The 144,179-nt window shown below is 49.1% G+C and overlaps 1 protein-coding gene across 1 annotated transcript; it reads right to left on the bottom strand.

The window, feature by feature from the left end:
• Nucleotides 1–47,627: 47,627 nt before the first annotated feature.
• LOC147700359 (uncharacterized) lies at nt 47,628–97,866 on the bottom strand. Its single transcript, XM_086935729.1, has 5 exons — nt 97,808–97,866; nt 82,294–82,327; nt 81,091–81,311; nt 79,180–79,253; nt 47,628–52,533 (listed from the first exon to the last, which is right to left on the bottom strand). Exon 5 carries the CDS (start codon nt 51,415–51,417, stop codon nt 49,573–49,575), a length of 1,845 nt encoding a protein of 614 aa, XP_086791855.1. The 5' UTR covers nt 51,418–52,533; nt 79,180–79,253; nt 81,091–81,311; nt 82,294–82,327; nt 97,808–97,866; the 3' UTR covers nt 47,628–49,572.
• Nucleotides 97,867–144,179: the final 46,313 nt, after the last annotated feature.

The raw sequence follows: 144,179 nt of genomic DNA, 5'->3' as shown, positions 1-144,179 counted from the left end.
AAATTCTGCAACACGGTCACAGCCCTCCACCGTACAGAGTTTCGGGGGGCATGCCGCAGACTTGCCTATGGTGATGGACTTGTAGATTAAAAAGAGTTCTTTGGTGGACTGCTCAGCTCCTTCAATCCTAGTGCAGAAGTACGCCGATTTGCCCTTCCGTAGTAATTTATGGTAACTACGCCTACGGTTAGTATACTCTGCTTTAGTGGAGACGGAATATGCTACTCTCCATTGCCTTTCAGCCCTTTTACACGCTGCTTTTGCCACCCGCATATCAGCATTAAACCAGAGAGCAGATCTCTTTGCTCGGCCCCCCAATTTGGCCGCACCAAGTGGAGCAACCAGATCCAAGGCCTCTGTAATGCGTTGGTCTAGGTTGGAGTTGATGTCTGCCACACCTATTCCGCCAGGATGACCTTTGGCCGTTAGAGCCAAATTGAATGCGGGTTGGGAGAATGCTGCCCATCTCCGCCTAGGGTGTTTATCAGCTGGAGGGTCAATCGGAGCAGGTTCTTGATTCCCTATGGTAAAGGGGACAAGATGGTGGTCTGTCCATGGAATGGGGACCGGTGTGCATGCTTCCACTTGACTCCAATTAGCAAAGATTGGGTCAAGAAGATGACCCAAGTTATGGGTAGGATGCTGCACCTTCTGCTCAAATTGTAAATTAGCCATTGTGAGACAGAGATCGATAGCTGTCTTATCTGATAGAGTATCCAGATTTAGGTTCAAATCACCTAAGACTAGATACCTATCAGTGCTCAGGGCAGCTTCAGTAACAGCTTCCACTAGTTTCTCAATGAAAGCTGTGGGGGAGCCCGGTGGGCGGTAGATCAGGAAGCCTTTTAAGGTGGACTTGCCATTCAGTGAAATGGAAAAGGCACCCGCTTCACTACCTTCAATAGTGGTACGTTCAAGCTGGCATTGGTATTCCTGTTTCGCCACTATGGCGATACCCCCACCTCTCCCTCTAGGTCTGTCTAATCTTTGAAGGCAGTAACCCTCTGGAATGGCCTCGATAATTTCTGGCATGGAATCCGAGTCCAGCCAAGTCTCTGTGAGGAAAAGTAAGTCCCATCGCTTTTCAGCAAGGAGATCATGGATGTCAAGACAGTGCTTTCGCAGGGAGCGGACATTCAGCAAACCACACATCAAGGGATGGTGGGCACTGGTTTTGAATCGCCCTGCGCAAAAGGTGTAGCCGCAATAGTTGCAGTCCACGCTCTTGTCCGCCTCCATGCCATGTGAGCAAGGTGTCAGGTGGCCATGGCGGAGGAGAAGTAGTTCCTCTCGGCTCCAGCGAATATGTGCTGCAGGAGAACCAGGGGTTCTGGCCCTGGGCCGCAATCGGCCGCGGACGGGTGCAGACGGGCTTAACTCAGGCGCAACTCCGGCGCGCCTTCGTCGCGCCCGCTGCGCTCGTCCGCTGCGCTGCCTGCAACACATCCGCCTTATATCCCCCCCAGCGCCCAACAGCTAGAGCGCTGCAGGCAGCTTCCGGAAGTGCTGGCTCGGACCCTCCACGCCCTCTGCTCGAACGGTGCTAGTCACCGGCGTCAGACCGAGGCGGGAGGGAGGGGCGAGTCCAGCACCTCGTTGCTAGGTGATGGTAAAGAGTAAAGCGTTTCCGCTAGTGAAGCTCAGCCGAGCAGAATCCAGATGGCGGGATCAGCAAGAGCACATTGAGGCTTGTGCGAGCTGTCACGGCGCTATGCCAGGTCAGGACAGTACAATTTTACAAATAAAAGTTTAAAAGATCACACGCCAGGTTGAGCACGCAGCGCACAGGTAGCAATCACCCACACACTGACCACGCTGCAGTAAAGCGGTAGGAACACTGCCAGGTCTGGACAAATGTGGTTTTAAAAATACAGTTTAAAGTTCACACACCAAAATTAAGCGCACAGCGCACAGGTAGCATTCACCCACGCACCGGCGAGCGCTATAGCAAAAAAGCGGTAGGGACACTGCCACTGCCCACTTACCACCCAATTCTGTTTGATTTTATTGTCATGCCTTGTTTTCAATGAAAAGAGTTATAAAAATAAATTTGTGCGTTGACTTTACCGCATGGTGAGGGCAAAGTCGAGTTTGAGCATTTTGCACTGCTCCTGCAGTCTGCCGTGGCGGGCCTGCTGTTATCTGTTTACTTGAGTCACTCAGGGTGGCACAACCAGTGTTTCAAGCCCTGTGTACCCTTGCTATACTAGGGCTTATGGGGGATTTAAAGTGCATACAAGTTGGGAGTACCAGCTTGCTACATCATGTTTTAGGGAGAGAGCACTGGCAATGTGGCCTGGATAACAGGCTTCAGTGCACAGTCAGAGTCGAAAATCAGCATCTAGTAATCCAAGTGGGAGGCAAAAAGCAGGGAGACACCTACAAACAGTACAGTTTTCTCACAATATACTACCCCTCCCCCCACCCCGTCCCCCCGGAGTAGCCTCTGAATTGTCTGAACTGACGTGAAACCTGTTTAGCTGAGGCCAACAGCTCAAGGAAGTTTGCAGTGGTTTTAATGTCTTTAAAGCGTCCAGGGCAGAAGCAGCTTTTTCACCAATAGGGAATATCCATGAAAGAGACTTGTTTATCTTCGGAAAATCCTTTGCAATGCACCCACGGATGGCAGTGGGGCACAGCACTGGCGACAAACACCTTTCCAAGCCAGTCGGTCATATCTATGCCACCGTGAGTCACATACGTGGCTGCATCCTGTCCAGCATGAATTGTTTAAGCCTGGGAGCTGCAAAGGCCTTCAGAAACTGCCATAAAGATCTCCCTGCCATGTCCCAGAGGGCATGTATGTAGCGACCCACCAAACAGAACACATTGACTGATCTCAATTGCAAACTAGCCAAGGAGAACATTTATTTTTGCAAATGCCTCAACCCTGCTGCGCGCCCGATGCGGGGAATTGTAGTGCGTGAGTTGGGGCTCACCTTGCTGTTAGAAGCTTGTACCATCAGGCTCCTTTTTGATAAGGTGTTTAGTCAGGTATTCAGGGTCACTGCGACCTGCCTCTGACACCTGCCGGGTTACCGCTGGGATTGAATGATCGCCCATCAAGGTAATAGTGAGGGCTTCATTAAAGGGAAGCAAGGGCTCATAAGGGGGCAGGTCCAAGCTGCGAACCATCTGTGAGGACATTCGTCTTGGTTGCAACAGAAGGCAACTGCAAGTCTGTGACCTCAGCTACGCACTGTGCCACTAATGCAACTGGTGCACTCTCTTCCGTTAGTGACCCAACTGGTGAATCTGACCCTGTATCAGGAATCAAGCCCACTGGCCTCTTGTAAGTCCATGAAAAATGTTCCTTGTCCTAAGGAGGGGGAGATCGCTATCCCCTTCCCCTCAATCATCATGTTTATAGTTAGAGCTGATGAGACAATGAAGCCTCTTTTGGTGCGTCCGGCATGTGAGAGGCTTTGATACAGAGTCAGGCTGTATAAAGACATGTTACACTTTAATATTTTTGTAGTGTGAGGTCGGACCAAAGCCAGTTTGGTATCAGACCTCAGAATAAGCACCAGATAGATCCTCTATCGTTGCCAGTGGTGTCATTAAAACAGAGTTTTCGCCAGTCGCTCGACAGGATACTACAGATCTTCAGAATATAAAGGGGAATACTCAGGATACCAAATTAACTGGCATAAATCATTGCTCTTCCCCTGGGCAGGGGGTGCCCCAGAGTTAACATCCAGCTGTATGGTCCCGATACAGACGGAAGCGTTCAAGTATCTAGAAATATTTGTAATTTGCGTATTTTCGGTAAATTCGCAATCCGCGAACTCTCGCGAATTTGCCAAAAATCCGCAAATTCGCACGCGGCGTATTTTTTTGCTTGGTGATACAATATTGCGGCGCGCAGCGTTCACTTACCGTCATTCAGCGTTTGCCGAGTTGTTTTTCTCGATATTTTGCGAGTGCTGCGCCATTTTGGATCTTGCTGCGGGATCCCGCGGGAGTTTGGCGACCGCGATTACGTCATCGCGGCTTGCCACCTTGCACAGCGAGTACGCCGTGATCACGTATCGCGGGAGTTCGCAATTGCGAACACGTAGATGCGGCGGGCAGCAACAATCTCGCACTCGCGAAATTACAAAATTTGCAATTCTGCACAAGAAATCCACCAGCAAGCAGCATAAACCTTCTGAAAATGATGATTTTTATCAGAATAACTCCTCAGGTTGACATTTGCCTGCACTTTTTTTTGCAAGGAGTCCATTTTTGGGGGGGGGGGAGGAAGGAAGTGCCCCACAGTCTCCATCTTCCTGTTCCTGTCCAGCAGGCACCTCCCAGTGCTTTCTTCATGTGCTGGTCACTTTCATTTGGATTCTTGACCTGGAAGGATTACTTTTTGTGGATGCTGCTGGATATTTGGATTTGAGGCCTTTTTGACTTTCTTTGGATCACTTTTGGATTAGAAATCAACTTTCACAAGTAAGTTTGTTTGGGGCATTACAGTTGCTGTTCTGCAGAAAAACGAGTTTTGCAAAACTGAAAGCACTCAGCAGGTGCAGAAGTTCAAACTCATCATTAGTAACCATTCCCTGTAGTGCTTCCTGAGGGGCCCCTCCAGAGTTCAGTTGCCTACTTGCAACTATTCTATGACCCTCCTCTGACCCTCACAACAGGCTCATAGAATAGCTACAAGTAGGCCACAAAGGTCCTGGGGAAAAAAATTGCACTGCAACAGAAAGCAAATTACAGATAAGGAAGCAGGTGCCAGACTGGAAGTTTAAATTCAGTGACACATTAATAAATCAACCCCAAATTATTTCATGTCAGTTGAAGCAAGGCAGGTGTGCTTGCTTTCCCCCCCCATAATCTACAGTGATGAACCAGAGGGTGGCAGTGATGTACCAGAGGGTGGCATGGGTGAACCAGAGGGTGGCAGTGGTGAAACAGAGGGTGCTGTGAACCTGTGATGATGAACCAGACGTAGAAACAACATAGTCGCGACTGTTGCGAGCCGACAAGTAAGTTCGCAATTGCGAACTGGTACAAAACCCTCGCGAACTGGCAGAAACCCTTGCGAACACAAAAAAGACAAAAAATCCGCAAATTCGCGAGAGTTCGCGGATTTTGCGGATTGCGAATTCGCGAATACGCAAATTCGTGAATGCCAGATTCGCAAAATTCGCCCATGCTTATTGAAGACAAAGAGTGAACAGAAGCGTTACAAGGCCCCAGGGAGGTGGCGATTAGGGAGAGATTTAGGTTAATACAGTCCTGCACCAAGTGTACTACCCCAGAACAGCGCTATACCATATGAAGAGATGTGAAGATGCAAAATGTCAGAGGGGGTGTGGAGGGTACCTTCTACCACCTCATCTGGGACTGCCCAAAATTGTATGTATTCTAGAAGAAAGTAGGGGAGGTCCTAACAGCGGTTACAGGAATGGAGGTACACTTATCGCCGAAATGGGTGCTACTTATGGTAGCCGGAGAGGAAGACTGTCCTAGATACCCAATACAATGGGTGACACTAGCGTTAGGGGTAGCTAAGCGGAACGTATAGAGGAAATGGAGAGCAGTAGACCTGCCAACAATAAAATAATGGAAAACTGACCTAGACTTGTGTAGACAGGCAGAACGAACAGACAATATTTGAAAGCAGGGTGTGTCTGGAAAAGATATGGTGTGCCTGGCAGACTTACAGAGGCCTATACGCGGGTTGTGAGAGAGAAAGTGCAGGCAGAGACTATTGCAAAAATATCTGTGTCCATGTCATTGTAATGGGATATACTATGATGCAATGTAACTATCTCCTGATGATTATATTGATTGAGTTGTTATTAATAAAAAGGAACTAAAAAACAAACAGTTCCATCAGTCGCACTACTGCCTTACAGCTCCCAGTATAGACAGTCTGATTAAGGTAGTAGCTCCACAGTATCAGACAAATGCCCCCATGTCTCCTGTGAGTAGTTGAGAGCTTTTTGTTGTTTTTATTCAAGTGATTGATTTTTTGATTGGCTTTTTCTCCCCTTTATTGTCATGAAGAAGATATCATATGCTTTCCTGCTGAAACGTATTGATGGCACTTCACAAAATCAGCGTCACTTGTTCTCCCGCTCCTCCACTTCAAGACAAAAAGAAGCAACAAAAGAAGCATCTAAATTACTGTACCTCACAGTCAACTAAAATAAAACTGCTTAGAGACTTAGACAAACCTGAGAAACTGTGTGTTTAGTCTGTGTTCTTTGAAAATTAGAGAAATCTCTCTATGAAAAACTGAAGCGTATAAGCATCATGACCATTGTAAATTGAACCACTGCTCTCTGTCACACAAAAGTTCAAAGTTCAAAAGACCTTTATTCGAATTTCATAAAATTCATAAAAGTACCGCAGATAAAAACAACAATTCATTTAATTATGCATACAGACAAAAAGAAAAAATGTTATAATATAAAAATATTTCATAATATAGGGTTCCATACAGTAACAATACAGTGCATTACATTATAGCTCCAGTAAGACTAGTTTCTATTTTCAGGGATTTTCCATCGTTTTGCGCACTCATATAGCCAATCTTAGAAAAGTGCTGGTGCGAAAAATTAGTTCATCAGTATCCAGGGAAACCAACATGCTATACGATTCTTTAAGTGTGAGTGGTCTGTATTTTTTAAAATAAGGAGTTAAAAGCCATTTGATAAATCTGAGATAAAATTTACAGAAAAATAGGAAGTGCAAATCATCCTGTGGACTCACACCATCACAGGGACACGGATTAAAATCAGCACTATGACAATACCCCAAAGGAAAAGACAACAAAAATTTTACAGTACCCGCCCTTAGGCGAAACAATAGTAATCTCTCCCAACTAGTCATAGGCAGGGAGAGATAGGTCGGGAGAGTTTGTCTACACAATTCATTTCCTAGGTATTTCATAACACTTGATTTCTGTAATTCACTTCCTATCCGTTCATTATTGTAAAGTGCATACAGTGCGTTTTTAACCTCAACTTTATCCTTTGTTTCAATTGTCGCAGGATCGATGAACAGGGTGCCTCTATCAACTTCAATAAGTGATTTAGAAACTTCTGAGAGCCATGGAATCGCCATTCCATAATCACAGTTTAAACAGTCCTTTATAATATTTTGTGTGAGGACGGCAGCATCATTCCTCCAGACTCTAATCCAAAAAAGTGCTGGTCTGGCTCTAATAAAATCACTTATATAAGGAAGATTTAATTCGCTATGGCAGATAAAATCAGAGGAAGAGATCGGGGTGCCCAACACTTTCCTACAAAAGCGACTTTCCTCCCTTTGAATACAAAGGCTGCTTCCCGACCCCCATACCTCCGCTCCATACGAGGCAACAGGTGAGCACTGCAATTTAAAAATCTTTAAAATAGCCTTAGTGGCACCGGTTTTCTTTGGGCGAGGGAGGCTCAAAACAGAGTTGTTGGCTTTCGAGAACTTGCTCGTGGCGTGGGCTAAATGCCCACTCCACGAGCCGTTCACAGCGAAAACCAACCCTAGATAGGGAAATGTAGGAACAGATTCGAGTTTATCTGTACCTATCTTTATAGTATTGAGTTTTCTTTTGCCAGGGCCGCAGGACATAATAAAAGATTTTTTTAAATTGACCCTCAAATCCAGACCCTCCATAAAATTAACAAAACCATGTACAAGCAGACGAAGAGCATTAGGAGTGCGGGCCATAAGCACCGCATTGTCTGCGTATAAAAGCACTGGTAGGGGTTTCCCTAAAATTATTGGAACATCCGTGGTGATTTTTTTCAGACAGTTGGATAAACCATTAATATAAATGATGAACAACAGGGGTGCTAAAACGCACCCCTGTCTCACCCCCCTCCCTATGTCAATGGCTCCTGAGACCTCGCCACCCATCCCAATATGTACCCGTGCTTTCAGGTCGGTATGGAGATAGGCTAGAAATCTCACAAGAGTATCATCTAGGCCATTGAGTGAAAGGATTGACCAGAGTTTGGATCTATTCACAAGATCAAAAGCGGATGAAAGATCCATAAAGGCAAGGTAGGTAGGAGATGATCGGGCAACGCTATATTTATCAATTATTAATTTCAAATTTAAACATTGCTCCACTGTTCCTACCCCACTCCGGAACCCCATCTGGCAAGGGTCCAAGAAGTCTGTGTCAACCGCCCATTCTAATACTCTATTATAGATTATACATCCCAAAATCTTTAAGGTGTTATCCAAAAGGGAGATTGGGGACCTATCTCCCTTTTTATAGATTGGGACGATAATACTAGTTGCCCATGTGGCCGGCATAGCTGCTGTTGGAAGGCTATTAAAAACATTAAGAAGTATTGGTGTCCACAAATCAGCGTTGTGTTTAATAATATCTATGGGGAGACCATCCAGTCCGGGCACCTTATTTCCCAGACTCTCTTTTATGGCTATTTTAACTTCGTGGTCCATGATCTGTAGGCCACACGATTGTCCTTGATTTAAAATAGGAGCTCCTCTAAAGGGGCTGCATAAATTCTAGAGAAATGGGTCTCCCATACAGCACTTGTTATATTACAACTAATTTGGGTAAGCTTCTTTCCCATTTCCCTCGTTTTTCTGACGGCGGACCAAAATGGGCCACTACCACCCAAATTTGCGCTGATCACCAATGATTCCCACTGTTCAGAAAGCAAATTAGCCTTCCTTTCAGTTGTTTTGGCTTTATAATTTTTTCTGGCAGCTTGAACGGTCACTTTGCACCTAGGTTTGGCAGAAATTGCCTTTCTTAGCTCCCTATTCGCCAAGGAGCAAGATCAATCAAACCACCTTGGCTCTTTGCCTTCCTTGGGTAATGGGACTGAGAGAAGGGTTTTAATGGTTGAACACAGTACTTCAAAGTCAGCAATTAATTTATCGTGGTTACCACTTGAAGACAGGCAGGACTCAATTAAGTGTGGATGTGACATTTGTACACGGTCTAGAATGGCCCCACAGTCAACTCCCCTCCATTTTAATCGTAGGCCGTCAATTGACGGTGTAATGTCCCTTGCACCATTTAAATTCATAAAAATCGGGCTCGGTGCAAGATTCAAAATTACAATTAATGGATTATGATCACTGAAAGATGTCACTACCACAGAAGTTTTTACTATACAATCTGTTAGCAGTGGTGACATGAATACATAATCAATAGTGGAGCTACTATCCCTGCTTATGAACTTGGGGGCGTGAGGGGAGCTAGGACTATACCCTGCTCTCATAGCGTCAGCAAGGTCGAATTCAGTTAGTAGATTAAACAATTCAGTACCCCTGCGTTCTGCTAGATCTTGGTAAGTCTGATTCTCAAACCCGTGACTCTTTGTTAGTTTCGCATTGAAATCACCCCCTATTAGAATTCCTGACTCTGTGTCTAATGATAAGAAACATTCCAATTTACTTAAAACCTTTGATAATACCAGAAAATTCTTATTCGGTACATAATAAAAATCATTATTATAAAAATTGATTAAATAAATCGTGGTCTTTGACTTTAACTTGTATTCAAGAATTTGAATATTAAGGTTACCACTCGGCAGGTCTCTAATTGTACCACCTGCCAAGATCTTAATCCCGATGAATAGGCCACCCACTGCTCGGCCAAAACTGGGTTTAGGTGATGTTAAACTAAAACAGTGATAGCCCTCTATGTATAGATTCCCAACAGCCCATGTTTCTTGAAACATAAGAATATCATCGTCAATTATCTCAATCCATGCAGGGTCCAATAACTTAGATTCCAATCCTGCAACATTCCAACTTAGAATTGATAAACCATGGGTAGTACAACGTTTACTGGGCTTGCCCCCAGTGCTCCCTGTTTTATCATAGGTTATGTTGACAGCAACAGGCAAAATACTGTTAGCAAGCGTGATATTTGCAGGATTATTCAGATCCTGACATTCTACAACTGGTGCTGGGTGACCCTTTTGTCTAGTGGCTATAACTTGGCTATTAGTATTACTTTTAGCCGTTTTGTCCAGTCAGTCCTGCTCATCTAAGTTGAAAAAGTATTCAAACCGATTATGAGTAGGGATGTTAAATATTGGCCTAGCTTCAATTATCGGTGTGAACTGATTGGGAGCAGGAACTGGGTAAGACCTATCTCTATAGTTATACTGATGCATAGTTGAGAATTGCGGGTAGTGCAGGGGATGGGAGAAAGGTGCTGACATTGGGGCCTGATTCCGCCAATTGTGGCCATTCAGGTAATTAAAATCTTGGTTTTGGGAGAAGAGCGGTGATTTAATCCTTGCTCCAAAATTCAAATCTTGGTGTGGGATTGTGGGATGATTTACCATAGTTTGTTTGGGGGGTATCAAGTGTCTATAAAAATAGCCTAGTGGAAGGAGTGTAGTATTGAATTCCCATGGTGAGGGTAATGGGGCACTTGCCAATGTTTTCTCTGCCCATTGAGGGTTTTTAAAATTTATTGTTACACAGTCTCCCTCAAACTTTTTCCTCAGTGGGCCTATCTGGGTGTGGATGATCTCCCTTGCCCCTTCTATGGGAAAATTACAATTTGCAATTAACCAGTGTAAGATTTTATTTTTGAGGGATATAGGGGTTTCATCTTGGTCCTTCCTTAATTTAGCAACATTAACTAGGACCAGCACATATGCCCCACACTCAGGTGGAAGGTTGATACGCGAGGGAACTTGCCTTATAGTTTTTTGTGGCGGTTGGACCATGGGAGAACTATTTGAGGGATTATGAAGTTGACTCACAGTAGTCCCATTCGATTGTTTGGTATTTTGAGCCTTCCTTGAATCTAAGGCTACATTAGTAGTACTAGGGTTAACTGTTAGTTGGCTGGCAGTAGTCCCTTTAGGTGGAACCAGCGGGGGTTTAGGTACAGTATTTATAATTGATACTTGTGGATTGTTTGGTTTGGTGCCTACTATTTTAGTAGAACTAGGTTTGGTTACTGCACCATTTGCAGCGCCTTCTTTAGATAAATTCTTAATGGGGATGCTTAATTCAGCTATTTGCTTTTCTATGCGGGTGAGCCTACTTTCAATGGGGGGCAAATAAATACTGAGTAGCTCACCCAATCTTTCCAGCATGCGATCATTTGCAATTGCAATGTTGGCATCAATTTTGCCATCCTTATCTGGTGTCCCACCCTGCTGCTCCTCTCTATCATCCTCCTCGATAGTCTCCTTTGTCCTGCTTGTACTTAGGTGGGAGTTGGAATTTGCACCTTTCCTAGTTTTTCTTTTGGGCAGACCGTGTTTTCTGACCTTAGGAGTCCAGGGCTTCGATGCATGTTGTATTTGTTTTTGAATAACACCCTCCCGTCTACTTCTTAATTGCCTCGTGCTATCTACTGGATGGATGGATGGGTTTTTATATAGCGCAATATCACCGCCAGGTCTCAAAGCACTTTGCATTGGGAACCCGTCCTGGCTTTTCCCTGTGAGATAGCCCCTACTTGGTATCCCCAAGATGAAAGCCAGGCATCCCGCCGTGGGGGGCCGTTGTGGAGATTAAGCAAGCTATTACCCAGAGTTGCAGAGTGTGAACCTGTGATTTGAGTAGGCACCGAAGCGAGAATTACCGAGTCCGTGGACATTTTGGGCTCAAGACCCTGCCGCGTCGGGAATTGAACCCTGGTCCCGGGCCTGATCTCAGCGTCCGGGTCTGCCTCCTCTAACCAGTGAGCCACACTTCTCCACAATATCTACTGATATTACTTCTGGAGTAGGATTAATATGCAGGTCTGGGGTCTTCTCCAAATCCATGCTAATATCTGTCTCAGAATCTATCAATGGGATTGAGGCAGATAAATTTACCTCACTTGGGATAGTATGAATATCAGCGCACACATCAACTAAAGGTCTAATATTAGTGGGCATAGCCTGGATAGGTGTGGTGGCAGATGCAATAAGACCAAGGGATGAGCGTTTAGCATGGGCTAGATCTTGTGAAACCCTGCGTTCTAAAAGTGAAATACCCTGGTTTATAGCATCGTTGGCCTTAATTATGAAATTATCAATAGGGCCAGTTACTGAGCCTCCCCCGGCTGCTGTTCTGCTGCGTCTGCCCCTTGGAGACATATTGATGTTAACAAGTAATATACTAAACCAATCACAGAATGAGATCAAGTATCAGTTCTATTAAACAGTTCAATAAGCAAATGCTAGCAAAAGATGTAGTCGGCCACACAAGGTACAGAGCAAAGCAATTAGATAAATAGCAATGTGTTAGTGCTCCCAACGCACATATGGAGGAATAATGTCAGTAATCCACAGTGCGTCTGCACGAGCAAACAGACGAATAGCAGTCAGGTACCTTAGAATGGAAATGTTAGGGGGGTGCGCCCGTCCCGTCCTCCTCCGGCCTCTGAGGGCCACAGAGGGCCCGCCCTTTGCCCGGGCTTAGCCCGGCGTCCCACTCACGTCTTGCGAGGCGGGGTCTCTGGCGTCTTTATGCGCCTCCTGGCGCTCGAGTGGTGTCACTGGAAGCGCGCCGCCGCAGAGGCTGGCGGGATTAGCAGTCCCGGGGCGGCTGCGCTAGTGGCAATGGTGTTGTTTGTCCCGCTCAAAGTGACTCTTGGCGGTGGACTCGGCGTGCAAAGCCTCCCCTGGCAGCTGTACCGGCTGGTAAGTTCCCCTGTAACACAAATTCAGATCTACATTGTCACTGTGGATCAAGAATAGACTTTGATTGATTATTGTAAATATTTTGAACATCAAAAATGTTGTACCTACTTAAGTATGTGTGTAAATGTTGTCTTTAATTCCCCTGATATATTTGCCTCCTTTCGGGAAATGTATATTTGAGTTGAGTAAATAAAACAAATGAAGAAAAGTGAATACTGCTAGCTCACTGAGGCATAAACCTGGGTATTTGTTTTAGTTTTTGCTTAAAACACTTGAAAGTTTTTAGATTACAGTCTGTAGGAAACTGGCTCTATATATACTACACCAAAATGAGGTGTAGTGTGTATAGAGTCCAGGTGACCCCAGAGGTAGGCAGAGGTTAAAGTTAGATAAAAACCTTACTCTCTATTCGTGGTAGTGTGGGCGAGCAGTAAGGCAGTATAAGAGGTCAGTGTTAAGCATTTGATGTGCACACTCAGTCAGCAAACGAATCCACACACTCAAGAATTGACCTCTAGGCCAATTGTTTTTGAAGAAAAAATATACTGTTGTTTTATTTTTAGAACCACGCAAGCCTGGCCCAGGTAAGCATAAAATACTTTGTAATAATAAGTTGCTGACTGTAAACAGTTTGTAAATGCAGTAGAAATTGTACTTTGTTTGATTTACAGGGAATACAGTAGGTTGCAACACTTAGCAAATACAGTACATTGGAATAAATAGGCTTTTTCGCTCCTGGTCTTCTGCTGTTGTGGTCGTCGGCTGCCGTGCACCGTCAGTGGAGTGTCTACGTTGCGTCTTTGCGTCTTACGTATTCTGCCTCACGGATCTGGACGCGCAAATGCAAAGGAGAACAGCCGGGCGGCTGCAACTATCTGTGATTTAGTGGAATCCAAGGTCCCCAAAGTATCCTCACTGTAGCGCGAATTGTCCCACGGAGGAAACGTGAAGTGGGCGTTTAGAATTTGTGACCTGGCCTGACCCAGCAAACCTGCCAGCAGGAGTGAACGGAGTATTGCAACAACAACAAAAAACTCGGAGGGAGGAGGAGGAAACCTCACACAAGTTGAGAGAGGTCGGGAACTTCCAGCCTGCAAAAAGAGGTATAGCCTCAAATAACGAGGGGCAAAACAGCAAAGTAAAAACACGGCTAGCCAGACAACACACCACACAGCAGAGGTAAGTGGCGTTTTTTAAACTCTTGATTTCTTTTTTTGATCTAAATTCTTAAGCAAAACGCTAGAGGCTTGCTCTTGGAATAGGGAAAGATGAAAGGGGATTTCTGTGACAGAGAGTAGTGGAGAAACAAAGATCTGGAGTGTTAGCAAGGTGGAGGAGCATCAGGGGCTTGGTTTTAATTTGCCTTATACCTTTCCCTTCTTGCCCCCATTCTGGCCCCCAGCCAGTTACCCTTCAACGTTCATTGCAGTCTATAAGATATAATATATAATAAGTGACCTGCAAATGGCAGCAAAGAAGTTAAAAACCAGTAAAGCAAGAAAAGGACTCCAGACTTCGAATAACGAGCAAACGGAACTAAATAGATCTGTTCAAGTTGTAAGTTTGCATTTGGAGGAGACTGCCAAGTGCGTACAAAGAAAATTAATAAAGAAAAAAACAACACTTGACAATCAACAAGCCTGCGAGAAAGGGGGGGGATTTGTATTAAAATCAATAAAAGACTTTGTGGGTAAACATTTAAGAAGATGCCAACACCCCTCAAATCTCAGGCCAATGAGAAGGAATTGTCAATAGATCAAGAAGCAAATGCTGACTGTGCTGCAAGTATAGAAGAATTAATGATAGACCAAATTTTATTAATCAAAGTAATATTAACCTGGAACCGAGACTTTCTTCTTCGCCAAGGATATTTTCTATGAGCGCTTTGGCTGAAGTAGAATATGAGGAGAACAGCTCTAAGGATGAGGATGACCTGAAAGGAACTATGGACTCAGAGATAGGGTCCAAATTAGAGGAAAGAATGGGCCAATCACTGATGCAAGGTTCCAAGTCTTTAGAAGAATTGGTGCGCAATAATACTTTGGGTTTGGACATATCAGCAACATCTTCGGCCTCAATGCTGGACTTAATGCTAATGCTGCAAAAAACCTTGCAAGGCCTGCTAGAAGTTACATTATCTAACAATAGAATATTAAATTCCCATGAACTACACTTCAAACAAACTGTAAGTGAATTACAGGGCATCAGGGGGCTAATGCCAACTGTGGTTAGATCAGTGCCAGATATTGTTACTCAAGGAGGGGCAGGGGAAGTAGAACCTATGAATAATTGTCAGGATGTATATATATCTAAATGCCAAATGCTAATCAGAAGACGGGGAGAACACCCATGGTATAGGAGTCTAAACACAAGGTTAAACTTAAAAAGACAAACACTGCAAAAAGGGAAGGCTTAAAGAAAGGAGGGGATAAGGGAGCGGTGCCTCATGAAACTCCACAAGAAAAAGGAGCTCTCTTAAATAATAGGAGAAAAAGGAGGAATACAGGGGGACCACTAACCATGAGACAGGAGGAATTAAGGGGGGAAAGGGTTCAACAAAGATTCACTGGTAACGTAGAAAGACAGGAGAAAATGTTGGGTGAATGGGTAAATCTGGAGGAGGTGAAAGATTATTCAAAGGGTCCAGGGAAGGGTGGAAAAACTCCAAGGACAATAAAAACTCCATCCGTAAAGAAAGACAAGAGGGGTAAGAAAAATTTAGGCTTCAAAGAGTTAGCATCAAGTGTTAAAAAGTGGGTATACCTTGAACCCACAGAAGTGGAGAAGGGGAGGAAAAAGCTAAGGAAAATCGTACCCTTAAACCGTTCGCAACTCCTATTTTCCTTTTCAAAATGCCCAAGCCTTAAGAGTCAAAAGAACTGAGGCAGGTAGGTTTTAGTAATAACAATAGAGGCAAGAAATATACAAAAGTTGAAGTCTACTCGGGGCTGGTACAAACTGCAATCTTAAAAGCAGAAAAAGAATTATTAAAGGAAGGAATCAGGCTAATACTAGAAGCTGAATTGGAAAGGATAAATCGGTCTGATAGTGCCCTCTTGAACTGCCACGCCAGCCTTGGGAAAAGGCAAGTAAATTTGATAACAGGGTTATACGGAGAAAAAGCAAATATGAACATAGTCATAGATAACCCAGAGCCCAGAAATAGTTGGGGTAACTGGAGCTCAGGAGATAGCTTTACAAGCACTCCCGCTCGGCCCATTGAACGAGCCCAGCTGCCTTAGTGAGATTGATTAGATAAGTGGGTTGTCGCATAGCCTAAAAATAATCTCATGGAATATAAATGGGTTTATAGGGCAAACAAAGTCTGAAAGTATTAAACTTGTTTCACTGCAGGCAGACATTATCTGCCTGCAGGAAACTTGGCTATGCGACATCACCCCGGTAATTGAGGGCTTTGTACAACATCATAAACCGGCTAATAAAAAGAGGTGGGGGCAACAAGGCGGGGGGATAATGACTTTGGTCTCCACTAGGATTGCAAAAAGAGTGAGGTTAATAACAACAGCCTGTAAATGGGTGTTGGTTAGAGAATGAATCCTGTTGGTTACAGTTAGGTCAAATGAACGATTGATTTTAGTAAATATCTATATACAATGGGGCTCTCAAGAGGAGTATGAAAGGGAAATGGTGTTATTTAAGGATGTAATGAACTCGTTGAGCGATAAGTATGGAAACGAGGTGCTGCTCATTATGGGGGATTTTAACCATAAATTAAATCCTAAAAAAGTAGACCCCTGGCTCAGTGAGATCAAAAATTCATACAGCGTAAGGACAGCTTGGTTCCCTAATTGTAAAATGAATAAACAAGATGACGCTCTAGGACAATTCCTGGGATCAATGGGATTACTTAGTCTAAATGGTAGGATGGAATCTGACCGCCCAGCAAATCAGACATTTAGAAAAGGTAACCAACACTGCCCAATAGATTATGTATTTGTGCACGCCTGGAATTACACAAGGGTAAATATGTTTAAGGTAATACAGCGTAATGAAAGCGTAATACAGCGTAATGAAAGCGTAATAAAAGTGATCATAATCCCCTGTATTGTAAACTAACATGGGGGCCCATAAGATACTGTGAAAGAGTCCTCCTGCTGGATATGTCTTATCCAAAACGTTTGTCTACTAAACTAACAGATGAATATTTAGAGAAACTAGCTAGTTTCCAACAGAATGTAACCATGGAGGAAGCTAGGGATCATAAGGTTTCCTGGTTTGAGGTTAAAATTAATCAGGTTGTGCAATGCCTCAGAGCTGATTTAGGTAAAAAGGAAAAGAGCAATAAAAATAGTTAGTTCAGTCGAAGAAAGAAAGGAAGTTGGTTCGACTCCGTGTGTAGAGAAAAAAAAACGGATAATAAGGAGAGTTGAAAGATCCTTGCGTTTAAGGTACGAGCAGGAGGGCCTTAGTAAATTACTTAAACTAAGGAAAGAATTTAAAATATTAGTAACGTCTAAGAAGAGAATTTTTAAAGACAAATGCTGGAAGAATCTTCTGGAAACAATAGAAACAAAAAATGTTAAAGGTTTCTGGAAGTTGATTCAGGATGCCTCGGGGCGAACCCCAGGAACCATGAGCTGTGTAGTTTAAGAGGCTTCCTGGGAGGATTACTTAGGCCAACTGTATAAGGCAACCTATGTGCCTGTAATAAGTATGGAAAGAGCCTTCAGAGGAAGGGCAGCAAAATAATTAAAACCAGCTTTCTCCCCAGAAACAGTGAAGGAAACTATTAAGAAGCTAAATTTAACCCGAGCTGCAGGGCCTGATAACCTACCAGCTGTTATAATAAAAACACAGCTAGATTGGTGGGCACGATTTTTCTCCCGGATGTTCTTAGCGGTCCTGGACTCAGGAATTATCCCAAAATCCTGGAGAGGGGCTGTGATCAGGCCCGTCCATAAGAAAGGCGACAGGCGGGACCCTAAGAACTAAAGATCTATCAATCTGCTCGATATTGGAGTGAAAGTGTTTTCTAAAATAATTCTTGGCAGGTTTAAAGACTGGTGGAGCAACATTCAATAGTGCCAGCAGAACAAGGTGGTTTTAAGGGGGGGGGGGGTGGCATTCAACAATAGACCACTGCTTTGCGTTATGGGCGGTAGCACGGAAATCCAAGGAGAAGCAAGGAAGATTATTTCCCTGTTTTGTGGATTTTTGAGCAGCCTTTGATTTAGTCGACAGGGAGTGTCTCTGGGAGACGCTAAGAAGCTACAACATCCCGGAGGAACTCCTGGCGGTAATTCGGGAGTTGCATAGTCAGAACTGGGCTCAGGTTATTAAAGATACGAAGGGGGGTTTGACTCCGGAGATAGAGATCAATAATGGCCTGAGACAGGGTTGCGTATTAGCACCGTTGCTTTTTTCAATCTTTCTTGCAGACCTACCTTCTTTTCTGATGACTGACAGAAGTGCAAGCCCAAAAGTAAATGGAAAGCAGTTGTCCTGCCTTCTGTACGCAGACGATCTGGTGATTTTGGACCAGACAGAATTGGGTCTGCAAAGGAAGCTGAACGCGTTCAGTACTTACTGCGCAACCAAACGTCTCACAGTGAGTATGGACAAAACAAAAATTCTGTGTTTTGGGATTAGAAACCAAAAGTTGAATTGGATCCCGGGGCAAACGAAATTAGAGATAGTCATCGAGTATAAATATCTCGGAATATGGTTTGACAAATCTCTAAAATGGGGCACGCACCTGGAAGCCCAGAAAGTAAAAGCCTTAACTGCAATTTGCGGGTTGAAATTTTTTTATCGCAGTTATGGCTCCATGTCCCATAGACCATTGCTGAAGGCTTATAATGCAATGATACCCACAACTGCAATATGGTTCGGAGATCTTATGCCTAGGGGGGAAAGCTTCCTGGGACAGCGAGGAAGGGAAATGTCTAAAGGCATTGTTGTCATTGCCTAGCTCTTCAATGATACAGGTAATTAGACAAGAGCTAGACATGACCGCATGGAATGTCCAGGTGCAAGTGAGCCTAATTAGATTCTGGAAAAGGCTGGGAACGGGTGAAGAATCAAAAGTGGCACAATGGTGTATGAAGGAGATCCAGGTGAGTGAATTAAAGTGGGCGAAAGTAGCAAGAAAGTTACTATACACCATTTGTGATAAGTTAAAGACGACTATTGATCCACAGTCCCTGCAAATCGATGAATCGAAAAGTGAACTTAAAGCCTTAGGGAAGGAATTATCTAAACTGAAGGACATGGACTATTTGAAAAATAAAGAGTCTGTGCGATTTATGATAAATAGCTGGAGGAGAGAGAAGTGGTACCCTTATTTAGACTTTTTACCAAACCCATGGCTTAGAATGGAATTACTAAGGGTAAGAATCGGTATCAATCCTGTTTGGTCAAATGATAGATTGAAAAGAAAATTGATGTATCCAGATGGCAGAGGCACATGCAGTATTGGTATGAAATGTAATTGCTTACATATTTTAATGGACTGTCAAAAATTGCTGGATCAACGAAAAATGTTTTTACGACCGGTTTTCTTAAAATATGATACCAGGTCTCGTGAGCAAGCAATTGAGCTCCTTACGGACATGCATTACCTTGATATTACAATAGCGGTGGCAAAGTTTGTTCAGGCTATTAAAAGGTTGTTTGTGGAAGAGGGATCTGAAGGATAGACTGAGTAAGAAGAATTGAGATTTTAAACTTATTTATTACTGTTTTTAAAAATAAGATTTTAGTATATTGGATCAAATAGTCTATCCCGAGTGTATCAATTCTCCTGGTTGGACGTATTATTAACAAATTAGGAGGGCCTCTATAAATTTATGAGCTATAATGGAATAAGAAGCTGTTTCTTTTTTAAAGAATTTATGTCATTTTAAAATAATCACAGTGTATGTTTTATATGGTTTATAGATCTACGGTCTAAATAAACGTAACTTTTTGAATTGACTTGACTTTCAGTAAATTTCCGGTAAGTTACTTTTCTCGTTACTTTTCTAACTCAGTGCTGGATACCTAGATTCAGCACTGGGACATTTCCTGCAAACAGGCAAGTAAATGTTTTGGTTACTTGTGCGATTTTTAAACAATATTTTTAGGTGTCAAAACTCAACACTTTTTGAACAAAAATTGTCAATGTTATCCTTTGGAGGAAAAACAGGTTATCGGTTCACAGATAAGTAATCAACTGTGGGAGTTAAGGTTCTGGGGTTAGACTCAGGTGTCCCCCAGGGTCAGTGATGCACTGTTGTTTCACCCTCAGTGGCACTAGGTTGGCCGGGTGCAGAGTGTTGAGGCCCAATGTTATCCTATAGAGGATAGAGGGTCTCCGGTTGGTGGCTGCTGGCAAGCAGGCCACTGGGTTGTGGGAGCAAAGCTCCTAGGGTTTAGGTCTGGGCAAATAGGGAACCAATTTAGCACCAAAGGTGCACCCTGAGCGGCACTAGGCTGGCTGGGTGCAGGGATTCTGTTTTGAGGTCAGGTGCCCTGTTGTTTTCCATGGAGAACCTCCGGTGTGCCAAAGCACTGCAGGCTCGGGGGCGAGGGTATAATGGGTGTGACTACCACTTTGAGAGATAAGTTGGGATGTCTTGGGTTGGTTAGGCACCATTGGTTGGGGCGCACAAGGCCCTGGGGCGTCGGGTACAGGGGTGTCTTTTAGGGTCGGATTTTCTTACCCGCTCTTGGTTGCGGTCGGTGGGCCCTCTGGATTGAGGCGGCAGGCGTTGGCTGGAGGCTTGAGGCAGGTCAAGAGTTTCTGGATCTTGGGTCGGGATCCCCGGGGAGACCTCCTCATGGTCCTTTCCTATTCGAGCTCGATCCGGGTTCGGCGGGTGAAGAGTGGGCTGGATTTGCGGTATCCGGCCGGAGCCAGAAGCTACAGTTTGAACAAATCCGGTGTTCAGGGAAGAAACAGTCTTGGAAGTGAAGGCAGGCAGGTCCTTCGGAGTTTTCGAGGTTGCTGGCTGCAGGACACACCGGGTTTTTGCAGGAGAAAGTTTAAGGCGAGACAGGCCTGTACGGCTGGGGCCAAGTCAGTGGTCATTGTCCTCTTGTTAGCTGGCTGCACGGCTGTTCGGTCCTTCTTCTTTTCTTCTTGTTGTAAGGCTGGATCTGAGGAAGCAAGTTTCAGGGTGCCCCCTACATACTATGTTTTAGGGGCATTACAGGTAGGTAAAGGGCAGGGACCAATGGGTTCCTTCCCTGGGTTGGGTACACCCCCTATTCTGCCACTCTCCAGTGGGAGGAGGGCAGGAGCCTGTCCCTGGTTGGCTGGGTCCCTCCATCCTCAAAATGGTGGGGACTCGAGGTTGTGCTTCACCTCGCCTCCCCCACCTGAGGGGTGGAGTTGGCAGAGGTGGGCACACCTCTCTTCCTCACTTGTTTTTCCCGCTGGTTCTCCTGCTCAAAGTGGGGGGTAGAGCCAGTGGGGACCAGTTGCTGAAGGCAGCAAATGGTCTGGAGAGTCTCACAAACGCTGCGTGCCTTTGAAGCTTCCCCTTCGTGAACCCTGCCCATCCTGGGGGAGGAGACTTGGCACCTTGTCCCAGGATGTGCATTATTTCAGGCCCCAGAGAGCAGCAGGCTCTTGACCCAGGGGCCCAGAAACATGTCTGGTGGTGGCAGCCTAAGCAGCCACTCAGTCAGGTCACTAGAATTGGGTTGAGTTTCAGGGGCATCTCTAAGATGCCCTCTGTTGTGCATTTTACATTAAATCCCACACTGGCATCAGTGTGGGTTTAATGTGCTGAGGAGTTTGATACCAAACTTCCCAGTTTTTTGTGTAGCCATTATGGTGCTGTGGAATTCATAATGACAAACTCCCAGCATCATATACTCTTATTGGCAACACTGCACTTACAATGCCCAAGAATGGACTTGAGCACTGTATGGGCACAGAGCTCATGCCCTTGCGCCCTCACCACTGGCATAGTGCAACCCCAAAGCTCTCAATCATGTTCTGTTATAAACAATGTTTATAACCGGCCACGATTTATAGCTCTGGAGTTGAAGATGAAGGCAGTGTGAGTTTTTCACATTGCCGGGCGCTGTGTACAAATTAATAAAACAATATAAAAATTTTGAAAAACATACTTAGCTACTCCGGTCCCACAATCCCTGGCGAAAAGGCAGCAAGGAGTCTTGGAGGCAACTCCCCTCACCAATCCAGACACTGATCTCATGCTATTAACAAGCATGACAGAAGCACCAGGATTGGTTGGAGCAGGCTGGCTCAGCACTCCTACAAGCACTGGAGGCCTGTACCTGCTCTCTATTCAGCTGTCTAAGACAGCTTGGTTTTGAAAAGTTTAAAGTATGCATTTCAGGCTGGCCGTTGCAAGGTAGCCAAAGTGACATGCGCACTCTAAACTTTAAGTGTGCACCACTCCTCTTCCCCTCCTGTCCATTAGCAGTAACATTTGGCTCAAGCTGGCCAGCTGCACTGAAAAATCAAAGGGTAATAAAAGAATTGTATTACCATTTATTTGTTATGTCTGCTGCGCTGGCTGCAGAGTGGGCCACGCTACTCCACCCTAATTGAGGAACGGCAGCTGAGAATATGCCGTGCTATACAAATGTCTTAGCTAATTATCCCCTCGGGTTCTCACTGTGTCCTAATGTGGGCTGTCCAACTTCAGTCTAATGGATACTGCTAAAGTCCCACCCATATGTGGGGGCGGGGCGTGATGAAGTGACCGAAGAGGTGTCATTATTCCTTAGTTTGGATCACTGAGATCCATTCTATTTGGAACAATTCATCAGGATTGACTTTGGAGCGTATTCCACCTAATATGTGAAAAGCAGCTACTTCCAAACTTTACTTGATGCAAGACCTCTGCAACTCCCTCGCCGCTTTCTTCCACCGCAAGATCGCAGACATACACGACAGCTTTGGACCCCTGACGCCGCCCCCAGCCACCAAACCAACGTCCCCCACCACCAGTCTCAGCGCATGGACACCCATCAGCACTGAAGACACCACCCACGTCATGAACACCATCCACTCCGGATCTCCCGCCGACTCATGCCCTCATCATATCTTCAACAAAGCTGACACCATCATCGCACCCCACCTCCGGAAAATCATTAACAGCTCCTTCACATCAGGCACCTGCTCTGGAAACTGGAAACACGCTGAAATCAACGCCCTTCTGAAGAAACCAACAGCGGACCCCAAAGACCTCAAGAACTTCCGCCCCATCTCTCTTCTCCCCTTCCCAGTCAAAGTCATCGAGAAGACCGTCAATAAACAGCTGACTGCATTCCTCGAAGCAAACAACTCGCTCGACCCATCCCAGTCCAGATTCCGAGCCAACCACAGCACCGAGACCGCCCTCATCGCAGCCACCGACGACATCAGGACCCTGATAGACAACAGAGAAACAGCCGCTCTCATCCTCTCCCTCACCAAAGTCCCTCTCACCACCAAAGCCAACTTTCAGGACGGAATGAAAGAGGTCGCAAAATGGATAAAGCACAGCTGACTAAAACTCAACTCGGACAAGATGGAGGTCCTCATCCTCGGACAATCCCCATCCGCCTGGGAAGACTCCTGGTGGCCCACGTCGCTGGGCACCGCACCGACACCCACGGACCATGCTCACAACCTGGGATTCATCCTGGACTCCTCCCTCACGATGACCAAGCAGGTCAACGCAGTCTCGGCCTCATGCTTCAACACCCTGCGCATGCTCCAAAAGATCTTCAGATGGATCCCCACCGGAACCAGGAAGGCGGTCACCCAGGCGCTTGTCACCAGCCGACTGGACTACGAGAACGCCCTATACGTAGGAACGACAGCCAAACTTCAGAAACGGCTTCAGCGCATACAGGACGCCTCCGCACGACTCATCCTCGACATCCCCCGCCACAACCACATATCTGCCCACCTGAGAAACCTGCACTGGCTCCCCGTCAGCAAGAGGATCACGTTCAGGCAGCTCATCCACGCACACAAAGCACTCCACAACAAGGGCCCCGAATACCTCAACAACCGCCTCTCGTTCTACACTCCCACCCGCCAGCTTCGCTCCACCAGCCTCGCCCTCGCCGCCGTCCCATGGATTCGCAGAACCACCACCGGAGGAAGATCATTCTCTTACCTGGCTGCCAAGACGTGGAACTCCCTCCCCGCACAGTATTCTATGTTCACAACTTGCCCACTTCACGAGCTCCCTTTTCCAGTTGCCTATCCCCGGACCTGCGGGGCCTTCCACTTGCTAGTGAGTTCACGCTTTGCCAATATGTATGCCAGGTCTTGAAACCCTGCCGTGACCTTGGTTTTAGCGGAGTGAGGGAATAGGTTGAGCAGCACATGACGGGGGGTGCATGGGATCTCCTTCTCAGTGACACGCACTGTCTCCCAAACCACTTCTTGCCAAACTGATAGTTTCTTTATTAACTAAACTTTATGCAGATAAAACTTTCCTTTCCTATATTAGGCCAATATTTCTGCTGCGCTTTGTAGTTAAAATTCTGGAGAAGAATGTGAATAGGTCAAGCTCCATCTTCCTGGAATGAAATCCGACCCCTGACCCTGCACAATTTGGGTTCCGTTTAGGACACAGCACCTACAAACCTTTGCTGTCAGTTCTAGTAGATCTGTGTTCATCAGTGGATGAGGCTAGTACAGTGGTCTTTGTGCTACTGGATTTGTCGGCCGCTTTGACACAGTGCCACATCGCACACTTCTGTCCAGCCTGTCTAAGGCCGGTATCAGTTGGTCTTAGGCTGTGTACCTTCCACCTTTTAGGCCAGAATTTAAAACCCTGCACCAGGGAGTCCCACAAGGGTCTGCACCAATTCCCACTTTGTTCGAAATGCACATCTGTACTTTAGCAAAGTTACTTGGATCTCTTGCGCTTAGCTGAATGAATGACGGAAATGATACTCAATTAATCATTACTATGGACCAATCTGGGTCTTCAGCCATTGAGACCTTCCATCTATGTATTTCTGTAGTTTCCATCCTGTTTGTAATGCTTTAAAGTTAATATCTGACTAGCCCGAGCTGCTTTGCAATCACCACAATCAACCAATGGTGGTGGAGAAAATTGCTTTAGGATCCCTCCGCACGGGTCACAGGTAATGGAGTCGGGTCAGCCATATCCGACCCCAAACTGCACCTGTGCACAGGCATATTACCATATAGGGTTGGGAACCTCAAGTCCCCATCTTGGGATGTGAGGGTTAGCGTGTCTCATTTTATTCGGGCCGTTTGCCTGCCATGATTAGTTCAGTTGGTAGTGACAGGAATGTATATAAAAAGATCCTGGTTGGGCATACAGGCCCGTCCCATCGCCATGTTCCCAAGTATTGAGAGGAGACTCTCGCCTTACCCACTGTCTGCACTGCTCCTTCAAATACACCCCCTCTATCAATAACGTCCCCACCCAGACGACTATAAACATGGCAATGATCAATTGCAGATCACTGCCCAAACACGCCCTTGAAATAAATATGCTCATTGAAGACCTTAACCTAGAAATTCTGTTCCTTACAGAAACGTGGCTGACGCCTGACTCAGACGCCGACATAGTCCAAGCCCTTCCCCCAGGATTCGGTATCCAACATCTTAACCGTCCCAAGGGCAGATGCGGAGGCATCGCTGTCATCTCCAAGGATTCAATGCCATGCCGATTCCTTGATAGTCCTCTGCTAGACTGTGAAAACGTCCACTTTATCTTGCAAATCTCCCCTTGCTCCTCTCTATCCGGATTCCTTATTTACCATCCCCCTGGTACCTTGGGACAATTCCTTAACTTCCTCCTAGAATGCTCCTTGGCTAGATCTAGCGCTCAGACCAACTTCCTCATTTTAGGGGACTTTAATGTCCATTTAGAAGACAGCAATGATAACACGGCCACACAGCTGATCCAAGATTTGGCAGCCCACCAAATGCACCTACAGAACTCCCTCCCCACCCATAACCGGGGGCACTTGCTCGACCCCGTATTCTGTAACTTCCCGGACCTTGTGACCAGGCCCCCCCATCCCTGTGCCGTGGTCTGACCACCTACTTATTCCTTTCAGCTGGCGCACCTACCCCAAACCGCGGCAAACCCAAGCACCCGGTAGACCATCTTGACCCTGGGCGAAATTAGACTATGACAAATGGAAACAAGCCCTTGAGGAAACAGTCCCAACCCTTAGCTCATCCATTGACCTTGCTGATAGTGAATTTTCATCCTGGATCACCAATTTTCTAGACATAGCTCTCCCTAAAAAACCTCATCGTAAACCAAGGACAAAAGCAACCTCTCCATGGTTTACCTAGGAAATACGCCTATTAAAGAAAACCTGCAAGAGAGCAGAAAGAGTTTGGAGGAAAGACTTTAATCCCATCAGCAAAAACAACTACAGACTGATGATTCTTTATTATAAAAAAGCTCTTAAAAACGCACAAATCTCCTTTTATAGTGAAAAAATCAGTAAAGCAACAAATTCGTCGAGGGAGACGTTTCTCACCATGAAAAAACTTCTAAAACCCCCCAGCTGCGCGCGATCCATCAACCGAACACTGTAATGAGTTAGCCAACTTCTTCGACTTAAAAATACAAACAATACTTAAACAACTTCCGTCTCTCTCTCCTATAGATCCCTCCCTTCGTCCCTCCTCCCAACACCAGAACAGAGACACTGAACTAAGCAAGTTCCATCCCATCAACGCGGAAACCCTTGGCTCTCTACTAGAAGCCCTCAAAAGTGGATCGCCTCATGACCCAGCCCCGGTGAGACATCTGAAGCAGGCTGCCCCGAGCATCCTACCACTCATGACCAACCTACTTAACGCCTCCTTTGAATCCGGAACTGTGCCCATAAGTTGGAAAAAAGTGGTGGTGAAGGCACTTATAAAAAACCTAACCTAGACCCGGACAACCTGGCTAACTTCAGACCGATATCACTTCTCCCAGGCATTAGCAAACTGGCGGAAAAATACATCAACTCCCAGCTCTCACATTACTTGGAGTCTAACGAGCTGCTAAAAACCTCTCAAACCGGTTTCCGCCCGGGCCAAGGGACAGAAACGGCGATTGTAGCGGTTGTCGAAGAAACTAGGAAAATCATCGATGCAGGAGGATCAGTGGCAGTGATCCTCCTGGACCTCAGCGCAGCATTCGACACCGTTAACCATAGCATTCTGGCACAACGCCTGGAAAACCTCGCCATCACTGGGACGGCCCTCGAATGGCTAAAATCCTTCCTCCACAACCGCTCCTTTCAGGTGGCGGAGGGAGACTGCATCTCTAGGGAAACCCCGATTCGTTGCGGAGTGCCCCAGGGCTCTTCATTGAGCCCTACACTCTTCAACGTATACATGGCACCTCTTGAACAAATTGTCGTCCCCTATGGCATTAAACTCCTGACCTACGCGGACGACACACAACTGGTTGTTTTCCTCAGCCAGTCAGAATCCCCCACCATCGATCTGTACTCCTGCCTGGAGAATATAGTCAGCTGGATGAGCGACTCCCACTTAAAGCTCAACGGGGACAAAACCGAGCTAATGGTTCTGGGCAACCAGTCCCACTTCCGCCCGGAGTCTCTATGGCCTTCCAGCATGGGCCCACCACCAACCCCCAAAACCGATATCAAAAGCCTGGGGATTTGGCTGTAGGACAAACTTACCCTCAACACGCAGGCCAAGAAAACCGCAGGAACATGCTTTGGCCTGCTTCGCTCCATCCGTAAGATCCTCCCACTGCTCCCATTCCAGTCGAGGAAACTGCTCATTCAGGGTCTTATACAGTCTAGACTTGACTACGGCAACGCTTTATATCTTGGTTCCCCAAAAAAAGTCATCGCTAGGCTACAGGTGGTGCAAAATGCGGCCGCCCGAATTCTCACAGGCACTAAAAAATGGTGCTCGGCCAAACCTGCACTCAAAGAACTCCATTGGCTCCCGGTGGAGCAAAGGGTTCATTTCAAGGCCATGTGCCTAACCCACAAAATCTTGCATGGAAAAGCCCCGCCGGTCCTGAAAGATCTCGTGACTCCCTATACGACAAACAGAACTCTACGCTCAACCAACGCCCATCTGACCAAAATACCCAAGATCAAGAAAACACGCTTTGGAGGCCGGCAGTTCTCATTTCAGGCGTCCAGGATGTGGAATACTCTTCCACCGGACCTCCGGGCCCAACCTAATCTCCTGTCATTCCGCAAATCCTTGAAGACATGGCTGTTCCCCTGACCTCTTCTTCTCCCCTCCTGACCCCTCCTCTGGAGCTCATAGTGGATTTCAGATAGAGCTGGGACGCTTCCGGGCAGCCATGCGCTCTATAAATCTCCAAAATAAAAAAATAAAAATACAGGAATATTACTGAAAAGGTAGAGAAATGTAAGCATGGTGTTCTTCTTTAATAAGGCGATCTCCTAATCAGAGTGGAGATCTATTCCATTAATCTACTTGTTCAATTAGGTGAATAAGGTATTTACCATGGTTCCATTTCATTACCACTTCAATTGCTGAGTGGACATGAATGCCCAGTTATTTCAATGAATCCGTGGTCCAATTAAGCAGGTATTCTTGGTTGCCTGATTTCTGTTAAGGAAGCACAGTGGTTTGCTCCAGTTAATGTTCGTCCAAGATATAGTACCAAATTGTGTAATTGCTCTGATAATAGGTTCAATTCTAGGTCAAGGACGAAGAGGGCAATATCGTCTGCGTACAACGATATGACAATGCGACGCAGCCAGAAGCGGAGACCTCCTTGTGCACGGTGTCGACGGAGCATGCAGGCAACGGGTACCGTAGCAACTGCGAAAAGTGGCTAGGACAAATGGCACCCTTGACGTGTTCCCCGTTGAATGCTTTGCTGGGAATGGGATGTAATTAACAAGCAGTACTGCCCTGAAGTGGACTCATAGTACTCCAGCACTTCACAACCTGTCAACTCCTGAGGACCCTGATTGAGTCACAACTGGATGCGTGGACCCCCTAGCAATTTGTGTGATTTAAATTTAAAACATTTAAACAATAATTCACAAACAATACACAAACAAGTACACACCAAACAAATACTCTAATTACTAAAGATTTAATAATATTATATTGAAAAAATATGCAAAAATGTCAACATTTTAATGGGAAGGTTGGTGCTGCATGTCAGTGATTAACTTTTCAATGTTTAGTTTTATTTGACAGTGCGAAGCTCCTGCCAGAGCTGGACCCGGAACCCAAAGCAGCCCTGGTAAATGTTGTCAGACCAGCCCGGTACGGGGCATAGCGACTGCAGCGAGCAAACCGGACCACTACAAAGGGGGGCTTTGAGGCATTCACCCCCCAAGATAAATTGGGAAGAAATGGTGCATTCTACAACACATTTGTCATTATATACTCAATTGTATTAGCTGTTAAAGCATAGTAAATGATGACCTTACTGTGCACGAGGATACAACAATCTTTGTTGTGGCTCTTCAATGATTCCTTCACCATCACCCTCCAACAGTGCATCTCATCTCTCCGTAGCCCCTCTGTCACATGTATTTCATTTGTTTTATAGTGCCTCTCATACCAGAGTAGGGTGTCAGAGCACTTTACATCACACACATAAAGAGACAATAAATCATACGTGTGGAAATCAGTGTACAGAAAATGTCACATAAGGCAAAGGGGACTACAAGGTGTAGTATTCACATCATCATATTGGTAGGCATTTTTAATGAGTGCTTGGTCTGGAGAAGCACAAACACAGGATTCAGAACATAACACAGTGGTCAGTGTTGACCTTTATAATAAGAATTTATTTCTACCCAAATAAACCTTTTTTTAGCAGCATCAGGATAATAAAAGACTGTGAAAAAACATAATTTTCTAACTTGTACCATGCAAATGCATGCAACTCTCGGATGGCAGTTTGTGGCTTACTCTGATAGATTACAATTGTTACTTATGAAGGGCACAGTAACAAAAGAATCTGTGTGACAAAAGCAATAACCCACTGAGCTATGCACATAAAATACTGTTCTTTGATATGCATGGTACACATTCTTTGCAGCAGGCATATTAACCATTTGTGCTACCTTAGATGAGTCAAAACTCCCATCTCTCTCCAGCAGGAGCTTGATCAGAGTTATTGTGATACTTTTACACTTTTATTGTTGCCCGAAATCTGCTGGATACACAAGAAACTTTCCAGTGCTTTTAACACTGCTGCAGAAATGAAATAACAAATATGACAACACTCGTGTATTTTTCTTGAGAGGCTCCAGCTGGAGAAGTGCCTTCCTGCTGACCCAGGCCTTAAGATGCCCGAACACTGTTCAGTCTAAAACAACAGGAGTCACAGCGCTTCTGCTTGCTGGCGACGTATGGCCAGAAGTGCAGCGGGAACAGGAGCATCAAAATGCTCTGGACCGAAACACACACTCACTTACACACAAGGGGACACCAGCACTGCTGTGTGAGTTTAACCCAGAGCCATATAATAAAATATGGCTGCTTGGGGGGCATGGCCAAGCACCTAACATGGTGGTCGTGTTCTGAAAACACTCCATTCCTTATCCCCCGGTCATCCTGGCAATCCGAAGGCAGAGCAACTGGAAACTTACAATGTTGCCCAGGAGAGTGTGGGGGACCCCACGCTGATCTGAGTGAGGGGTCTCTTGCTGCTGGAGAAGCTGTGGTGACGGAGCCCTGAATGGCGGCCTGCGGCGTGTGAGGTGAGCATGAAGGGCTGAGCAGCGAGGCCCCCTGGGTGGAGGAAAGTCAGCGCAACACTGGCAGAGACGTGACAGCCCGGCTGCAGTGGTGCGCCTGTCTTGGTCTCCGTGCCCGCAGGAGAGACAGGTGCAGCAGTATAGACGGACCCGTCTGGACTGAAGAGAGGAACACCGCCTGCCTTAAAAGCTGTGGGGGGGGTGAGATCCCTCGAGGCTATTGGTGGGGTGTCCCTCAGTGGATCCGGTGAACCCTGAGGAGCTTGGTGAATCCTGCTCGGGGGCACCTGTCGGACAGTCTGTGTCACCCAGCTGAGGACCGCCAGAGCACCCGGTGGGATTTGTATCAGGTTCTGGGACTTCCCGCGCCTGCCAGAACTATAGTTCCCATGATTCTTAGGGCTTTAACTACAGTTCCCACAGTCCTCGGCGGCAGTACAGGATATCACAGGGCGGAGCCGGGTGATCGGGGCTCGTTATTCCAAGTTGCAGTGGGAAAGGCTGTTCCATAGAGCTCCGGTATTTCTTTCCGGCTTTCAGACGGATTCTGATCCTGTTTTCCGTCCTTCGGAGTGAAGGTATTGTTTGCCGGTTTCCGATATCGCACTGGCTAGCGCGTCTTGGCTATTTGCTCGTTTTCAGTTTCGGAACGTGTTACTGAACTCCTTGTTGAGCCTTGCGGCTGTGAGGTCTCTATTGACACAAACAATTCCGCCCATACTTACGCTCTGTGTTTTAAACCCGCAGAGGTTACTTTGTATTTTGATCCTTAGCACTTACTTCTAGTGGCGGAGTGCAGGGGGGAGAGGACCTCCGCATTGCCGTCATGAATACATGACGTGGAAAGTGCTTTTATCATTGTGGAATACAAATGCCAAAGCGGATGGCAGTGGTGAAGGAACCACGTGTCAGGCCCAGGGGCGCTTGCGGTCTAGGGCCCGCCCCATTTGGCCTTCGGCCATGTCCCAAACGTTTATGTGGAAAGACTCATGGGTCTTCCCCTGCTGGACATTGGTGGTTGCTTTGTTATAGGGCTAGGGCAGGCTAAACTTTGGAAATGCATTTTGCCCTAAAAATTCCATTGATTCCCTGTGGTCCGCGATATGAGTGAGGTTTGGCAGGGTACGCGAGATGCGTGCACTTTGGCAACCGCGTACCGCGAGATGCGTGCAATTTGGCATGCTGTCGCATTTCAACGCCGCAAGCAGGGGAAATTACGCGGGTGTGGTTACGTTGATGTACGTGACCACACCCAAGGCTCTGTGCTCACTATTCTGGAGATTTCTGAGAAGGAGGTTGATTCCAGGCAGGCTCTGTGTTTTGGTATGCTGTTTAACCCTTTGATGCAGATTTGTGTGTGCCGCGCTGGAGCAGACCTTTCCGGAGGAGCTTCTTGAGTTGGTAACTTCTCCGGCAGTTTTTGAGAAGGTGGTTTTGGACCGGATTTCTTCGAGGAATTTCTTCCTTTGGGGTCCAGAGTTTGCAGATGAACCTATAATTAAGAGTAGGTCGTACTCTTTAGGTATGAAGGCGATTTAATGCACAAAAAGGTTTTTATTTTTTGTATTTACAGAATCTAAAGAGCAAGAAAGATTTAAACGCTGTTTCAGTTTTTTATATCATGTTATTTAAGGAATTAGAAATCTTCAATGTTTTTGGTATGAAGTAAACCCAACATAATATTTTGAATAGAAAGTTATTGTTTTAGCACAGAAACAAGATAAATCTCTTGCTTATGTTTTCTACATGTAACTTGATTATGAAGCTATAACAAGACAAAATTAGAGTGTTTTGCAATACACAGTTTCGTGCTATGTGAACAAGTTTAAAGGTTTTGATACTATCTAACAGTGAACAATTTACAGAAGATAATGTAAATCATGCTATTTTTTCTGAGAGAGTTTTATCAGAAAAGTACAGATGTTTTATGTGCAAAGAAATATCAAGCATAATGACAATAACAAGAGAATAATTAGTATAAAAGGTCAAATTGCAAGAGGTTTAATTGCGATATTATTCCACAGAATTTTGTGAAGTGAATCTAGTTTTACATGAAAACTCCATGCTTAGATTGCTGCTTGCATTAAGGAAAATTTATTTACTTAAATATAAGTAAATAGGTATTAGTGTGTGTCTAACTTTTTCCTTTTCAGATCTCCCTCCCAGCTGTCCCCTTCCCAACTCCCCTTTTCCCCCCGCTTGATCACTTCAATATTCTGTGTAATAATTACAATCAGAATTGGAGGTATCGAGAGGTGGGCCCTTATATCATCGCATCAGATTCCGAGGAAGACTTCGTCTGACACCATGCCATGCCGTGTTTGGTTTGGTTTTGATCACATCTAGTACATTGGAGATAAACTTTGCGCTTCCATTGTATTGGAGGATTCAGTTGGCTTAAACTGGGACTTTATTTTCTTCCTTATGCACGAGGGTTTGTAGCACGTACATTGTGCTTTTCATTCCTTGGACTGCACTTTTGTTTTGTACATTTCATTGGAACCACTCTTCAGAGCTTCAGCTTACAAGCTATGGGGTATGTTTATAGTGAGAACTAGTGTTATAGGCAGAGGTAGTTCACCACATATATTCATAAGGTTTATATGTTTGTGCAGGATAGAAGGAGGTCAGAAGAGACAGCGGTATGAAGATGTATGCACAAGGTTTTCTACAGGTGAATCAAAGCATTGTCTGTTTAGGGAGATTGTAATGAGAGTAGGGTTAAGAATCGTATTAACCATTGTATGTTCTTTCTTGTAGCTTCTTATCCCCCGCTGTCCCTTCCTTCTTTTCTTTATTCTTTTGGGTTTTTCCCCTTTTGGGGTTTTTCCCTCACCGTATCGTCTGAACACCCTGTGATATATATATTCGGGGTGTTCGGAGGGTCCGGAGGTGGAGCATTGTTCGGCATACGGATCCTGTGGAGTGCAATCCTGACAATTTGAGGCAAGCTGGAGCTGACTGGGTGTGCCGCGGTGCCGGCGGAGGGGATCGGAGCTGCCCTGGTGCCACGCTCAGGACTGCGGCCAGCCTGGTGAGTGGAGTTGGAGCAGGGCCTCCCCCCTTCCCTCTCCTGCAATGAGACTTGGTGCAGCGGGGTGCAGCTGGGCCCAGTGACAAGGCCGCTGCACCCGCATCAGCCGAGAAGAGTCCCCGCGACTGGCTGCTTTCCATGAGTGGCCAGGCCAGGTCGCATTTAGCCCATTTCAGTCGGGGAGATCCCACGTTGGGCCAGAGGGGCGCTCCCCCTTCCTTTCCCGCTGCTGTGGAGTTTCGGGGGCAGTCACGCTGAAAAAACATGAGAGGCAACTGGGTCGGGTGCCAGGTGAAGCCCCCTAGGACTGCTGACTGCCATCTGAAGAGACCTTGACCTCGTCGGCGTCGACAGGAGACGGCCTCCTGAATCGGTGGCCGCCATCTTGTGAAGCTCCCACCCTTTGCGGCAGAGACAATACAGGGGAGATGGGGTTCCGGGGGTCGGCCTTTCCTAAGCCCCCCTTGCTGGTGTTAAAGAGGATGGAGACAAATCATGGGTTGACAGAGTACAACAGAACAAAGTTACTTAAATGACTCCAGTGAGTCTGCATTAAGTTAAACAACACTCATACAACTCCAATGATATAAGCAACAAAAGTTTTAATTTTCAGCTCTTCATCAATATTAACACGTGGAAATAGCACAAGATCAGCCGACACGTGTTTTGTCTTGAAACAACTTTTTCAAGGCTCATGAAGATAAGTTATGTCTCCAATGCGATATGATGAACTTTTTAACTTATCAGGATTGCGCTAATGCAACTACGTTCTATCACGAGTACAGTATGGTAAAGGTTTCTTGAGTTTCTCTGGAATGCGGTAGGAGCCTAGGTAAAGATAACCCAGCTCTTGAAATGTCAATGTATAGGCAGAACGGACATGTAATCCCAGTAGGTCGTCAACCCACAGTGTAGTCAGTTAAGGAAAAACAGGGTTAAACCCACTACAGTCAATAGGACCTGGGTACGTTAAGGTATGAAAGGAAGGGGTCCAAGACCAAGAAACAGATGAATCACATTGAATTGCAATTATTATACAAAAAACTCAGAAGAGCAAAGCTATTGGATGCAAATGAATTTAATTCAGATTTGCATACACATAATTTTCAATGATAGTAACTCAAATACATTTTGTAATAGACATCACAAGTATTAAATGTACGTGCCCACATGCACAACGGGAAGGGAAATGGTGAGGGAAGTGTCAAGGGAAGGGTAGGGGTAGTCTGTGTCATTCAGTGACAAGTCATCATTCATTAATTCACAAGACTGTATACAAATGGTCCTTTTTGTTAAAAGGCCACATACAAGGCTCCAATGAGTCCTAAAATATTCTTTATAGACAAAGGCCTGACTCCGTTAAGGCAGTTTAATGTCTGGTTAGGGATCGGAGTAGGTCAGGGGTAACGTGGTCAACGTTTCGACCCAAAATAACAGTAGGATAGTGTTCCTTACAAAGCGGGTCTTCGTCAGGACAGAACAGGTTGTGGGTGGGCGCCTCCTATCTCTAAGGGTGAGAGAGGCCAGGTCAACGAAGAGCTTCTCCAACAGTCCCGTAATTAAATCATAGGCATGGTGCAGAGATCACCAGTGGTCACCATTAGTGCTTGTATTAGAAAACAATGGAGAGTGGGTTGTTCTCATATAGGACACACATTGTACTTTGATTATTGTTACCATCAGGTTTTTGATACTAGCAAAAAGTTGCCAGTCAAACTTTTGTTACCTCACAGGCAAGTGAGAGTACGCTTGATCAGTATGGGTAGGTTTCAAGGTTCAACCAGCGAACAATTTTCTTAGCACTAAAAGAGTTTGAATTCTACCTCGGTAGGCGTTGTAGAGGATTTCTTTCGAACAATCAGCCTTAATGAAGAAAATGTTCTTGTTCTTGCTTGGTAAGTCCGGCTACCTCCTTAGGTGCAGACAAGCGTTACAGAATCAATCCACGGCGTTCATGATGTCGGGAGTGTAGCACAGAATGACACAGACTACCCCTACCCTTCCCTTGACACTTCCCTCACCATTTCCCTTCCCGTTGTGCATGTGGGCACGTACATTTAATACTTGTGATGTCTATTACAAAATGTATTTGAGTTACTATCATTGAAAATGATGTGTATGCAAATCTGAATTAAATTCATTTGCATCCAATAGCTTTGCTCTTCTGAGTTTTTTGTATAATAATTGCAATTCAATGTGATTCATCTGTTTCTTGGTCTTGGACCCCTTCCTTTCATACCACAGTGTAGTCAGAGCGTCCCAAATTCACTGCCACAAGTTGTCATGTGTGGGCATATAGAATGCGAAAAACAGCCATTCAGAAAAAAGAGTCAAGATGCTCGCAAAGTTGAAGAAAACCGTCAAGAACAACACCTCACATAATAATGGTGTGTTCAGGTCACTCCCAAACATGAGGAACCTGTCTGTAAAGTCACCGGTCCGAACTCTACAGCGGCAACAAAAGAGGACAGAGGTGGGCGAGCGCCGGGGAACAGTGCGGAGGCCAGTTTCGGCCTAAGCTGACCCTGGCCTTGTGTGACCATGTAGGGATCCTTGCTTGCGGCGGGGGCGGCAAGCTGAGGCAGGGTGGTCAGGGGGCTGGTCTGGCCTAGTCCCCCCCTGGTGTTAAAGGGCACGGCAGTAGGTGAAAGCCTGGGCAACGCAGTGAGGAGAACAGTGCAGAGGTCAGTGTGGGCCTATGCTGCCCCTGGCCTTGTGTGACCACACAGGGTTCCTTGCCTGCAGCCGGGGCCACTAGCTGAGATGAGGGAGTAAGGGGCCGATAATGGGCAAGTACCTCCTTGCTCGATCCTTCCTGTACTGGTCTAATGGGACCGCAGCAGTGTTCGAAATTGAAAGGCTCCAGTGTGCTTCCTGAACAGCGACGTCTCTTTCATGATCTGGCTAGCCTATGTGGTGGGGCACTACTCTGAAGAGTTGGGGGAGCAGTGGAGAAGCTTCGGAGTCCACGGATGGAAGTCACTCACATACCGCCCCATATGCCGAGCGCTTAGCAGATAGTCATGGGACGCCTTCTTTCCAACAGCGGCCATGATGCCCCGCCCCGGGGCCTGCTCAAAGGGGCTCCCAAAGCTTCTGGAGCATACATCGGGCCAAGCCAGTCGGACATCGCAGCCAAGTTGGACTCTATGCTGGTGGAATATTTGGGTTGGACGCACTCCGATCACAATCCACAAATAATGAACTTGGAGTGGGATGCCAAGGCACGCCTGGTTCCAGCTTGGCATCTACAGACGGCAGCACTGGAGGACCCGGAGTTCCGGAGCGCTCTGGAGTCTGCTTTGATTGGATACTTTGATCTTAAAGCAGACTCTGTGGACTCGGTATTGACGGAATGGGAGTTTTTTAAAGTGGTGACAAGGAGGCGGTTGGAAGCGCAAGCTATCGATCAGCCTGATAGGCAAAAGCAACTTGATGACGCCCATGCTGAGCGGGAAGCTCTATTAGAAAAACTACGATGTCATAATTTCATGGCGCATTCGGATCGGTCTCACACTACAGCGGATAGGGCGGGCAAGGTGCTGGCTTACCTAATCAGACAAGAACACCCCTAACACCCCATACAGCTCCTAGTGGACGCACTGGGCCTTAGGAGCTGTACACAGAGAGACATTCATGCAGCAATGACAGCGCACTACACCGGGTTATATTCGGCTCGGCTGACTGGGAATGGCCCTCACATTGAGTCATTCCTCTCCACTGTGGAACTGCCCACACCGACGCTTGACCACTTGCTCACTCTGGCCCCACCCCCTGACAGTAGACAAAATTTAGGAAGCAGTGCAGTCCCTGGCATCTGAAAAGACGCCGGGACCCGACGGGCTTCCCACTGAATTTTTTAAAACTACGCAGAGACTCTGGTGCCTCGTTTGCACTCCTTGTATGCCTCGGCAATTAATGACCAGGCTTTACAACCCGCGATGTGCGCAGCTAACGCGATTTCCCTTTTGAAGCCAGGAAAGATCCAACCTCCCCCAGATCACATAGACGGATAGCAATACTAAACGTCTACTATTAATGTTTGGCCAAAGTTTTAGCTAACCGCGTGGTGTGCCTTATTCCGCCTTGGTCCACCCTGATCAGAACGGGTTCATCCCTCAACGAAACACGGCTCTAAAAATTCGCTGGTACTTTCGGGTAGCCGAGTACGCCCCCTCAAATGGCCTCGATTGGGTTGCCTGGTGTTAGACCTTGAGAAGGCATTTGATTCGCTTGACTGGAATTTCCTTTTCGCCTCCCTAGCACGGTACGGTATAGGGTCTTATTGCCTCAGTATGGTTCACCTGCTGTATATGCATCCATCCGTCGAGGTGCAGACGGGCCACTACTTATCAGATCCCATCCAGGTAAGGTGCAGAACTAGACAGGGATCCTCGCTGCCCCCCCTTCTTTTCGCACTGGCGGTGCAACCACTGGTGGCGCACATCCGCACGCACGTGGACATGGGAGTTACACTGGGGGACGGGTCGCACGTTATTTCGGTAAATGAAGATGACTTATTGATGTACGTATGAGACCTCCATGACATCCCACCCTCTGTTGATCAGACTCTATCACTCTTTGCCAAGGCTTCGGGCCTGCGGGTTAATGCAGCACAATCTATTCTTTCTCTGTTTCTGCAGATGACTCCTGACCCAGGGTATTCCATGGGAGGCGTGCTTATGACGTGGTGCACTGACCCCTTAGATACCTAGGTGTGCGCATATACTGGTCTAGGAAGGATCTGTTTGAGGGGAACGTAGGCAGAGCTACTACAGCTATCCAATCACAAATGAACTTCCCACTGGCAATCTCGGGCAGGGGAGCCCTTCTAAAATTGTTAGCTCTCCCTCGTCTCCTCTACTATTTCACGATCCTACCTATTATCATTTGCCTGCTCTTTTAGCAAATGGGAAGAGATAATAAGGGACTTTATATGGGGAACGTCCAGGCGCAGAGTATCTATGAGGAAACTTTATTTATTCACAGACCAGGGAGGGGTAGCGGCTATCATCCCAGTATCTGGCAGACACAGCCTTACTGCAACCTCCAATCCTGTACCAAACATTATTACAAATCTTTCCCCCATGCACAAAGTCTAGGCCTTTAGATGCACTTCTACCCACTATAGCTTTCAAGTGTTTCCGTAGGAACCTCTTCCTCACCAGGGCTCTCATACCAGATGCCCCCGCCATCCCATTATTGGGTACAGCACAAGGTGACATAAACACTACAGCAACTGAATTGCGTCTCTGGGACACAGAAGGTATTCAGGAACTGGGAAACCTTTACCGGGATGGTTCCCTCATTCCTTACTAGGAACTCATGTTGGAGGAGAACATGTACCCGGGGCAGTTCTTCTTACATTGGGCGATTATAGCCTAGCTGGCTTCTAGGTGGTGTAGTGTCGCTCAGGAACTGCCCATGCGGCATGATACAGTACCTACATATGATGGGAAATGGGGGGCACTTGGCTTGTTGGTTTGCATCCTCACTCCTCCAGCACATAGAAATCAACTTCACCCCCCCCCCCCCCCCCCCGAAGTAACATTGGGAGGAGGCTCTGGGGAAAGTATTTTTAGACACGGAATGGTTTGTTGTTCGGTGTGGACCGACATCGATTCCATGCAATCAGCGCTTTAAACAAATCCAATTTTTTATATTGCACTGAGCATACCTTGTCCCAGCCCAAATCAATAAGTGTTTTGCCAGATCAGATGCAGATTGCCCTAGGTGCTGCTTAGTGAGGTTGCCCTGACTTGCATGAATACCGGGCCAATGTGACATGTACAATAGCTACCTGCACCTCCCGAGCCATCTCCCTTCTCTGGGAGGCACACATACTGCATTTGTTTAGTAGGAGTAAGAAGCACAGAGCAGGCACCCAGTTCCTTGATCTGGGGTTTATAGTGGCTAAACGCCTAATCACCAAAGGGTGGAAGTCCCCAACAGCTCCTCAAGCCATAGCCTGGCTACGCTCCTTACTTAATTGGACCAGGGCGGAGGGGGTTGCATTATGCCGGGATGACTTGCTTGGGATCCGTAAGGTCCCGTTGGCACACCACTGGGATGCTATGGTGTCAAGTTTGCAGGGAATGGATAAGGTCATGAAGGGGGGGGCCCAAGGCAGGGAGCAAGATGAGGAGCCCAGTGCTTAGCAATTGGTAGTACATGCACACAGAACTGGCCGCACATACTAACATGATTTCACTTCATGGAGTTTCTGTCGGTCGGCTCTAGCATGGCCGTTCCACCCCCCCTTTTTTTCATAGCACATATGGCAGGGGGTTTCTGGCAACTATCGCATCCCTCCTTTGGTTCCCTTGCCCTCATTTTGTTGTACCCTATCCCCACAGTTTGACTAAATGTTGCACCACAGCTAAGAGGGCTATGAGGTGGTCCATCGCAATGCCTGACACGATAATGCTGCAGTCATTGCAAGGACAATCCTCCATGAACTATTACCAATAACTCATCGGACAGCTTTTCTATTATAAACGGATTGTATGCTAAACTGTTTACCTTGTTGTTGCCCCACAGGGCGCCGACGCACTGAGTATGTTGTATGAAACTAAGAAAACAAAATTAATAAAAAGTTTTAAACAAAAAAAATAAAAAAATAAGGCTGCTCAACCTTCTGCTCGCATCTAAGCCTGAATGGTGATTGGCCTGATTTTATTTTAGTCCCGCCACCCTAGCGCTGTCATTCACAGCTCTTGTGTGCTGTGAGGGTGCATGGGCGTTTCTTTATCCAGCAGCCTATCCAAATGGCTTCAATTATGAGAGAAGGCTTGGGTAGGTGCTCGAGACCGGGGAAACCCCTGCGAACAGCTGAAGTAGTCTAATCCAGGTGATGGTCAACTCATGCCAGGTGGACTGGGTTTGAAATAAGTATGGCCATTCTAGAGAGTCAAATGCTTTGACACCATCTAACAGCACTGCAGCGGTGCATGTCTGTGCATTTAGTTGGTGTAGAAGATTTAAAACAGTACACATTTTAAAAGTGGCGGAAAACCCCAGTACGAACCCCAACTGTTTCAGAAGTACAATATTGGCCATGAGTGGGAGCAAGTGGCTGGAAATAATTTTGCCAGGATTTTATTGTTGGTGTTTATTAGGAAGATAACTTCTTTCGAATGCTTCTAGGTAAACATTAGTAAAATGATGGGATATAAGTGTTGCGAACTCTGTAAAAGCAGACCTGCAAACCATCGCTGCCAGATGCTTTACCGCTCGCCATGCTACAGACTGTGGTGATTATTTCTTCTTCTGATTTGGGACATACTAACTCTTCACTCTGGTCATTAGTGAGTGAAGCCAGCACTATCTCATTTGAATAGTTGTCTGAATTGGTTAGAGGAACTCAATTGCAGATTTAGAAGTGGAACACCGAGGAGGGTGTGCCTCCGTGGGCAAGTACGATTTATTTTATTATTGAAAATGTTATTCTAGTGTGGTTTATTGTAACTTTGGGGCAGGGGTTATTTGGGGGTTTTGGAGGCCATAGGTATTTGATTATGAGCTTTTGGAGGAAGGGGAGTTTATTTTGTTTTTTTGTGAAGTGGTGGGGCACTTCACTCGCCCCACCACTTTCAAAGGGTACAAGCTGCCCAGCTCTCGAAGGTTGCCAAGTATACTTAGGCCTAGAAGTAAGAGGCTGCAGCTGTGCATAGTCTTTACTAATTGTGCCACAGTGTGTCATGCTTTTGAGCCATGAAGAGTATGTGCTCCAATGTAAAGCAAGCTCCAGTTTAGCAAGTAGTAGTGACACAGTGGTTAATCTGCAAGTGGAAATGGGGGATGTCATGTGTGTGACCTAGCACTGCTATCAATGGGTCACGCGCGACTGTGGATTCTGGCATAGTAGAAATGAGGGCGACAATAGTGGCCCAGTATCAGCCTATGTGGGGGCACAACCAGATTAAATGTGCAAAGTTGGTGTCTGGGACGTGGCATTTGGGACAGTGGGTCGAGCATGTAGGAACAAACCATGCAATATCTGTGGGGGTGACGTATACACGATGTAGGAACTTAAAGTGTAGAAGCTTATGTTTATGGTTGACAAAGACGAGTTTTGTTTGGAAGCAACACTGAGACCAAATTTTGTCAGGAGGTAGATAGCCCAAGTCAGTACTCCAGGCCTCCCTAAGGTGCCTGGTGGAATTAGGTTTCAAGACCACGTAGGCGAGATACAGCCTAGAGAGGAGTCGATCTCCATTAGTGTCACATGTGATGAGTGTTAGTAGAGGAAAAGTGTATGTATGTATATATGTATGTATGTATGTATGTGTGTTCTTATATAGCGCTCGACTTACCCTAGGGCATCTCGGCGCTTCCATTGGGAACCCGTCCTGGCTTATCCCTGTGAGATAACCGGTACTGGGCATCCCCAAGGTGAAAGCCAGGCATCCCACCGCAGGGGGGCCGGTGTGGAGATTAAGCAAGCTTAATGCCCAGAGTTGCAGAGTGTGAACCCGTGATTAGAGTGGGCACAGAAGCGAGAATTATCGAGTCCGTGGACAATTGGGCTCAAGACCCTGCCGCGTCGGGAATTGAACCCTGGTCCCGGGTCTGACCTCTGCTTCAGGGTACGCCTCCTCTAACCAGTGAGCCACACTTCTCCACATGTGTTCTGGAGTGAGGGGATTAGGTGGGAATGTTTGAGCGCAGGGTGCTAAGGAGCTGTTGCAGTACAACACGGTTCATTTAGGAGGCACTCTCAGAGCGGGCGTTGTCAGCATGTCTCTATGTAGGCGTATGCCTAAATATTTGGTGGAGTCTGTGTTTCAAGTTAAAGGGAATTTAACAGCCATAAGGTGGGTGCTCTTGGTTAATGGGGAGAGCTCATATTTAGCCCAGTTAATGTGGAGGCCGAAAAGATCCCAAACATAGGATTTCACACCTTAGAGCAGAGGTCTTCAATCTTTTGGATGCCGAACCCCCCTGTCAAATTTTTCAGGCATGAGGACCCCCCTTCCAAAAATTTCTAGAACTTAGTACTCCTCATAATTAGGGCTCCCCGAAGAAGATGGCCAAACAATAAATATTGATAAATACAGACAGCAAGAGACTGGTTTGAGTAGAAAATGTTTCTCAGCAATTCTTTTTAAGCATGGCCCACTCTCCTACTACCTTCCTTTAGCCTCACTGCTGCAGGTGAAACCTACCTCCTAGTCCTTACTTTCTCTGTCTCAGGTTTGGTACCCTCAGAGATCAGGACCTGGGTCACAGCCCACAAGACAACCAAAGACAATGCAGTATCTATCTGTTTCTGAGGGTCCATGCCAACCACCACTACTTCTGGCTCTCCCCCAGGTTTCGTTCTGCCCCATCAATAAAAATTTGGACACAAAGCACCACCTGCTTAAGCCTCATGGACAACCCAGTTCCTGTCTCTTCAGGGTCACACCTTACCTTCTCCAGAGAACCACGTTGCATCCCTCTTTACTAAGAGGCCAGGCTCTGAAGCCAGCCTTAGAGTGCCGCAAGAACCCTAGTTTGCATAGGGATGCTAAATTACACTATGCTACCAGGTCACTATGGATCTAGATCTCAGAATGAAGGCCAAACACCATGGTATTTATTTACTAAAGTATGCATTGGCGGGTGCATAACACTACGCAATAAAGCATACAGGCCTCTAAAAAGTAAGTAGATTGACACTAACTTTTGTGTAGCCTTTCAGCGTGCAAGCGCCCTTACAAAATATTAGTAAAAGAGTGTCCATGCATCCACTTTCAGGCTTTCATTTTTACAAATTATCATCAGGTGCAGCAATCCAACTGATCTTAAACATTGGGGAACTACAATTCCCAGAAAGCAATACTTTGTTCAAATAAACAGGCAGTACAGGAAACAGTGTTCCTGTCTAGAGAGAGACCAGGTTTTACATGAAGTTTGAGGCAAATTTAAAAAAGTGTTTAATCCACTTGTTCTTGTTCAGAAAGCCATTAAAGTCAAAAACATAGTTTTCCTGGTTAACATGTTGGATAATAATAGAAGGGGAGACCTTGTGGAATGGCAGTCCCACTGGAGGGGTGAGCGGGCAAGACCCACCCAAGAGATCCCCAGTGTGGGAGAGACACTCCTTACACCAGAGGGAGAACTTATGGAACAGAGAGGGCAAGACCCACCCAAGAGATCCCCAGTGTGGGAGAGACACTCATTACACCAGAGGGAGACCTTATGGAACAGAAAGCCGGGCCCTGGCAGACCCACTGGAGGGGTGAGAGGGCAGCACCCACCCAAGAGAGCCCCAGTGTGGGAGAGACACTCCTTACTCACAACAGAGGGAGACCTTGTGGCACAGAGAACCGGGCCTTGCCATGCCAGATGGAGGGTGAGAGGGCAGGACCCACCGAGACATCCTCGGTGTGGAAGACACCAGCGGGAGACCTTGTGGAATGGCAGTCCCACTGGAGGGGTGAGCGGGCAAGACCCACCCAAGAGATCCCCAGTGTGGGAGAGACACTCCTTACACCAGAGGGAGAACTTATGGAACAGAGAGGGCAAGACCCACCCAAGAGATCCCCAGTGTGGGAGAGACACTCATTACACCAGAGGGAGACCTTATGGAACAGAAAGCCGGGCCCTGGCAGACCCACTGGAGGGGTGAGAGGGCAGCACCCACCCAAGAGAGCCCCAGTGTGGGAGAGACACTCCTTACTCACAACAGAGGGAGACCTTGTGGCACAGAGAACCGGGCCTTGCCATGCCAGATGGAGGGTGAGAGGGCAGGACCCACCGAGACATCCTCGGTGTGGAAGACACCAGCGGGAGACCTTGTGGAATAGAGAGCCAGGCCCTGGCAGACCCACTGGAGGGGTCAGAGGGCAGGACTCACCTAAGAGCCCCAGTGTGGGAGAGACACCCCTTACTCACAACAGGGGGAGACCTTGTCTAAAACAGAGCTAGGTCTGGACCACTGGAGGGGTGAGAAGGATCCACATGATCCTGATGGTGGGAAATGCACTAATATAACGAAACAGAGAGTCATGCCTGCCCTGGACAGGATGGCAGTGCGAGGACAGGTGTAGAGAAAACAAAACCGGAAGTGAAGCCACCTGAAGGAAATTAAGGTAGAGAATATAGGAAGAGATACAGGAAGTCCGGCAAGGAGGTAAGGGCAGAATACACCCCCCACCTCCCTGCCATGGATAATCTTCTAAACAAAAATACAGCGAAGGGACCACCAGGGCTTACTATGGTGGAAGCTGCACATTTTACAACATTATATGGGGGACGTCGGCAGCAGGACAAGAGTGAAAGAAAAGAAATGAGAATATAAGACAAAGACGTGTGGAAGGAGAGATGAGGTTTCGAGCAGAGAATGGAAGAGAATGGGAATGTGTGAAAATTGTACTTTAACACAGAAACACAGCATCGACCCATGTACTAATAACATATTTAGAGAATGTTTAAATAGTCATAAAACACAGTGTAGAGTTTTTGGTGATATCAAGCAAAGTGTAAAAAGTCTGAAAGCAGAGCCAAGGCAAGTCAGCAGGCACCTGGCTGAACCTATGAGAAATGCTCTTCAACCTGCATTCACTATTCCAACCTCTTGCTATTTGTTGTCTGACTTACTGTAGCAGAGGAATCCCAAAAGCAGCAGCGGGGAAAGGGTGGGCATGAATTTATGGAGTAAAGAATGTGTGTGCGCGCGTGCGTGCATGCTTGTGTGTGGGTCTGAGGGGTAAAAAGCCAGGGAATGGTGGAGGAGGTTGGGCAGAGGCAGCCTAGTGAGTTCCTGCAGATGGCCCACTTTTTTCTGGGACACACCATTGTCCCCTCCTTCTGGTTTGCAGGTGCAACTTTCCTTTCTGTAACGTCCTGGCATGAGACCGATTCTAGAAGGCTAGATCCATGATCCCAATGGATGCGGAGAAGTGTGCACCACTCCGAGTCCCAGAGACACACATGCATAATACCACACGCACACCATGTTCCTGTCACAATGGTAACTGTGTGCCAATGGTGGCTCTGTACAACGTGGTCAGCTGGAGACAACAGGGTTTTGGTTGGTGAGGGGGAATCTTAGTACAGCTCCTCACATGCTCTTCAATCCATGATGACAGGTTACTCGTTACTTTCTGTACTAGGAAAAGATGATTGTGAGTGAGACCCAGGTGAATGACATGAGTGAGTGTGAGGGGAGTGATAGGGATGAGATTAACTGTGTGAGAGAGGAGTGAGAGTGCAAGGGAACTATTTTCAGCTCTGAAAAGAACAATATCACTTATTTTTCCACTGGTTCTAGCAACATGCCCCCTTAACGATCTCTCAAGCAATCCAAGTGTGAGCTCATTCCCTGCGGTCACTTCGTGCCTCACATTTCTGCTTGGATTTACAGTAACATCTCCCTTAATCTACTACTTCTGACTACGTAAACCTAATTAGAAATGACTGACAGGCGCCCCCAGAGAACAAACACTTCATCTCTGCTCGGCTTCACTGACACCGAAGGGAGCAGGGGCGGGAGGCGGGAACTTAACGAAGGCGCTGATGTAAATACTGAATTCGCCCTGCATTTTTTAATGTCTATTTATATTTCTGTAGACTGATTGGGTTAGTTTACTGTCCTCACTGGTGTTGCGTGGTAGCAGTTTTCGTTGGTACAGAGTAGAGAAACCAGTCAAATTTCCGGTTGCCGTAGAAACCAGCAAACAGCCACAAGATCGTATTTCAACTGCAGCCACGAAGAAGAAGCTCGAAAAGGCATTTCCTGGAGTTTAATCTTCAATTTCTCTGATTGGAGGACAATCACCGATGACGCTGCATACTTTCACGATGTCCTCCAATCAGAGTGTGCCCGAAGATGCCACTATTCGGAATCCAAAACAAAGAGCAAACGCTTTGGATTCCAGATTCAGGCAGTTAAAGGTGGAAGTCCGACTGGAATGCGCGACCTCCTTTCTAGGACTCCACGCCCCTCCTGGGGGTCGTGCCCCACAGATTGAAGACCCTTGCCTTAGAGGGAGGAGGTTATCAGATGGACAACGGACAAACAGCAGTATGCCATCTGCATACAGTAGAAGTAAATGGGGGCCATGTGTGAGTTGATGGCCAAGGTGCATGTGCCGTTCCTAGAGGTGCAGAACTAATGGGTCCTGTGAAATGATAAATAGGAGAGGAGGCAATCTTGCATGGTCCATCTAGTGATAGGGAAGGTGTCAGTGAGGGAACCACTCACTAAGGCATGCCACTGGGTTGGAATAGAGGAGCATAACTAGGGAAGGGAAGTTGAAACTGCGGGGGAGACCTAGCTTTGTCAGCGTGGCTCTCAGTAAAGGCCCCTCAAATGAGGCATCTAACATGGCCACCGCCACAGAAACAGTTTGAGAGAGCCTGTTCAATACAGCGGATATAGTCCTCAAATTGAGGGAGTTGAGGCAACGGGGGACAATCTGCTCCATAAGGAATGACATTCTCATGGTGATGACTTTGGCTAACATTATATTGGCTAGGTTGAGGGGGGAAAGTGGGCAGTAGGTGGAGCATAATTGGGGATTCCTGCCAGGATTCAGGAGAAACGTGAGCACCGCCTCGGGCAGTGTGGGTGGTAGGGGGCCTGTGTCCAGGGACTCCATGTAGATAGCAAAGCAATGTGAGGCTATTTGATGTTTGCAAGCTTTCAAAAATGCTCCAGTAAGGCCATCAAGCCCCGGGGCTTTGGAACTGTCCAAGGCATCTATTGCCTGTATAATTTCCTCACACGTTATGGGTTCAGCTAGAAAGCAGTGCTGGTCATTAGTCACCCACACCATCCCAACCTCAGCAAGATAGGCTGTAACCAAACTCCATGTCCAAAGAGCGGGAGGTATACAAGGGCTCATAATAGTGCCTGAATCCAGTCAATATGCCCTCATTGTTAGGAACGCTAGACCCAGTGGTGGCATGGAGTTCTGGGACATACCCACTAAGATTATTAGGACATGGTATTCATGCTATCTCTCGGTCTGCCAGATCACAATATTTGGTCATTAGGACTGAGTGTCTATGTAACTGAGGGTGGCAGCCCAGTCGGGAGTCAGCTCGGTCGATGTCTCGAAGCTCAGATTAGATCCGGTTATATATCTTGGAGAATACCCGCATGTTTAGATATGCAGATACCATGGATGTTACCCTTAAAGGCCTCCCAGAGAGTCAACACCATGCCCATATGTAAAGCAAAGTATTCAACAATGACTTCATGTAGCTCAGTGCAATAAACCTGATCATGTAGGGCCTCGCCGGGGAATGAAACATGGATTTCATCAGCAAGTGAATAGCTTCAAACCAGAGTGCAGCGCTTTACTGTTGCGTTTTGTTGATTCAATATTCCAATGATAAAAATTCATGTTTATACAGACTTCACTTGCAGTTTTTAATAAACAATGGCATTTTAAAAACAATAAAACTATTCAACCCAACTGCCATAAAATAATCATGTTATGTAAATATAAAATATAGAATATAAAAAATACAAACTGAATAACATTTATGACATGACCCTACATTCCAATCTAAGGGATCTGCTCATATATACGAACCACATGGCCTTTGGCGTTGTTGTTTATAACATCATCACTACCCCATGATGAAAATGTACATTGAACTAATGTGCCCCATGGTCAACAAAATGTAAGGCTCCCAACATACAGAGTAATCAGATTAAAGAGTCATCTCTTCTTACAGCATGCACAAGGCAACTTTCACAGTGGGAGGGTAGTTTCAACATATTATTGTGTTTTTCCAAAGCTAGAAGCACAGTAATTGAATATTACCTGACATTCGCAATGTCTAGACATGGTTTCTTCATAAACCTTGTAACTCTGCATGCTGAAAGGTGAAAGAATCCCTCCCATGTTTACTGTAGCCAAAATTATTTTCTTGGATGTGTTGCTGAAACGACTTATAATTTCATAATAGCCTCCCTCTTTGGGGAGAGGATGTGGCCTAACGGCTAGGGCAGTCGACTCAAATCTGAGAAACCGGGTTTGAGGCTCGGCAACGACGCTCAACATCCTGTGATTCTGGGCAAATCACTTAACCTCTTGGGTGCCCATGACGAGCTCAGCTCGTCAGGCAGCACGTGGCGCTGTGCTGATGTTGAGCTGAGTTCATCATGACGGTTATGGAACGCCCACACGGGGCTGATTCCCCTGCATTTCTAGGCGTTCCATTGGAACAGGCGTGGTCATGACGAGCTCAGCTCGTCATCAGCACAGCGCCACCGTGCTGCATGACGAGCCGAGCTCGTCATCAGCAACGCAGCGATGAGCGCGGCCCCCCTCCCCCCAGCGCCACTGGGGAATTAGCCCCGTGGCAAAGGGGTTAATCCCCTCATGCCTAACAAAAATGAATGTGTCCTCATGTAACTCAACTGGTGCTCATGTAAAGCGCTGTGAAAAATTCAGGTCAAGTTCACTCTATATAAAACTCCGGGAAAAAACAAAACACATCGTATTTGATCCTTGTGAATGAGTTTTCCTGTGTGTATATTTACACAAGCACACATGCTGCAAAAAAGCATGGAAGCCCTTTTCACATACCTCCAGAAGCTACTTCCTCTTTTTTGTGTTCACTAATTAACCACTATGCATAATAAATCATAAAAGCCATTCCCTTATTTACATCTGCTGGAGATGTCTTACGGTTTATGAACAACTGAAACAGCCTAGATATTTTATGTTGTTTCTCCTATGTGTGATTGCAGGTACATTTTAGGTATGTTAGGTGCAAAGCCCATTCCACCTTCACTGCATTTGTATGATTTGTCTTCTGTATGCCTTCACAGCTGGATGGTTAGGACTGATGCTTGAGCAAATCTCTTTCCACATACACTGCATGTGTGTCTGTTTCTCAATTGTGTGTTAGCTGCTGACCCTTTAGTTGAACGGATTTTCCGAACGTCTTTCAACATTTATTGCATTTGCATGTTTTTTCTTCTGAATGCCATTGCAGAAGGATAGTTAGAACTGATGCTCTGATTAAAGTCCCCCCTGTGTGTTGGATGGTGGCGCTTTGGATGTGTGGATTTACTGAAGCTTTTTCCACATTCACTGCAATTGTATGGTTTTTCTGCTACATGCATTTGCAGATGGATGCTTAGGATTGATGCTTATGTGAAGGAATTTCCACATTCATTCATGTGTATGTTTTTTCCTGTATGCATGTGCTGGTGGATCTTTAAAGTTGATAAATGAGCAAAGCTCATTCCACATTCACTGCATGTGTATGGTTTTTCCCCTGTGTGTGTTCGCTGGTGGCTCTTTAGAAGTGTAGAGATACTAAAGCTCTTTCCACATTCACTCTACTCTACTATGGCTTTTCTCCTGTATGCTTCCGCACATGGGTCCTTAGGTGCCCAGCTTGAGTAAAGCTCTTTCCACATTTACTGCAAGTATATGGTTTTTCTCCTGTATGCCGTCGCAGATGGATGGTTAGGTCTCTTGCATCAGAAAAGCCCTTTCCACATTCACTACATGTGTATGGCTTTTCTCCTGTATGCCTGCGCAGATGGATGGTTAGTGCTGATGCGCAAACAAAGCCCTTTCCACATTCACTGCATGTGTATGCTTTTTCTCCTGTATGCCATTGCAGATGAATTGCTAGGTGTGATGCTTGAGTAAAGCTCTTTCCACATTCAACGCATGTGTGTGGTTTTTCCCCCGTGTGTGTCAGATGGTGGCTCTTTAGATACGTAGATGTACTAAAGCTCTTTCCACATTCACTGCATGTGTATGGTTTTTCTCCTGTATGCCCGCGCAGATGGATGGTTAGTGCTGATGCACGAATAAAGCTCTTTCCACACTCACTGCACGTGTATGGTTTTTCCCCCGTGTGTGTCAGCTGGTGTCTCTTTAGAGTCGCAGATATGCCAAAGCTCTTTCCACATTCACTGCATGTGTATGGTTTTTCTCCTGTATGCCTGCGCAGATGGATGGTTAAGTCTGATGCACAAATAAAGCTCTTTCCACATTCACTGCACCTGTATGGTTTTTCCCCCGTGTGTGTCAGATGGTGTCTCTTTAGTTTCGTAGATTCCCTAAAGCTTTTTCCACATTCACTACAAGTGTAAGGTGTTTCCCCTGTATGCATACGCTGGTGTTCCTTTAAAGTTGATAAACGAGTAAAGCTCTTTCCACATTCGCTGCAAGTGTAAGGTTTTTCCCCTGTGTGCATACACTGGTGTTTCTTTAAACTTGATAATAAAGCAAAGCTCTTTCCACATTCGCTGCAAGTGCATGACTTTTCTCCTGTATGTGTTAGGTGGTGGCTCTTTAGATTTGAGGATGTACTAAAGCTCTTTCCACATTCTTGGCATGTGTATAGCTTTTCCCCTGTGTGTGCCTTTTCCCCTGTGTGTGTTAGATGGTGTCTCTTTAGATATGTAGATCTACTAAAGCTCTTTCCACATTCCCCGCATGTGTATAGTTTTTCCCCCGTGTGTGTCAGATGGTGTCTCTTTAGAGTCGCAAATCTACTAAAGTTCTTTCCACATTCACAGCACGTGTATGTTTTTTTCCCTGTGTGTGTCAGATGGTGTCTCTTTAGTTGCTTAGCTTCCCTAAAGTTCTTTCCACATTCACTACAAGTGTAAGGTGTTTCCCCTGTATGCATACGCTGGTGACTCTTTACAGTTGATAAATGAGTAAAGCTCTTTCCACATTCGCTGCAAGTATAAGGTTTTTCTTCTGTATGTGTTAGGTGGTGGCTCTTTAAATTTGCAGATGTACTAAAACTCTTTCCACATTCTTGGCATGTGTAAGGTTTTTCTCCTGTATGCTGTCGCAGATGAATGGTTAGATCAAATGCTTTAGTAAAGCCTTTTTCACATTCACTGCATGTGTATGGTTTTACCCCTATTTGCTTTCCCTGATGGACATTTAGTTTTAATAAATCAGTAAAGTGTTTGCTACATTCCCTGCAAGGATATGCTTTTTCCCCAGTGTGTGATTGCTGATGGATCTTTAGTTTTCCTGAGAAAGTAAAGCTCTTTCCACATTCACCACAGGTGTAGAGTTTTTCTGTGTGCATTTGTTCATGGATCTTAAGGTTTGCTGAGAGAGTAAAGCTCTTTCCATTGTCACTGCCCGTGTCTGTGTGTTCTACTGTATGTGTTTGATATTTGCCCCACAGAGCCGATGACTCATTATAAGCCATTTCACATTCATTAAACCTAAATAAGCTTTCTGTTTGGCTGTTAGTGGTGGCAGTGTAGGGATTAGAAGTTATTAAAACTCTTCTCACACACACAGAACCTTTATGGTATTTCTTTTGTTTTTGTTTGTTAATGAACTCTTAGTTGAGATGGCCGAGGAACCCTATTGCCACATTCAATGTATCCTCATGCGTTCCTATGTGCATGGTTGGTGATGCTACTGCAGTAATGAGAAGCCCAAGCTTGTCTTACGTTGTGTGTATGGTGTTTTCTTTGGGGTTTAGAGTCTAAGCGTCGGTTATATTTTGGCATAAATCATGTTAATGTGTTTGCTGACTGATCATTGTGGTTCCTGAATCACTTACTATATTTTAATCTTCACTAGGTTTTTGCAGTAGATATGTTCTTGTAGGACTGGTAACATATGTATGATATTTCAATCAGGAGCTGTGTTTTCAACCTGCGTTACAAACTTTCTAGAAGGTGTGCAAAGAATAAACCTCACAGCATATCTAAATAGTCTGTTTCTTGGACAATATTTATGAAATACACACAAAGAACAAAACTCAATACCAAGTCGTTATGCTCTAGAATAATGTTCTGCATTGCAAGTAGCCAAACACTTCTTTCTTTTAACTTTCAGATGTCTGCTTCACGATTCAGGTTTTCTATACCAATGTTTTGTGTACCTCTTTCTAGGGATTGTAAGGTCCAGCCAAAAAAGCGATTATGATGGAATAACACCATAGTATAGATATTGTCATATTAGAGAGGCGAGCACTTTTTATAACTACCTGATCATTATCTAAGATAAAGGGAGGTATCTAGCATGTTTATATTTTGGATGTGTTCTGGCAGTGTAATTTTTGTGATTTTACTTTATTTGGATGTTTTGTGACCCGCAGCATAGATGCCCTCAGCCTCTTGATGCCGCCGGATTGCACTTGATGTCCCTGCAGGATACGTCTGTTCATGTACGAGATTCTCTGTCTCCTACTGAGTTGTTCTATTTTGAATTACTGTTTGGCATCATTTCTGGTTCTTCTCGAGTGTCAGATAGCTTTCCAGTATTGTCATGTTTTCTTCAATACTCTTCAGGAAGTTCAGGAATCTCCGCTCTGTGGATACAAAAATACCTGTAATGTCGTAAACTATAAGCAGCAAAGTGTCTGAAGAAATGTTAAAATTTGCTTTTTAAATCTAACACTTGAATATATTTTAGCCACCGGTAATTACTCTAGGCTGCTATGCAGTACATGTTTTTAGCTCACTGTGCCACTATCCACAATATTCATTCTTATGGAAATCGGCATTCATTGATCATGCGGCAAGAAAATAAGAACAGCCCAATTTGGGGAGAGGATGTAGCCTTACGGCTAGAGAGGTCAACCTCGAAGCTGGGGAACCATGTTCGAGTCTCAGCAACAACGCTCAACATCCTGCGATTCTGGGCAAATCACTTAATCTACCCATGCCTACCAAAAATGAATATGTCCATCTGTAACGAAACTGGTGCTCCTGTAAAGCGCTCGGATACCGGATATCTTCGGGTATAATTTGCGCTATATAACTCTAAAAAACATTAAAAAAAATATGTACCAGAGTCCACATTCATTTGAATAGTAACATATGCAACACCACATAATGGTGTTGACCTCACCCTTGGTCAGTGAGTTGTGGCTTAAGTCCTATGCCACAGCAAGACAATTAATTAATACATTTCACTTCATCATGTTCGTAGCTTAGGAAATAATAATGCTACAATGGAAATAAAAACACAACTGAATCATTTTCAGGACAAAAAACGAATCCTTGAGGGAAAATGAGAATAGGGTGGCATGTCAAAGTGTATGATGTCTGTAAATTCACTGACAAAAAGAGCGGCCAAGCAATGTCTATATGATCCCAAAGCGCGATTAGAGGGTCTGCCACATTTCAGTGTATTGCTGCTTCAGCTGCATGCATAGAGAATGGTCATGTGTTAAATAATGGCGGGTTTATTAGGTTCAACACAAACAGTTTAGAGGGAGGGCAGTTCTTAGTGTTTGCAACCTTACCGTAAGTAATTAAGTTCTTTTAACACTGTCCACAATCTCAAACAAACTGCTGTCAACCATATGAGGAGCCATTAGATTTCGATGCGATACATATGATGCACAGATCAATCAGGAAGCAACCAAATCTGCTTATCAGTTCCAAGTAAAATGTGCAAGACTAACTGAAGCTGACTTGAACAAGACTTATGCACAAGTTAAAACAAATTCTGGAAGTGCCAGATTTAAAATGACACAGAGTATACTCGGCTCCCAAGTAGCTACATGAGATAGGTTTGTACCAGGTATGGAAATCGCAGAGCAGATTTTTATCCACATATTGCAGTCCAGCTCAGTGCTAGCACTCTACTGTGAGATAACAGTAAACTAATTGAAAGGTGTTTGAAGAGACAACAATTTCTGTTTTTACCCTGCCATCAGGTAGGAGAAGAATAGCCATGCACTGGTTAGACTGATCAGGCTCAGCAAGTGGCTTAAAGCTGCTGGTCACTGGAATGTTGCTGAACACATTCACATGCAGCACACAGGAAATGACCGTAAACTTAATGAGCACCTGGGAAGATGATACAAAATACTGTCTTAGGTGATGTATGTCTAAGAAATGTTGCCTTCCTGAAACACAACATAGCCTAGTTTTATACCTGACAGTCTCTCTTTGGAGTACCCTTTTAAACAATTTGTGTAACTGATTTAGAACTATTACACTTTTTTTAGGCTGTAATTGATGACTTGTTGGTTTGGTAGATCACCCACTCAATACTATATTTGATGCTTGTATTCAATTCAATTCAATTTTATTTATTATGATTTTGGCTCTCAAAGAGGGCCACATAAAATATACAAGATATAACACACAACAGTTTCAGCGCGACCATTACATTGCTCAAAGAAGAGTACAAAAAAATATCCACAGATAAATACGGAACTGACATATGAATCAAAAAAACTACACAAATCGGACAGTCAAGGTACATCTCCATAGACATATTAATAAATAGCTAAAAACCCTTTAAAGAAGTTAAAAATATAAGAACAGAACATTTCATTCGGGGGGGAATAAAGTGCAAGCAGGAAATCGTTCAAAGTGACAATGCCAAGATTCAAACAGATTACTTTTATCCATCTACATCGTAATTTACGAAGCGCCGGGCAGACCAGCAACACATGCATACAGTCCTGGATATTTACTTTACAAAAATTACACAGAGGAGAGGAGCCATTCCATTTAGATAACAGTCGGTTTAACGGTAATAAATCATAGCGTAAAAGAAACCAAAATCTACGGATACCATGTGGTAGGTTCCATCTTACATAGGGCTGAGGGAGTTTCCACAGATAGGAATCAAGGAGATGTTCTACCTTTCTTTTTCCACAAATTACTTTTTTATCCGTCTGGAAACACAAGTCCCATGAAGCTGCTTTTAAGACTAATTTTAACTGTAAAGAAGAATACAAAAACAAAGCAGATTCATCTAATTTGAGGAGGATTACAGCTTTTCGAAAATTACGCACAAGTTGAGAAAACTCATTGAAATTACCCAGTAATTCACTTTTGAGGATAGCTCTCATTGTCCCTACCTTAGCTCTTGCAAGGCAGGCCACCCATCTAACAAGGGCAGATAGTCCCTGTACCCAGGTACTCCTGAGTCCAAAATCCAGCCTGCAGGCCGCTAAGGGACACGCGTTGTTTAGGGAGGAGAGAGATCTTAGAAGTTTACCCTCTATCTTATGGCAAAAGTCCCACTTTTTCATATCGATAAGTTCAATACCATACAGTATTGTAGCGGGGATTTTTGATCTGTACACTTCCAATAAAATCGGAAAGTGCCGTTTCCCCGTTGCATGGTAAAGAGAGCTTAGACCTTTGCCATGGGCAATAGCTTTGCGTGTGCAATGTTCTATGTGGAGTTTCTCACTCAAGTTAGCCATGATAATTTTCCCCAAAAAAGTATAGGACTTTACCACCTCAAGTTTTTGGCCTCCTAAAAACCAACCAAAATCAACGGAGCGGCACTTCTTCTTACCAGCTATACACATAACTTTACTTTTAGTGATGTTGATCTTCATCTGATGCGCCACCGCAAACATATGGAGCGCATTTAGCCGATCTGCCAGTCCTTTGGGGGATAAATCTAAAATGAGGACATCGTCGGCGTACATCAGGCAAAATATAGGGGACCCCCCGAGCACCGGGGCAATGCCTATACTAGAGGAAAGGGCTGCAGGTAGGTCTACCGTATACAGAGAAAACAAAAGGGGGGCCAACAAACAACCTTGCTTAAGGCCATTCAGTGATGGAATTATATCTGAAAGACCCCTTTCGCCTCCCATCAACACCCTGCACCAGGTCTCTGTATGTAGAGCCTGCACCAGCTCCAATAGGTGGGATGGCAGACCAAGCGCTGACAATTTTCTCCACAGCGTTCCACGATCCACTTTATCGAACGCTGTGGAGAAATCGATAAAGGCAGCATACACCACCCCACCTCTCACCTGAACATACTTATCCGTGACCACATGCAGGGCAGTAAGGTTGTCTAACGTACCGTGGTCCCTACGGAATCCAGTCTGTTCTAGCGGCAGAATATTATTCTCCTCGACCCAATCGGAGAGGGCTTTTAGTAAACATTTAGCGAACACTTTTCCGATGGAGTCGAGGAGAGCAATAAGCCGATAATTACTGGGGCTATCCCTAACTCCCTTCTTAAAAATAGGGACCAAGATACTACCCCTCCATGAATCAGGGACTGTTTTTGTCATAAAGCATGCTTTAAACAGGGGAAACAGGATTTTACTCCACCTTACAGGATCAGAATTCAGAACCGTCATGGGGAGTTCATCGGGCCCCATTGCCCCAGAGGCCCGCATGTTTCTTATCGCCATCTCGATTTCCTTCTCATCGGGGTAGTTAATGAGCCCCAAGGGAGTAGCACTATTGTCATTATCTTTGCCTAAACGACCACTGGTGTTAATATTATTACTTGAAAACCCATTCCCAGCATAGAGTTCCTGAATATAAGATATCCAGTCCTCTTCCGCTATAGGGATAGGCGAGGGTCCAAGTCTAGACCCACACCCTTTACCAATTATTGTCCAAAAATCTCTAATCCTGCCATGGACCACCGATTCCCTCAAATCAATCCATGCATTATCCTCCCTTTCTTTTTTTAATTTTAATTGGACTCTGCTTCTCTTTCTTTTTAACCTTGATATTTCTTTACCCCGATCGATAACCCTATCAAGATATTGTTTGCGAACCAGTTTGTTTATTTCCTTATTCAGGCAATGCAGTATACTCGGGACCGCTGCCCTATTTCTTGGTCGGAAATTTTTTTTGGCATAAGAAGTGATATTACCAACAAATTCTTCAAAGTATGCTATTTCATTCCCATGCCACGTATTTAAAACTAATAGGGTCTCGTCTAAAAAATCCTGTACCCCATTAATGGCCTTGGGATTCCAATAGCACCTCCCCGAGGTGGCATGAAAAGCGACGTCACTACCCTTAAAAGACCAAGGTGCCATTGTCAAAGGCTGTAAGGAGAGAGTAACAAGCAATATACTATGGTCGCTCAACGGAGTAGATATTATCTTAATATCCTGAACAAGGGGAAACAAACCGTAGTCTGAGATAACATAGTCCAATATAGAGGTCCCAAACGGAGACTTGTGAGTGAATTTTGCAGGCACATCAGATGGAAATCTCCCATTTAATATCAGTCCATCGACGGCCTCTAATTCATTTAGTAGGATCTTCCCTCTTTTATTTGTCACTAGTTTATCAGGGAAGAGTGCCTGTGGAACAAAATACGCCTCTTCTTTAGGTTTATTCCTAAATAAATTCAGGCTAAAATTAGATATTTTACAATTCAGGTCTCCTACCAACAGAATGAACGGGGGGGATGGGACATTTTTAATTAGGTCAATATAACGAAATACCTGCTTTAAAAGCGCATTAAAACACTCTTCCGGAGGAATATAGACATTCAAAATTACCACAGGGGATTTTATCCCATTATAAAACAAATTGTCAATGGTTATAGCATGGAACAATTTGCTAGGATCCATGTAATGACTAAATTTCCACTGTATTTTATTAGATAATAGGCAAGCAATCCCGCCCCTGGCATGGCCTTTCTTAGAGGGAACGGCGGGAACTTCCAGAACATAGTAATCCTTGGAAACCTTCAGCATATCAATACACCACGTCTCCTGCAGGCAAATCACATTTGCTCCTAGAGAGAAAAGCAACTCAAACTTCTCAGGGCTACTGTGAATCCCTGCGGTATTCCAGGAGATAATATTTAGTGGGGTGTTAAAGGTGCTGAAACAATCTTGGATCATCTTTAAATTTAGTAGATAAGGCACTTTGGAGCCAGTTCCACTGGTTATTATCATCTTCCAGTGAGGGGTTCAGAGTCAGCGGAAGAGGCTTCACTTGTGATACCAATCGTTTTCCCTTTGCTACCCAAATCTTTAGGTCCCTAAGAGGGGAGGCTACCACATTGTGTCCCTCCCTTCTGGGTACCTCCCCAAACTCCAAGATTTTATTTCCAGGGTTAAAGATCGGGAGGATATCAATGCCTATACGTTGGAAGTTTTCAGCTTGCTGAAGTATCAAATTTACAATAATAGGAGAATAAAATTTCACCCTTATACTTCTTACATTGGCTTCACCAAACAGGGAGACTAATTCAATATCCCTAGTTTGGATATGATGTAAACTATTAATTTCACTAAAGCGCTTAAGAAGCCAAGCTCTGTTTAAAGGCAGGTCAACGTCGAATAAGGGTAGAAAGTCTAACACAAGAGTTTCAAGTGGGATGTTTAGAGTTGTTAAAGAGCGATCCGGGAAATGGCAATCTCCATCCCCCGAAACTACACAGAACGGAGAGGCCAAAGGGTTAAGGGCCCCAGGTGGCTTTTGTATAGCTCCTTCAGTCATTGGTGGTTGAGACTGACTGGTAAGGAGGCCCCCCCTTTGAGAGGTAGTTTCCAGGGGCATTGGGGGACACACATCACTTTCTACCTTGAAAAAGGTACTAATGGGTATATTTTGTTCAGTATCAATCTCTGCCTTTCCAGAAGTAGAAGATAGCTCCAAATCAATCACTTCATTCTCCAGTGCAGAGACCGGGTTTTGAAAAATTATCCGGCGCTGCCTTTTCTTCCTATATTTACGAGTTGGTTTCCTTTTATTCCCCTTGTTGCTTCTGGATTTCACATTTTTTGCCTTAGCCTCGTTTTTAACCTCGGGAGAGTTTATTTTATTTTCCGACATGAAGATGGGAAAAAGGTCTTGAGCCACTTTAGGTTCAGAAATGGATTTGTTTTCCTCCGTTATTACTAAAATTGAGTCATTTATACAGTTAGGCACTGCCGTTAAGGATGAAGCCGCCGTATGTGGCATCAAAACCGATGTCCCAGCTTTCGTGTCAAGCTCTACTAAAGCCACGTTTCCTTCCCCCCCAGTCCGACCCTGTTCGGTCATGGGGGGCACATTCCCAGAAACCGATGACTTTTGTAGCAGAGTCTTCAATATTTGGGTAACGGATTCCAAAATACAATCCGAGTTGCCAACAAATTTCCCCAAAAGAGTTAGAATAGAGGCTAGTAATTGTTCCAACGCAACCATGGACTCAGAGATGGGTTTTTCACAAGCTTCCAATGGACGGCAGATGCCAGAAAGATTAAGGCCAGGGGTCCCGGAAGTGACTAACAGGTCAGACATATCCTGAGCATTCAGTGAGGGGGTACTACTATACAGCATTAGACCAGATGGGGTAGCCCCCCCAGAGGATTTATTAGGGACCAGGGACCCCCTATTCTCTATATCTACATACCGGCCACAAAGTTCATGATCAATAAGTAATACTGATAGCTCACCATCCAGCTTATCCTTCGACGTGGTTTGAGACATAGGAGGAAGATTCATAGATTCCCTCTCATGTACTGATAAATTGACTTTACTTTCCCCATTCCCTTCAAGGAGAACAGGGGAAGAAGGCACCACGGGCACAGGAATTTGTAGTGCAAGCTGCGACGAAGAGGTCTCCAGGCATGCACTAGGTTGCATCGGAACCTCCTGAGATGGGGTGCCGGAATCTTTTTTAGGAGGTAAATTAGCGTTCTTAGGGGAGGGCAGAGCCCAAAGTTCATACAGATGGCATTGACCCTTAAGGGGGGGATTATTTACTGATTTATTTCTTGTGCGACTAGTTTCCTTATTCGCACTAGGCATACCACCCACTGCCCTACCAGAACGAAGTATCTTAGACATATTAACAACAGTGTGGCCAGGAGATTTCAGTAGCAACAATAAATTACCTCCGGATGAATGAATAAAATGTAACAATGTACCACAATAATAATAAATGTCCTGGAGATGCAACAAAGGCCGCCCGAAGATAAAGTCAATGGAGGAAGACTTGCAATGACGTCTTCCGCATATGGTCCGGCGTATTTCTGGTGGAAAAAGTATCAATCACATTTAGGGCGTGAAGTAAACGGTGAAAATAACCGGGCCCAGCCCAGCCTACCTCGGCCACTGAGGGCCACAGAGGGCCCGCCCTTGTCCCGGGCTTCTCCCGGGCGCTACCCGCGCGCTCCCGCGCAGCGGGAATCAAAGATTCAATTTATAGACTGACCTTAGGGGGGGGCGTGGCCTTGAGGGAGAGCGTCACCAGGTGTGTTCGGTGAGGCAGCTGCTGGGACTCTTGGGAGTTGGAGTCCAGCAGTCTGCGCGCTCGCAGCCCTGAGTGCCTCAAGCCCTTACTTCAGATGGCGATTCCAGCAAAGAGCTGCTCCAGATGAAGCGGGACCCGCGGAGCGGGTCCGGCGAAAAGTAGCGCTTTCTGATGCGCTTTAGCAGGAACTCAGAGCGCTATCACAGTCCTCCAGCACTAAACACAGGAACAGCACGACAGGCAAAGGGTGCAGCAAGGTATCCACAGGTGTTTGAGGATCCGGCTCCTTTTGCAGGGAAGAAGGGGGCGTGGCCTTGAGGGAGAGCGTCACCAGGTGTGTTCGGTGAGGCAGCTGCTGGGACTCTTGGGAGTTGGAGTCCAGCAGTCTGCGCGCTCGCAGCCCTGAGTGCCTCAAGCCCTTACTTCAGATGGCGATTCCAGCAAAGAGCTGCTCCAGATGAAGCGAGACCCGCGGAGCGGGTCCGGCGAAAAGAAGCGCTTTCTGATGCGCTTTAGCAGGAACTCAGAGCGCTATCACAGTCCTCCAGCGCTAAACACAGGAACAGCACGACAGGCAAAGGGTGCAGCAAGGTATCCGCTGGTGTTTGAGGATGCTTGTAGTTCAAGATTATTAAAACACAATACAGAAAAATAAATCTGTCAATGCACCTGAAAACAGGAGCTCAGAAATCATCAAACAATACTCAAAATACTTATAGAAATGTCTAGTACTTTAAGAAAACTGAGCACCTTCTAACGTGCATTCAGTGCAACTAAAACTATCAACTAGAAAATGTATTGCTAACTACAGGCTTCTCTCAATCCAACCTACAACTACTCACAAAAACAGCAGCAGATAGTGACGGAAGGTATGAATCTATGAAACAACAATGACACCACAGACACTGAGCACTATACAAGACCAAAGGGAAGAATACTACAGTGGAAGGGCAACTTGAAGACCCAGCAGCACAGACACAACCATCTCCAAACACAAACAAAACATATCCTAAAATGTATGGCCTCATGTGAGGTTCAAGATGCAAGCCTCCAAGACGTGTGGAGAGGGTGTAGCCTTACAGCTAGAGCGGTGGACCTCGAAGCTGGGGAACCGGCTTAGTGTCTCGGCAATGACGCTCAACATCCTGCGATTCTCAGCAGATCACTTATTCTCCCCGTGCCTAACAAAGAAATGAGTGTTTCCATCTGTAACAAAACTGGTGCTCATGTAATGCGCTGTGATACCTGATGTGTCGGGTCTAGTTTGCGCTATATATAACTATTAAATAAAAAATAAAAAAAGTGTGTGATAAATTGCAACAGCTCAGATGGTGGGAAACAGTGCTTTAGGGTCACAATAACTTTGACCCAGAAACATAAAAAGGAAAAGCAAAAATAGCAGTATTGTAATGAGTATCGAGTGGCAGAAGCTGTTTTAAGGTTAGAATGCAAGATTGCTCAACTGGGAAACAATGCAACCACACATTCATTATACTCTGGATTAAAAGACATTTTAAGTGTTTTAGGTCACACGATACAAACACTTTAAAAACGTATTATACCCATCATGTGCTAGCCTTTGTTATGATATGCCCAGAATTCCCTGATCCTGGTCATACGGCAGTCATTATCAAGATGTGTCCAACCACTGCATCAAACTGCTGGAGTGTGGAGTTATTTTAACAAAAAACCCACCCAAAGGGCAAAATGCGAATTAAATCTACCTGGCCAATAAAGAATTTCACTTTTCAAATCTACTTCCTAAATTAATTTTATGTTTGAGCAAAAAAGGCATTAATAGATATCTATTTTGTTTTATCAGAACTAGCACAATTTAAATGCTTTGCAACAATGCTTAACTCATATATTTTGTAATAGAAAGTGGTATTATTCTTGTTTGCACAAAATATACTAACACATAATGTAAATGCTGTGTAATAGGTAATTTCAGGTAGCTTGGTAATCACTGTACACCAAGCAAGAAGATGCCCATTTAATCGGACAAGCTGCTCTGAAACTTATGTAATTTACAGCTCCTGTATCAACAGAGAGGGGCACTCCTTGACCGTATGTGCACAGCAACCATTGTCCTTATACCCAAGGTTGGGAAGCCTGCAGACAGGTGGGTCTCCTACAGGCTGATATCTCTGCTCAATTTGGACAACAAATTACTGGCAAACTGATTGAGAGGGGTAATCTTGGATTTGAAACACTCAGACTAGAATCAGTTTATGCCACATAGATCAATCACATTGAACATTGCCACAGCAGAAGGAATTAGGGCCCTGTTGGCAGTAGCCTCACTAAACACCAATAAGGGTTTGATTCAGTGAAATGGCCCTTCTTTGTTGGCATTATGAGCAAGATGGGCTTTGGTTCCAGCTTCTTGAAATGAGGGCGATTGCTCTATAGAACTGGTACCCAGTACAGACCACAATGCATTCACTGGCGGTCCGCGGACCTTGCCTTGCAGTTTCCACTGCCGCCAGTAAACACAGAAGAAGACTGCAGGAGCATAAGTAGTGAATATTTATCAATTAGGTATTCACTATGTATGCTCATGCGGCCATCTCCTGTGTTTACTGCTGGTCTCTGTGACGTCAGGGTACCTTCAGAAAGCTTCCCAAAAGGCCCTTTAAAAGTCATATGTAAGCGCTTTCCCAGCTCACTTTTAAGAGGGTATTTGGGAAGCTTCCAGTTTGGACAGAGACCGATAGAGACACAGAGACCGATAGAGACACGGAGACTGATAGAGGCGACAGATCGAGACACAGAGACCGATAGAGGCGACAGATCGAGACACAGAAACCGATAGAGGCGACAGATCGAGACACAGAAACCGATAGAGGCGACAGATCGAGACACAGAAACCGATAGAGGCAACAGTAGAGGCAGAGAGACAGACACAGACAGAGAGAGGGAGACAGAAAGAAACAGACAGGGACAGACACAGACAGAGAGAGGGAGACAGAAAGAAACAGACAGGGACATACACAGACAGAGAGAGGGAGACAGAAAGAAACAGACAGGGACATACACAGACAGAGAGAGGGAGACAGAAAGAAACAGACAGGGACAGACACAGACAGAGAGAGGGAGACAGAAAGAGACAGACACAGACAGAGAGAGGGAGACAGAAAGAGACAGACACAGACAGAGAGAGGGAGACACAGAAAGAGACAGAGAGGGAGACAGAAAGAGACAGACACAGACAGAGAGAGGGAGACAGAAAGAGACAGAGAGAGGGAGACAGACAGGGACAGACAGAGATAGAGACAGAGAGACAGAGAGACAGAGAGACAGGGAGACAGGGAGACAGGGAGACAGAGAGACAGGGAGACAGAGAGAGAGGGAGACAGAGAGAGGGAGACAGAGAGAGAGAGACAGAGAGAGGGAGACAGAGACAGAGAGAGGGAGAGGGAGACAGAGACAGAGAGAGGGAGACAGAGAGGGAGACAGAGAGGGAGACAGAGAGGGAGACAGAGAGGGAGACAGAGAGGGAGACAGAGAGGGAGACAGAGAGGGAGACAGAGAGGGAGACAGAGAGGGAGACAGAGAGGGAGACAGAGAGGGAGACAGTCAGTGTGACGCTGAGGAAGTCACAATAAAGTTTTTTGAATCCTCCATTTGTTTTAATACCTGTTTTGCTGCGATGGCATCTTGTGATGACGTCATACGCCGCACGCTGAGCCACAGAATTAAAGGATTACCTAGACGCAGTTGAGAGAACATCCCCTTGAAGAGGAGAGTGTCGAATGGCGGGATCTGCGATAAAACTAAGGTAATAAACTCTCCCTTTGTGTCGGGAGGTTTTATAAGGATTGCGGAGTAAACTATGGAGATATAAACTTTAAATGTCTTGTTCACCAATGTGTTTGCAGATATTGCGGTGATGGATGGTTGTCGGCAAAATGTCACCTTAGTCCATAAGCTTGCTTGAGAAGGTATGCACGCAAATACTTTTATAACTCTTTACCGGTCAACTTGCTTTAGACAAACTTTGTAAAAATGAATGTCTTTGATGTTTTAGTGCGAATTCAAAAGCAACTTCGGTTCGGACGTGTGGCGCAGAGGATTTGTATTCTTGCTGTAAGCTGCCTTTTTGAAATTACAAGTGAGTGCACGTGGCCTTCAATATTCTGTTGCGATTTTGTGTCTGACCCTTTTAAAGGTCATCATTAAGTATGGTGTATATTGTGTTACTTTCGATAGAACTACAAGGTTGAAGTACACTGTCTGGTCAACATTTGTGTGTGTCGGGCGCACAAGGAAACATTTAAGGTACTTTTTACTCTGAAGATAGCTGAGGTGGCGGAATATGATTGAAAGGGACATGTATATAATACAAGCACTTTGGTTTTAATTTCACAGCTCTTTTCCCCTGCTCCTGAGGAGAACTCCTTTAATTATCTGTAGGGTTTGAAATGCGTAGACCTGTTTGTGTTTGGCAAATTTAAGTATTAATAATAAAGAAGGTGTCAGGTTTATTTAAAAGAATACCTAATCAAAAGGATTTTAGTACATAAACCTGAGGCTTATACTATTATACTATTTTGCCATCATTTGCTGGGATTCTATCTATCCCCCTTCTATTTTTCTTTCTTATAAAATCTTTTCATCTCTTCCTTTGATTTTTTTCTACTATAACCTGTTTCTGATTTATTGTCGAAAAGTGGGCTTTTCGGTTATATTGAATCTGTGTTATTTTGAATTTTGATTGATTTGGATAAATGTATATGGATGTAATTATGTGTATAATGTAAATATTATTGTTAGGTCCTTTTGAAATTTCTATGTGTATCTAAAATTAAAAAGATTCCAGAGTTAAAACAAAAAGAAATCCATTTAAAATAAGTTGAAAAATTATTTTCAAATCACTATGAGTGGCACGAGTGATTCGTAGATTCGGTTGTACTGGTGGTTTCAGCATTGGCTCATTTGTTTTTGAATTAGCCAGAACCTTGGCCTCTACATTAAGAAGAAATATATGGCAGTACGACGTGTGCTGATCTGGAAGTCTACCAGGCTTGTGGAACACAACAATCTCTGTGTGTCTCCAATCGCAAGGCAGACGACCCTGCTACTACCCTACAAAAGCGCGGCCCCAGCTACTGAAAATATGGTTTTTAAAATTCACCTGGGAAGCCATTCAGTCCCGGGGCCTTTCCAGGATGCATCTCACCCAGCGCGGGGCCCAGTTCCTCTTCCGTGAGCGGGAGATCCAGCTCCTCACTCACTGCATCAGAAAGGGCCTTAGGTGGCAGGTCATTGAGGAAGCGACCAACTACAGCTGCGGAGAGGCATTTCCTGGAGGCATAAAGGTCTGCATAGTACATGGCAAAGCTTTCAGCAATAGTGGAGGGGTCTGTGAGAGAGGACTCATCCGGGCCCAAAATGCCCGGCAGGGCCTGGGAGTATATAACGACCTCTGGCATAACCTAGTCAGTAAATTGCTGGACTTATCTCCCCACTGGTAAATCCTACTGTGGGTCACCAGCGACGCCTACTGGGCTTCGTCTAGAAGAAGATGGGCATATTCCTGCTGCGTCAACAGGAGTTGGCGGCGAGTCTGCTGATCTGCACTATCGCTACAGCGAGATTCCAATTCAAATTGCTTCGCCTCTGCCTGGACGAGGGACTCCCTACGAAATCTGTGAGGTGCTGCACAAAAAGAAATGTCTACCCCCGGCACGTGGGTTTCATCGCCTCCCAAAGGCAGTCAGCCTCCTCTACCATCCCTACGTTAGGTGTCAAATATTGGTCAATGGAACCTTCCAGATGATCTCTATAGTCTTCTCTCTGGAGGTTCTATGCAGAGAGACGCCACCAAAACGGCTGCTGTGCCCGGCCCACACGTAACCTGAGAGTGATCGTCGAGTGGTCCGAGAGTCCACACGGAAGAATATCGGCGGCAATCACTCTGTTATCTATGAAAGTCCAATTGGTCACACACTGCTTGTCCTACCAGCGTGTTACCCCAAAGCATTGTGGTCCATGAAGTAAGCATCAGCGAATACGCCTCTGCCAGAGTCTTGAGAAAAAAATCACTGTCGCGTTGGCCATCCCTGGACACGTGTTTCGAGGTTGTTACCTCTCGTCAGCAGGGAATAGGCATGTATGTAGGGTCGCTGCGTAGGCTGCCGAAAAATATTATCAGGTCCGGTACCGCTCGTGGCATGCAGGTGCGTAACCATGGGCTCGTCAGCCCCACCCGCTCAAGCGGTGTGCAATCCATTGTGGTATTCTACTTATAGCGCTCCCATGAGCCCCGAGCTGACGAGTTCCTGGAGACACACCTGCGCGCCGGAGAGGCATCAGGCCCTGTGGCAGATACTTGGCAGCCTACTCATCCACCCCAATTACTTCTCTACTGATGAGGGAAACTATCCTGAAACCCGGGCCATGTCTCGGGTCTAGAGATCTTGGGGACAACGAGTACCTACTCGCACCAACTTTGGTAAACCACTTACAAACTTTGTTTCTACTTTCTGAACTACACGCACTCCCCCTGCACCTTCCCCTCCCCTTCCCCTGTCCTCTCCCCGGACCCCTCAACACCCCAACCACAACACACCTGGAGCTACCCCAGATACCCCCATCCCCTCCCTCAACTCTGTGTCACAACGCCTCGCGGCTCTCGAAAACCAGATTGTCACAATCACCCAGGGCCTACTGGAGATCCTTACCAACCTAGGTATAGCCCGCAGACCCTCCAAATGCCCCCCGCTGACGGATCACTCCGGCAACGCTAACAGCTCTCCTAGGCCCACAGAAACCTCTAGTACCCAGCTTCACTATCCCCCGCTCAAGATCTCTGAATCCTGCCTACAGCAGACTACAAAAACCGGAGACCCCTTCCCTAGGTCTAAGACTCACACTCCTTCCCACACTCCTCCAAACCCCCTATCAGACACCAAACACTTGACTTCAAGGCCTTTAAGATCAGCAGCACCTATGTCAGACAGCGAAGCAGCCCTACTAGCCGCCACATACAACACCCCTGCCTTAGATTCTCCCAAATCCAAAATCCAAGTAATCACAGGTCACCGGAAAGTCCACCCCACCACGAAACCTCAGAGATACCCGGTCCTCACCGCCATACCAAGGGAGATCAAAGATAAATCGGCCAGCAATCAGGAGCAATTCTCCAGTTGATTGCTAATCAACTGTAGATCGGCCTCACTGCACGCAACAGAACTAGCTGAAGCCATCCTCACTCACAATATTGACATTGCGTTCCTCACAGAGACCTGACTAAATAAGATATCCCCTCCCTGCCTTGACATGCTGGTACCACCTGGCTTCTCACTCATTACCAAAGACAGGATAGAGCATAGGGGAGGAGGGGTAGCTATCATCCACAAGGACAGCTTGGACATTGAGGAAACCACCTCTTTTGACTACGATACATTCGAATGCCTATCCACCATCATCAAGACCAATGACAAAGACTCTCTACGGTGTCACCTGCTCTACCACCCCCCAGGTAAAAACAACCCTTTTGGAGAACAACTTTCCGACCTGATTGCACAAGGCACACTCGGCGACTCTAATAATCTAATTCTTGGGGATCTGAACCTTCGCTGGAATGAGACACACAATCCCCTAATCCAATCATTATCCAGCCTCCTTCATGATAACCTGCAACAACATTGCACAGAGGAGACTCATTACAAAGGAGCCACACTGGATGCTATCATCTCACAAAAGAAATTAATCACGATCAACCACATCCTTCTTGTCGACTGGTCAGACCACCACATGATCCTCTTTCATATCAATCACCCCATTACCTCACATAAACCCCCTCAAAGACCCCCCCAAATGGACAAGAAACCTCTCTCAAATACCCCTGGATATCCTGGATGATCAGTTAAGCTCTCTTCTTCCGGCCAATAAAGCGCACCTTTCCACCAATGAGCTCACCGACTTCTACAACTCCGAGCTAGTGTCCATACTCGACAAACTTGCGCCATTAAAGCTCAAAAGAAGCAGAGCGATCCCTTCCAGAGTGTGGCTCAATGCTGACCTCAACGCAGAAAGGAGAACTCTAAGAGCCAAGGAAAGAAAGTGGAGAAACAACCCAACGGCCATCCTTCGTGATCAACTGAAAGCAGCCCGGAGGAAATACAACAAACACATCAAAAACAAAAAAATCCAGCTTCTTCCGCGAGGCTCTGGACAAAGCCAAAAATAGACCGAAAGAACTTTACAGCATCATCAGGTAACAAACGTCCAAACCACTGTCTTCTTCTGTGCTAGCGTCCAAAGATCTTTGCGACAATTTCGCCCACTTCTTCAACGAAAAGATCACAAAAATTGAACTTTCACTTGACCTCATCAATTCACACCCCAAGAAGACCAGTTCGGCTGCTCCTCAGGCTCTCTGAGCACCCCCTGGCTTAGCTTCCGCCCCGTCCCAGACGCAGAGATAATCTCGCTGATCTCATCCTCCAAACCATCAACTCAAGTCTCGCCTGGACTATCTCAGATTCCCCGCCGCTTAGTTCCTCCTGACGTGCAGTCACGTCAGGAGGAACTAAGCGGCGGGGAATCTGAGATAGTCCAGGCGAGACTTGAGTCTCTCTCATGCCATGGCCGGGCCGCAAGAGGGGGCATGAATGAATTTGTGTATTGGGAATAGACTGCCGCGCATTGTGTGATCCAGACTCGATAGACCCGACCCCACCGGCCTTGTGAACTTGCAGCATTTCAGAGTAATCCCCTGACGATGGGCTTTGCCCGAAATGCATTGGGTTGTGTGATAACAAACACGCCTTAATTCATGTATCTATCCTTGGATTACAATTGTTGATATTTGCTGCATAACATCATGCATAATCAAGAAACTTCGGAATAAACCTACAAAGATGAACTTTTTCGTTGCTAATTCTTACTCATTGAACTAGACCTTGTTCGGTCCCCCTTTTAAGTTGTGCGCAGGGGTGTTCTCTCCCTAGGCGGGAGAGCCACTTTTGATTTTGGTCAGTCCCTCACCAGGGGCCCCAAGACAGCACAGGAGGCTCCCGGCCCAAACTCCACAGGCAGGGTTCCAAATACGACCCCACAATGCAGCTGGCCCCCAACACAGGACCTCGCGTGGCAGAGGGGAGATATGCCTGAGAGGCCCCTGCACCAGGCACCGGCAGGACCACAGATTCGCACCCATATAACGGCCACTGCTCCCTCAAGTAGGTGGCAGATGACACCTCCCCCGCAGCTCGACACAGCCGCTGATCGTTGGCACATAGTTCCCAAGGGGAGGGGGTCAGCCGGAGGGCACACTCCAGTCACCAGGGAAAGCCACCCAGGGGGGCCACCACTCCTGCGATCTTCCACTGGTGCGCGAGATTGGTCTTATCCGAGGTTAAGGTAGGGGAAATTCAATCCCTCTTAAACCAAGCAGTAACAACCCTCGGAACCTCCCTTGAAGGGGTGGGTAGAGCTAGTGGTCTTTTCGTCTCCCTGGTAGAAGCCTTAACCAACATGTTCACTATGCACCCAAACAAGAGGGGTAATAAAGTTCCTAAAAAAACAGGAGAGGGCTGGTATACCCAAACTTGCAGGGCCCACAAGACAAGGTTAGTTGAGGCGATAAAACTTAAGTCCCAAAGTGTGATTCAGGAAGCAAGGAAGGCCTATAACAAATCTCTTAAACTTGCTAGAAGGGAGTGGGAAGAAAAATATTGGGACGACCTGCTCCAGGCTAGTAAAATCAGGGATGCAAGGGCCTTCTGGAATCTCATAAGCACACGTAATAAACCCGATGCACTTGCGAGACCCTGTAACATCCCGCCCCATAACTGGGTAGAACACTTTGGAGCCTTATACCTCCCTCCTAACGGGGAACTGAACGAGGGATTCGACCTTATATGTGAAATTGAACCCCATGCCTATGACTTCTTCACTCCCCTTGAGATTGAGGGGGTTATAGGCTGGGTAGCGCCCCGTAAGGCGGCGGGCCCGGATGGACTTCCGGGGGACCTCATGAGAGCCTTCCCTGCGGAGTGGGCGAGGGTTATAGCAGCTCTTCTAAATGATATCATGATGGGAGGGGCAGTGCCAGAATCTTGGAAAGGGGCAGTGGTAGTCCCGATCTACAAAAAAGGGTGTAGGGAAACACCGGGGAATTATCGGCCTATTAGTCTGATAGACTCCACCCAAAAGATAGCTGGTAAAGCTATCCTTGGAAGGATTCTACACTGGGTGGAGGAGAACAAAATCTTATCAGACTTCCAGGCGGGCTTTCGGGCTGGTATGGGGACAATTGAGCAGGTGTTTAGGCTGGCACTATTGGGGTGGAAGGTTGTGGAACTAGGCAAGGGTAGTCTTTATTTGGCCTTTATAGACCTGAAGACTGCCTTTGACCTGGTGCCCCGGGAAGAGCTTTGGAGGGCACTTTATGAGCTAGGATTACCTCCTTACATTCTATCCCTCCTCATTAGCCTCCATACCCATACCTATGCACAGGTCCGCTGGGGTAAAAACGGAGAGCTCACCGAGAAGATACCAGTCTCCAGGGGCGTAAGACAGGGCTGTGTCTTGGCTCCCACCCTTTTCTCACTATATGTGAACGGGGTGGTAAAACATCTTCAGCAAGAACCAGCCGACGCCCCCTGTCTCGGTGGAGTCCGCATCCCCACCCTACTCTTTGCGGACGACACGCTCCTGATTTCAAAAACCCCACAAGGCCTGCAGAAATTGTTAACACGGTTCCAGGAGTTCTGTACCGCAAAGGGGCTAATAATAAACGTGGACAAAACAAAATACCTAGTCCTAAATCCCCCTAAGAAACTGGGCCGCCCCCCTACCCTTAACTCGATCCCCTTAGAGAAAGTAGCCGAATTCGATTACCTCGGTATTCGGATCACAGATAGGTTGTCCTGGGGAAACCACATTGGTAAAATGGTTCTCAACCATAAGAGAGTAGGAGGAGCTCTTATGAGGGAGTTCAGGGCCTCACCCAGGAGATCACTCACCCCAGTAATTGACATCTACAAGGCCAAAGTAGTCTCATCTGCCTTGTATGGGGCAGAACTGTGGGGCCACTGCCGAATGGACGCCCTAGTGACAGCAGAGAGCAAGTTATTGAAATCCATCATCTCCGTTCCACTGAGCACCCCATCTGTACCAGTGTGGTTGGACACGGGATGTAAAAACATCAAAGACCAGGCCCAGCTCCGACCGCTCCTGCTATGGACACGAATTTGGAGGGGTGAAGAACTAAAATCCTATGCTGATGCCTTGGGGGAAATTATGAGTCTGGGGGGTTGGGCCAAGATAAAATGGTTAAGAGAAACTAAAAATCTCCTGGAGAGCATTGGGCTAGGGGACTGCTGGTCATCACGTTCAGCCCCACCAAAAGAAGTTGTTAAGGCCCTTTATTGGAAATGGACTTCGGAGCGTTTAATCACCAACTCTAACCATTGCAAATCTACTGTTGCTTTTTTACAAATTAAAGACTCTGTGGCCTTTGAACCCTACCTGGACTTGATTACCATCCCCTTTGACCGAGCACTTTATTTCAAATTCAGAGTTGGATCCCTCCCCGTAGGTGCTGTGGTATCAAAATGGTCATCAATGGTTCGTACTTCCCCCAATTGTGCATGTTGCCCGAACAGGGTGGAGTCTATTGCGCATGTTTTATTTGAATGCCCTGACTACGCAAGGCCCAGGAGCTATTGGCTAAATCCTCTCTGTCGGAACATGGGCACACGTAACCACCTAGAAGCTCTACGTATTTTATCCACGGACACTTCCCCCCCTATAGTGTGCGGTATAGCAAAGTTTTTAAAACAGTTTTGGCTTATTCGTTGTAAGAGATTGTCAGTAGCTGTTTAATCTATTTTTAGCTAATTTATTGACCTTTTATCCCTTTTAATAACTTTTTTACTGGCTTCTTGTAGCATTGTTCTTCTGTTTTTAAAATTGTAATGTTTGTATTTTATATGTGCTTACAAGACATCTTGCATATCGAATAAAAGCTTATGACTGACATGAATGAATTTGTGTATTGGGAATAGACTGCCGCGCATTGTGTGATCCAGACTCGATAGACCCGACCCCACCGGCCTTGTGAACTTGCAGCATTTCAGAGTAATCCCCTGACGATGGGCTTTGCCCGAAATGCATTGGGTTGTGTGATAACAAACACGCCTTAATTCATGTATCTATCCTTGGATTACAATTGTTGATATTTGCTGCATAACATCATGCATAATCAAGAAACTTCGGAATAAACCTACAAAGATGAACTTTTTCGTTGCTAATTCTTACTCATTGAACTAGACCTTGTTCGGTCCCCCTTTTAAGTTGTGCGCAGGGGTGTTCTCTCCCTAGGCGGGAGAGCCACTTTTGATTTTGGTCAGTCCCTCACCAGGGGCCCCAAGACAGCACAGGAGGCTCCCGGCCCAAACTCCACAGGCAGGGTTCCAAATACGACCCCACAATGCAGCTGGCCCCCAACACAGGACCTCGCGTGGCAGAGGGGAGATATGCCTGAGAGGCCCCTGCACCAGGCACCGGCAGGACCACAGATTCGCACCCATATAACGGCCACTGCTCCCTCAAGTAGGTGGCAGATGACACCTCCCCCGCAGCTCGACACAGCCGCTGATCGTTGGCACATAGTTCCCAAGGGGAGGGGGTCAGCCGGAGGGCACACTCCAGTCACCAGGGAAAGCCACCCAGGGGGGCCACCACTCCTGCGATCTTCCACTGGTGCCCACGTGGCCTGATAGACCGCCGGTGTGAGCCCATCTCGCCACAGGGGGAAGGGAGCGCACAGCAGGACCTCAGTCCTGGGGGAGCCGCTATCACTGGCTGTTGATCAATCCCAGTGCGGCGATGTTCAGCCCCCGGCCCAGCTCCGCACACCCAAGGCGCTTCCCCTCATGACGTGATATGGCCGCCGACCAACTACACTCACCGCACTTCAACGGGAGGGGGGGCAGCAATCCATGCCCGAGGCAGCCAGAGGCAGGTCCGGGAGCATTCACCACATCCCAGATGGCTCCAGGGCAATCCGCATCGCCAAGGCAGCACACCAGCTTTCGGCTCCGGCAAGGCCCAGACCAGTCTGGCATTCTGGCCTCCGCCGCAGGCCACCTGATCCCAGCAAAGACAGGCCCGAAGCAATATGGAAAACAGACATATAAGTGTGGAATATGGACATGATATCAACAAAGAAATTCATCCTTTTCTGTAGACTGGATGGGAGTATATGAAGTAATATCATATTGGATTTATGGGTACAGCTTTTTCGCAGCACTGACGGAGTTGGTGTATGATACTATGAAATGGGATTATGGATAAAATGACAACATAGGGATCCTTCAATTATGTTTATCAATATACTGAGTCTCAATATTAAGTTTTACAGTAGAAAGAGGATCGAATATGGTGCCCATGGGGGATGCAGGAGTGAAATTATCCGGGTACGTTTGTCGCCATAGATCTAACAGGTTCAGACTCTTAATATAGTCAAACATGACTCTGGACATTCGTGGCTTATTCTGTTTATGAGTACGAGATGTAGAGTCTAATTCTGTTTCTGGACTCTTTTCTTTCTGAAACTTTAGTGTCTAATATGGAACTGTTGGTCACAGAATCTACCAGAAAAACTATCATATTTAGAAATGTAACTGAAATAGATATATTTTATGTGGATCTTGAGCTTAGCTAATATGTAACAAGAATCATCAAATATGTACTTATACATCTGAAAAGCAAAAAACTAGATGGTCTGGCATTAATTGTAATCAGGTGGTTGCACTAAAACGTCAATATTGTATATATATCTTCATTGCAACTGGTATAGACCCTAAAAATACAGAAACAGAAACTGCATTGTAAATAGCTGTAATGAATATGTGTGTCTGAGCTGTTGATACATCTATATCTTTTTATCTTTGTTTTGTCTGTTTAGGTTATATCACCTTTTTTATTTATTTAAAATATACGAATGACGGTCACCTGACGAAGGCCTTGGGCCGAAACGCGCGTAGTTCCATTCAACCGCATTGCCTTCATCAATTATTCCAACGACTGAATATCTCGTATATCACTGGGTTAATTTGTTTTTGTATTTGTGTTCATGTAATTTTTTCTGTTCTCACTTATTGACTTTGTACGCCTTTAGTTGTAAATAATTAATTTTTTGCCTGTGTCTGAATATCATGTATTATACACCAAGGTTCTTTTTAAATGTGGACAATGAATTAAATAAGTAAATGAATTTTGCACAAAGGATAAAAATAACAAACAAAATATACTAAAATCAAAATAAATAAATTGAAGAATTTTTGTATAAATTCACGTTTCAGCACACAGTTATTTGATTGTTTTAGAGGGTCTATTATTCTGTTTGGATTTTGATTAGAGTTTTGCTACACTGTCTTTCTCTACATAGTTTACCTTCCCTACGAGTAGCTAACTATATACATTGTAGGGGCCCCCTTTTTCTCATAGAGTCTAGCTCCAGAGTCATAAGAAAATTATTGAAATCTCACCCTAATCAATTTCTCTGGATGGTCAACAATATCAGAGTACTACATCTATCATGAGGGTGGCAGGGGTGAACCAGAGGGTGGCAGGGGTGAACCAGAGGGCGGCAGTGGTGAACCAGAGGGCGGCAGTGGTGAACCAGAGGGCGGCAGTGGTGAACCAGAGGGTGCAGTGCCCATACACAACCGCATGGGTAACTTTGCCATGCAAGCGGCCCGCGAACATGCAAAAAGCCCCGCAAACAGGCAAAAAGCCCTGCAAACACGCAAAAAGCACCGCGAACACGCAAAAAAAATCTGCAAATTTGCGGATTGCGAATTCGATTTCACGCAACGCGAATTCGTAAATTTCGCCCATACTTAGTCATTATGAACCCATATTAATGCCAAGACAGGCTGTGTAGAGAGTGTAGCTTTGTATCATGCATCTGAAACACTAATATCAACATTTTCCCATTAGTAACAATTCTCTTCACCACATTTACAGTACTTCCTGATTGTACAACCACACCCATCCCAAGTACACTTATCTAAACTGCAACAATTTAAACATCACCCCAATAAAAATCTGATAAAGAGCTACACTCTGGTGTAATTCTTTCCAGTGCTCCCTCCTCTACACTACTTACAGGTGATGGGGACAGAGGTTGTGTCAACCAATACCAAGTGACCCATCCCTTTTGGTGGCTTGCTATCATTTTGGCCAGCGTCTTAAGAGCCAGGAGGACTCTTCTTTCAAGTACATCCACTAATCAAGTCAGTTTTACTGTCAGCAAGTGGTGTACACAGTTCAGCTGTGGTCCATTTACGTCCATCACCAGTCATCTCTTGATGTGGTATGGTTAGCCTGTAATCATGTTAGGTGATCTTCCCTCTTGTCTCTTAACTTCATGGAATCTGTTTTTCTCTACGCCTCTTTTCGTCTCTGTCCTGGAGTCTTCATCGACATCTAAGGCGTCATCTGTTCTAGGTAGTTCTTGGGCCCTGGGGTGCAGTGAGGGTGATCACCCCATTCGTCTCCAGGTTAGTCCACCATCTGGGACGAGTTTGACCCTCTTTGGGCCTCACAGTCTGGGTGCCAGAGGAGACCTGCACTCGATTACAAGCAGTGTCATTATGCAGCCGGTGTCTTTCCTCAAACCATGTCAAGGCATCTACTGGTATTTCAAAGACATTTTGACCTGGAATATCACCTTCACTTTGACAGGGCACAGAAGCATATTTTTTAGTCCCAAGGACCTCGTTATTTTGCTTTATGGGGTTGTAGGTTTTTGTTGTTTCTGACCAATGGTGGTATAATATGGGAATTCCATTATTCTAGAGGAGTCATGTAGTGTCTCCCCTTTTGCTCTAGTCTTACAAAGAATAAACTCTTGGTCCAGATAGTTGGGGAATCATGCTATCACCGGCCTCTGAGGGGCCATTGGAGGAGGCTTACAAATCATCACCCTCAACAATGTTTCTAAAAAAAAGCAGGAGGAAAGATTTGAGCTCTATCAAGAAGAGCCGGATTTTCAAGAAATCCACTGAATTCAATCCCTCTGTATTTTTCATGTTATATTAGAAGCAGCCTTTCCTGATTAACTAAAGTAATTTTGATCAGGTTGTATTGAATACACCAAAGGAACATATAACGAGGCCCACGTGTGGCCCGTGTCATTTATTTTATATAACTGTACTGAATACACCGAAGCAAAGCAACGCAAGACCAGTGTGTGTTCTTAATCATTTGTTTATGTAAACAAACTTAGAGAAAGATACACTTCCTCTAGTGGTATTGACAAACGTGATTATATGAAATGTATGCTTTTCTCCCCACCAGAACCATTGTTCTTATGTACTCAGACATGTGCCATGGTCACTTCTCAAAACAAACGTCTGGTAACATACTACTGGAACTTTGGTTTAGCGTATGTTTGCCGGAAACTATAAACTTTCTGATCTACATAGTATTTCATACAGATCAACCACAGGAGAGAGGTATTGAGTGACTGCAATAAAAGTATGACACCATTTAAACTGGAATGTTTCCTCTACAAAGACCAGATTACTAAATGTTCTATTATGGGCACATCTGCAGTAGACACTATGACCGTATGAACATTGAAGACTGCTACACCCCAAGTGTCAACTCAGATTAACCAAATAAGAGTGGTTGGCACTGGCTAGTAATATTTCTAGCAAAAGAGAATTCTGTCCGAATTCTATATATCAATCTTAAAAATGAAATATCAGACAGAATATTATTTCACAATAAAAGGTCTGATTAATGGGGTGCAAACACTTTCGCCATTTGAGCTCCTCACTTTTGGGGAGATTATAGTGGGTTGGGTAAATGTATGAGATGCCTCTGAGAGTAAGTAGTTCAAAGTAATATTATGAATTTTTAGGGAAACTATTTCGGATTCCAGATGCACGCAGCCTGCTGAACATTCCGAGCACAGCATCCACATAGAGACAAATGACCCCCATCTGACCATCCACTGCCTAAGTATCTGCCTGGTGATCATATTGAGCACAGCATCCACAGAGACAAATTACCCCATCTGACAATCCACTGCCTAAGTATCTGCCTGATGAACATTCCAAGCACAGCATCCACATAGAGACAAATGACCCCTCAGCTGACAATCCACTGCCCAAGTATCTGCCTGATGAACATTCCGAGCACAGCATCCACAGAGAGACAAATGACCCCATCTGACAATCCACTGCCTAAGTATCTGCCTGATGAACATTCCAAGCACAGCATCCACATAGGGACAAATGACCCCTCAGCTGACAATCCACTGCATAAGTATCTGCCTGTTTCCTTGCAGACTTGGCATTGCCAGAGTGAAAGCAAAGTCCAGCACCAAACATTCTGTGGCCTGGCTGATGGAGTGTACGTGTTGTTTAAGAGACCAGAACTGATGGTATGAAATGATTTTTGCATATAAAAGATGTATAGGTGCACCTCAGGTTAGGCTTTTGACATTAGGCCTCTTGTTGATTTAAGTGTGGGTTCAATATGATTTTTGGGTTTCATTATGCCTTGCGAACAGCGTGGATAGCGAAGCAGAGTATCATATTTTTTGAGTATGGGGAGCTTATAGAGGAAAGTATGGCAATTTAGAAAATAAATAGCTTTTGTGTCCCCCAGAGGGCTTCTGAGCTGTAGGGAGTCATTTGTTGGCAACTAACTCTTGGCCTAGCCTTGCAGAAAGAAAAGTACATATGTGTCCAGGCAATGTAAACCATTTGTAGTTCGCTCAGGGTCTGAAATATGTAGTCATTAATCCCAATGTTAATGAAAATGTCTATATATTGGTTTCATGTTTTTTGCGTGTCAAGAGTAAAACAAACCCAAAACTAGCCTCCAGCTTGTGGGTTGAACATGTGCTAGTTTTTCAACATGTGGTTTTAATTACTTCTTGCTGATAGGCTTGAGAGTGAACTATAGTGTTGTATTTTTGGTTACAGAGAGCTAACAGACCAGTGTATGATTTAGCAGTTTTGGACATTACGAAAAAATCAGCTATCGTCAACCCCAACGTGGATGGGAGTACTTACCTAAGGAGGAGGAGTCTCACCAATGCTGAAAGTAGACAAAGACTTGCATAGGAAGAAGAGATGAAAACGTAGAACTAGCATAAAGACTGACAAAAAGGGAAAGGCGGAACAATTAGAAGACAGAAAAAACAATACAGAGGGATGACACGGAGAGAAAAAACCAACAAAGGACTATAAGGTTCTCTCATTCTGGCAATCTTTGACCCCCAGACCTGGGAAGCGGAGGACCACCAACGAGGAGTGGACTCACGGAGGAGGATACTGTGCTGCACAGTGAACACGATGAAGAGCTCCAGCACATATGTCAGCCAGGAGGAATCAAAGCTGAGGAGCTCTGTTAGAGGGAAGACCACCAACGAGGAGTCGACTCACAGAGGAGGATGAACGGCTGCACAGGGAAAATGAGGAGGAGCTCGAGCACATAGGTCAACCAGGAGGACTAGAAAGCTCTGTTAGAGGGAGGACCACCAGGAAGCAAAGAGGTAGACCTCGAAATACAGGTAAATGACAGAGATGGAAGCCTGCACTCCACCTGCAAACACTGTGGCCCCACCATGGTTCTGATGAGGAGTGTGGCTGACCATGTGCGTGACAGGGGTAGTTTTTGGGAAGGAACAGGTAGGGAAGGGCACAGGCATAGAGGCTGGTGCAGAGTCCAAGGATGACAACCGGGGAACCATGACAATCTTGCATATGACCCTAAAATCTCCTGGGATTCTTTTCTTCTAGAAGCAAGTCTTGATGGCCAAACTAAGTGCCTTATTCTTGTGATGGTAAAGAAAGTGTGAAAGGCTAAGGAACATAGAAGAAAGGAGAAAAAAGGAAAAACAAACAGAATGAAGTTCAAGCAGACCATAGAAAGCAGAACAGGCTGGAAAAGATATAGTTGGGACGAACAGCAATAGATCCATCGGCTCTACAATAATCAAGATTTTTATTTATTTGACCTGTGTTAAAATGACACTTACCTTTAATTTGAGGACATTGGAGCTGGAGTTCCAGCCGCTCTCTGGAGCTAAGAAGAAGTCTGCAGGGCCAAATCCTAGGGAGAGTAGAAGAAAGAATCCTATGAGATCTGTACAGACTTTTTAAAGAATTTGAGCCTGTATGATGAATGGAGAACAAAACAGTTACTTATAAAGCCTTGCAATTGACATAGGTTACTGTATTAAACAACCAAAACAGAGACCGAGAAATTAATATGCAGAGTCCCTCAGCCTCAGCCTTTTCAACATGTACAAGACACTACTCGCCAACATCATCAAGACCTCCCCAATGGACTCCACCTGGTGGCCATCGAAGATAGGACCAAACCCCGCACTCACAGGCCACGCAAGTAATCAAGGATCACCCTAGATAACAAACTCAGCATGTTGGCTCAATGCAGTGCAGTGGGCACCTAATGCTTCCATGTTGCGAAACAAATCTTCAAATGGATGCCTCAGAACACATAGGGCAGTATTACAATAAGTGCCCTGGGGGCGCAACCGGCATTTACAATAATAACATATAGTGGTCTCATAAAAGACCATCACCGTCCCTTATTTACATGGTCAGCAAGGTTCAAAGGTTCCAGTTTTGCTATAAAGTGCATCTACATTTATTAGTATAAAATGTGTGAACATATAACATACAGACTCTTATAACACCGCTAGAGTGATCTTATTTGTCTCAAAGATAGATACTATACAGTTATACACCAGTTCTTTGTTCTTCCCCTATGGGTTCAAATATCTGACATAAATGTCAGTTATCAGTTTAGCATGGATGCTAATTTTATTGACTGGATGTTAGTTCAAACTATTATTGTAATTTGCAGTTGTACCATAGATTTATATAAATTAAATTAAAAACGTTTTCCATTTTAGTAAACCACTGGTGTGAAAACCCTGAGGAAGGCTTCTGCCGAAACGCGTTGGTGATAGTAAAGATCTGTAACCAGTGTCTTCTCAAAATCAGTGCATATATGATATCTGAGAATTAACATCTGTGATCAGTCTATTTGAAATTGACATAAGTTTTGTGTCCAATTGAACATCATTCAGATATACTGTATTAGATCAACTGTGACTGCTTTTGTCTACTAGCTGAAGGCATTTATACCTCTTAGGCACATCATACCTTAAAACAACTTTTGGTTTCAATGTATATGGGGAAGGATTTAGGATGTGTAATTTTTGGGGGAAAAAACTATTGATTATATGTATGTATGTTTTTATAATATTTGAAATAACGTATAAGAAGAAAAAAGAAGTGAAATAAAAAAATATATATTTTTATATCACATTAGTATTGGTTGTATAATTTGGTCATAGATCTATGGTTTAACTGCTACACAGTTTATTGTTGAGCACTATGCCCGGTGCAAATTTGTTTTCCGAATAAGTTGTTTCCTTGTTGGGGTATTATACTTTTTACAGGGGACCCCTTGTGTTTTTCCAGAGTGGCTAAAGGGGGTCCCATGGACCCCCCAGCGATCCCCCTGCAGGCCGGTGCTGTCACTGACTGCACCCGCTTGCAAGGGGATCTCTATTCCCGTGTAAAAGTGCAGGCGGGTGCCACCTGCACTGCGAACACATGGAGCAGCTGCTCCGTGTTCACACATGAATGCGCTGCTACAGGAGTAGTGGGAAGGGGAGAGGCTGCACAGGAGAGGCGGGAAGGGTCGAGGCTGCACGGGAGAGGTGGGAAGGGTCGAGGCCGCACAGGAGAGGTGGGAAGGGGAGAGGCCGCACAGGAGGTGGGAGGGGAGACGCCGCACAGGAGAGGTGGGAGGGGAGAGGTGAAGGAGCTGCAGGCGTGGGAGGGGCCATGGCTTGCAGTGGGTAGTTGAGGTTGTCAAGAAGCGGGGAGGGGAGGGTGGACAGGAAGACTCCTACCTGCAAAGACACCTGCTTAGAGCCCTCTCTCCTTCAGCCTGGGACAGTGAAGATGACAATCCGAGGCCGGGGGTGAAGGTCACCGCACAGACAGAGGATCCTTCCACCCCTACTGCTGCTGGAGCCGAGGAAGAGGCGGAAGTGACTGCATTCACTGCTGGTGCTGTCTCTGCCCTCGCGGACCCGGAAGAGAAAATCACAGGCCACAGGGCTGAGTGTAACTAAAAGAGAAAATAGACTAAACTTAGTCCACTAATGTCATTAACATCAGCGTGAGCGCAGAAATGTCGGTCAGTTCATGTTTAAAACCTTACTTTTTTGAATACATAATTCTCAATGCAAAGATACGATCTGACATATGAAGTTGGAACTCTTCTTCGTGTTAAAGAAATACACTTATTTCGATTTTGAAGATACCATATTCTTAGAAGCATTACACAGATGCAGTGGGGTAAGTAAACTTTATTTCCAAAGTCACAGCCTGCGAAGGTCACAGCAGCTCACCCCTGGCCGGCTGTAAATCCTGCCTGTTCTGGAACTTTGGACTCACGAGTGGGACATGCACAGTGCTCCATAATCCAGACTTGAGACCAAAGCTTATTACAACACATATCATATTCTAACACTTTATTTGTTGCATGGTTTTGACTTGCTTGTACTCAGCCCTCTCTAAATAACCTGTAATATATCAACCAACATGTTTTGTTCACTAATATTTGCACAAACACAAAATTTCTAGTATCTAGGGGAAGCTTGCACATGTGCTTTTACTAACAGTAACCCGATTCATTAAAATGGCCACCGCAACACGGGAAACCTTTTGCGCCTGCGGCTGTCTCTTCTACGTGGCGTGACGTACTTCTATGCTTGGTGGGAATTCTTTGCTTCTGCGCACTAGTGCCAAAATGGCCGCTTTAAATTTCACATGCTAACTCTATGCTGCTGCTTGTACTAAAACTTGTTCGTTCTGCCTAATCAATAATGCACAAGTTAAAATAAAGTAATGGGGTTAGAGTAGAGATGGGGGTATACAGTGTAATCATGTATTTTTGTATTCTAATGTGTCTCTTTGACTTTGCTGCTAGTTCGTATTTGGGCCTGAATATCCAGAGTGTCCCCATCTTTGTCGGCCCTGCGCAAGCGCATTACGTCTCCAAAAGTGCTGAAGCTTTGGCACTGAACTACAGCCAAGACCCTTCTTACCCACGATGTGCCTGGGATCCTGCTCTGCTGACCTCTAGAAAGGAAGCAAGAAGACTCAAATAAATACAATGCATATAATTTGTATGACAATATTGTTGGGCGGATTAAAATCATGGGAAAATAATATTGTGGGTGGGGATTCAATCAATATGAATCGAATTGAAATGACCTCAGCTTAGTATGGTGTGATGACCTCTCCTCGTCTTTCCAACCAATCACTGAAGGGGAACACATATATTTGCACCATTTAGGGGTGGTACATTGCCCTCGAAATGGTATATCTAAGGTAGGTTTAGATGGAGATTTTTGTCAGACTTGTCCGAATAGCTTACCTGTCACTGACCCAACGGCGGCTATAGGAGATCGAGAACAGAGGTGCTGGCGGAGCACTCTGTCTGAAAATTTGAGGTTATCGATTACCCAATCGGGGTACTAAATTGACTTATCCAGAGAGAGGGGGGGGGGGTGACGCTGGCGTTGCACTTTAGTAGAGGTCACCTGTCCTGAACTGCACCTGTATTGCCCTGTGGGTGCCTGATTTGTCGGGTGCCTGGTCCTGATATTTGCCCCAGCCCGCGACCAGGACTGGTCATCGCATCATTCTAGGTAAATATAATCCGTGTGGGATGTCTTTCTGCTGTTTCCCTGTCTCACCCTTCCCAGGTACCAATCTATTAAGGTGTTACTGTGATTTATTGCAAACTTTACCTTTTAATAATCATATTCTTGCTCATTAAATTCATGACTTCTGTAATTTGGTCAAAGACTCACTTAAAACTTGCATAGATAAACTTTTAAACTCCCCTCACCCCCGCCCCCCTCCCCATCCCCACCCCCCCCCCCTCCTCCAGAGTCTGTGGTTATTTTAGGATGGGATAAATGTTTAAGTAAATACCTGTTTTTATTCTAACTCCCTTTGATCCATAGGACGTATAGCCAAGGTGACAAGGATTGGTAAGTCATGGTTTACAGGTATAGGTCCTGAAAAGACCTCAATTTACTGATAGGTGAAAAAAAGAAATTAGTTAAGCAGGATCACTAGTTCAAAGGTGTTAATGTGTTATGGGCCCAGGTGAGTATGTTAACCCCTTCGCTGCTGGCCCGTTTCCGCCCCTGTGCTGTAAACAAATGAACAAGGGCGGGTCATGACGAACCCCAGCCGTCATCAGCACACGAGCACTGTAGTGCATGACGGCTGGGGTTCGTCATCAGCATGGAAGGGGTTAAAATTGAGCTAGTGATCCCGCGCGCTCTATCAGTTTATATGCTATATATTTTCAAGGCTCGGCTCGTGCACAGGCTCAAAGAGTCAGAGCCAACCCTTGCTTGGCTCTTCCTGTTGATTTGTTAGCTTGCGCACCTTTAATGAATGACTACCAGTGGAATCAGTCAACGACAACTCAGCCGTAGTTCGTTCACTTGTGTTTGGAGTGATGCCAGCCCGGGTGTACAGTGTGTGTGGTCACAGCAGCAGTGGCCGACCATCCAGCCTTTGCCATGTCGATGGGCCTGAGTCTGAGAGACACAGAGAGTGAAGTATGCCTGCCATTCAACGCAACAAAGCCACCAGGATAACAGCCAGGAAGAGATGGCCTTACGGTGGAGCAGTTTTGAGACACCGGACTGTGGCCAGACCAGAACTCAGGCTGCCTGCAATCCGTACAGTGGAAACTGTAGAAGAAAATGGTGGGGAGAGGAAAACTGATATGATTGTGACACTTCAAATACAATTACTCATTTCACAAGCCTAGAATCGTTAATTTCACAGTCTAATGACGGGGAAACATTAAGGGGAGGCTCAGTCTATGCTCACAGTTTCCAAGACAAATCATCAATAGACAAACAAATCGCAAGGAACAACTCTACATAGGAGATAATACCATCACAGTGTATGTATGAAAAGTTTTGTGATGTTTCCCCAACTGTATGGCTCTATGTTTCTATAGTAGGACGCATGCTTGTGTCCCACTTCAGTATCTTTGTCCGCACATTACCTAAAGAATTGTTGACTAATTAAACATTGAACCACTGTCAGGCTGGACAAGTTCAACCAATACAGCACTGATTGGGTCTGTATTCATTGCTTTCTGCTCATTCTCTCTTAGGGACCACTGTTGTGTTAAATAATTGATTCCCAAGGTCCCTAGTTGACTTTAATTGGGTCACCACTGTTGTTTAAAAGAAACCTATTCCTGAAGCTTCACTCCCCTGATGTTGTCTTGTTGCAGGAAAGTCACCTATTAGGAAATGCCTGCAAGGCTATGTCCAGATGGGGATTCATATTGGTGGCGCATTCTGCTTTTGGGTCTGGCTCCGGGGCCTGGGAATACTGCTACAGATATCATTCCCCATGATGATTGACCTTGTCCGCACAGATAGCTTGAGTAGGTTTGTGCCCATTTCTGGGACCTGGGAGGGGGCTATCCTAAATCTTCTTTCAGCCTACGTACCGCTGGGCCTACGTGCCCAGGCTTTTGTGGACCTGGGAAGTCTTCTCCTGGGGCTGCCGGAGAGTCGAGTATTGATTGGTGGAGATTTTAACTCCATTGTCTCCAGCTCCCTTGTTCGCTGGCCCGCAAGGGCTTTGCCCCCCTCCTGAATGCAGATTCACGTTTTTTTTTTTAGCACTGGGCCTTGTAGATGTTTGAAGGAAACTGCAGCCTGTTGAACAACAGTATACATTTAATTCTGGTGCGCATTGCAGTATGTCCCGGATAGATTATGTCCTGTCCTTACCCCACCAAAAAGACAGTGTCAAGGAAATCCAACACTTGGCTAGTGGCATTTCAAACCACTATCCAATTTTGTGTCGACTTGAGGTGGGGGAACCAACTATTGGCCGCAGGGCACCAATTGACCCCTGGTACCTTAAGAATCCTCAGGTTAGTGATAAGATCCTTGGTGACTCGGGAGATTGAGGGGTCAGTTGATTCATCAGCGACATTGTGGGAGGCTTACAAGACAGTAATTTGGGGTGTGGCTCTGTCTCAAATTGCGGAAGGAAAGAAGTGCGGATATGACCCGCTTGGAGGGTGATATTCTTAAGTTGAAGGGGGCACTTAGTGGGCAGGACTCGGAGGAGTTGCGGCACGAATTGCAAATTAAAACCAAGGCATATACAGCTTTAGCTACTGAGGCTGCCTGGGCAAACCGTAGAGCGACACTCAGCAGGATTTATGATGTAGGAGACAAGGCTGTTAAATTACTGGCCTGGTTGGACCGTAAGGAACAGGCCCACCAGGTAGTGGTTGAAACAGAAGCGGATAGTGGCCTCCGCCTCAATGCCCCGCATGATATAGCAGAAGCCTTTGGCCAGTACTACCAGACCCTCTATACATCTCAATCCTTGCACAAGGAGGAGGAAGCATCCTACTTCCTGCACAACATCTCGCTACCGCTGCTTACGGAGGAGGAGTGCCTCGATTTGGATCTTGACCTTATGGAGGCGAAGGTGGAAAAAGCTATACATGACTTACGAGGAGGGAATGCCTCAGGCCCTAACGGCTTGCCTATTGAGTTGTTCAAATTTACGGTGGGTAAGATCGCTCCATATCTTACTAGAATGTTTCTCAAAAGCAGGGAGGCTGGAATACTGCTGGTTGACCAGCGGCGTATGATTGTTTTAGTCATTCACAAGGAGGGCAAGCCACGTAATAAATGCTCCTCCTATAGGCCAATATCCCTACCCAATGGCGAGGCTAAGATCCTGGTGAAGGTTCTCACCTGCTGAGTTTTATTGCCTGTTTGGTCCATCCGAACAAATTGGGATTCATGCCCGCTAGAAAAACCTCCCTCAACCTGCGCAGACTCCAAGGTGTTTTGAGCTGAACCTCCACCATTTGCGAGGATGCAGTAGTGGTTTGCCTCGATGCTGCTGCAGTGTTTGACACCATCGAGTGGGCCCATCTGTTTGCAGTACTCCAAAAATTAGGCCTGGGTCCGGAATACATCCAATGGGTTTTTCTCCTCTATCAGCAGCCACTAGCCCAAATAGTGGTTAACAACAGAAATTTCTCCACTTTTGTACTCGGCAGGGGCACCAGGCAGGGTTGCCCCTTGTCCCCGCTGCTTTTTGCCCTCTCTAAAAGAGCCTCTGGCAATGTGGGTGCGAAGAGACCCTATTGTCAGGGGGCTCAGATGGACCTCTGGTTGGGAGGACCGCATATCGGTTTATGCGGATGACATTTTAATCAATCTTGCATCACCGACAACGTCCCTTCACAGGGTTCTGAACATCTTCAGGGCGTTCAGCAGCATTGCTGGATATAAAATCAATTGGACCAAGTTGGTGTTGTATGTCCATAGTGGTGGGGCACCTCAACTCGCCTGGGGGCTCCAGCTTGAGGAGGCCACTGAGGGTTTTAAGTACCTTGGGATCTGAGTCTCTAGGGACCCTTCTAGGGTCCACAAATGCAATCTCTGTCCGCCCTTGCAGTGTCTCCCATCTGATGTCCAACACTGAAAATCACTCCCTCTCTCTCTCTCTCTCGGGGAGAGCGGCCCCAGGGAAATGGACCCACAACTTCTTCAGGGCTAAGAGGGCTGATGGCCTGGGAAGGGATAATATCTCTCCACTGGTTGTACTTCGGTCCTGGTTGAGGGTGAGTGACTCCACACAGTGCGCTCACCTGGATGGGATGGTGACTACAGCTTTAGTGCAGTCAGACCAAATTAGATACTACACTGCAAACATAAGTGGCATTAAAATGTGTGACAATGCATTTCAGTGCGGTGATGCGGAACACCACACTGAAATGCGTTAGAGTCACGCCTGATGTGTGATACTCGGCAGACCTGTTGTCAATCATAAGTGCACTAGGCTAAAGCCTAACTTTACAACACCGGTTGAGAAATAGGGGTGGGATGTCAGCTTTGCTCATATTACCGCACTAAATCCTGTACCCCCCAACAAACACACCCAAAGCAGCAAATGTGGATTGGACAGGTCTATTTTAGGAGCCCGCTGGCCTCCCAGTCCAGTGCAGGCAGGGCAGCTCACCTGGCTCAGACCAGGGAGACGGGCGACAGCAGGGAAGCCAGGGCGACATGCCCATCTGCCCTGCGAGGTTCTCCTCACAGAGGGCCCTACAGTGCTGGCAAGATACTCCTGTTAAGCCCCTTATGGCTTCCGCACTGATCAAGGGGGCTTGACTAGGGTGACCAGGCGTCCTGGATTTTATTAGTCGGTCCCGGGTTTTCACCAGCTGTCCGGGCAGATTTCGAGAAATTTAGCTCATGTCCCCGTTTTTGGAGAGGGTCGACTAAAACGGGGTGGGGGGGGGGGGATTATGTTTTACAAAGCGGGGGTAGTTAGCAGTTGTTCCAAGAAAGCAATTTAATTAACAGGCAAGCTACTGGGTATAAAAATTGCATCTTATGTATGTCCTTACTGTGTGTTTTGTCATTTTCTACTGAGGAGCGCTGTCATTCTGTGCGCTCGCTTGATGTAAAATTATAGTCCTATTTTTGTGAAATGTCCTCTTTTTTGCTTTAAAATTCTGGTCACCCTAGGCTTGACGTGGCCTACGGATGCCACAGGAAACAGGTGCAAGGAGGGTGGTGGGGTGGGGGTCCGGGCCGCTGAGCATGGCAGTGTGCCGCTGAACATGGCAGTGTGCCGCTGAACATGGCAGTGGCAGTGTGCCGCTGAACATGGCAGTGGCAGTGTGCCGCTGAACATGGCAGTGTGCCGCTGAACATGGCAGTGTGCCGCTGAGCATGGCAGTGTGCCGCTGAGCATGGCAGCGTGCCGCTGAACATGGCAGTGGCAGTGTGCCGCTGAACAAGGCAGTGTGCCGCTGAGCATGGCAGTGTGCCGCTGAGCATGGCAGTGTGCCGCTGAGCATGGCAGTGTGCCGCTGAGCATGGCAGCGTGCCGCTGAGCATGGCAGCGTGCCGCTGAACATGGCAGTGGCAGTGTGCCGCTGAACATGGCAGTGTGCCGCTGAACAAGGCAGTGTGCCGCTGAGCATGGCAGTGTGCCGCTGAGCATGGCAGTGTGCCGCTGAGCATGGCAGTGTGCCGCTGAGCATGGCAGTGTGCCGCTGAGCATGGCAGCGTGCCGCTGAGCATGGCAGTGTGCTCCTGCCCACCAGCAGTCAGGGGAAGAACATTATTTTTTTTGCTTGCAAGAGGGTCTGTGGCTCCCACCGATTTCACCTGGTCTCGTGTACCTGCCCCCCCGCGAGTGGGTCTCCTTTGCACACGTTCTTATTAGGAGCATCACTTATCACGTGTGAACCCAAATAGCACTTGGAACGTGGCGGCCAGGGCAGAATTCCTAAAAAATAAAAAAGAAGTGGGGGGGGGAAGCTGACGTAACGACAGGAAGTGATGTCACAAAAGGTGGCTTGCATCATCAGACTCATTGCCTTCCCTCGCTCACCCCTTAGATGCGATTGCATCAGAGAAGCCAGCGCGTGAGCAGCATTCTGAATGAGCTCCAATCTCGCCCCAGAGAGGCCAAAGAGAGAACCTTGGTCCAATCGCTAGTTCTCTCTAGACTTGACTATTGTAATTCTCTTCTGACTGGCCTTCCCAAATCTCACCTCTCCCCCCTCAAATCCGTCCTCCATTCAGCAGCTCGCTTCTTTTCAGGGTACAAATGAAGTGACCACATCACTCCTATCCTGTCTTCTCTCCGATGGCTTCCCATCGAGGCTAGAGCTATCTACAAACAGCGTGCATCACCCACAAAGCTTTGCACTCTTCCTCCCCTCTCTATCTGGCGAATAAACTCAAACTGTCTGGAGCCTCAAGACCTTCTCGGAATGCGGAAAAGTTCCTTCTTGAAACCCCCTCCTTCCTTCAAAAGAGAAAAACTGTTGGCACAATCGTTCTCAGGTAATGTGGTGAGAACCTGGAACTCGCTTCCTCCTTCGCTCCGTGCCATCACCTCCATCCAGATCTTCAAAGCGGACCTCAAATCTCTTTTATTCCAAAGACACTTTCAGAACTAATTCCCTCCTTCTCAGACCCTGCCTGGAAGTTCTTTAGTCATTGTAAATTTGTCACATATGTTTATATTTTTGCTTAAGGTTATAAAGGGGTTCGCGGGGAGCACTCCTGGTATCCTTATTTTTATCCTGCTATTCTACTGGTGCTGTGACTGATAAGGGATGTCAATCCTTTGGATGCATAAGAGTTTAGGCCAACAAAAGTGTCAGCCCAGTCACGCACTGTTTATTTAGTGATATTCCACACCTTTTACTTTTTTGCAGCGTAATCAATACTTCATGCTTTTCATTCATTTATTTCTATGGTAATTTCTCGTATGATTCATGTTTTATATCACATGTTTTTCAACAATCACTTTACATTGTAATCGCGCAATTTATTCACCTTGATGGTCACATTTCCTATGAGTAAATGACAACCACATTTTCAGTACATAACAAATCTTGATCACATGCCCGATGCGTTTCGGCACCATCAGTGCCTTCCTCAGGGGCTTTCACTATAACGAAAGAAATGAAAACCATAGTGTTGATCTTGTATGCTCACGGATGCTCATGTTGTTAGAATAACTGGTCAAATTAGGTTATACCTTGTAAATATAGTAGCTCAGCGTGTTAAATCTGTAATAAATGCATATCAAAATCAGTTTTATATGTTCCTACTTATAGGCCAGAGGGTGGATGTAAACATTAATATTGTTGTAATCTTACCGATAAGTTTCTGAGGTTTATTGGCGTATGTTCTGAAATGAAAAACACATATAGATAATAATGTACCGTAGTGCCATATATTGGGTTATCTGAACCATACTAGTTGATCGTCCTGTGTGAGACTACGAATCATACCTGTAGTTGAAACTCTTTGCTTTAGACCTAATTGGCAACAAGAGATACATGGAATCAATTGTGGGTTCTTACTTGTCACGGGTTTAGCTGGAATCATATTAGTGACCGTATTCGCATATCTGTGGTTATATTGTCCGATATATCTACAAAAATACAAAGAATACCTATTGGAATCGGAAATGCCGCTGTGTTTATGATAAATAAAAAACGCGGTAAATAATGTTGTATTCGCAACTCATTTTGAGGAGTTTTCACAACTATATCAAAAAACGGACCAATCCTATTTCCAAACCGAACACAATTGTCATCACTTACCTAAAATGCGACGTTCTCGCGTATTAACTGGGGGTCTTCTGTGCTCGTGTGCTCGAAGAAGCTGTATTCCTCGAGTTGATCATAATAAATCGGCGTCTCCCTGTGCAGCCTCAAATGACGGACAATATAACCAAAGGTATGCGAATACGGTCACTAATATGATTCCATATAAACCTGTGACAAGTAAGAACCCACAATTGATTCAATTTATCTTGTGTTGCCATTTAGGTCTAAAGCAAAGAGTTTCAACTACAGGTATGATTTGTAGTCTCACACAGGCCGATCAACTAGTATGGTTCAGATAACCCAATACATGGCACTGTGGTACATTATTATCTATAGGTGTTTTTCATTATTTATTTATTTGTTTGTTTATGAAATTTCTAAAGCGCACAAATACCTTCCTGTATCTCGGCGCTAACATTACAGCATTACAGCACATACGCCAATAAACCTCAGAAACGTATCGGTAAGATTACAACAAAATTAATGTTTACACCCACCCTTTGGCCTATAAGTAGGAACATATAAAACTGATTTTGATATGCATTTATTACAGATTTAACACACTGAGCTACTATATTTACAAGGTATGACCTAATTTGACCAGTTATTCTAACAACATGAGCATACAAGATAAACACTATGGTTTTCATTTCTTTCTTTATAGTGAAATCCCCTGAGGAAGGCACTGATGGTGCCGAAACGCATCGGGCATGTGATCAAGATTTGTTATGTACTGAAAATGTGGTTGTCATTTACTCATAGGAAATGTGACCATCAAGTTGTATAAATTGTGTGATTACAATGTAAAGTGATTGTTGAAAAACATGTGATATAAAACATGAATCATTTGAGAAATTAACATAGAAATAATGAATGAAAAGCATCTGATGAAGTATTGATTACGCTGCAAAAAAGTAAACGGTGTGGAATATCACTAAATGAACAGTGCGTGACTGGGCTGACACTTTTGTTGGCCTAAACTCTTATGCATCCAAAGGATTGACATCCCTTATCAGTCACAGCACCAGTAGAATAGCAGGATAAAAATAAGGATACCAGGAGTGCTCCCCGCGAACCCCTTAATAACCTTTTCACTCTTTGTCAAAACAGTGGGGCAGCACCCAACCAGGAAAATGCAATTCGATCAAATCACAGGTATAACGGACAATAGAGCTACAACACTGGCATATACATATGATCAAGCAGATGAGATATATTCACTAATTCAGGAAGTACGAACCAAAGACGCCCATGGAAGCTCAATCAGCCAACAACTCAAACAACTGGAGTATCTAACCTGACGTCAATTAAAGCAAAGAATGCATGCATCTACACTAGTGCAATACCATAAAGCAAAAAGAATACCGAGAGGCTTAAGACTATCCATAAAACCAATGCTATTTCGCTTCAATTTAAATGCCAAGTTTATGGACAATTGGTACAGCATTTTGAATAAGTGTTCGTTGGACCTTACACTACTTATAGTGGAGGAACTGTCAAAAACAATCCGGGAGTTGGAGGAAGAGATCCTCATCTTGAAAAGCGAATTGGAAAACAGGATGGAAATAAACACATGGCAAATAAGTTTGGAAGCAATCAACCAGAAATTGAATAAGTACAGCAAAAAACTCCAAGAAGGCAAACTCCGCAAATACAAGCAGGATACAATAGATTACAAACTTAATGAAGTTTACACGTGGGCGGACATTTCCACAAGGAGAAGATTTGACCCCAAGAAAACAACAGCAGCACCACACTCCTCGGAAGAAAGTCTGGTAACAGATAAGGAGATTACGTTAAGTAGGGGACCGGTAAACTTGACCGCACAAATAACAACAGCAAGCACAGAACCAACAGGAGGAGAAGCATCTACTAGCAGTGTGGCTTTTTTATCCAAGGTTCAGAACAAAAGGCTACAACCAACGGAGTTACCAGGAACAATAGGCGAAGCCGCCCGACAAGGAGAGGAAGCGGCAGGAAAGTCACTCCGGAGCGGGAGGACAGTGGTTTGATAATTAACATATCAACAATTGATTTGACCAAATATCAACTTAATGTGTTAAACAAAGGGTTAACATTTGTACCAACTACCATGGCAAATGAAATAGAGACAGAGGCTGCACTTTATCGCTTCATGAGAACTTTGCGTTTACGACATTTCTTTACAAATGTAGTGGAAACTACACCACAGTCTACACAAGAAACAGGAGGATCATTGAAACCCAAAAGCACATATCAACCCCCGGTTTCGCATAAGATGTTGGACACTTTCGAAATTATGGTCAAAAGGGATATAGAGGCATTGGATTTCAAGAAAGTAAAACAGAATTTGACAAACTCAGAAAGAAACACATTGCAGAATCTATCCAACAACTCAGAGTTGACAATTCATTCAGCAGATAAAGGAGGAGCAATTGTTATGGACACTAGCTATTACAACATGAAGGTTAATCAGCATGTTGAGGACAGTAATACATCTCGCTTTGGAACTAGAACCAACCTCACAAATACAAACTATTCTCAACCAACTACTAAAGGAAGCTATGCATCAAGGATGGATAAATGGAAACACCCAAGCATATCTTTCCACGACTCACCCAAGATGCCCAAGACTGTATACGATCCCAAAGTTCCATAAAGACCCCAAGGACCCTCCATTCATACCAATCGTCTCGGGGTGCGGGTCAGTTTTTGATCCCCTCGGACGATATTTGGATTATTTTCTGCAACAATTCGTTCAAGGATGGCAATCCAATATCCGGGATACAACAGATTTTTTTAATAAACTGACTGATTCAACTAAAGACTTTCAAGACAATTGGATTTTATGTACCATTAACGTGGTAGCGCTATACACGTCCATCCTCCACATGGCTGAAAAAGAGGCTGTCGAATGGGCACTTTTACAAATGGATGAACTACAGGTTGAAAAAGTCTTCCAACTACAGCTTTTAAAATTTTGCCTACAGAACAGTTATTTTGAGTGGAACAAGAGGCATCATGGCCAACTGACAGGCACTTCTATGGGCTTTTCAGGGGCGCCAGCATACGCAAACATCTTTATGGCTCAATTCGAGGCAGACAATTTGATGAACACTGAGCACTGGAAGAATATCAAGATGTATTGTCGATTCATCGATGATATATTCTTGATATGGCAAGCTAGGACAGGAGAATTAGAACAATTGATCAGAGATCTAAACACAGTAAACCCAAGAATACAGTTGACTTACAAAATAAATCATCAAAAGATGGACTTCCTGGATGTGAGAATAACAAAAACCTCAACTGGGTTTCAGACCCAACTGTACACCAAACCCACAGAACGGAATAACGCCTTGCTTTACTCGAGCTTCCACCCAAGAAGCCTACTCAATAACTTACCATACTCGCAATTGATACGAATAAAAAGGATATTTTCAGATACAGTGATAGGTCAGACTACAATGGAGGAACATCTTGTCAAATACAAGGAAAAGGGATACCCAATGGAAGTGTTGAATCAGAGCAAGGATAGAGCTTTGAATTTAAGCAGACAGGAGTTACTACAAACAAAAATCAGAACAACTGGCAAAAAAATGGTATTTGTGTCTAAATACACAACACAATCTACAGCCATTAAAAAATCATTATCCGGGGATGGGAACTATTATCCAATGAAACAGATTTCAAGGGTTTATTCAAAGAGACACCATTACACGCGTACACTAGAGGCAGGAATCTAAAAGAACTACTGAAACGTCAAGATACCGGCAGGAAAGAGATCAATAATAAAGGAACAACACGGTGTCAAAATTGTATACATTGTAATATTGTGATCGGAAACATACTTACCCATCCCACAACTGGCAAACCAGTCAAACTAAGACACACAAGTGACAGTAACTCACAGAATGTGATTTATGGGATTAAATGTCCGTGCGGGAAAATGTATGTGGGCAAAACGGAACGTAAAATTAAAATCAGAATTACAGAACACAAAAGCAAAATCAGAAATCAAACGTTACCATCCCCACTGGCTACACACTGGAAGGAACAGAATCATTCCATTTCACAATTACGGTTCATGATTATTGAAAAAAGGTGGATCTAATACAGGGCATAGATATAAGACAGGAACTTCTGCAGCGAGAGTTGTATTGGATCAAAACCCTGAATACAATGAGGCCGGTAGGGCTCAATGACAGATATGATTTAGCCTGCTATCTATAAACAGACATAAGAATGTAGACTAAGTCAACCCAATATTAAATACTCTGTAACCAAGTCAGTCTACACATAGGGTTTATTTTATAACATATGGACCATACGAGACTTACAAATGAGTATAATAACGTAAATGTTAATATGAATGGTATCATGGAGCATTTTAGATATGATTATAGGTATGAATGTTACATTACATATGAATTATAGGAGATTTACAAACAGTTAAAATAATACATATGTTAATATGAATGTTATCATGTAACAACTGAGATAATTATAGGCATAAATGTCACGATATTGGAACTTCATATATGCACATAAGACTAGCAACACACCAGTAATTTATAGGACAGGCATGTCCAGTGGACAGCTCTGGATATTACATCAAAACCTGGACTATCAATAAACACAAACTCGGTTCATTTTAAACTTGAGATGTTTTGTACGAATCAGATTACCAACAATATCCTTAGAGAAGAGCGTCGACTTATATTACCGTAAACCGGAACACTTTGGTTTACGTGGACAAACTAGTTTTTGAGGAATACTATGAAAATATCATATTATAAACACCATCTTAAGATGGCGACGATACAAACATAGTTAGGTTCCATCGCCGACGGGTAGTCCGTTATTTGAGGCTACACAGGGAGACGCCGATTTATTATGATAAACTCGGGGCATACAGCTTCTTCGAGCACACAAGACCCCCAGTTAATACGCGAGAACGCCGCATTTTAGGTAAGCGATGACCATTCTGTTCGGTTTGGAAATAGGAACGGTCCGTTTTTTGATATAGTAGTGAAAACTCCTCAAAACGAGTTTCGAATACAACATTATTTACCGCGTTTTTTATTTATCATAAACACAGCGGCATTTCCGATTCCAATAGGTATTCTTTGTATTTTTGCAGATATATCGGACAATATAACCACAGGTATGCGAATACGGTCACTAATATGATTCCAGCTAAACCCGTGACAAGTAAGAACCCACAATTGATTCCATTTATCTCTTGTTGCCATTTAGGTCTAAAGCAAAGAGTTTCAACTACAGGTATGATTTGTAGTCTCACACAGGACGATCAACTAGTATGGTTCAGATAACCCAATATATGGCACTATGGTACATTATTATCTATAGGTGTTTTTCATTACAGCACATACGCCAATAAACCTCAGAAACGTATCGGTAAGATTACAACAATATTAATGTTTACATCCACCCTCTGGCCTATAAGTAGGAACATATAAAACGGATTTTGATATGCATCTATTACAGATTTAACACGCTGAGCTACTATATTTACAAGGTATGACCTAATTTGACCAGTTATTCTAACAACATGAGCATCCGTGAGCATACAAGATCAACACTATGGTTTTCATTTCTTTCGTTATAGTGAAAGCCCCTGAGGAAGGCACTGATGGTGCCGAAACGCATCGGGCATGTGATCAAGATTTGTTATGGACTGAAAATGTGGTTGTCATTTACTCATAGGAAATGTGACCATCAAGTTGAATAAATTGCGTGATTACAATGTAAAGTGATTGTTGAAAAACATATGATATAAAACATGAATCATTTGAGAAATTAACATAGAAATAAATGAATGAAAAGCATCTGAGAAGTATTGATTACGCTGCAAAAAAGTAAAAGGTGTGGAATATCACTAAATGAAGAGTGCGTGACTGGGCTGACACTTTTGTTGGCCTAAACGCTTATATTTTTGCTTATACATCCTGTGCTTGGAATTGTGTTGCTTTTGCCTGCGTTTGTTTGATTCTATGGCTTGCTATTGTTCGCCAGGAAGTTCTTTAGTCATTGTAAAATTTGTCATATTTATTCTTACTTTTGCTTGTACAGTTTGTTCATGCTATTTTTGTTTGCTCTATTCCTGCAACAGTTCTCTCATGTAACGTAACTGGTTCTTTTGTACAGTGCTCCGACACCTTCGGGTAAAGTCCGCGCTTTATAAAAATGCATTAAACAAATAAATAAATGTTTGGCTCCATTTGCTCCAGTTACCGAGCTCCCGGTAAAATAAGGAGGGGGGGGGGGGGGACGCCGTCCACCCGCGTGGTGCCCCGACTCGAGCCCTGCGGTCAGACATGGACTTACAACACTGGGTTTTATTTCTCTTTAAACCTTTCTCTCCGTAAAACACTTACCGCGCGCGCAACAAAACTGCAGTGAAAACAGACAGCAAAAGACATCAAAATAAAAAGCATCGGTGTCTCTTTCACCTGCGTTCAGGAGCGGGGAATTTACGAACTCCTTTGCCCCCCGAGCTTCACCTGCAGACACAGGGGGGGGGGGGGGGAGGGGGGGAGAACAGAAGAGACCAGAGCCTTCAGGAAAACTCTTTTGGGCAGATTTACAAGCCTCTGCGCCACTTTTGCGTTATTTTTAACATGTAAAAAGTGGCGCGAGCGGCTTGTAAATCTGCCCCATGATTGCGAGGGGGAAAGAAAAATACAGCCACACTCCAAGTTGTTTTAAATTCACCCGTTCAAACTCGGGCTCACGGGGTGACGCAGCCTCAGCGCCTAAAACGAAGACTTATTTTGGGAGAGAGCAATGAGCCTGAAAACCCAGACATCGACACTAGAATACCCGCAACGAGCCCCGGAAGGGGTCCGTGGAGACACCCCCCTCCTCCCCTCCCTGTCCGTACAAGCGCCACACCCAGGGCGCCCCACAGACCAGGCAAGAAAAGAAACCACAAGCCACGGCCAGCCCGAGAGGCGCGGCTAGAACACGGAAAAAGAAAGCAAAGCGGCCGCTTCTCTCATTCTTAGCGCTATGAAGCACTCATCGGACGCTAGAGACGCCCAACGCTTGGAAATATCCCGCTGCTACAAACAGATGTTACAGATGTGCCCAGTCTTCACAGTAATAGCTGCTCGGGGGCCCCAGGGGCGGGGGGGGGGGGAGGGGGGCGAGGGCGGAGACGACAAGTGCTGCATCGCCCGAGTTTGCTCAAATACAAAACGGAATACTAAGTAGTTTGAGAACCCCCCCCCCAACAAGGAATGTTTTAATGATCCAAAAAACAAAACCGATTAATTAAACAATTAACCATAGGCCCACGCCGACACGTATAAGCTGCCCCTCAGCCAGGGACAAGTGCACACCTGAACTATCACAGCTCAATGCGCCCCCAAAGCGCCCCCACTCACCTGCGGCCCCCACACACCTCTCAGCTCGCACTGGACTCAGATCCACTCACCTGCTCGACAGGCTCTTAAAAGCTCACACGCTGGGATTGGTGGAAGAGCGTCACGTGACCCCAGACCTGCTTACCCAGTTCCCCTGTGGGTTCAGGGTGGGGTCACGGCGACTGCCCTTCATGTGCCCTCCTTATGCAGGAATGTGTCTCTGATGGCTCAGGGTGGAGACAGACACCACAGTCAGGGGAGTCACTGAGCACAGGGATGGAGACAGACACCACAGTCAGGGGAGTCACTGAGCACAGGGATGAGACAGACACCACAGTCAGGGGAGTCACTGAGCACAGGGTTGGAGACAGACACCACAGTCAGGGGAGTCACTGAGCACAGGGTGGAGACAGACACCACAATCAGGGGAGTAACTGAGCACAGGGTGGAGACAGACACCACAGTCAGGGGAGTCACTGAGCACAGGGATGAGACAGACACCACAGTCAGGGGAGTCACTGAACACAGGGATGAGACAGACACCACAGTCAGGGGAGTCACTGAGCACAGGGATGAGACAGACACCACAGTCAGGGGAGTCACTGAGCACAGGGTGGAGACAGACACCACAGTCAGGGGAGTCACTGAGCACAGGGATGAGACAGACACCACAGTCAGGGGAGTCACTGAGCACAGGGATGAGACAGACACCACAGTCAGGGGAGTCACTGAGCACAGGGATGAGACAGACACCACAGTCAGGGATGAGACAGACACCACAGTCAGGTGAGCCCCTGAGCACAGGGTGGAGACAGACACCACAGTCAGGGTAGTCTCTGAGCACAGGGTGGAGACAGACACCACAGTCAGGAGAGTCACTGAGCACAGGGTGGAGACAGACACCACAGTCAGGGGAGTCACTGAGCACAGGGATGAGACAGACACTACAGTCAGGGGAGTCACTGAGCACAGGGCTGAAGACAGACACCGCAGTCAGGGGAGTCACTGAGAGGGTGGAGACAGACACCACAGTCAGGGGAGTCACTGAGCACAGGGCGGAGACAGACACCACAGTCAGGTGAGTCACTGAGCACAGGGTGGAGACAGACACCACAGTCAGGGGAGTCACTGAGCACAGGGATGGAGACAGACACCACAGTCAGGGGAGTCACTGAGCACAGGGATGAGACAGACACCACAGTCAGGGGAGTCACTGAGCACAGGGATGGAGACAGACACCACAGTCAGGGGAGTCACTGAGCACAGGATGAGACAGACACCACAGTCAGGGGAGTCACTGAGCACAGGGATGAGACAGACACCACAGTCAGGGGAGTCACTGAGCACAGGGATGAGACAGACACCACAGTCAGGGGAGTCACTGAGCACAGGGATGGAGACAGACACCACAGTCAGGGGAGTCACTGAGCACAGGGATGAGACAGACACCACAGTCAGGGGAGTCACTGAGCACAGGGATGAGACAGACACCACAGTCAGGGGAGTCACCGAGCACAGGGTGGAGACAGACACCACAGTCAGGGGAGTCACTGAGCACAGGGATGAGACAGACACCACAGTCAGGGGAGTCACTGAGCACAGGGATGAGACAGACACCACAGTCAGGGGAGTCACTGAGCACAGGGCTGAAGACAGACACCGCAGTCAGGGGAGTCACTGAGAGGGTGGAGACAGACACCACAGTCAGGGGAGTCACTGAGCACAGGGCGGAGACAGACACCATAGTCAGGGGAGTCACTGAGCACAGGGCGGAGACAGACACCACAGTCAGGGGAGTCACTGAGCACAGGGATGAGACAGACACCACAGTCAGGGGAGTCACTGAGCACAGGGATGAGACAGACACCACAGTCAGGGGAGTCACTGAGCACAGGGCTGAAGACAGACACCGCAGTCAGGGGAGTCACTGAGAGGGTGGAGACAGACACCACAGTCAGGGGAGTCACTGAGCACAGGGCGGAGACAGACACCATAGTCAGGGGAGTCACTAAGCACAGGGCGGAGACAGACACCACAGTCAGGCGAGTCACTGAGCACAGGGATGAGACAGACACCACAGTCAGGGGAGTCACTGAGCACAGGGATGAGACAGACACCACAGTCAGGGGGAGTCACTGAGCACAGGGATGAGACAGACACCACAGTCAGGGGAGTCACTGAGCACAGGGCTGAAGACAGACACCGCAGTCAGGGGAGTCACTGAGAGGGTGGAGACAGACACCACAGTCAGGGGAGTCACTGAGCACAGGGCGGAGACAGACACCATAGTCAGGGGAGTCACTGAGCACAGGGCGGAGACAGACACCACAGTCAGGTGAGTCACAGAGCACAGGGATGAGACAGACACCACAGTCAGGGGAGTCACTGAGCACAGGGTGGAGACAGACACCACAGTCAGGGGAGTCACTGAGCACAGGGATGAGACAGACACCACAGTCAGGGGAGTCACTGAGAGGGTGGAGACAGACACCACAGTCAGGGGAGTCACTGAGCACAGGGATGAGACAGACACCACAGTCAGGGGAGTCACTGAGCACAGGGTGGAGACAGACACCACAGTCAGGGGAGTCTCTGAGCACAGGGTTGAGACAGACACCACAGTCAGGGGAGTCACTGAGCACAGGGCGGAGACAGACACCACAGTCAGGGGAGTTGCTGAGCACAGGGTGGAGACAGACACCACAGTCAGGGGAGTCACTGAGCACAGGGCGGAGACAGACACCACAGTCAGGGGAGTCACTGAGCACAGGGCGGAGACAGACACCACAGTCAGGGGAGTCACTGAGCACAGGGCGGAGACAGACACCACAGTCAGGGGAGTCACTGAGAGGGTGGAGACAGACACCACAGTCAGGGGAGTCACTGAGCACAGGGATGGAGACAGACACCACAGTCAGGTGAGTCACTGAGCACAGGGCGGAGACAGACACCACAGTCAGGGGAGTCACTGGGCACAGGGTGGAGACAGACACCACAGTCAGGGGAGTCACTGAGCACAGGGTGGAGACAGACACCACAGTCAGGGGAGTCACTGAGCACAGGGTGGAGACAGACACCACAGTCAGGGGAGTCACTGAGCACAGGGCGGAGACAGACACCACAGTCAGGGGAGTCACTGAGAGGGTGGAGACAGACACCACAGTCAGGGGAGTCACTGAGCACAGGGATGGAGACAGACACCACAGTCAGGGGAGTCACTGAGCACAGGGTGGAGACCGACACCACAGTCAGGGGAGTCACTGAGCACAGGGCGGAGACAGACACCACAGTCAGGGGAGTCACTGAGAGGGTGGAGACAGACACCACAGTCAGGGGAGTCACTGAGCGCAGGGATGACACAGACACCACAGTCAGGTGAGTCACTGAGCACAGGGTTAGAGACAGACACTACAGTCAGGGGAGTCACTGAGCACAGGGTGGAGACAGACACCACAGTCAGGGGAGTCACTGAGCACAGGGATGAGACAGACACCACAGTCAGGGGAGTCACTGAGCACAGGGTGGAGACAGACACCACAGTCAGGGGAGTCACTGAGCACAGGGTGGAGACAGACACCACAGTCAAGGGAGTCACTGAGCACAGGGCGGAGACAGACACCACAGTCAGGGGAGTCACTGAGAGGGTGGAGACAGACACCACAGTCAGGGGAGTCACTGAGCACAGGGATGGAGACAGACACCACAGTCAGGGGAGTCACTGAGCACAGGGTGGAGACAGACACCACAGTCAGGGGAGTCACTGAGCACAGGGCGGAGACAGACACCACAGTCAGGGGAGTCACTGAGAGGGTGGAGACAGACACCACAGTCAGGGGAGTCACTGAGCGCAGGGATGAGACAGACACCACAGTCAGGTGAGTCACTGAGCACAGGGATGGAGACAGACACCACAGTCAGGTGAGTCACTGAGCGCAGGGATGAGACAGACACCACAGTCAGGTGAGTCACTGAGCACAGGGATGGAGACAGACACCACAGTCAGGTGAGTCACTGAGCACAGGGATGGAGACAGACACCACAGTCAGGTGAGTCACTGAGCGCAGGGATGAGACAGACACCACAGTCAGGTGAGTCACTGAGCACAGGGATGGAGACAGACACCACAGTCAGGTGAGTCACTGAGCACAGGGATGGAGACAGACACCACAGTCAGGTGAGTCACTGAGCACAGGGGTGGAGACAGATCCCACAGTCAGAAGAGTCACTGAGCACAGGGTGGGGACAGACACCACAGTCAGGTGAGTCACTGAGCACAGGGTTGGAGACATACACCACAGTCAGGTGAGTCACTGAGCACAGGGTTGGAGACAGACACCACAGTCAGGTGAGTCACTGAGAGGGTGGAGACAGACAGCACAGTCAAGGGAGTGACTGAGCACAAGGTGGAGACAGACACCACAGTCAGGGGAGTCACTGAGAGGGTGGAGACAGACACCACAGTCAGGGGAGTCACTGAGCAGAGGGCTGGAGACAGACCTCACAGTCAGGGGAGTCACTGAGCACAGGGTGGAGACAGACACCACAGTCAGGGGAGTCACTGAGCACAGGGTTGGAGACACACACCACAGTCAATGGAGTCACTGAGCACAGGGCGGAGACAGACACCACAGTCAGGGGAGTCACTGAGAGGGTGGAGACAGACACCACAGTCAGGGGAGTCACTGAGCACAGGGATGGAGACAGACACCACAGTCAGGTGAGTCACTGAGCACAGGGCGGAGACAGACACCACAGTCAGGGGAGTCACTGAGCACAGGGTGGAGACAGACACCACAGTCAGGGGAGTCACTGAGCACAGGGTGGAGACAGACACCACAGTCAGGGGAGTCACTGAGCACAGGGTGGAGACAGACACCACAGTCAAGGGAGTCACTGAGCACAGGGCGGAGACAGACACCACAGTCAGGGGAGTCACTGAGAGGGTGGAGACAGACACCACAGTCAGGGGAGTCACTGAGCACAGGGATGGAGACAGACGCCACAGTCAGGGGAGTCACTGAGCACAGGGTGGAGACAGACACCACAGTCAGGGGAGTCACTGAGCACAGGGCGGAGACAGACACCACAGTCAGGGGAGTCACTGAGAGGGTGTAGACAGACACCACAGTCAGGGGAGTCACTGAGCGCAGGGATGAGACAGACACCACAGTCAGGGGAGTCACTGAGCACAGGGCGGAGACAGACACCACAGTCAGGGGAGTCACTGAGAGGGTGGAGACAGACACCACAGTCAGGGGAGTCACTGAGCGCAGGGATGACACAGACACCACAGTCAGGTGAGTCACTGAGCACAGGGTTGGAGACAGACACCACAGTCAGGGGAGTCACTGAGCACAGGGTGGAGACAGACACCACAGTCAGGGGAGTCACTGAGCACAGGGATGAGACAGACACCACAGTCAGGGGAGTCACTGAGCACAGGGATGAGACAGACACCACAGTCAGGGGAGTCACTGAGCACAGGGATGAGACAGACACCACAGTCAAGGGAGTCACTGAGCACAGGGCGGAGACAGACACCACAGTCAGGGGAGTCACTGAGAGGGTGGAGACAGACACCACAGTCAGGGGAGTCACTGAGCACAGGGATGGAGACAGACACCACAGTCAGGGGAGTCACTGAGAGGGTGGAGACAGACACCACAGTCAGGGGAGTCACTGAGCACAGGGCGGAGACAGACACCATAGTCAGGGGAGTCACTGAGCACAGGGCGGAGACAGACACCACAGTCAGGTGAGTCACAGAGCACAGGGATGAGACAGACACCACAGTCAGGGGAGTCACTGAGCACAGGGTGGAGACAGACACCACAGTCAGGGGAGTCACTGAGCACAGGGATGAGACAGACACCACAGTCAGGGGAGTCACTGAGAGGGTGGAGACAGACACCACAGTCAGGGGAGTCACTGAGCACAGGGATGAGACAGACACCACAGTCAGGGGAGTCACTGAGCACAGGGTGGAGACAGACACCACAGTCAGGGGAGTCTCTGAGCACAGGGTTGAGACAGACACCACAGTCAGGGGAGTCACTGAGCACAGGGCGGAGACAGACACCACAGTCAGGGGAGTCGCTGAGCACAGGGTGGAGACAGACACCACAGTCAGGGGAGTCACTGAGCACAGGGCGGAGACAGACACCACAGTCAGGGGAGTCACTGAGCACAGGGCGGAGACAGACACCACAGTCAGGGGAGTCACTGAGCACAGGGCGGAGACAGACACCACAGTCAGGGGAGTCACTGAGAGGGTGGAGACAGACACCACAGTCAGGGGAGTCACTGAGCACAGGGATGGAGACAGACACCACAGTCAGGTGAGTCACTGAGCACAGGGCGGAGACAGACACCACAGTCAGGGGAGTCACTGAGCACAGGGTGGAGACAGACACCACAGTCAGGGGAGTCACTGAGCACAGGGTGGAGACAGACACCACAGTCAGGGGAGTCACTGAGCACAGGGTGGAGACAGACACCACAGTCAGGGGAGTCACTGAGCACAGGGTGGAGACAGACACCACAGTCAGGGGAGTCACTGAGCACAGGGCAGAGACAGACACCACAGTCAGGGGAGTCACTGAGAGGGTGGAGACAGACACCACAGTCAGGGGAGTCACTGAGCACAGGGATGGAGACAGACACCACAGTCAGGGGAGTCACTGAGCACAGGGTGGAGACAGACACCACAGTCAGGGGAGTCACTGAGCACAGGGCGGAGACAGACACCACAGTCAGGGGAGTCACTGAGAGGGTGGAGACAGACACCACAGTCAGGGGAGTCACTGAGCGCAGGGATGAGACAGACACCACAGTCAGGGGAGTCACTGAGCACAGGGCGGAGACAGACACCACAGTCAGGGGAGTCACTGAGAGGGTGGAGACAGACACCACAGTCAGGGGAGTCACTGAGCGCAGGGATGACACAGACACCACAGTCAGGTGAGTCACTGAGCACAGGGTTAGAGACAGACACTACAGTCAGGGGAGTCACTGAGCACAGGGTGGAGACAGACACCACAGTCAGGGGAGTCACTGAGCACAGGGATGAGACAGACACCACAGTCAGGGGAGTCACTGAGCACAGGGTGGAGACAGACACCACAGTCAGGGGAGTCACTGAGCACAGGGTGGAGACAGACACCACAGTCAAGGGAGTCACTGAGCACAGGGCGGAGACAGACACCACAGTCAGGGGAGTCACTGAGAGGGTGGAGACAGACACCACAGTCAGGGGAGTCACTGAGCACAGGGATGGAGACAGACACCACAGTCAGGGGAGTCACTGAGCACAGGGTGGAGACAGACACCACAGTCAGGGGAGTCACTGAGCACAGGGCGGAGACAGACACCACAGTCAGGGGAGTCACTGAGAGGGTGGAGACAGACACCACAGTCAGGGGAGTCACTGAGCGCAGGGATGAGACAGACACCACAGTCAGGGGAGTCACTGAGCACAGGGCGGAGACAGACACCACAGTCAGGGGAGTCACTGAGAGGGTGGAGACAGACACCACATTCAGGGGAGTCACTGAGCGCAGGGATGAGACAGACACCACAGTCAGGTGAGTCACTGAGCACAGGGTTGGAGACAGACACCACAGTCAGGTGAGTCACTGAGCACAGGGATGGAGACAGACACCACAGTCAGGTGAGTCACTGAGCGCAGGGATGAGACAGACACCACAGTCAGGTGAGTCACTGAGCACAGGGATGGAGACAGACACCACAGTCAGGTGAGTCACTGAGCACAGGGATGGAGACAGACACCACAGTCAGGTGAGTCACTGAGCGCAGGGATGAGACAGACACCACAGTCAGGTGAGTCACTGAGCACAGGGATGGAGACAGACACCACAGTCAGGTGAGTCACTGAGCACAGGGATGGAGACAGACACCACAGTCAGGTGAGTCACTGAGCACAGGGGTGGAGACAGATACCACAGTCAGAAGAGTCACTGAGCACAGGGTGAGGACAGACACCACAGTCAGGTGAGTCACTGAGCACAGGGATGGAGACAGACACCACAGTCAGGTGAGTCACTGAGCACAGGGTTGGAGACATACACCACAGTCAGGTGAGTCACGGAGCACAGGGTTGGAGACAGACACCACAGTCAGGTGAGTCACTGAGAGGGTGGAGACAGACAGCACAGTCAAGGGAGTGACTGAGCACAAGGTGGAGACAGACACCACAGTCAGGGGAGTCACTGAGAGGGTGGAGACAGACACCACAGTCAGGGGAGTCACTGAGCAGAGGGCTGGAGACAGACCTCACAGTCAGGGGAGTCACTGAGCACAGGGTGGAGACAGACACCACAGTCAGGGGAGTCACTGAGCACAGGGTTGGAGACACACACCACAGTCAATGGAGTCACTGAGCACAGGGCGGAGACAGACACCACAGTCAGGGGAGTCACTGAGAGGGTGGAGACAGACACCACAGTCAGGGGAGTCACTGAGCACAGGGATGGAGACAGACACCACAGTCAGGTGAGTCACTGAGCACAGGGCGGAGACAGACACCACAGTCAGGGGAGTCACTGAGCACAGGGTGGAGACAGACACCACAGTCAGGGGAGTCACTGAGCACAGGGTGGAGACAGACACCACAGTCAGGGGAGTCACTGAGCACAGGGTGGAGACAGACACCACAGTCAAGGGAGTCACTGAGCACAGGGCGGAGACAGACACCACAGTCAGGGGAGTCACTGAGAGGGTGGAGACAGACACCACAGTCAGGGGAGTCACTGAGCACAGGGATGGAGACAGACACCACAGTCAGGGGAGTCACTGAGCGCAGGGATGAGACAGACACCACAGTCAGGGGAGTCACTGAGCACAGGGCGGAGACAGACACCACAGTCAGGGGAGTCACTGAGAGGGTGGAGACAGACACCACAGTCAGGGGAGTCACTGAGCACAGGGATGGAGACAGACACCACAGTCAGGTGAGTCACTGAGCACAGGGCGGAGACAGACACCACAGTCAGGGGAGTCACTGAGAGGGTGGAGACAGACACCACAGTCAGGGGAGTCACTGAGCACAGGGATGGAGACAGACACCACAGTCAGGGGAGTCACTGAGCACAGGGTGGAGACAGACACCACAGTCAGGGGAGTCACTGAGCACAGGGCGGAGACAGACACCACAGTCAGGGGAGTCACTGAGAGGGTGGAGACAGACACCACAGTCAGGGGAGTCACTGAGCGCAGGGATGAGACAGACACCACAGTCAGGGGAGTCACTGAGCACAGGGCGGAGACAGACACCACAGTCAGGGGAGTCACTGAGAGGGTGGAGACAGACACCACAGTCAGGGGAGTCACTGAGCGCAGGGATGACACAGACACCACAGTCAGGTGAGTCACTGAGCACAGGGTTGGAGACAGACACCACAGTCAGGGGAGTCACTGAGCACAGGGTGGAGACAGACACCACAGTCAGTGGAGTCACTGAGCACAGGGATGAGACAGACACCACAGTCAGGGGAGTCACTGAGCACAGGGATGAGACAGACACCACAGTCAGGGGAGTCACTGAGCACAGGGATGAGACAGACACCACAGTCAAGGGAGTCACTGAGCACAGGGCGGAGACAGGCACCACAGTCAGGGGAGTCACTGAGAGGTTGGAGACAGACACCACAGTCAGGGGAGTCACTGAGCACAGGGATGGAGACAGACACCACAGTCAGGGGAGTCACTGAGAGGGTGGAGACAGACACCACAGTCAGGGGAGTCACTGAGCAGAGGGCTGGAGACAGACCTCACAGTCAGGGGAGTCACTGAGCACAGGGTGGAGACAGACACCACAGTCAGGGGAGTCACTGAGCACAGGGTTGGAGACACACACCACAGTCAATGGAGTCACTGAGCACAGGGCGGAGACAGACACCACAGTCAGGGGAGTCACTGAGAGGGTGGAGACAGACACCACAGTCAGGGGAGTCACTGAGCACAGGGATGGAGACAGACACCACAGTCAGGTGAGTCACTGAGCACAGGGCGGAGACAGACACCACAGTCAGGGGAGTCACTGAGCACAGGGTGGAGACAGACACCACAGTCAGGGGAGTCACTGAGCACAGGGTGGAGACAGACACCACAGTCAGGGGAGTCACTGAGCACAGGGTGGAGACAGACACCACAGTCAAGGGAGTCACTGAGCACAGGGCGGAGACAGACACCACAGTCAGGGGAGTCACTGAGAGGGTGGAGACAGACACCACAGTCAGGGGAGTCACTGAGCACAGGGATGGAGACAGACACCACAGTCAGGGGAGTCACTGAGCGCAGGGATGAGACAGACACCACAGTCAGGGGAGTCACTGAGCACAGGGCGGAGACAGACACCACAGTCAGGGGAGTCACTGAGAGGGTGGAGACAGACACCACAGTCAGGGGAGTCACTGAGCACAGGGATGGAGACAGACACCACAGTCAGGTGAGTCACTGAGCACAGGGCGGAGACAGACACCACAGTCAGGGGAGTCACTGAGAGGGTGGAGACAGACACCACAGTCAGGGGAGTCACTGAGCACAGGGATGGAGACAGACACCACAGTCAGGGGAGTCACTGAGCACAGGGTGGAGACAGACACCACAGTCAGGGGAGTCACTGAGCACAGGGCGGAGACAGACACCACAGTCAGGGGAGTCACTGAGAGGGTGGAGACAGACACCACAGTCAGGGGAGTCACTGAGCGCAGGGATGAGACAGACACCACAGTCAGGGGAGTCACTGAGCACAGGGCGGAGACAGACACCACAGTCAGGGGAGTCACTGAGAGGGTGGAGACAGACACCACAGTCAGGGGAGTCACTGAGCGCAGGGATGACACAGACACCACAGTCAGGTGAGTCACTGAGCACAGGGTTGGAGACAGACACCACAGTCAGGGGAGTCACTGAGCACAGGGTGGAGACAGACACCACAGTCAGTGGAGTCACTGAGCACAGGGATGAGACAGACACCACAGTCAGGGGAGTCACTGAGCACAGGGATGAGACAGACACCACAGTCAGGGGAGTCACTGAGCACAGGGATGAGACAGACACCACAGTCAAGGGAGTCACTGAGCACAGGGCGGAGACAGGCACCACAGTCAGGGGAGTCACTGAGAGGGTGGAGACAGACACCACAGTCAGGGGAGTCACTGAGCACAGGGATGGAGACAGACACCACAGTCAGGGGAGTCACTGAGAGGGTGGAGACAGACACCACAGTCAGGGGAGTCACTGAGCACAGGGCGGAGACAGACACCATAGTCAGGGGAGTCACTGAGCACAGGGCGGAGACAGACACCACAGTCAGGTGAGTCACAGAGCACAGGGATGAGACAGACACCACAGTCAGGGGAGTCACTGAGCACAGGGTGGAGACAGACACCACAGTCAGGGGAGTCACTGAGCACAGGGATGAGACAGACACCACAGTCAGGGGAGTCACTGAGAGGGTGGAGACAGACACCACAGTCAGGGGAGTCACTGAGCACAGGGATGAGACAGACACCACAGTCAGGAGAGTCACTGAGCACAGGGTGGAGACAGACACCACAGTCAGGGGAGTCTCTGAGCACAGGGTTGAGACAGACACCACAGTCAGGGGAGTCACTGAGCACAGGGCGGAGACAGACACCACAGTCAGGGGAGTCGCTGAGCACAGGGTGGAGACAGACACCACAGTCAGGGGAGTCACTGAGCACAGGGCGGAGACAGACACCACAGTCAGGGGAGTCACTGAGCACAGGGCGGAGACAGACACCACAGTCAGGGGAGTCACTGAGCACAGGGCGGAGACAGACACCGCAGTCAGGGGAGTCACTGAGAGGGTGGAGACAGACACCACAGTCAGGGGAGTCACTGAGCACAGGGATGGAGACAGACACCACAGTCAGGTGAGTCACTGAGCACAGGGCGGAGACAGACACCACAGTCAGGGGAGTCACTGAGCACAGGGTGGAGACAGACACCACAGTCAGGGGAGTCACTGAGCATAGGGTGGAGACAGACACCACAGTCAGGGGAGTCACTGAGCACAGGGTGGAGACAGACACCACAGTCAGGGGAGTCACTGAGCACAGGGTGGAGACAGACACCACAGTCAGGGGAGTCACTGAGCACAGGGCGGAGACAGACACCACAGTCAGGGGAGTCACTGAGAGGGTGGAGACAGACACCACAGTCAGGGGAGTCACTGGGCACAGGGATGGAGACAGACACCACAGTCAGGGGAGTCACTGAGCACAGGGTGGAGACAGACACCACAGTCAGGGGAGTCACTGAGCACAGGGCGGAGACAGACACCACAGTCAGGGGAGTCACTGAGAGGGTGGAGACAGACACCACAGTCAGGGGAGTCACTGAGCGCAGGGATGAGACAGACACCACAGTCAGGGGAGTCACTGAGCACAGGGCGGAGACAGACACCACAGTCAGGGGAGTCACTGAGAGGGTGGAGACAGACACCACAGTCAGGGGAGTCACTGAGCGCAGGGATGACACAGACACCACAGTCAGGTGAGTCACTGAGCACAGGGTTAGAGACAGACACTACAGTCAGGGGAGTCACTGAGCACAGGGTGGAGACAGACACCACAGTCAGGGGAGTCACTGAGCACAGGGATGAGACAGACACCACAGTCAGGGGAGTCACTGAGCACAGGGTGGAGACAGACACCACAGTCAGGGGAGTCACTGAGCACAGGATGGAGACAGACACCACAGTCAAGGGAGTCACTGAGCACAGGGCGGAGACAGACACCACAGTCAGGGGAGTCACTGAGAGGGTGGAGACAGACACCACAGTCAGGGGAGTCACTGAGCACAGGGATGGAGACAGACACCACAGTCAGGGGAGTCACTGAGCACAGGGTGGAGACAGACACCACAGTCAGGGGAGTCACTGAGCACAGGGCGGAGACAGACACCACAGTCAGGGGAGTCACTGAGAGGGTGGAGACAGACACCACAGTCAGGGGAGTCACTGAGCGCAGGGATGAGACAGACACCACAGTCAGGGGAGTCACTGAGCACAGGGCGGAGACAGACACCACAGTCAGGGGAGTCACTGAGAGGGTGGAGACAGACACCACATTCAGGGGAGTCACTGAGCGCAGGGATGAGACAGACACCACAGTCAGGTGAGTCACTGAGCACAGGTTTGGAGACAGACACCACAGTCAGGTGAGTCACTGAGCACAGGGATGGAGACAGACACCACAGTCAGGTGAGTCACTGAGCGCAGGGATGAGACAGACACCACAGTCAGGTGAGTCACTGAGCACAGGGATGGAGACAGACACCACAGTCAGGTGAGTCACTGAGCACAGGGATGGAGACAGACACCACAGTCAGGTGAGTCACTGAGCGCAGGGATGAGACAGACACCACAGTCAGGTGAGTCACTGAGCACAGGGATGGAGACAGACACCACAGTCAGGTGAGTCACTGAGCACAGGGATGGAGACAGACACCACAGTCAGGTGAGTCACTGAGCACAGGGGTGGAGACAGATACCACAGTCAGAAGAGTCACTGAGCACAGGGTGGGGACAGACACCACAGTCAGGTGAGTCACTGAGCACAGGGATGGAGACAGACACCACAGTCAGGTGAGTCACTGAGCACAGGGTTGGAGACATACACCACAGTCAGGTGAGTCACGGAGCACAGGGTTGGAGACAGACACCACAGTCAGGTGAGTCACTGAGAGGGTGGAGACAGACAGCACAGTCAAGGGAGTGACTGAGCACAAGGTGGAGACAGACACCACAGTCAGGGGAGTCACTGAGAGGGTGGAGACAGACCTCACAGTCAGGGGAGTCACTGAGCACAGGGTGGAGACAGACACCACAGTCAGGGGAGTCACTGAGCACAGGGTTGGAGACACACACCACAGTCAATGGAGTCACTGAGCACAGGGCGGAGACAGACACCACAGTCAGGGGAGTCACTGAGAGGGTGGAGACAGACACCACAGTCAGGGGAGTCACTGAGCACAGGGATGGAGACAGACACCACAGTCAGGTGAGTCACTGAGCACAGGGCGGAGACAGACACCACAGTCAGGTGAGTCACTGAGCACAGGGATGGAGACAGACACCACAGTCAGGTGAGTCACTGAGCGCAGGGATGAGACAGACACCACAGTCAGGGGAGTCACTGAGCACAGGGCGGAGACAGACACCACAGTCAGGGGAGTCACTGAGCACAGGGATGGAGACAGACACCACAGTCAGGGGAGTCACTGAGAGGGTGGAGACAGACACCACAGTCAGGGGAGTCACTGAGCACAGGGCGGAGACAGACACCATAGTCAGGGGAGTCACTGAGCACAGGGCGGAGACAGACACCACAGTCAGGTGAGTCACAGAGCACAGGGATGAGACAGACACCACAGTCAGGGGAGTCACTGAGCACAGGGTGGAGACAGACACCACAGTCAGGGGAGTCACTGAGCACAGGGATGAGACAGACACCACAGTCAGGGGAGTCACTGAGAGGGTGGAGACAGACACCACAGTCAGGGGAGTCACTGAGCACAGGGATGAGACAGACACCACAGTCAGGGGAGTCACTGAGCACAGGGTGGAGACAGACACCACAGTCAGGGGAGTCTCTGAGCACAGGGTTGAGACAGACACCACAGTCAGGGGAGTCACTGAGCACAGGGCGGAGACAGACACCACAGTCAGGGGAGTCGCTGAGCACAGGGTGGAGACAGACACCACAGTCAGGGGAGTCACTGAGCACAGGGCGGAGACAGACACCACAGTCAGGGGAGTCACTGAGCACAGGGCGGAGACAGACACCACAGTCAGGGGAGTCACTGAGCACAGGGCGGAGACAGACACCACAGTCAGGGGAGTCACTGAGAGGGTGGAGACAGACACCACAGTCAGGGGAGTCACTGAGCACAGGGATGGAGACAGACACCACAGTCAGGTGAGTCACTGAGCACAGGGCGGAGACAGACACCACAGTCAGGGGAGTCACTGAGCACAGGGTGGAGACAGACACCACAGTCAGGGGAGTCACTGAGCATAGGGTGGAGACAGACACCACAGTCAGGGGAGTCACTGAGCACAGGGTGGAGACAGACACCACAGTCAGGGGAGTCACTGAGCACAGGGTGGAGACAGACACCACAGTCAGGGGAGTCACTGAGCACAGGGCGGAGACAGACACCACAGTCAGGGGAGTCACTGAGAGGGTGGAGACAGACACCACAGTCAGGGGAGTCACTGAGCACAGGGATGGAGACAGACACCACAGTCAGGGGAGTCACTGAGCACAGGGTGGAGACAGACACCACAGTCAGGGGAGTCACTGAGCACAGGGCGGAGACAGACACCACAGTCAGGGGAGTCACTGAGAGGGTGGAGACAGACACCACAGTCAGGGGAGTCACTGAGCGCAGGGATGAGACAGACACCACAGTCAGGGGAGTCACTGAGCACAGGGCGGAGACAGACACCACAGTCAGGGGAGTCACTGAGAGGGTGGAGACAGACACCACAGTCAGGGGAGTCACTGAGCGCAGGGATGACACAGACACCACAGTCAGGTGAGTCACTGAGCACAGGGTTAGAGACAGACACTACAGTCAGGGGAGTCACTGAGCACAGGGTGGAGACAGACACCACAGTCAGGGGAGTCACTGAGCACAGGGATGAGACAGACACCACAGTCAGGGGAGTCACTGAGCACAGGGTGGAGACAGACACCACAGTCAGGGGAGTCACTGAGCACAGGATGGAGACAGACACCACAGTCAAGGGAGTCACTGAGCACAGGGCGGAGACAGACACCACAGTCAGGGGAGTCACTGAGAGGGTGGAGACAGACACCACAGTCAGGGGAGTCACTGAGCACAGGGATGGAGACAGACACCACAGTCAGGGGAGTCACTGAGCACAGGGTGGAGACAGACACCACAGTCAGGGGAGTCACTGAGCACAGGGCGGAGACAGACACCACAGTCAGGGGAGTCACTGAGAGGGTGGAGACAGACACCACAGTCAGGGGAGTCACTGAGCGCAGGGATGAGACAGACACCACAGTCAGGGGAGTCACTGAGCACAGGGCGGAGACAGACACCACAGTCAGGGGAGTCACTGAGAGGGTGGAGACAGACACCACATTCAGGGGAGTCACTGAGCGCAGGGATGAGACAGACACCACAGTCAGGTGAGTCACTGAGCACAGGTTTGGAGACAGACACCACAGTCAGGTGAGTCACTGAGCACAGGGATTGAGACAGACACCACAGTCAGGTGAGTCACTGAGCGCAGGGATGAGACAGACACCACAGTCAGGTGAGTCACTGAGCACAGGGATGGAGACAGACACCACAGTCAGGTGAGTCACTGAGCACAGGGATGGAGACAGACACCACAGTCAGGTGAGTCACTGAGCGCAGGGATGAGACAGACACCACAGTCAGGTGAGTCACTGAGCACAGGGATGGAGACAGACACCACAGTCAGGTGAGTCACTGAGCACAGGGATGGAGACAGACACCACAGTCAGGTGAGTCACTGAGCACAGGGGTGGAGACAGATACCACAGTCAGAAGAGTCACTGAGCACAGGGTGGGGACAGACACCACAGTCAGGTGAGTCACTGAGCACAGGGATGGAGACAGACACCACAGTCAGGTGAGTCACTGAGCACAGGTTTGGAGACATACACCACAGTCAGGTGAGTCACGGAGCACAGGGTTGGAGACAGACACCACAGTCAGGTGAGTCACTGAGAGGGTGGAGACAGACAGCACAGTCAAGGGAGTGACTGAGCACAAGGTGGAGACAGACACCACAGTCAGGGGAGTCACTGAGAGGGTGGAGACAGACCTCACAGTCAGGGGAGTCACTGAGCACAGGGTGGAGACAGACACCACAGTCAGGGGAGTCACTGAGCACAGGGTTGGAGACACACACCACAGTCAATGGAGTCACTGAGCACAGGGCGGAGACAGACACCACAGTCAGGGGAGTCACTGAGAGGGTGGAGACAGACACCACAGTCAGGGGAGTCACTGAGCACAGGGATGGAGACAGACACCACAGTCAGGTGAGTCACTGAGCACAGGGCGGAGACAGACACCACAGTCAGGTGAGTCACTGAGCACAGGGATGGAGACAGACACCACAGTCAGGTGAGTCACTGAGCGCAGGGATGAGACAGACACCACAGTCAGGGGAGTCACTGAGCACAGGGCGGAGACAGACACCACAGTCAGGGGAGTCACTGAGAGGGTGGAGACAGACACCACATTCAGGGGAGTCACTGAGCGCAGGGATGAGACAGACACCACAGTCAGGTGAGTCACTGAGCACAGGGTTGGAGACAGACACCACAGTCAGGTGAGTCACTGAGCACAGGGATGGAGACAGACACCACAGTCAGGTGAGTCACTGAGCGCAGGGATGAGACAGACACCACAGTCAGGTGAGTCACTGAGCACAGGGATGGAGACAGACACCACAGTCAGGTGAGTCACTGAGCACAGGGATGGAGACAGACACCACAGTCAGGTGAGTCACTGAGCGCAGGGATGAGACAGACACCACAGTCAGGTGAGTCACTGAGCACAGGGATGGAGACAGACACCACAGTCAGGTGAGTCACTGAGCACAGGGATGGAGACAGACACCACAGTCAGGTGAGTCACTGAGCACAGGGGTGGAGACAGATACCACAGTCAGAAGAGTCACTGAGCACAGGGTGGGGACAGACACCACAGTCAGGTGAGTCACTGAGCACAGGGATGGAGACAGACACCACAGTCAGGTGAGTCACTGAGCACAGGGTTGGAGACATACACCACAGTCAGGTGAGTCACGGAGCACAGGGTTGGAGACAGACACCACAGTCAGGTGAGTCACTGAGAGGGTGGAGACAGACAGCACAGTCAAGGGAGTGACTGAGCACAAGGTGGAGACAGACACCACAGTCAGGGGAGTCACTGAGCAGAGGGCTGGAGACAGACCTCACAGTCAGGGGAGTCACTGAGCACAGGGTGGAGACAGACACCACAGTCAGGGGAGTCACTGAGCACAGGGTTGGAGACACACACCACAGTCAATGGAGTCACTGAGCACAGGGCGGAGACAGACACCACAGTCAGGGGAGTCACTGAGAGGGTGGAGACAGACACCACAGTCAGGGGAGTCACTGAGCACAGGGATGGAGACAGACACCACAGTCAGGTGAGTCACTGAGCACAGGGCGGAGACAGACACCACAGTCAGGGGAGTCACTGAGCACAGGGTGGAGACAGACACCACAGTCAGGGGAGTCACTGAGCACAGGGTGGAGACAGACACCACAGTCAGGGGAGTCACTGAGCACAGGGTGGAGACAGACACCACAGTCAAGGGAGTCACTGAGCACAGGGCGGAGACAGACACCACAGTCAGGGGAGTCACTGAGAGGGTGGAGACAGACACCACAGTCAGGGGAGTCACTGAGCACAGGGATGGAGACAGACACCACAGTCAGGGGAGTCACTGAGCACAGGGTGGAGAAAGACACCACAGTCAGGGGAGTCACTGAGCACAGGGCGGAGACAGACACCACAGTCAGGGGAGTCACTGAGAGGGTGGAGACAGACACCACAGTCAGGGGAGTCACTGAGCGCAGGGATGAGACAGACACCACAGTCAGGGGAGTCACTGAGCACAGGGCGGAGACAGACACCACAGTCAGGGGAGTCACTGAGAGGGTGGAGACAGACACCACAGTCAGGGGAGTCACTGAGCGCAGGGATGACACAGACACCACAGTCAGGTGAGTCACTGAGCACAGGGTTGGAGACAGACACCACAGTCAGGGGAGTCACTGAGCACAGGGTGGAGACAGACACCACAGTCAGGGGAGTCACTGAGCACAGGGATGAGACAGACACCACAGTCAGGGGAGTCACTGAGCACAGGGATGAGACAGACACCACAGTCAGGGGAGTCACTGAGCACAGGGATGAGACAGACACCACAGTCAAGGGAGTCACTGAGCACAGGGCGGAGACAGACACCACAGTCAGGGGAGTCACTGAGAGGGTGGAGACAGACACCACAGTCAGGGGAGTCACTGAGCACAGGGATGGAGACAGACACCACAGTCAGGGGAGTCACTGAGCACAGGGTGGAGACAGACACCACAGTCAGGGGAGTCACTGAGCACAGGGCGGAGACAGACACCACAGTCAGGGGAGTCACTGAGAGGGTGGAGACAGACACCACAGTCAGGGGAGTCACTGAGCGCAGGGATGAGACAGACACCACAGTCAGGGGAGTCACTGAGCACAGGGCGGAGACAGACACCACAGTCAGGGGAGTCACTGAGAGGGTGGAGACAGACACCACATTCAGGGGAGTCACTGAGCGCAGGGATGAGACAGACACCACAGTCAGGTGAGTCACTGAGCACAGGGTTGGAGACAGACACCACAGTCAGGTGAGTCACTGAGCACAGGGATGGAGACAGACACCACAGTCAGGTGAGTCACTGAGCGCAGGGATGAGACAGACACCACAGTCAGGTGAGTCACTGAGCACAGGGATGGAGACAGACACCACAGTCAGGTGAGTCACTGAGCACAGGGATGGAGACAGACACCACAGTCAGGTGAGTCACTGAGCGCAGGGATGAGACAGACACCACAGTCAGGTGAGTCACTGAGCACAGGGATGGAGACAGACACCACAGTCAGGTGAGTCACTGAGCACAGGGATGGAGACAGACACCACAGTCAGGTGAGTCACTGAGCACAGGGGTGGAGACAGATACCACAGTCAGAAGAGTCACTGAGCACAGGGTGGGGACAGACACCACAGTCAGGTGAGTCACTGAGCACAGGGATGGAGACAGACACCACAGTCAGGTGAGTCACTGAGCACAGGGTTGGAGACAGACACCACAGTCAGGTGAGTCACTGAGCACAGGGTTGGAGACAGACACCACAGTCAGGTGAGTCACTGAGAGGGTGGAGACAGACAGCACAGTCAAGGGAGTGACTGAGCACAAGGTGGAGACAGACACCACAGTCAGGGGAGTCACTGAGAGGGTGGAGACAGACACCACAGTCAGGGGAGTCACTGAGCAGAGGGCTGGAGACAGACCTCACAGTCAGGGGAGTCACTGAGCACAGGGTGGAGACAGACACCACAGTCAGGGGAGTCACTGAGCACAGGGTTGGAGACACACACCACAGTCAGGGGAGTCACTGAGCACAGGGCGGAGACAGACACCACAGTCAGGGGAGTCACTGAGAGGGTGGAGACAGACACCACAGTCAGGGGAGTCACTGAGCACAGGGATGGAGACAGACACCACAGTCAGGTGAGTCACTGAGCACAGGGCGGAGACAGACACCACAGTCAGGGGAGTCACTGAGCACAGGGTGGAGACAGACACCACAGTCAGGGGAGTCACTGAGCACAGGGTGGAGACAGACACCACAGTCAGGGGAGTCACTGAGCACAGGGTGGAGATAGACACCACAGTCAGGGGAGTCACTGAGCATAGGGCGGAGACAGACCCCACAGTCAGGGGAGTCACTGAGAGGGTGGAGACAGACACCACAGTCAGGGGAGTCACTGAGCACAGGGATGGAGACAGACACCACAGTCAGGGGAGTCACTGAGCACAGGGTGGAGACAGACAGGGGAGTCACTGAGCACAGGGCGGAGACAGACACCACAGTCAGGGGAGTCACTGAGAGGGTGGAGACAGACACCACAGTCAGGGGAGTCACTGAGCGCAGGGATGAGACAGACACCACAGTCAGGGGAGTCCCTGAGCACAGGGCGGAGACAGACACCACAGTCAGGGGAGTCACTGAGAGGGTGGAGACAGACACCACAGTCAGGGGAGTCACTGAGCGCAGGGATGAGACAGACACCACAGTCAGGTGAGTCACTGAGCACAGGGTTGGAGACAGACACCACAGTCAGGGGAGTCACTGAGCACAGGGTGGAGACAGACACCACAGTCAGGGGAGTCACTGAGCACAGGGATGAGACAGACACCACAGTCAGGGGAGTCACTGAGCACAGGGTGGAGACAGACACCACAGTCAGGGGAGTCACTGAGCACAGGGTGGCGACAGACACCACAGTCAGGGGAGTCACTGAGCACAGGGCGGAGACAGACACCACAGTCAGGGGAGTCACTGAGAGGGTGGAGACAGACACCACAGTCAGGGGAGTCACTGAGCACAGGGATGGAGACAGACACCATAGTCAGGGGAGTCACTGAGCACAGGGTGGAGACAGACACCACAGTCAGGGGAGTCACTGAGCACAGGGTGGAGACAGACACCACAGTCAGGGGAGTCACTGAGAGGGTGGAGACAGACACCACAGTCTGGGGAGTCACTGAGCGCAGGGATGAGACAGACACCACAGTCAGGGGAGTCACTGAGCACAGGGCGGAGACAGACACCACAGTCAGGGGAGTCACTGAGAGGGTGGAGACAGACACCACAGTCAGGGGAGTCACTGAGCGCAGGGATGAGACAGACACCACAGTCAGGTGAGTCACTGAGCACAGGGTTGGAGACAGACACCACAGTCAGGTGAGTCACTGAGCACAGGGATGGAGACAGACACCACAGTCAGGTGAGTCACTGAGCGCAGGGATGAGACAGACACCACAGTCAGGTGAGTCTCTGAGCACAGGGATGGAGACAGACACCACAGTCAGGTGAGTCACTGAGCACAGGGATGGAGACAGACACCACAGTCAGGTGAGTCACTGAGCGCAGGGAGGAGACAGACACCACAGTCAGGTGAGTCACTGAGCACAGGGATGGAGACAGACACCACAGTCAGGTGAGTCACTGAGCACAGGGATGGAGACAGACACCACAGTCAGGTGAGTCACTGAGCACAGGGGTGGAGACAGATACCACAGTCAGAAGAGTCACTGAGCACAGGGTGGGGACAGACACCACAGTCAGGTGAGTCACTGAGCACAGGGATGGAGACAGACACCACAGTCAGGTGAGTCACTGAGCACAGGGTTGGAGACAGACACCACAGTCAGGTGAGTCACTGAGCACAAGGTTGGAGACAGACACCACAGTCAGGTGAGTCACTGAGAGGGTGGAGACAGACAGCACAGTCAAGGGAGTGACTGAGCACAAGGTGGAGACAGACACCACAGTCAGGGGAGTCACTGAGAGGGTAGAGACAGACACCACAGTCAGGGGAGTCACTGAGCACAGGGCTGGAGACAGACCTCACAGTCAGGGGAGTCACTGAGCACAGGGTGGAGACAGACACCACAGTCAGGGGAGTCACTGAGCACAGGGTTGGAGACACACACCACAGTCAGGGGAGTCACTGAGCACAGGGTGGAGACAGACACCAGAGTCAGGGGAGTCACTGAGCACAGGGTTGGAGACAGACACCACAGTCGGGGGAGTCACTGAGAGGGTGGAGACAGACACCACAGTCAGGGGAGTCACTGAGCACAGGGCTGGAGACAGACACCACAGTCAGGGGAGTCACTGAGCACAGGGTTGGAGACAGACACCACAGTCAGGGGAGTCACTGAGAGGGTGGAGACAGACACCACAGTCAGGGGAGTCACTGAGCACAGGGTTGGTGACAGACACCACAGTCAGGGGAGTCACTGAGAGGGTGGAGACAGACACCACAGTCAGGGGAGTCACTGAGCACAGGGCTGGAGACAGACACCACAGTCAGGTGAGTCACTGAGAGGGTGGAGACAGACACCACAGTCAGGTGAGTCACTGAGCACAGGGCTGGAGACAGACACCACAGTCAGGGGAGTCACTGAGCACAGGGCTGGAGACAGACACCACAGTCAGGGGAGTCACTGAGCACAGGGTGGAGACAGACACCACAGTCAGGTGAGTCACTGAGAGGGTGGAGACAGACACCACAGTCAGGGGAGTCACTGAGCACAGGGCTGGAGACAGACACCACAGTCAGGTGAGTCACTGAGCACAGGGTAGAGACAGACACCACAGTCAGGTGAGTCACTGAGCGCAGGAATGAAGACAGACACCACAGTCAGGTGAGTCTCTGAGCACAGTGTGGAGACAGATACCACAGTCAGGTGAGTCACTGAGAGGGTGGAGATAGACACCACAGTCAGGGGAGTCACTGAGAGGGTGGAGACAGACACCACAGTCAGGGGAGTGACTGAGCACAGGGATGAGACAGACACCACCGTCAGGGGAGTCACTGAGCACAGGGTGGAGACAGACACCACAGTCAGGGGAGTCACTGAGAGGGTGGAGACAGACACCACAGTCAGGGGAGTCACTAAGCACAGGGCTGGAGACAGACACCACAGTCAGGGGAGTCACTGAGCACAGGGCTGGAGACAGACACCACAGTCAGGGGAGTGACTGAGCACAGGGATGAGACAGACACCACCGTCAGGGGAGTCACTGAGCGCAGGGTGGAGACAGATACCACAGTCAGGTGAGTCACTGAGCACAGGGTTGGAGACACACACCACAGTCAGGGGAGTCACTGAGCACAGGGTGGAGACAGACACCACAGTCAGGTGAGTCACTGAGAGGGTGGAGACAGACACCACAGTCAGGGGAGTGACTGAGCACAGGGTGGAGACAGACACCACAGTCAGGTGAGTCACTGAGCACAGGGTTGAGACAGACACCACAGTCAGGGGAGTGTCTGAGCACATAGATGAGACAGACACCACAGTCAGGGGAGTCACTGAGCACAGGGTTGGAGACAGACACCACAGTCAGGGGAGTCACTGAGCACAGGGTTGGAGACAGACACCAGTCAGGTGAGTCACTGAGCACAGGGTGGAGACAGACACCACAGTCAGGGGAGTGACTGAGCACATAGATGAGACAGACACCACAGTCAGGGGATTCACTGAGCACAGGGTTGGAGACAGACACCACAGTCAGGGGAGTCACTGAGCACAGGGTTGGAGACAGACACCAGTCAGGTGAGTCACTGAGTGCAGGGTTGGATACAGACACCACAGTCAGGTGAGTCACACCACAGTCAGGGGAGTCACTGAGCACAGGGATGGAGAAAGACACCACAGTCAGGGGAGTCCTCGGCGTGCTTCAACATCCTACGCATGCCACGGAAGATCTTCTGGTGGATCCCGCCCGAGACCAGGAAGACCGTCACCCAGGCCCTCGTCACTAGCCGTCTGGACTACGGCAACGCCCTCTACGCCGGTACCACCGCCAAGCTCCAGAAGAGACTCCAGCGGATCCAGAACGCCTCAGCCAGACTCATCCTCGACATCCCACGAACCAGACACATCTCCGGACATCTGAGAGACCTTCACTGGCTCCCCGTCAACAAAAGAATCACCTTCCGCCTCCTCACCCACGCACACAAAGCCCTACATGACCAAGGCCCGAGCTACCTCAGCAGCCGAATCAACTTCTACGCTCCCAAACGCCACCTCCGATCAGCCAACCACGCCCTCTCCGCCGTCCCCCGCATCCGAAGAGCGACTACAGGAGGAAGGTCCTTCTCCTACCTGGCTGCCAAGACCTGGAACCCCCTCCCGACCGACCTGCGCCTGACCCAAGACCACCTCTCCTTCAGGAAGAAGCTGAAGACCTGGCTGTTCGAGCAGTAACGGAACCCCCCCACCCCCAGCGCCTTGAGACCCTATGGGTATGTAGTGCGCTCTATAAATGTCATTGATTGATTGATTGATTGATTGATTGAGTCACTGAGCACAGGGATGGAGACAGACACCACAGTCAGGGGAGTCAGGGAGCACAGGGTGAAGACAGACACCACAGTCAGGGAGGTGACTGAGCACAGGGATGAGACAGACACCACAGTCAGGTGAGTCACACCGCAGTCAGAGAGTCACTGAGCACATGGATGAGACAGACACCACAGTCAGGTGAGTTACTGAGCACAGGGCGGAGACAGACACCACAGTCAGGGGAGTCACTGAGCACAGGGTGGAGATAGACACCACAGTCAGGTGAGTCACCGAGCACAGGGTTGGACACAGACATCATTGTCAGGTGAGTCACTGAGCACAGGGTGGAGACAGACACCACAGTCAGAGGAGTCAGGGAGCACAGGGTGGAGACAGACACCACAGTCAGGGGAGTACCTGAGCACAGGGATGAGACAGACACCACAGTCAGGTGAGTCACTGAGCACAGGGTTGGAGACAGACACCACAGTCAGGTGAGTCACTGAGCACAGGGTTGGAGACAGCCACCACAGTCAGGGGAGTCATTGAGCACAGGGTTGGAGACAGACACCACAGTCAGTGGAGTCACTGAGAGGGTGGAGACAGACACCACAGTCAGGTGAGTCACTGAACACAGGGATGTGACAGACATCACAGTCAGGTGAGTCCCTGAGCACAGGGTGGAGACAGACACCAGAGTCAGGGGAGTCACTGAGCGCAGGGTGGAGACAGACACCACAGTCAGAGGAGTCAGGGAGCACAGGGTGGAGAGAGACACCACAGTCAGTGGAGTCAGGGAGCACAGGGTGGAGACAGACACCACAGTCAGGGGAGTAACTGAGCACAGGGTGGAGACAGACACCACAGTCAGGTGAATCACTGAGCGCAGGGTGGAGACAGACACCACAGTCAGTGGAGTCAGGGAGCACAGGGTGGAGACAGACACCACAGTCAGGTGAGTCACTGAGCACAGGGATGTGACAGACACCACAGTCAGGTGAGTCACTGAGCACAGGGATGTGACAGACACCACAGTCAGGTGAGTCCTTGAGCACAGGGTGGAGACAGACACCAGAGTCAGGGGAGTCACTTAGCACAGGGATGAGACAGACACCACAGTCAGGGGAGTCACTGAGCACAGGGATGAGACAGACACCACAGTCAGGGGAGTCACTGAGCACAGGGTGGAGACAGACACCACAGTCAGGGGAGTCACTGAGCACAGGGATGAGACAGACACCACAGTCAGGGGAGTCACTGAGCACAGGGATGAGACAGACACCACAGTCAGGGGAGTCACTGAGCACAGGGATGAGACAGACACCACAGTCAGGGATGAGACAGACACCACAGTCAGGTGAGCCCCTGAGCACAGGGTGGAGACAGACACCACAGTCAGGGTAGTCTCTGAGCACAGGGTGGAGACAGACACCACAGTCAGGAGAGTCACTGAGCACAGGGTGGAGACAGACACCACAGTCAGGGGAGTCACTGAGCACAGGGATGAGACAGACGCCACAGTCAGGGGAGTCACTGAGCACAGGGCTGAAGACAGACACCGCAGTCAGGGGAGTCACTGAGAGGGTGGAGACAGACACCACAGTCAGAGGAGTCACTGAGCACAGGGCAGAGACAGACACCACAGTCAGGTGAGTCACTGAGCACAGGGTGGAGACAGACACCACAGTCAGGGGAGTCACTGAGCACAGGGATGGAGACAGACACCACAGTCAGGGGAGTCACTGAGCACAGGGATGAGACAGACACCACAGTCAGGGGAGTCACTGAGCACAGGGATGGAGACAGACACCACAGTCAGGGGAGTCACTGAGCACAGGATGAGACAGACACCACAGTCAGGGGAGTCACTGAGCACAGGGATGAGACAGACACCACAGTCAGGGGAGTCACTGAGCACAGGGATGAGACAGACACCACAGTCAGGGGAGTCACTGAGCACAGGGATGGAGACAGACACCACAGTCAGGGGAGTCACTGAGCACAGGGATGAGACAGACACCACAGTCAGGGGAGTCACTGAGCACAGGGATGAGACAGACACCACAGTCAGGGGAGTCACCGAGTACAGGGTGGAGACAGACACCACAGTCAGGGGAGTCACTGAGCACAGGGATGAGACAGACACCACAGTCAGGGGAGTCACTGAGCACAGGGATGAGACAGACACCACAGTCAGGGGAGTCACTGAGCACAGGGCTGAAGACAGACACCGCAGTCAGGGGAGTCACTGAGAGGGTGGAGACAGACACCACAGTCAGGGGAGTCACTGAGCACAGGGCGGAGACAGACACCACAGTCAGGGGAGTCACTGAGCACAGGGATGAGACAGACACCACAGTCATGGGAGTCACTGAGCACAGGGATGAGACAGACACCACAGTCAGGGGAGTCACTGAGCACAGGGCTGAAGACAGACACCGCAGTCAGGGGAGTCACTGAGAGGGTGGAGACAGACACCACAGTCAGGGGAGTCACTGAGCACAGGGCGGAGACAGACACCATAGTCAGGGGAGTCACTGAGCACAGGGCGGAGACAGACACCACAGTCAGGCGAGTCACTGAGCACAGGGATGAGACAGACACCACAGTCAGGGGAGTCACTGAGCACAGGGATGAGACAGACACCACAGTCAGGGGGAGTCACTGAGCACAGGGATGAGACAGACACCACAGTCAGGGGAGTCACTGAGCACAGGGCTGAAGACAGACACCGCAGTCAGGGGAGTCACTGAGAGGGTGGAGACAGACACCACAGTCAGGGGAGTCACTGAGCACAGGGCGGAGACAGACACCATAGTCAGGGGAGTCACTGAGCACAGGGCGGAGACAGACACCACAGTCAGGTGAGTCACAGAGCACAGGGATGAGACAGACACCACAGTCAGGGGAGTCACTGAGCACAGGGTGGAGACAGACACCACAGTCAGGGGAGTCACTGAGCACAGGGATGAGACAGACACCACAGTCAGGGGAGTCACTGAGAGGGTGGAGACAGACACCACAGTCATGGGAGTCACTGAGCACAGGGATGAGACAGACACCACAGTCAGGGGAGTCACTGAGCACAGGGTGGAGACAGACACCACAGTCAGGGGAGTCTCTGAGCACAGGGTTGAGACAGACACCACAGTCAGGGGAGTCACTGAGCACAGGGCGGAGACAGACACCACAGTCAGGGGAGTCACTGAGCACAGGGTGGAGACAGACACCACAGTCAGGGGAGTCACTGAGCACAGGGCGGAGACAGACACCACAGTCAGGGGAGTCACTGAGCACAGGGTGGAGACAGACACCACAGTCAGGGGAGTCACTGAGCACAGGGCGGAGACAGACACCACAGTCAGGGGAGTCACTGAGAGGGTGGAGACAGACACCACAGTCAGGGGAGTCACTGAGCACAGGGATGGAGACAGACACCACAGTCAGGTGAGTCACTGAGCACAGGGCGGAGACAGACACCACAGTCAGGGGAGTCACTGAGCACAGGGTGGAGACAGACACCACAGTCAGGGGAGTCACTGAGCACAGGGTGGAGACAGACACCACAGTCAGGGGAGTCACTGAGCACAGGGTGGAGACAGACACCACAGTCAGGGGAGTCACTGAGCACAGGGTGGAGACAGACACCACAGTCAGGGGAGTCACTGAGCACAGGGCGGAGACAGACACCACAGTCAGGGGAGTCACTGAGAGGGTGGAGACAGACACCACAGTCAGGGGAGTCACTGAGCACAGGGATGGAGACAGACACCACAGTCAGGGGAGTCACTGAGCACAGGGTGGAGACAGACACCACAGTCAGGGGAGTCACTGAGCACAGGGCGGAGACAGACACCACAGTCAGGGGAGTCACTGAGAGGGTGGAGACAGACACCACAGTCAGGGGAGTCACTGAGCACAGGGCAGAGACAGACACCACAGTCAGGTGAGTCACTGAGCACAGGGTGGAGACAGACACCACAGTCAGGGGAGTCACTGAGCACAGGGATGGAGACAGACACCACAGTCAGGGGAGTCACTGAGCACAGGGATGAGACAGACACCACAGTCAGGGGAGTCACTGAGCACAGGGATGGAGACAGACACCACAGTCAGGGGAGTCACTGAGCACAGGATGAGACAGACACCACAGTCAGGGGAGTCACTGAGCACAGGGATGAGACAGACACCACAGTCAGGGGAGTCACTGAGCACAGGGATGAGACAGACACCACAGTCAGGGGAGTCACTGAGCACAGGGATGGAGACAGACACCACAGTCAGGGGAGTCACTGAGCACAGGGATGAGACAGACACCACAGTCAGGGGAGTCACTGAGCACAGGGATGAGACAGACACCACAGTCAGGGGAGTCACTGAGCACAGGGATGAGACAGACACCACAGTCAGGGGAGTCACCGAGTACAGGGTGGAGACAGACACCACAGTCAGGGGAGTCACTGAGCACAGGGATGAGACAGACACCACAGTCAGGGGAGTCACTGAGCACAGGGATGAGACAGACACCACAGTCAGGGGAGTCACTGAGCACAGGGCTGAAGACAGACACCGCAGTCAGGGGAGTCACTGAGAGGGTGGAGACAGACACCACAGTCAGGGGAGTCACTGAGCACAGGGCGGAGACAGACACCACAGTCAGGGGAGTCACTGAGCACAGGGATGAGACAGACACCACAGTCAGGGGAGTCACTGAGCACAGGGATGAGACAGACACCACAGTCAGGGGAGTCACTGAGCACAGGGCTGAAGACAGACACCGCAGTCAGGGGAGTCACTGAGAGGGTGGAGACAGACACCACAGTCAGGGGAGTCACTGAGCACAGGGCGGAGACAGACACCATAGTCAGGGGAGTCACTGAGCACAGGGCGGAGACAGACACCACAGTCAGGCGAGTCACTGAGCACAGGGATGAGACAGACACCACAGTCAGGGGAGTCACTGAGCACAATCGATGAGACAGACACCACAGTCAGGGGGAGTCACTGAGCACAGGGATGAGACAGACACCACAGTCAGGGGAGTCACTGAGCACAGGGCTGAAGACAGACACCGCAGTCAGGGGAGTCACTGAGAGGGTGGAGACAGACACCACAGTCAGGGGAGTCACTGAGCACAGGGCGGAGACAGACACCATAGTCAGGGGAGTCACTGAGCACAGGGCGGAGACAGACACCACAGTCAGGTGAGTCACAGAGCACAGGGATGAGACAGACACCACAGTCAGGGGAGTCACTGAGCACAGGGTGGAGACAGACACCACAGTCAGGGGAGTCACTGAGCACAGGGATGAGACAGACACCACAGTCAGGGGAGTCACTGAGAGGGTGGAGACAGACACCACAGTCATGGGAGTCACTGAGCACAGGGATGAGACAGACACCACAGTCAGGGGAGTCACTGAGCACAGGGAGGAGACAGACACCACAGTCAGGGGAGTCTCTGAGCACAGGGTTGAGACAGACACCACAGTCAGGGGAGTCACTGAGCACAGGGCGGAGACAGACACCACAGTCAGGGGAGTCACTGAGCACAGGGTGGAGACAGACACCACAGTCAGGGGAGTCACTGAGCACAGGGCGGAGACAGACACCACAGTCAGGGGAGTCACTGAGCACAGGGTGGAGACAGACACCACAGTCAGGGGAGTCACTGAGCACAGGGCGGAGACAGACACCACAGTCAGGGGAGTCACTGAGAGGGTGGAGACAGACACCACAGTCAGGGGAGTCACTGAGCACAGGGATGGAGACAGACACCACAGTCAGGTGAGTCACTGAGCACAGGGCGGAGACAGACACCACAGTCAGGGGAGTCACTGAGCACAGGGTGGAGACAGACACCACAGTCAGGGGAGTCACTGAGCACAGGGTGGAGACAGACACCACAGTCAGGGGAGTCACTGAGCACAGGGTGGAGACAGACACCACAGTCAGGGGAGTCACTGAGCACAGGGTGGAGACAGACACCACAGTCAGGGGAGTCACTGAGCACAGGGCGGAGACAGACACCACAGTCAGGGGAGTCACTGAGAGGGTGGAGACAGACACCACAGTCAGGGGAGTCACTGAGCACAGGGATGGAGACAGACACCACAGTCAGGGGAGTCACTGAGCACAGGGTGGAGACAGACACCACAGTCAGGGGAGTCACTGAGCACAGGGCGGAGACAGACACCACAGTCAGGGGAGTCACTGAGAGGGTGGAGACAGACACCACAGTCAGGGGAGTCACTGAGCGCAGGGATGAGACAGACACCACAGTCAGGGGAGTCACTGAGCACAGGGCGGAGACAGACACCACAGTCAGGGGAGTCACTGAGAGGGTGGAGACAGACACCACAGTCAGGGGAGTCACTGAGCGCAGGGATGAGACAGACACCACCGTCAGGTGAGTCACTGAGCACAGGGTTGGAGACAGACACCACAGTCAGGGGAGTCACTGAGCACAGGGTGGAGACAGACACCACAGTCAGGGGAGTCACTGAGCACAGGGATGAGACAGACACCATAGTCAGGGGAGTCACTGAGCACAGGGTGGAGACAGACACCACAGTCAGGGGAGTCACTGAGCACAGGGTGGAGACAGACACCACAGTCAAGGGAGTCACTGAGCACAGGGCGGAGACAGACACCACAGTCAGGGGAGTCACTGAGAGGGTGGAGACAGACACCACAGTCAGGGGAGTCACTGAGCACAGGGATGGAGACAGACACCACAGTCAGGGGAGTCACTGAGCACAGGGTGGAGACAGACACCACAGTCAGGGGAGTCACTGAGCACAGGGCGGAGACAGACACCACAGTCAGGGGAGTCACTGAGAGGGTGGAGACAGACACCACAGTCAGGGGAGTCACTGAGCGCAGGGATGAGACAGACACCACAGTCAGGGGAGTCACTGAGCACAGGGCGGAGACAGACACCACAGTCAGGGGAGTCACTGAGAGGGTGGAGACAGACACCACTGTCAGGGGAGTCACTGAGCGCAGGGATGAGACAGACACCACAGTCAGGTGAGTCACTGAGCACAGGGTTGGAGACAGACACCACAGTCAGGTGAGTCACTGAGCACAGGGATGGAGACAGACACCACAGTCAGGTGAGTCACTGAGCGCAGGGATGAGACAGACACCACAGTCAGGTGAGTCACTGAGCACAGGGATGGAGACAGACACCACAGTCAGGTGAGTCACTGAGCACAGGGATTGAGACAGACACCACAGTCAGGTGAGTCACTGAGCGCAGGGATGAGACAGACACCACAGTCAGGTGAGTCACTGAGCACAGGGATGGAGACAGACACCACAGTCAGGTGAGTCACTGAGCACAGGGATGGAGACAGACACCACAGTCAGGTGAGTCACTGAGCACAGGGGTGGAGACAGATACCACAGTCAGAAGAGTCACTGAGCACAGGGTGGGGACAGACACCACAGTCAGGTGAGTCACTGAGCACAGGGATGGAGACAGACACCACAGTCAGGTGAGTCACTGAGCACAGGGTTGGAGACAGACACCACAGTCAGGTGAGTCACTGAGCACAGGGTTGGAGACAGACACCACAGTCAGGTGAGTCACTGAGAGGGTGGAGACAGACAGCACAGTCAAGGGAGTGACTGAGCACAAGGTGGAGACAGACACCACAGTCAGGGGAGTCACTGAGAGGGTGGGGACAGACACCACAGTCAGGGGAGTCACTGAGCACAGGGCTGGAGACAGACCTCACAGTCAGGGGAGTCACTGAGCACAGGGTGGAGACAGACACCACAGTCAGGGGAGTCACTGAGCACAGGGTTGGAGACACACACCACAGTCAGGGGAGTCACTGAGCACAGGGCGGAGACAGACACCACAGTCAGGGGAGTCACTGAGAGGGTGGAGACAGACACCACAGTCAGGGGAGTCACTGAGCACAGGGATGGAGACAGACACCACAGTCAGGGGAGTCACTGAGAGGGTGGAGACAGACACCACAGTCAGGGGAGTCACTGAGCACAGGGATGGAGACAGACACCACAGTCAGGGGAGTCACTGAGCACAGGGTGGAGACAGACACCACAGTCAGGGGAGTCACTGAGCACAGGGCGGAGACAGACACCACAGTCAGGGGAGTCACTGAGAGGGTGGAGACAGACACCACAGTCAGGGGAGTCACTGAGCACAGGGCAGAGACAGACACCACAGTCAGGTGAGTCACTGAGCACAGGGTGGAGACAGACACCACAGTCAGGGGAGTCACTGAGCACAGGGATGGAGACAGACACCACAGTCAGGGGAGTCACTGAGCACAGGGATGAGACAGACACCACAGTCAGGGGAGTCACTGAGCACAGGGATGGAGACAGACACCACAGTCAGGGGAGTCACTGAGCACAGGATGAGACAGACACCACAGTCAGGGGAGTCACTGAGCACAGGGATGAGACAGACACCACAGTCAGGGGAGTCACTGAGCACAGGGATGAGACAGACACCACAGTCAGGGGAGTCACTGAGCACAGGGATGGAGACAGACACCACAGTCAGGGGAGTCACTGAGCACAGGGATGAGACAGACACCACAGTCAGGGGAGTCACTGAGCACAGGGATGAGACAGACACCACAGTCAGGGGAGTCACCGAGTACAGGGTGGAGACAGACACCACAGTCAGGGGAGTCACTGAGCACAGGGATGAGACAGACACCACAGTCAGGGGAGTCACTGAGCACAGGGATGAGACAGACACCACAGTCAGGGGAGTCACTGAGCACAGGGCTGAAGACAGACACCGCAGTCAGGGGAGTCACTGAGAGGGTGGAGACAGACACCACAGTCAGGGGAGTCACTGAGCACAGGGCGGAGACAGACACCACAGTCAGGGGAGTCACTGAGCACAGGGATGAGACAGACACCACAGTCAGGGGAGTCACTGAGCACAGGGATGAGACAGACACCACAGTCAGGGGAGTCACTGAGCACAGGGCTGAAGACAGACACCGCAGTCAGGGGAGTCACTGAGAGGGTGGAGACAGACACCACAGTCAGGGGAGTCACTGAGCACAGGGCGGAGACAGACACCATAGTCAGGGGAGTCACTGAGCACAGGGCGGAGACAGACACCACAGTCAGGCGAGTCACTGAGCACAGGGATGAGACAGACACCACAGTCAGGGGAGTCACTGAGCACAGGGATGAGACAGACACCACAGTCAGGGGGAGTCACTGAGCACAGGGATGAGACAGACACCACAGTCAGGGGAGTCACTGAGCACAGGGCTGAAGACAGACACCGCAGTCAGGGGAGTCACTGAGAGGGTGGAGACAGACACCACAGTCAGGGGAGTCACTGAGCACAGGGCGGAGACAGACACCATAGTCAGGGGAGTCACTGAGCACAGGGCGGAGACAGACACCACAGTCAGGTGAGTCACAGAGCACAGGGATGAGACAGACACCACAGTCAGGGGAGTCACTGAGCACAGGGTGGAGACAGACACCACAGTCAGGGGAGTCTCTGAGCACAGGGCGGAGACAGACACCACAGTCAGGGGAGTCACTGAGCACAGGGTGGAGACAGACACCACAGTCAGGGGAGTCACTGAGCACAGGGCGGAGACAGACACCACAGTCAGGGGAGTCACTGAGCACAGGGTGGAGACAGACACCACAGTCAGGGGAGTCACTGAGCACAGGGCGGAGACAGACACCACAGTCAGGGGAGTCACTGAGAGGGTGGAGACAGACACCACAGTCAGGGGAGTCACTGAGCACAGGGATGAGACAGACACCACAGTCAGGGGAGTCACTGAGAGGGTGGAGACAGACACCACAGTCATGGGAGTCACTGAGCACAGGGATGAGACAGACACCACAGTCAGGGGAGTCACTGAGCACAGGGTGGAGACAGACACCACAGTCAGGGGAGTCTCTGAGCACAGGGCGGAGACAGACACCACAGTCAGGGGAGTCACTGAGCACAGGGTGGAGACAGACACCACAGTCAGGGGAGTCACTGAGCACAGGGCGGAGACAGACACCACAGTCAGGGGAGTCACTGAGCACAGGGTGGAGACAGACACCACAGTCAGGGGAGTCACTGAGCACAGGGCGGAGACAGACACCACAGTCAGGGGAGTCACTGAGAGGGTGGAGACAGACACCACAGTCAGGGGAGTCACTGAGCACAGGGATGGAGACAGACACCACAGTCAGGGGAGTGTCAAGATCGGCAGTAGCACAAGAAACATTCACGCCACTAACCTTCTGTCTTTTCCCAGCAGAGACGAGATCAGATGCTAGGTCCTTCACTCCCTTCAATACACGCCCCCCGACAGAGGAACTATATACCTCTGTCTGACTTCGTGCACCGAAGGGAAGAAAGGAGAGAAGAAGCCTGGGAGGAGAGCGGGAATGTGGTTTTTCTATCTTCGTTTCTTTTTCTCTCTGGAATGGTCTGAGTCTAAGGGACGGCTCTGTAACACCTGTCCAGGTATCTACAAGGGAAAGGAACACACGATTACCTCTCACGACCATGTACTGCTTTACGATGCTAATAAGGGGGATGATAACTTCACTCACCACACTTCCTGCATACGGGTCCTGAGGAAAAGGGAACTCGGTCTCTCTTTTCCTTTGTACGTCGCCCTTTACCAAAGAGTATATCTTCCCAAAGTCAAAGTAGTGTGACTCCTCCACACTTAAACAAAAGTAAACAAATCATAAAACTGAACACTGATTTCTGTTGAAGCTTCTCTCCTTGTAGTTGTTCTAAGCACAACTAGGACCATACGTCCCACAAGCAGTTCGAAATAGTCATAGGAATCCAATCCGGAACAGAAACTACTCCTTAACACTCGGACTCTAATCAGGATTATACGAACGCGGCCGCGCTGAATCCACAATCCTACGAAATTCTACCAGTCCGTATACTGCACGCGTTTGATTGTCACGCGCGCAAAATATACACACTGTATATCTCACGGGTTCCTTAGCGCTAGATGCGCTAAGCGAAACTCCGTGGCTACTCTAACAGGCGACTTGCCTGCAGGAGTCCAAGTACACAAATCTCCAATAAGGAAGGAGGCGAGCCCGCACTCCTTCTTACTTGTCACACGGTCCGTTTGGAGTTCTCCGTTTTCTCCCTCTGGCACTGTACAACGGTACTCTCCTAGATGCTGCAATTCTTCTCGCTGGAATCCGGCGGGGAACACCTTCCGCCTCTCCTCTGACTCGCACTACACAAACAATTGACAAGCACCCTTCTCTGGGGAAGGAGTGGCTTAGTACAGACAAGTCTCCCCCAAGGCAGTCTGGGAGTTGTAGTTGTTTGTCTCTTCCCCGTTATCCTCGCATAGCAGGAAGGCAGCCCTTTCGTCCTGATAATCGCCACAGAACCCCCTCTCGAGGACAGCCGTCCCGGCGGTCGCCCAGGCTTACTAGGATACAAGTCATGAAAACGTGCAACCAACTCAGGACAATGGAGATAACCCACAGGTTCCCAGGACCGCTCCTCAGGGCCATACCCTTTCCACTCAACCAAGTACTGAATCCGCCCCCGCACCATACGGGAGTCAAGGATCGAATGGACCTCATACTCCTCATGCCCATCAACATCCACAGGAATGGGTTTATCAGACAGCCTAGTACTCACGGGACAGGGTTGGAGCAAGGAAACGTGAAAGACGGGATGAATCCTCCAAGTATCAGGGAGGGTCAACCGCATCGCCACAGGGTTAATGATTTTCTCGATGCTATAAGGCCCCACAAATCTAGGCTTCAACTTGTTCTCTCCTTTCAGATGTAAATTTTTTGTGGAAAGCCACACCCTATCCCCCACTGCATATGCAGGAGCAGAAGACCTTCTGTTATCAGCATAACGCTTCTGAGAAGACTGTGCGTCAACTAAACTATGACGCGCACCCACTAGCACTGCCCTCAAATGTGCATGGTGTTCGTGTATACTGGGCACCGGGGAGTGAACAGGAACCTCAAAAGGTAGTGCATTGGGATGAAAACCAAAAAGACAAAAGAAAGGTGAACAGCCCAAGGTGGAATGAATGGCATTGTTGTAAGCAAATTCAGCCATCCAAATCAAGGTAGTCCATTCAGTATCGTTTTGCAAGGCAAAGCAGCGAAGGTACTGCTCCAATGTCTGATTCAGACGCTCTGTTTTTCCATCCGTCTGGGGATGATAGGAGGACGAGAGTCGCGCATCAACATCCATGGTCTGACAGAGGGCCTTCCAGAAGCGAGAGGTAAATTGAGTACCTCTATCGGTGATAAGCACACACGGTATTCCATGGGCGCGGACAACATGTTGCAAGAACACTTGTGCTAATTCAACAGAAGTAGGCAGGCCGTTGAGCGGAATAAAATGTCCCATTTTCGTCAGATGGTCTACGACCACTAAGATCACAGTTTTGTCCTTACAGGGTGGCATTTCAACAATAAAATCCATCGACACAGTATGCCAAGGCTTTGGAGGAATCGGGAGAGGTCTGAGAAGGCCCACCGGTTTCACATGCACTGCCTTCCCCTGAACGCAAACGGCGCAGTTCATCACATAGTGTCTCACTGTTGCTCTCAATTTTGGCCACCAAAAGCTACGTTCCACACCTGCAATAGTCTTGTAGATACCTAAATGGCCTCCTAATGGTGAATCATGGGTCCATTGCAACACCTTCTCTTGCAAGGATACAGTAGGGACGTAGATGGCTAATCCCTGATAAGCGAGATCATCTTTCACAGTGCGATGTACAGGATCCTCCTGCACCCATTCCTGCACATCCATATCTGCAAGAGCCACTCGAACATCATCCAAGAATTCAGGTGTAGAAACCAAGGCGATGAAAGGGAAAGGGTGGCTGGACTCTTGGAGAATAAGTGGAGGGTCTTCTTCACTCTCGGTTTCCTGTTCAGCCGTTTCCCCGATCCGAGATAGGGCATCAGCCTTACCATTTTGCGGTCCCGGTCTATATTTAATAACAAAATCAAAATCTGAAAAGAACAGAGTCCACCTCAATTGTCTGGGCGTAAGAGCCTTGGCTGTTTTCAGAAAAAGCAAGTTTCGGTGGTCGGTATAGATTTCGACAGTGTGTACCGCTCCCAGCAGATAATGGCGCCACTCCTCACATGCCCTCTTGATTGCGAGAAGCTCCTTATCCGTAACAGAATAATTTATTTCGCAAGGAGAAAGTTTTCTTGAGAAATAGGCCACGGGATGCAATTGGCCGGTTTCGGGGTGGCGTTGTGATAGTATTCCACCGATAGCATACAGGGAGGCATCAGTCTCCAAAACAAATGGTATCTGTGAATCAGGGTGGCGTAGAATAGGAGCCTGTGTAAACTGTTCCTTGAGATAATGAAACGATCTTTCCGCTTCAGGGGTCCATCCAAACACAGTGTTCTTCCTTAGTAGACTAGATATCGGCTGAATGATCTTGGAGAAATCTTTTATGAACCGGCGGTAATAATTGGCGAAACCAAGGAAACTTTGTACCGCCTTCACGTTCTTGGGTGTACTCCATCCGATAATAGCTTCCACTTTACTGGAATCCATTTGGAAGCCCTGAGCCGAGATGATATAACCAAGGAAGGCCACTTCCTTCACATGAAAAAGACATTTTTCAAGCTTGGCATACAGATTGTCATCAAGGTATTTTCTCAAATACACTGACTCCTTTTCAGTGAGAGCGTAAACTCGACTACAGGGAATGTCAGCACCAGGAACAAGGTCAATTCTACAATCGTAGACGCGATGAGGTGGCAAATCCGTAGCCTTTTGTTTGTCAAACAGGGAACTGAACTCCTGGTAAACGTCAGGAAGAGCGGTGGCACAACAGTATGGTCCTATAGAACATCCAGAAGCCAGGCAGACTGAGGGTGTAGCGGGTTGTTCCTCCGTAACAGACACGTCCCGTCTGCAATTTGCTTTACAAAACGCCGAAGACAAGGTGATGGTACGTGCTGCCCAACTTACTTGAGGATCGTGAAGAGTCAGCCATGGCATCCCCAATATTAAACGGAACTGAGGGGCATCAATCAAGTCGAATTGAATCATCTCCTGATGATTTTTATTCGTCTGCATCAACAATGCTTGGGTATGATAAGAAACGGGGCCAGACGACAAGACCGTTCCGTCTACTGCTTTGACCAGCTCTGGTTTATCTTTTTTCTCGCATACGATCCCGATCTTCATGGCGTATTCTTGGTCAATATAGTTACCCGTGGCTCCGGAATCTAGCAGAGCATCTATCTCCATAGCTTCACGGGTATTGACCCATAAAGTCACTTTCAAATTCATGTGAGCCACAGCAGGATGTAACGTATTTGCAAGTGTAGGTGAGATCTTTGACGGCAAACAACCCAAGGCAGCGACCTCCTCCTGATTTGGGCATGCTAGTTTTCCGCCGGTCTTCCCGCTTGTATGACAGCCTGAGAAGGGGGAACCATCGGTCTTCCAGGAAACGCGTTTCTGGCTCGACAATCCTTCACGAAATGACCCCCCTTTCCGCAGTATAGACACTGTTTCAGTCTTCTTCGTTTGTCTTTCTCTTCCTTGGAAAGGGGGCCCCGAAGCCCTCCTATTTGCATGGGTTCAACTCCTTCTGGCGTCTTAGGATGATCTTCCATAGTACCTCGAAGACGTGGATAGAAGAAGCGCCCGTCTCCTCTGCCTCTATCACCCCTTCTTTCCAATAGGCGATGGTCCAATTGAACAGTTAAATCAATCAATTCTTCACATGAAGTGGGAAGTTGTACCACTTGAGCCAAGACGTCCTTTAGTTCCCCTCGGAGCCCTTGATAGAAAATAGATATTCTCTTTGCCGTAGGCCACTCTGTTTCGACCACAAGTCGATTGAAGGAAGTTATATATGATAGCAAATCTTGAGACCCTTGCCGTAGGGTTAACAACTCTCTGTCCAGAGATAACATGTGGAGTTTTCTGTCGAACAGTCGTCTCAGTTCCAAACAAAAATCATCAAAATCGTGTAACACAGGATCATTTCTTTCCAATAAGGGGATCGTCCAACTAGCTGCATTGCCTCCCATGTACGACATCATAAAGGCTGTCTTCGTTGTATCCTCCTGGAACACCCCCGGCTTGCACAAAAAATGTAATCTGCATTGGTTTAAGAACGTTTCAAATTTACGGGGGTCCCCATAGAACCTTTCTGGAGGGGCGAGTGGGATCCCGGTATTTTGTATGACATGGACTGTGGGAACTGCATCAGAAGAGGAGGGTGTGGAGGGAGATGACACAGTGAAACCACCCCCTTCAGCTCCCTGTGACACAGGAGACACGGTGGAAGAAGGAGGTTGTAAAGTGGCTGGTTTGATGTATGAAGCCCCTTTACCCCCTCTCATGGTCAATTCGGACATCTCCTTTCTAAGCACCCCTAGTTCCTTATATAGGACCTGACTCTCGGTACGAGACGTGGTAACTTCCTGTTGTAGAGCCGCAAGGCTTTCCACTACAGAATTTAGTACACTTTCCACATTCATCGTCCGGGCTGGGTCTTATTACTTGGGCTTGTCAATCTGTCAAGATCGGCAGTAGCACAAGAAACATTCACGCCACTAACCTTCTGTCTTTTCCCAGCAGAGACGAGATCAGATGCTAGGTCCTTCACTCCCTTCAATACACGCCCCCCGACAGAGGAACTATATACCTCTGTCTGACTTCGTGCACCGAAGGGAAGAAAGGAGAGAAGAAGCCTGGGAGGAGAGCGGGAATGTGGTTTTTCTATCTTCGTTTCTTTTTCTCTCTGGAATGGTCTGAGTCTAAGGGACGGCTCTGTAACACCTGTCCAGGTATCTACAAGGGAAAGGAACACACGATTACCTCTCACGACCATGTACTGCTTTACGATGCTAATAAGGGGGATGATAACTTCACTCACCACACTTCCTGCATACGGGTCCTGAGGAAAAGGGAACTCGGTCTCTCTTTTCCTTTGTACGTCGCCCTTTACCAAAGAGTATATCTTCCCAAAGTCAAAGTAGTGTGACTCCTCCACACTTAAACAAAAGTAAACAAATCATAAAACTGAACACTGATTTCTGTTGAAGCTTCTCTCCTTGTAGTTGTTCTAAGCACAACTAGGACCATACGTCCCACAAGCAGTTCGAAATAGTCATAGGAATCCAATCCGGAACAGAAACTACTCCTTAACACTCGGACTCTAATCAGGATTATACGAACGCGGCCGCGCTGAATCCACAATCCTACGAAATTCTACCAGTCCGTATACTGCACGCGTTTGATTGTCACGCGCGCAAAATATACACACTGTATATCTCACGGGTTCCTTAGCGCTAGATGCGCTAAGCGAAACTCCGTGGCTACTCTAACAGGCGACTTGCCTGCAGGAGTCCAAGTACACAAATCTCCAATAAGGAAGGAGGCGAGCCCGCACTCCTTCTTACTTGTCACACGGTCCGTTTGGAGTTCTCCGTTTTCTCCCTCTGGCACTGTACAACGGTACTCTCCTAGATGCTGCAATTCTTCTCGCTGGAATCCGGCGGGGAACACCTTCCGCCTCTCCTCTGACTCGCACTACACAAACAATTGACAAGCACCCTTCTCTGGGGAAGGAGTGGCTTAGTACAGACAAGTCTCCCCCAAGGCAGTCTGGGAGTTGTAGTTGTTTGTCTCTTCCCCGTTATCCTCGCATAGCAGGAAGGCAGCCCTTTCGTCCTGATAATCGCCACAGGGAGTCACTGAGCACAGGGCTGGAGACAGACCTCACAGTCAGGGGAGTCACTGAGCACAGGGTGGAGACAGACACCACAGTCAGGGGAGTCACTGAGCACAGGGTTGGAGACACACACCACAGTCAGGGGAGTCACTGAGCACAGGGCGGAGACAGACACCACAGTCAGGGGAGTCACTGAGAGGGTGGAGACAGACACCACAGTCAGGGGAGTCACTGAGCACAGGGATGGAGACAGACACCACAGTCAGGGGAGTCACTGAGAGGGTGGAGACAGACACCACAGTCAGGGGAGTCACTGAGCACAGGGATGGAGACAGACACCACAGTCAGGGGAGTCACTGAGCACAGGGTGGAGACAGACACCACAGTCAGGGGAGTCACTGAGCACAGGGCGGAGACAGACACCACAGTCAGGGGAGTCACTGAGAGGGTGGAGACAGACACCACAGTCAGGGGAGTCACTGAGCACAGGGCAGAGACAGACACCACAGTCAGGTGAGTCACTGAGCACAGGGTGGAGACAGACACCACAGTCAGGGGAGTCACTGAGCACAGGGATGGAGACAGACACCACAGTCAGGGGAGTCACTGAGCACAGGGATGAGACAGACACCACAGTCAGGGGAGTCACTGAGCACAGGGATGGAGACAGACACCACAGTCAGGGGAGTCACTGAGCACAGGATGAGACAGACACCACAGTCAGGGGAGTCACTGAGCACAGGGATGAGACAGACACCACAGTCAGGGGAGTCACTGAGCACAGGGATGAGACAGACACCACAGTCAGGGGAGTCACTGAGCACAGGGATGGAGACAGACACCACAGTCAGGGGAGTCACTGAGCACAGGGATGAGACAGACACCACAGTCAGGGGAGTCACTGAGCACAGGGATGAGACAGACACCACAGTCAGGGGAGTCACCGAGTACAGGGTGGAGACAGACACCACAGTCAGGGGAGTCACTGAGCACAGGGATGAGACAGACACCACAGTCAGGGGAGTCACTGAGCACAGGGATGAGACAGACACCACAGTCAGGGGAGTCACTGAGCACAGGGCTGAAGACAGACACCGCAGTCAGGGGAGTCACTGAGAGGGTGGAGACAGACACCACAGTCAGGGGAGTCACTGAGCACAGGGCGGAGACAGACACCACAGTCAGGGGAGTCACTGAGCACAGGGATGAGACAGACACCACAGTCAGGGGAGTCACTGAGCACAGGGATGAGACAGACACCACAGTCAGGGGAGTCACTGAGCACAGGGCTGAAGACAGACACCGCAGTCAGGGGAGTCACTGAGAGGGTGGAGACAGACACCACAGTCAGGGGAGTCACTGAGCACAGGGCGGAGACAGACACCACAGTCAGGGGAGTCACTGAGCACAGGGTGGAGACAGACACCACAGTCAGGGGAGTCACTGAGCACAGGGCGGAGACAGACACCACAGTCAGGGGAGTCACTGAGCACAGGGTGGAGACAGACACCACAGTCAGGGGAGTCACTGAGCACAGGGCGGAGACAGACACCACAGTCAGGGGAGTCACTGAGAGGGTGGAGACAGACACCACAGTCAGGGGAGTCACTGAGCACAGGGATGGAGACAGACACCACAGTCAGGTGAGTCACTGAGCACAGGGCGGAGACAGACACCACAGTCAGGGGAGTCACTGAGCACAGGGTGGAGACAGACACCACAGTCAGGGGAGTCACTGAGCACAGGGTGGAGACAGACACCACAGTCAGGGGAGTCACTGAGCACAGGGTGGAGACAGACACCACAGTCAGGGGAGTCACTGAGCACAGGGTGGAGACAGACACCACAGTCAGGGGAGTCACTGAGCACAGGGCGGAGACAGACACCACAGTCAGGGGAGTCACTGAGAGGGTGGAGACAGACACCACAGTCAGGGGAGTCACTGAGCACAGGGATGGAGACAGACACCACAGTCAGGGGAGTCACTGAGCACAGGGTGGAGACAGACACCACAGTCAGGGGAGTCACTGAGCACAGGGCGGAGACAGACACCACAGTCAGGGGAGTCACTGAGAGGGTGGAGACAGACACCACAGTCAGGGGAGTCACTGAGCGCAGGGATGAGACAGACACCACAGTCAGGTGAGTCACTGAGCACAGGGCGGAGACAGACACCACAGTCAGGGGAGTCACTGAGAGGGTGGAGACAGACACCACAGTCAGGGGAGTCACTGAGCGCAGGGATGAGACAGACACCACAGTCAGGTGAGTCACTGAGCACAGGGTTGGAGACAGACACCACAGTCAGGGGAGTCACTGAGCACAGGGTGGAGACAGACACCACAGTCAGGGGAGTCACTGAGCACAGGGATGAGACAGACACCATAGTCAGGGGAGTCACTGAGCACAGGGTGGAGACAGACACCACAGTCAGGGGAGTCACTGAGCACAGGGTGGAGACAGACACCACAGTCAAGGGAGTCACTGAGCACAGGGCGGAGACAGACACCACAGTCAGGGGAGTCACTGAGAGGGTGGAGACAGACACCACAGTCAGGGGAGTCACTGAGCACAGGGATGGAGACAGACACCACAGTCAGGGGAGTCAATGAGCACAGGGTGGAGACAGACACCACAGTCAGGGGAGTCACTGAGCACAGGGCGGAGACAGACACCACAGTCAGGGGAGTCACTGAGAGGGTGGAGACAGACACCACAGTCAGGGGAGTCACTGAGCGCAGGGATGAGACAGACACCACAGTCAGGGGAGTCACTGAGCACAGGGCGGAGACAGACACCACAGTCAGGGGAGTCACTGAGAGGGTGGAGACAGACACCACTGTCAGGGGAGTCACTGAGCGCAGGGATGAGACAGACACCACAGTCAGGTGAGTCACTGAGCACAGGGTTGGAGACAGACACCACAGTCAGGTGAGTCACTGAGCACAGGGATGGAGACAGACACCACAGTCAGGTGAGTCACTGAGCGCAGGGATGAGACAGACACCACAGTCAGGTGAGTCACTGAGCACAGGGTGGAGACAGACACCACAGTCAGGTGAGTCACTGAGAGGGTGGAGACAGACACCACAGTCAGGTGAGTCACTGAGCACAGGGATGGAGACAGACACCACAGTCAGGTGAGTCACTGAGCACAGGGATGGAGACAGACACCACAGTCAGGTGAGTCACTGAGCACAGGGGTGGAGACAGATACCACAGTCAGAAGAGTCACTGAGCACAGGGTGGGGACAGACACCACAGTCAGGTGAGTCACTGAGCACAGGGATGGAGACAGACACCACAGTCAGGTGAGTCACTGAGCACAGGGTTGGAGACAGACACCACAGTCAGGTGAGTCACTGAGCACAGGGTTGGAGACAGACACCACAGTCAGGTGAGTCACTGAGAGGGTGGAGACAGACAGCACAGTCAAGGGAGTGACTGAGCACAAGGTGGAGACAGACACCACAGTCAGGGGAGTCACTGAGAGGGTGGGGACAGACACCACAGTCAGGGGAGTCACTGAGCACAGGGCTGGAGACAGACCTCACAGTCAGGGGAGTCACTGAGCACAGGGTGGAGACAGACACCACAGTCAGGGGAGTCACTGAGCACAGGGTTGGAGACACACACCACAGTCAGGGGAGTCACTGAGCACAGGGCGGAGACAGACACCACAGTCAGGGGAGTCACTGAGAGGGTGGAGACAGACACCACAGTCAGGGGAGTCACTGAGCACAGGGATGGAGACAGACACCACAGTCAGGTGAGTCACTGAGCACAGGGCGGAGACAGCCACCACAGTCAGGGGAGTCACTGAGCACAGGGTGGAGACAGACACCACAGTCAGGGGAGTCACTGAGCACAGGGTGGAGACAGACACCACAGTCAGGGGAGTCACTGAGCACAGGGTGGAGACAGACACCACAGTCAGGGGAGTCACTGAGCACAGGGTGGAGACAGACACCACAGTCAGGGGAGTCACTGAGAGGGTGGAGACAGACACCACAGTCAGGGGAGTCACTGAGCACAGGGATGGAGACAGACACCACAGTCAGGGGAGTCACTGAGCACAGGGTGGAGACAGACACCACAGTCAGGGGAGTCACTGAGCACAGGGCGGAGACAGACACCACAGTCAGGGGAGTCACTGAGAGGGTGGAGACAGACACCACAGTCAGGGGAGTCACTGAGCACAGGGATGGAGACAGACACCACAGTCAGGTGAGTCACTGAGCGCAGGGATGAGACAGACACCACAGTCAGGTGAGTCACTGAGCACAGGGATGGAGACAGACACCACAGTCAGGTGAGTCACTGAGCACAGGGATGGAGACAGACACCACAGTCAGGTGAGTCACTGAGCACAGGGGTGGAGACAGATACCACAGTGAGAAGAGTCACTGAGCACAGGGTGGGGACAGACACCACAGTCAGGTGAGTCACTGAGCACAGGGATGGAGACAGACACCACAGTCAGGTGAGTCACTGAGCACAGGGTTGGAGACAGACACCACAGTCAGGTGAGTCACTGAGCACAGGGTTGGAGACAGACACCACAGTCAGGTGAGTCACTGAGAGGGTGGAGACAGACAGCACAGTCAAGGGAGTGACTGAGCACAAGGTGGAGACAGACACCACAGTCAGGGGAGTCACTGAGAGGGTGGGGACAGACACCACAGTCAGGGGAGTCACTGAGCACAGGGCTGGAGACAGACCTCACAGTCAGGGGAGTCACTGAGCACAGGGTGGAGACAGACACCACAGTCAGGGGAGTCACTGAGCACAGGGTTGGAGACACACACCACAGTCAGGGGAGTCACTGAGCACAGGGCGGAGACAGACACCACAGTCAGGGGAGTCACTGAGAGGGTGGAGACAGACACCACAGTCAGGGGAGTCACTGAGCACAGGGATGGAGACAGACACCACAGTCAGGTGAGTCACTGAGCACAGGGCGGAGACAGACAC

This window comes from Lissotriton vulgaris, chromosome 8 (assembly GCF_964263255.1).
Source record: "Lissotriton vulgaris chromosome 8, aLisVul1.2, whole genome shotgun sequence".
In the NCBI taxonomy this organism is placed as follows: Eukaryota; Metazoa; Chordata; class Amphibia; order Caudata; family Salamandridae; genus Lissotriton; species Lissotriton vulgaris.
Note: the sequence above shows the minus strand (reverse complement) of the source record. Positions and strands in the feature narration are given on the sequence as shown.

Excerpts from the sequence above, each read along its gene's own strand:
- LOC147700359 (XM_086935729.1), bottom strand. The coding sequence starts at position 51,417 with ATGGCTTATAATGAGTCATCGGCTCTGTGGGGCAAATATCAAACACAT.